This window comes from Bubalus bubalis, chromosome 4 (genome assembly GCF_019923935.1).
Source record: "Bubalus bubalis isolate 160015118507 breed Murrah chromosome 4, NDDB_SH_1, whole genome shotgun sequence".
NCBI lineage: Eukaryota > Metazoa > Chordata > Mammalia > Artiodactyla > Bovidae > Bubalus > Bubalus bubalis.
The window spans coordinates 100,783,653-100,906,645 of NC_059160.1; the positions used below are offsets into that span (position 1 = coordinate 100,783,653).

The window sequence follows — 122,993 nt, forward strand, 5'->3', positions numbered from 1 at the left end:
AAAATTTCTCTCTCTTTTTTTGAGCTAGTTTTTACATCTCCAACTTTTTCTGTTAATCTGCTGAACCCAATATTAGATATATCTTGACTGTGAGAAATTTTGAGGTCCTCAGAGTTTTCAGAATTATTATGTATTTTATTATTTATTTTTATTGTAGTCAGATATACATAAGTATTGCCCTTTTAACTATTGTAAGTGTACAGTTCAATGGCATTAAGTATATTCACAATGTTTTGTAACAATCACCACTATTTCCAGAACTTCATCATTTCACACAGAAATTCCACATCTGTTATACAATAACTTTCCATTCTTCCTTATCCCCAGTCCATTCTATTAACCTCCATTCTACTGTCTGTCTCCATGAATCCACATATTTGAGGTACCTCAATAGGTGGAATCATACTATATATGTTCTTCTGTGTTTGGTCTATTCACTTAACATAATGTTTTAAGGTTCACCCATGCTGCAGCAGGCTTCCCTGGTGGCTCAGATGGTAAAGAATCCACCTGCAATGTGGGAGACCTCTGTTCGATCCCTGGGTGGGGAAGATCCCATGGAGGGAAGGCATGGCAACCCACTCCAGTATTCTTGCCTGGAGAATCCCCATGGACAAAGGAGTCTGGCGGGCTACAGTCCATGGGGTCGAAAAAAGCCGGACACGATTGATCGACTAAGCACCACATAGCATGTTGCAGCATGTATCAGAATTTCATTCCTTTTTTTGACTGAGCAACAGTGCATTGTAAGTATGTATCACATTTTACTTACTGATTTATCTGTTGGACACATGAATACAGAATCAAGTTTATAATCTCTAAAGGTCGGCAACATTTCTTATCGACTTCACAGTGTTGCTGAAGCTCAAATGATATTCTATGTAGGAAAGTCTACTGTAGCAATGGCTATAGTTACCATGTGCCCGGATAATTTAAACAGAACAAAAAATATGTTTCTAACTCTTCCTAAAGACCTCAAATATGCTACTGTATCAATTTGCAGCTCTAAAGCACAGGCAAACGAGATTGAAACAGAAACACAGCAGAAAAACCTTAAGTGGATGGAAAACATCCGTTCATTCACTCATCACGTTTATCCAGCATCTACATTTATAACATGCTGGGCGTGTGTGAAAAATAGTGATTAAATAAACTCAAGTCTATCCTCCAGAGATTTAGTTCTTCTGTGTATAATAATAAATAGCAAGCCGCCTCATTTCAGATCAAACTCTCTTCAGCATCAAAAAATAAGCTGTGCGGGACCCGCTTCAAATTTGCGCGCGCTGTCTCTTTAACGCGTAATAGAATTCTGATTGCATCGATCACAGGTTCCTTACCCTCTCCCAACCATCGGTCTCCTACCTATCTTGGTTACTACCCTTCTTCTGATATCAAGCCATGGGGAGCTCAGGTGTTAGCAAACGTTGGCTTTGATGTGTGGCGACACCTGATCCCCGGCTTGCCAGGTGGCGGAGGTCCGGCTTTTCGCGGCGCGGGCGCAGCCTCGGGGCTCGGCTGGCCACGCCTGGAGCGCGGGGTTTGACTGGGGCGCCGTTGTTGTAGTGACCGGGAGGCGCTGCCGCTCCGGGCAGACGGTTCCGGGCACCGCACGGTCCCCTTTCCTACCCCACCCCCTCCCTCCCCCCGGTTCCCCCTGCGGGCAGGAGCCGGGAGCTGAGCGCTCCCCCATGGCCTCCTCCCCGGTAAGGACGGGCTGCGGTGCGCCTCCCTGGAGCCGGTCCCGCGGGTTGGGGAGCCAGGTCGGGGCTACACCCGCACCTGGCGGGACATGGAGGCAGGAGTCCGCAGCCGAGTCCCGAGCCGCGAGCTCCGCGCCCCTCGCCCCGGGGCGCTCGTGACTCATCCCTTGCCCCCGGGGCACCGGGACCGCCGAGCCCTGGCGGAGCCCCGGGCGCTCCTCCCCGAGCTCCGGCGGCCCAATGGCCCCCCCAGAATTCTCTTAGGGTTTCCGTGGAGCGCCTGCGTCAGAATCACCTGGGAGGTTTTTGAAAAGTACCGAAGCCGGGGGGCTCCGCCTCGCACCTGTGACCGCGAGCCTGCGGGCGGGGCCCCGGAACGTGCATTTCAATCGCTCTGCCCAGGTGATCTCCGGCGGGCGCCCGCTTCTGGGCAGCGCGAGCGGGGATTCCGCCGGCTCTGCGGGGGGAGACTGGTGCTCGGCGTACACCCCAATTAGCTGCGGCCGCGCGTGCCCGTTCGGGGTGCTGCTGCTCCCCCACAACCCTCCACCGATATGGCCGTTCCCGGGCCGGCTCCCTCAGGAGGGGACCGCGCTCCTCTCCGACCCCTCACATTCGAGGTCTGCACCTGCTTTCAAAACTTGACAACTTTCCTTCCCAGGAGGACCCGGTTCTGGAGCGTTACTTTAAGGGCCACAAAGCTGCGATCACCTCCGTGGACTTTAGCCCCAACGGCAAACAACTTGGTAAGTTTTCTTTTTTTCTTTTTTTTTGTGATGAGACGCTCAATCGGTAGGATTGCCGCTCGTCCACGCTGGGTCCCCGGGAGCATCACGACTGAGGACCTGTATGGGTGGAATCGTGTGGAGAGCGGCCGAGATGCAGTTGGAGCCGGAGTGGACCCGAGTCCGGGGTCACCTTGGTGCTCCCGCCCCCCGGCCCCGCATAGTCGCCCACAGGCCTGGGCCCGGGCCTGGCCGACCACTGGCGCGAACTCGCCACCAGGGGGAGGAAGTGGGAAGGGGAGGGGTTTGTCCTCGGTCCGGGGAGGGTGGGGTGTTGTTGGCTGCAGAGTTTGTGAAAAGTTGTGAGGCAGGCAGGAGGAAGTGGGGAGAGAGAAGTTGGGGCTGCACCGGAGGCCGAGCCCCGCGGAGGTCCCAGGTGACCCCCAGGAAGCCCCCGCGGCTGCCGAGGAGCCGAACGCCTGCATGAAAGGAGGGACCTGCTCGGAAATTCGCTCCTACCTGAGCCCGGAGCTCAAGCGGCGGGTCCCGCAGCCCTTCCCCTGCGCGCGGTGACTCTGGTGGCCGCGTCCGCGCCCCAGCCATGAAGATCCGGATGGCCGTAAGGTGGACGTGGGCACGCAGAAGCTGTCTGCTGCTGGCGCTCCTAACAGTGGCCTACCTCCTGGTGGAACTCTCCGTCTCCACTTTCCATGCCTCCTTACGAGCCGGCGGTGCCCGGGAGCCGGGGTCAAGACAGCTCTCAGAGCCGGGGAAGAAAGCAGTGGATTTGTCTCGACCGCTGTATGAGAAGCCCCCTGCAGATTCCCATGCCCTTGGGGAGTGGGGGAAAGCCAGCAAACTCCAGCTTAGCGAGAGTGAACTGAAGCAGCAAGAGGAACTCATTGAGAGATATGCCATTAACATTTACCTCAGTGACAGGATTTCCCTGCACCGCCACATAGAGGATAAAAGAATGTATGAGTGTAAGTCCAAGAAGTTTAACTACAGGCGACTTCCGACCACTTCTGTCATCATCGCTTTCTATAACGAAGCCTGGTCGACTTTACTTCGCACCATCCACAGTGTTTTAGAAACTTCTCCCGCAGTCCTTCTGAAGGAGATCATCTTAGTCGATGACTTGAGCGACAGAGTATATTTGAAGACACAGCTTGAAACTTACGTCAGCAATCTGGATAGAGTCCGCTTGATTAGAACAAACAAGCGGGAAGGGCTGGTGAGGGCCCGTCTGATTGGGGCCACTTTTGCCACTGGCGATGTCCTCACTTTCCTGGATTGTCACTGTGAGTGTAATACTGGTTGGCTGGAGCCACTTTTGGAAAGGATTCATAAGGATGAAACAGTGGTCATTTGTCCTGTTATAGACACCATCGACTGGAATACTTTTGAATTCTATATGCAGACTGGGGAGCCCATGATTGGTGGGTTCGACTGGCGTCTGACATTCCAGTGGCATTCTGTTCCCAAACATGAAAGGGACAGGCGTAAATCGAGAATTGAACCATTCAGATCGCCCACCATGGCCGGAGGACTGTTTGCAGTCAGCAAGAAGTATTTTCAGTACCTTGGAACTTATGACACTGGGATGGAAGTGTGGGGAGGTGAAAACCTGGAGCTGTCTTTCAGGGTGTGGCAGTGTGGAGGTAAACTGGAGATCCACCCATGTTCCCACGTGGGCCATGTATTCCCTAAGCGGGCACCATATGCTCGGCCCAATTTCCTGCAGAATACTGCTCGGGCAGCGGAAGTCTGGATGGACAAGTACAAAGAGCATTTCTACAACCGAAACCCTCCAGCAAGGAAAGAAGCTTATGGCGATATTTCTGAAAGAAAATTACTACGGGAAAGGCTGAGGTGCAAGAGCTTTGACTGGTATTTGAAAAATGTGTTTTCTACTTTGCACGTTCCAGAGGATAGGCCAGGCTGGCACGGAGCTATTCGCAGTATTGGGATCTCTTCTGAATGTTTAGATTATAATGCTCCTGACAACAACCCCACAAGTGCTAACCTTTCCCTGTTTGGATGCCACGGTCAAGGAGGCAATCAATTCTTTGAATATACCTCCAACAAAGAAATAAGGTTTAATTCGGTGACGGAGTTATGTGCAGAAGTTCCTGAGCTAAGAAAACATGTGGGAATGCAAAATTGTCCCAAAGATGGGTTTCCTATCCCAGCAAACATTATTTGGCATTTTAAAGAAGATGGAACTGTTTTTCATCCCCACTCAGGACTGTGTCTTAGCGCTTACCGGACACACGAGGGCCGGCCCGATGTTCAGATGAGAACTTGTGATGCTCTGGATAAAAATCAAATCTGGAAGTTTGAGACATAGAGGAGCATAACAGCACTTTGGTCCTGAACTGACAATAGCTTCAGGGGAGTCAGCCTTCAGAAAGCCTCAGTGAAGATTTATTTCATCAGCATTCACCCAGTGGTCATCTGCAAGAGCTCTGTAAAAGCAGTGGAGCATTTTGGTTAAAAAAACAAAACACTGAAACTGGGTACACAGACAGCTGTTGTTTAATATTTCAAAGTGCCTTATTTTGGGGTTGTTTTATTTAAGAGCTTTGTCAATATGTTCTCTTACTTCTTAAAGAAGTCGACTCGACTGTGACTTGAGATACACAAAACATTTAAGTGCCAGACTTAATATTAAAAGAATATAAAAGTCCAAGCAAAATGAGGGATGATTTATGTTGATGGGTAAGTTCACTGCGCATCTCATTAAAAAGAAAAAAACAAAAAACTCAGAAATGTGCAGTTCAAGCTGTTGCTATTTTTGTTGTACATAGAATTTGAATTTCCTTTAGTCAGCACATGAAATTTTAGGTTTTACTTCGTTTTTTTATTCTAATTTTCTGTTACTCAAATAGAAATCAAGGAAAGTTACTCTTCAGGAAAAAGGCCTGGTTTAGTTATATTGTCACTGGATGTGAATTGGAATTGAGTTTAGAGGTCTTCCTAACATACAGACATCTCAGAAAAATATACCCACATCTGAATGAAATGGGAACCATTTACATTCCACACTTTGCGGAATTGAGGGGATTGAGCTATTAGACTTAACTGCTCTATGTTGATACCTCAGATCGCTCTGATTTTGTAAGCTGTCCTCTCTGTGAACTTGTTTGTGTGTATGGGGTATTTTCTGATTGCACTTCCTTAAACTTTGAATGTATCAGAGAGGGACTCATTCAGAATACTGTGCTTCTCTTTGTTAATGCTTAATCACTTAAAGTAAACGCTTAATAATCGCTTAAAATAAACACAGCAGAGGCCAACTGTGTTTACTGAAACGTGTGAAACTGAAAGTGAGCCCTGTTGGACAAAGTCAGTGAAACTCTCCTACAGAGTTCTTGCTGATGAGGACTTTTAAGGGTTGATCTTAAGATTTTCCAAGGGGAAGGATAGCCTCTGCAATGGTAGATGGGGCCTTCCAGCTTCTTTTCTGCACGGAGTCCCAGGCCTGGTGCCTAGATAGCTGTCAGTAATTGTGGGTGAATGAATGACTGGCTGAATGAATGGCTCAGCCAAACAATGTGGCTTTGGTCAAGTCATTTGATTAAATGACTCATTTTGGGCCTCAGTTTCCTCATCTGTAAAATGTGGGTGCTGGAGCAGGTCTTGAAGATTCCCTCCAGCACTGGAATGTCCTGCTTGTACATTCAGTGACTATGCAATCTCTAGAACACTTTTATCTCCTCCCTGCTAACGCAGATAATGTTGTTGAGGAACAGTTATTCCAGGTATGAAGCTGGAAAAAAGAAATGGTTTTTGAAAATTAAGTCAGCTGAGCCCAACTGAAGTGGTTTATTTTGGATTGAGTGAAAAGTTGTGGCCAGTGTTTGTATTCATTTTATTTTGAGAATTGCTGAATCAATTTTGTTTTTTATTGTTTGATCTTTCAAACTCTGAAAGGAATCTTTTGGGTTAAGAATATTAATATTTTCCAAACTAATTTATGTGAGAAGTAAACATACTTTTAAAAAGTTACTTTTACTGTTTTTATTCCAATGTTATATCCAGAAATCAATCACAGGCTGAACTCAGAATTAAATCTTAACTAGTTCATTTTGCTGTAGATTTGTGAAAAATGCATGCTCCATAAACGATCAGTCCACAGTACTCAGAAGTTGTTTTTGGTGTCTGCTTGACTACTTGGAGAGTAGGAACTTGGCAAAATCTAAATTCAACAAAAGTTTTTAGAATAACCTTTTCAAACAGTAATATTGCTTTGTATATTTTGTTTCTCTTTTTCTTAAAATAAAAATGTGTTAATAATTTTCCATATGTTATGTAACAAAGAATTGTTTAGATTCTATGTGCAATGTGCATGACCTTGGGTGTAATTTAGGAAGAATTTGTAATAGTCCTCTGAATTCGTTCATTGGCAGCAGATATTCTACTAAACCCACCCTCACCCCTTACTCAATCTGCCTTTTGGTTTTTAAAAATCACTTTTCTCTTTTTATTTATTTTTGTTGTTCTTCATGCATGTTCAGTCACTTAGTCATAACCGACTCTTTGTGACCCCATGGACTGTAGCTCTTCAGGCTCCTCTGCCCATGGGATTTCCCAGGCAAGAATACTGGAATGGGTTGCCATTTCTTTCTCCAGGGGATCTTCCCAATCCAGGGATTGAACCTGTGTCTCCTGCATTGGCAGGTGGTTGTTCTTCTTAGCCCCCTATCAGATGGGAGTGCTAAGATTGATATATTCTAGATGTATTTATTGGAATTATTTTTATCCTAGAATCTTTCTGCTCTCATCAAAAGAAAAAGGGAGCATTGAAAAGTAAAGCACTGAATTCTTTATTTACCTTTTGCCTAAATTGTAGGGTGTGACCCATTCATCTTTTTGGAAGAAATTTTAGGCTCGTGTTTTATTTATATCAGTAATTCAGAATAAGCGAGTGGTTCATTCTTCACAATAATGTAGTTAATAGAAGAAAGACTTCTATATTTTCATATGTAGCCATTTCCAATTTAATTCCTAAAACACACTGTAAAACTACAAGGTATATTTGATTTCCTACTTCTAATTTATTGGTACCAAAGCTCTTTTGCTGTATATAATTAACAGATCTTTTAAGTTAATTTACGTGCTTAAAAAGTGTTATAAAAATTTGGTAGACAAGAATTTCAACTTTAAATGATCACTGGCGACTGAACTGAACTGAACTGATATTATTTAGTGTTCAATTCTGTGAATAGGTTGACTCTAAATAGTCATTTTTAGCAGCCATTTAAAAACAATGATCTAGTCATCTACCGAGTCTCTATAACTCAAAATAACTTGTTTGTAAAAGAAAATTTGTCTATGCACCCAATAGTAGGCTCTTGAGTATTCATTATATGTCAGCAAATAAAACTTTTCTAGTTGATGGTAGGTTATTTTTCAGTTGTGTAGTTGATATAGGGTCTCAATTTTAGTTAATAAAATACTTAGTTTTGACTTATTTGTCCTTTTGAATTGATGTTTTAATAATATTATTAAATGAGCACAAAGAATGTTGAGATTCAGATTAATCTCTTTTGAACAATGAATTTTTTGGTGTATGATGAGCGATTTCTATCCTTTTTTCCTTTTGTTAATGATATTTGCAATATTGATTAAGACATGTAAAATAAAACATATGCCTAATTATTTTTGCAAATGGATTCTGATGGTTTTAGTCTCTGGGGACACTCTTTCTACGTACACATTTACGGCTGGTAATAGGAGTAAGGTAAACTTGTTATCATTTTACTTATTTGACAAATGCAGACAGTAGAATATTTAAAAAGTTGGATTCCATGTATTATTTTGCAAAGTGTCATTAACTAGCAAGGATTCTGTAGTGGTTCTAACACTGTTCATACACTAAAGTAAAGTGAAGTCGCTCAGTCGTGTCCAATTCTTTGTGACGCCATGGACTGTAGCCTCCCAGGCTCCTCCGACCGTGGGATTTTCCAGACAAGAATACTGGTGCCATTGCCTTCTCCAAAGGATCTTCCCTATCCAGGGATTGAACTCGGGTCTCCCACATTGTAGGCAGACGCTTTACTTCTGAGCCACCAGGGAAGTCGTATGCATTAACTACTCATAAACAAACTAGAAATGATCAGAAATCTCTGGGACAAATTGGGAGCACTATAAAAGGAAGCAAGTGGACATGTGGGCACACTAACACAACATTCAAAACCCTGGGCCAAAAAGAAATATGTCTGTCCTGTAAACTGCATAGCGTCACACTTCCCTCAACCTTCTATCTGTATTACCCTGTCCCTAAGCACAAGTCCTGTCCACCAGTAGTATCTTTCTTCCTCTTTTTGTAATCCTTGCCAAACACCCTCCACTCCTGCTAATCCCTGGCATGACACACTGCCTGGGCATCACCAGTCTCAGGACTCTGCCTTATATTTCAGGTGTCTTGCAGCCTTATTTAAGGCATTCGTAGTCAAGTTGGCTTCCCAGGTGGCTCATGTAAAGAATTCGCCTGTCAGTGCAGGAGACGCAGTGTACAAGGTTTGATCCCTGGGTCGGAAAGATCCCCTGGAGGAGGAAATGGCAACTCGATGCAGTATTCTTCCCTGGACATGAGTTCTTGCCAGTATTCCATGGACAGAAGAGCTTGGAGGACTACAGTCCATAGGGTCACAAAGAGTCAGACATAACTAAGCATGCGTGCACATAGTCAAGCTAAATATATTTCCACTGATCTTTTGGTTTTTTCTTTTATATACAGTTTAAAAACTTACGCTACACATGTGTGTTGTGATCTTCCTAATAAGGAGTAATAATAATCTTGCTGGTAAGTTTCTAAGTGGCTCCAACCCTATGCAAATCATTTCATCTCTCTGTGTTTCAGTTTCATTAACATTAAAAAAAAAAAAGACCGGAAAATCCTTAGAGTCAGAACATTAGTGGTTGCCAGGGCCTGGAGGAGGCAGGAATAGAGACTGATTGCTCATGAAGGTAGATTTTTTGGAGGGTGTGATGGTGGTGGTGAGAATGTTCTGAAATTAGATGGTGACCGTGGTTGTATAACTTTGAAAAAAACACTGAATTGTGCACTTTAAAAGGATGAATTGTGGTGTGTGAATTGTATCTCAGAAAAAAAACCAAAACTTTAGGGGAGAAAAAGTGGCTGGGAAATTTCACGTGTCTCAGAAAAGACTGCTCCCTTCTCTGTCCTTCGGTGCATGGTGGTTTAGTCCCTAAGTCGTGTCTGACTCTTGCAACCGCATGGACTATAGCCTGCCAGGCTCCTCTGTCTATGGGATTCTCCAGGCAAGAATACTGGAGTGGGTTGCCATTTTCCTTCTCCAGAGGATCTTCCTGACCCAGGAATCAAATCCGGGTCTCCTGCATTGCAGGCAGATTGTTTACCAACTGAGCTATGAGGGAAGCCCCTCCGTGCATACTAGACTTTAAACCAGCCCAGCAGTATTTGTTGTTAATGCTTGAGTCATGCTGTAATTCAGCATAATTAAGGAAGTTAGATAAATCTGTGCACCTCCTAGCTTAGAATTAGGCTACAGGTAGAACTTAGTTTGTATTGGAGTTTTTTTCCCTAAAAGTTCAGAAAAACCTCAGTCAATCCTTTTGAACAGGAAGTAGAGATTATTATAAAAAGTGAAATGCGTTCCAGACAGAGTATATAGCTGTCTGTGGCAGAACTGGAGATTAGAGAAGCCCTAACTCTAGTAGTCGGGTACTGCTTTTCTTTTTTTGCCCAGCTTGACCATTTCTAGGCTGGCTGGGCAAGGATGCCTCCTGCGGGCCAGCAGTGTCCTCCACTGCCTGAGCATCATTCTAACTCATTTATTCATACTTATCTGATCCTCTTTCAAAAAGGAACAGGAGGTATTCTACTTACTTCTTTCTTTTTTCTTAATTTAGTTCTGCTGTTTGCCAGGTGCTATCCTATGCTTGGGTGTTCATCCAGAAGTGAACAAAACAGATGTGCTTCTTAAAATGGTACGAAGAATTCATGGTCCAGTGATAGACACAGATATTAACATGTAAGCACAGATTATGTGCAGATATAACTTGTGGTGAAGAAAAGGAACAGGGTTCTTTGAAGGATGATAACTGGGGCAATATGCTTAAGTTTATGGGGGTCAAAGAACACGTCTCTCTGTGTTAGAGTCAACTCAAGACTTGAAGGAGGAGCTAGCTAAGCAAAGACTAGAGGCAGAATTTGTTGTTTAGTCACTAAGTTGTGTCCAACTCTTCTGCGACCCTGTGGACTGTAGCCTGCCCTCTGTCCATAGGATTTCCCAGGCAAGAATACTGGAGTGGGTTGCCATTTCCTTCTCCAGGGAATCCTCCCAATCCAGCTATCAAACCGGCATCTCCTGCATTGGCAGGCAGACTCTTTATCACTGAGCCACCAACGAAGCCTGGAGAGAGATTAGCATAAGCAAAAATTCCAAGGTGGAAAGAGCTTGTCCTTGATCAAGGAGCTAAAAGGCGGCCCGGATGGGTAGAGCCTAGAAACAACAGGCTTTGGGAGGTGAAGAAAGCTTCGGGAGGTGTGGTTGCAGGGGAGGCAGAAGCAGCTCACTGAGTCTTTGGAGGCTGCAGCGGGTTAAATGGCGACCCTCCTGAAGATGTATCCCTGTCTTAATGCCTGGAACCTGTAAGTGTGACTTCATTGGAAAGAAAAGGTTTTTGCAGGATTTGAGCAGAGCTCCTCCTGAGCTATCTGGGTGGGCCCTAAATGAGACATACAGAGAGATAAGAGGAGAAGGTCACAGGAAACCAGAGGCAGAAATTGCAATGATAGAGCCACCAGCCAAGGAGATCTTGAAGGCACCAGAGTCCGGAAACGGCAAGGAATGAGACCTCTAGAGCCTTTAGAGGGAGTGTGGTCCTGCCAGCACTCCCCCTGGATTTTGGACTTCCGGCCTCCAGACCTGTGAGAGAATCAATTTCTGTTGTTTTAAGGCTCCAAAGTTACGGTACTTGGTTACAGCAGCTGCAGGAAGCTGAAACAGAAGCCGTGTTTTAGGCTTTTGTTCTGAGAGTCATGGAAATCTGTTGAAGGATTTTAAGGGAAAGAATGACACAATCTGATTCACACCTCAAAACAATCACTCAGGTTTCTATGTGGATTGAACTACTGTGAGTAGAAAAACCAGTTAGGAGCCATTATAGTAATATCAGCAGATGGTGGTGCTTCAAACTAAGATGGTGGTCTTCAAACTAGGGTTACTAGCATCTGAATGGTGTTTAAAGTCATGGAATAGATAAAGTCACCTGGGAAAAACAGAACAATGAGTGCAAATGGCCCGTTTCTGGGTGGCTCAGTGGCATAGAGTCTGCCTGCCAGTGCAGGACTCGGTTAATTCCCTAGTCCAGGAAGATCCCCTGGAGAAGGAAATGGCAACCCACCTCAGTATTCTTGTCTGGGAAATCTGATGGACAGAGGAGCCTGCCAGGTTATAGTCCATGGAGTCGCAAAGGATCAGACACAATTTAGCGACTGAGTATGCACACATGCAAAGATCTCCAGCCTTTGGCTGAGAAGGGGAAATAACAAAAGAATCCAAGAAGGAATGGTTAGAAGAATAGGAGGGAATGCCTCTATAGCAGGGTATTATGAAAGCCAAGGTGTAGATAGAGTAGGGTAAAAACGTTGAAAAGAGAGAATATGTTAGTCATTAGAGTGGGGGAGGGAATTATTGCAGAATTGAGCGCCACTGAGCAGTGTAGACAGGTCCCTGTGAAATGAGCAGTCTTGAATTTGTATTGTTCCTGGTCTTCCTTGGAGTGTGTCTAGCAATTCTGTCACAAATACAGTCTCAGAAAAGGCCAAGTGACTGAGATTTTGCCAGAGGAATTTGAAGGGAGGAAGACAAGTCAAAGGACTGAATGTATGTGCAAGAAAGGGTTTATAAACTGGGCAAGGAAAGAAATGAAGACCACAGATTGGATAGTGAAATGAAGATAGTGAAAGAGAGCCTCGGTGGAGAACGTAGGTCGGTGCATTGGAGTCCTGGATGAGATAGAAGCTGTGAACAAGCAAGCTATAAGGAAAGCGTGTCGTTAAGGATAGTGGGTTTCAGTCAGTAATCAGAGGAGTGTTGGCACTGCTTGTGGTAACATCCAGGGTGTGGCCACCGGAACAGGATGCTGAGGACACATGGAAGAAAGGTCTTCAGAGAGGCCTGGTTGTCCCCTTCATCAGAAATGTTCTTCACTACCTCATTCCGCTTGGCTGGTTCCTTTGTGTCCTTCATACCTCCGCTTAAAATGCCACTGCTCACTTCACCTGAATTAAGTATTCTGTGCCCACGAAAAATTCTCATATGACATCCTGCTTTTATCTTTCATGCCTCTTGGCACAATTTAAATTGATATGTTAGCCTGCTTGTTGACTTGTTGCCCTCTTTTCTGCTTAAATTGAAGCTCCCTGTTTAGAGGTTTTTGCCTATTTTGTGACTCAGGACTCCCCCCACCCCAGCCACCCTGCCCTTACATGTGGTAGGGCTGAGATATCTGTTGAGTGAACTAATAATACCAAGACTTGGAACAGAGAGAAAGACTGTGACCTCAGGTAGGTGAAGTGTGAAAATGCTTGTCGCTTGGGAGGGTTTCAGGGAGCTTGATGTCCCCAAGCAGAGTCAATGTGTAAGTACGTAAGTAGGAGGGGGGACTTTCAGAGAGGAGGATGTGTGTACAAGAGAGATCCTGTAAGTGGTGTTTCTCTGGCCAGGTGCTAGCTTCAGGGAAGGAGAGCAAGTCTGGTATCAGGGTCAGCCCAGGGAGCATCTCGAGCGTCATGAGAGTGAGAGTGCAGTGTGATTGACGCAGTGGGGCTGAAGGCATGACTGGAGGAAACAGAACGGGAGGTGTGGTGGATTTATGTATATGGAGTAGCCTCTCAGAAGGTGGTGGGCTCTTGGGTTTCACAGGATGGGAGGCAATCAGAGGGGAGAGAATAAGAGCAGATGATAACTTGTGAATGTCATCCCTCTTTATGGAGGCGGAAACTGGAAGCTGAGTAAGTTAGCTGAAGCGGTGTAGCTGGTAAGCAGCAGAGCCTGGCTGAGTCCAATCTCCAGTCAGCTTCTGGAGCCACACTCTTTCCCCTTAGCTCAGTTTCCCAGAGGGCCGCACTCGAGTTTATACAAACGTTAGATGAGTTTAAGAGCATTTCCATATGATGTGCACAATCTAAGCTGCATGTTAGAAGTTTCCAATTAAAATGATGTATTTTAGCATTGACGTTATCAGCCTTTCCTCTCTTTGTGTTCAGGGTTGCTCTGTCGTCGACTCATTCCCTGTTTAATCTCTGGGTTGTTTGTAGAATAAATGATGGTGTAGAACAATTTTATTTACCCCTTTTCTTACTGAATAGAGGCAGAATGAAACTGTGAATTTTTAAAGTTATTTTCCTGACAGTGAAACCATAATTGAAGTTTGCCAGAAATTCTTTTTCTCTTCTGGTTCTTAGTTGCTGAGTTGTGTCCGACTCTTTTGAGACCTCATGAACTCTAGCCCACCAGGCTCCTCTGTCCATGGAATTCTCCAGGCAAGAATACTGGAGCAGGTTGCCACTTCCCACTCCAGGGTATATTCCTGACCCAGGGATCAAACCCGTATCTCCTGCATCTGCAGGCACTTTTTCTACCCTGAGTCCCCAGGGAAGCCTGTTATTCTGGTTCTTGATGGCAACCTGTGTAGCAGCTTTTACTGAAGCTCCTCCTCCTGTTACAGTTTTTAAATATTGCTCCCAAGTGCCAAAGTGATCTCAGGTGTGCACTGAGAGGCAGAAGTAGAGTGCCGTCTTTCTCAGATTTCCATATTCATCAGAATTAACGGAGAAAGTGGTCAAAGCTCAGGTTCCTAGGTTTCGCTCTGGAGAATGTAGCTTACTAGAAATACACGTTTTTAACAGGGTCCCCAGGAATTCCAGCGGGGATAATACGTAAATCCCCAGGGCTTGGGTTCTTGGTTAAACGGATGTGGATGTGGAGTCTGATTGTTGTTGTTCAGTCTCTAAGTTGTGTCCGACTCTTTTGAGACCCCAGTGGGTGGACTGTAGACCACCAGGCTCCTCTGTCCATGGAATTTCCAAGACAAGAATACTGGAGTGGTTTGTCATTTCCTTTTCCAGGAGATCTTCGCACCCCAGGGATCGAACCCACGTCTCATGCATTGGCAGGCAGAGTCTCTACCACCTAGCCACCAGGGAAGCCCTTGGAGTCTGATAGATCTGGGTTAAACTCTACTCCTTCTATGTTTATGACCCTGGGCAAGTTACTTCACCTCACCAAGCCTCATTTCCTCATCCATAAAGGGATAATGATAGTCACCTACCTCCTTGTGAGGATTAAGTAAAAGAATGTTTACCAAGTTCTTAAAAGGACTTGGCCCTTAGTGACAACTCCGGAAGGGTTTGTGTTGTTAAGCTCCTCAGCCCTCATGGAGAGCTTGAATAAATTAAATTTCTCCACATTGTCATTACTAAAGATTATTTTTAAAGCAGCCACAGTTTCTATGAGACTCTGTTTACACTACTAACAGGCTAATTACTTCGTGTCAGCTAGCAGGAAAATTATTCCCTATTCATGGAAGAGGAATTTTGAGTTAGTGCCATCACTTAATAGTGCTTGGATTGGACAAGCTGATTCTCAAAGAGTTCAGTTCAGTCACTCAGTCGTGTCCGACTCTTTGCGACCCCGTGAATCGCAGCATGCCAGGCCTCCCTGTCCATCACCAACTCCCAGAGTTCACTCAGACTCACGTCCATCGAGTCAGTGATGCCATCCAGCCATCTCATCCTCTGTTGTCCCCTTTTCCTCCTGCCCCCAATCCCTCCCAGCATCAGAGTTTTTTCCAATGAGTCAACTCTTCATATGAGGTGGCCAAAGTACTGGAGTTTCAGCCTTAGCATCATTCCTTCCAAAGAACACCCAGGGCTGATCTCCTTCAGAATGGACTGGTGGGATCTCCTTGCAGTCCAAGGGACTCTCAAGAGTCTTCTCCAACACCACAGTTCAAAAGCATCAATTCTTTGGCGCTCAGCTTTCTTCACAGTCCAACTCTCACATCCATACATGACCACTGGAAAAACCATAGCCTTGACTAGACGGACCTTTGTTGGCAAAGTAATGTCTCTGCTTTTGAATATACTATCTAGTTTGGTTATAACTTTTCTTCCAAGGGGTAAGCGTCTTAATTTCATGGCTGCAGTCACCATCTGCAGTGATTTTGGAGCCCCCCAAAATAAAGTCTGACACTGTTTCCCCATCTATTTCCCATGAAGTGATGGGACCAGATGCCATGATCTTCGTTTTCTGAATGTTGAGTTTTAAGCCAACTTTTTCACTCTCCTCTTTCACCTTCATCAAGAGGCTTTTTAGTTCCTCTTTACTTTCTGCCATAAGGGTGGTGTCATCTGCATATCTGAGGTTATTGGTATTTCTCCCAGCAAAGTTTATCTAGTTATGGTTAGAATATTGTCTTTGTATTGTGCAACCCTCTCTCTTACTTCTTTCTTGGTTTGTGGTGTGTTTGGGGATTACATTTTATTTTTCTTGTCTTGAAAAAAAATATTTACAGTGAATTCCTTCTCTTAGATTTCCTTAGAAAATGTTCTTGTTTATATCTCCCTGAAGAAGGTGATCCAGTGTTTTCTGTTGTAACCCAAAACCAATATGAACCTAGAAATGCAACAGAAAGTCCAAAATCGTGGTGCCCTCAAACCAGAAAGCTGAGTTTCATCCTCGTAGGGGGTTTTAAAGCAGACATAATGAAGGTACAAAGTATATCGAGGAACTTCTGAAATAATTGAAAAATTCAAGAGTTTCTATACGGAGGTGATTGAGTTTTTCAGACCCTCTTGACTATGGAATGAAAAGGCCTGAGAGGAATATAATCCAAATTTTTTAAGTTGTGAAGGATACTAGATGGTGAACATGGGCCTGCTAAAATATGTACTTTTTGACCCATCAATAATTATTCAGGGAATTTATCACAGTGATATTTTGTACATATCAGAAATGACACATGTTCATTGCAGCGTTGTTTGTAAACTACCTAAATATGGCCACCTGGTTGAAAAAATGAAGATATAGGTACATCATAGAATGGCTTCCCTGGTTGTTCAGTGGTAAAGAATCTGTCTGCAATGCAGGAAATGTGGGTTCAGTCTCTGGGTTGGGAAGATCCCCGGGAGAAGGAAATGGCAACCCATTCCAGTATTCTTGCCTGGAGAATTCCATGGACAGAGGAGCCTGGCAGGCTACAGTTCACGGGGTCACAGAGTCAGACACAACTTAGCGACTAACCACCACCACCGTAGAATACTATTCGGCTACAAGAAAGACTGAGGCTGACTTCTGCCTCCAGTCACAGTAGTTAACTAGGAACCAAACTTGCCCTCCAGCTGAAAGCAACTGTGAGATGAGACAGAATATACAAGGCAACTGTTTTCAGATGTTGAGTGACAGGGAACGTAAACTGGTGATCCTTGCAAGAAGGAAACACAAGGTGAGCCCCTCCCGTTCGCACACGGCCTTGGCTTTCTCCCAGGGGCACTCTCCCTGCTGCCCATGGCAGGTGGAGCTGAGCAGAGTGAGCCTGGCTGAGCTGAGGCAGCAGAGGCCTTAATTCTGGCTGTGTCAGGGCCAAGCTGCTGAGTCAGGTGGGTGGCCTCAGATTCTGTGGGGCCGCTGCAGTTTTGGCTGAGGTGTACTTGAGAGGGTGTGAGGTCTAGAGGAGATCCCTTCCTGCCAGGCAGGAGGCGGAGGAGAATGAGGAAGAGGCTGGTGATCCCAGGGACCATGCCGGGTAGAGCTCGACCAAGCTGTAGCTCAGGCAGAGGGGAGATCTTTCCCAGCACCTCAGCCGAGACACCAGGGAGGCCAGGCCGTAGGCATCAGAACCACATCTGAAATACAGTGTATGCCCGAAAACTCAGTTCACAACTGAAGGAGTTTCACTCTAACAAAGAATAAAACCAAGTCTGACAAGATCAAAGGGAGTAAAACGTAAAACTGCACCCTGACTCTAGTTAGTAGGACTGCTTATGGCAGGGATGTGGGTTAGTGATTCTGAAACTGTTTGTGTGCTCTAGACTTGAACAAAAATATATGGAGTGTAATGTGAGCCAGGTTTTTTTTTTTTTTTTTCTTTTTACTATGGGCAAGGAGAGTTATAAATGTTAGAAGACGAAGGGCTGAAATGTACTCTGTGCTGTTAGATTGAAATGGGAGTTACCAGTACATGAACACATGGTTCTTAATATCTTTATCTTGATTTCTGCATATGGATAGATACAGCTTTCTATTTATATCTTATTTCTTAGTTCTGAGATTTCTGTTTATATCTTATTTCTTAGTTCTGTCAGCTGTCACAGCAGTTTGTGCATGCGTGCTAAGTCGCTTCAGTAGTGTCCGACTCTTTTCAGCCCTGTGGACTGTAGCCCTCCAGGCTCCTGTATCCATGGGATTCTCCAGGCAAGAATACTGGAGTGGGTTGGCATGTTCTCCTCCATGGGATCTTCCCGACCCAGGGATCAAACCCATGTCTCTTACGTCTCCTGTGTTGGCAGGCGGGTTCTTTACCCCTAGCGCCACCTGGTAAGCCCAGTAGCGATGAGCAAACATAGTTGCCAGATCTTGGTTTCTAAGTTTGCCATTCTCTATGAAAAGGAATCAGAACTTCTTGGGGAAAAAAAGACCTGCACCAGGGCTGGAGCAGGGAAAGTACATCTTGCAATACCTTGTAATTATGGAAGTAAGGAGGTATTCAAAGAATGATGGACACATATCAGAAGGACACAGAGGCGAGCTTTAAGGGGCTCTTCCTAGCCAAATCTGGAACAATATGAGAATCAGAATAAGTAATGATAAATCTGGATAATAGCCCATTGAGTAAAATAATCTGAGTCCATACTGATGTAAACGAGCAATTGAATAAGTAGATGGAGAAAAAGAGATTCTTAAAATAATAAATGAACGAATTAAATATTAGTTCATTAATTAAACATTAATTAGTAAATTAAAGAATAATGGGTTCAAAAATTATTGAAGGATGCTAAAATTAGTGGGTGACAGTTTATTGAGGAAGAGGATATTTACATAGTTTAAACTATCTCCCCCACAAAATACTTATTAATTACAAAGGGGAAAAAATACTGACTTTACAAGGCAAAAATTACCTACACCAAATGATGAAAGTTAATCTCACCAATATTGGGACAAACAGATCAAATGTATCCTAATACAGTGCACTGATAAGGGCACAGCGTAACTTTTTGTGGCATTCTTGCCAAAATATATGTATCCTAAATCTAATGACAAGAAAGCATCAGCAAAAAACAAACTCAAAAAAAAAAAAAAAAGACCAAATTTGTGATTACCAGAGGCAGTGGTAGGAGAAGGAGGAATTGGATGAAAGCGGTCAACAGGTACAAACCTCCAGCTGTAAGAGACATACTACTAGGGGGGTAGAAGTGTAATTAACACTGCTGTACGTTATATGTGGGCTTCCCAAGTGGCGCAGTGGTAACGAGTCCACCTGCCCGTGTGGGAGAAGCAGGTTCGATCCCTGAATTGGGAAGATCCCCTGGAGGAGGAAATGGAAACCCACCCCAGTATTCTTGCTGAGAAAATCCCATGGACAGAAGAGCCTGACAGACTATAGTGCATAGGGTCACAAAGATAGGGACACGACTGAGCAACTGATCAAAACAGAGCAACCAACCAACATTATATATAAAATTAAGAGTAAATCCTAAAAGTTCTCATCATGGGGAAAAATCTTTTCTTCCCTATTCCTTTGCTGTATCTATATGAGATGATGGGTGTTCACTAAACTTATTGTAATCATTTGAGGCATGTAAGTCAAATCATTATGCTGTACACCTTAAATATACAGTGTAGTATGTCAGTTATGTCTCAATAAAACTGGAGGAAAAGATTATAAATAATCTAGACAAAAATGTGGCTAGACACCCACATTTGTTTAAGCACATAGGAGGATACTCAAGAAAATGAGTATCTTCTCTCCTCTGTGCTTAAACAAATGTGTTAAATATGCCTCCCGGAAGGGGAACCAGCTGGCCAAGGGCTGGAGGGAAATTCAGTAAATACTCCTGTAATATTGGAATTCTGTATCATACACACTTGCACAACAGAATAGATAAAGGAATTTAACAACAAATGTAAAAAACCGGAGGCAATACCGTAGTTTCCAGAAAAGGTATTCCTCACAAAGCAAGCCTCTAATTAACCGTAGTTGATTTTGGTTAAATCAGTGAGAGCGCTTGGGTTGATTAAAGAAAGTTATTGCTATTCAACACAACAACTGATACCCTTTTGGACATTATGGAGAGCAAACCATTAGTATATTCTTTGTCATCAGCTCCAGGTGAGTGTGGACTCTGTTCTTTCTTTTGTCCTAATGAGGATTTCTTGAAACAATGGACTACTGTTATAGAATAGGATTTAAAGATTTTTTTTTAGTGGCTAGACTTATTAAACTTTTAGCTTCCTCCCTCTGATAGTTAATCTCAAACATGGTGCTTAGGTACAAGCTTTGACATTTTAAATGATGGGGTAATGTTTATAGAGGGTGTGGTTCACTGGAAATGTATGAACACAAATTCCAAGTTGACACAGTACAGCACGGATACCAATGATCAAATACCTTTTATTATGATGGTGTTAGGGTTTGGTGGGTCACGCACGGTTAAGGAACTAAGGAGGGAAATTCAGTGTCGGTTTTCATAGTTTCCAAGAAGAATGCATTCGTGAGCGTTTTGTAGATTGTTAGTCCTTTTTCTGTTTTCTCGAAAATTGGAAGACAGTGTAGCATGTATGCTGAGCCACAGAGTTTTAAGTGGGACATCTCTGCTGCTAGTGTTTCATCGTTAATAGGGCTCGGAACTGCCACCTGGCTCTCAGGGTTAGCTGTCCACATCCTTTAAACTAAGTGTTCATCCTGCTTTCTGTCACTTCTCTTTAACAGGCCTCATGCTGATAACAGCAAGTATTGCTGTAATACAGGTAAGTAGCCGTCAATTCTAAAGCTAACAATTTTTGAGCATCCACTCTGGTTAAGGGTAAGGGTTTCCGTAGTGGCTCAGACAGCAAAGAATCTCCCTGCAATGCAGGAGACCCAGGTTCGATCCCTGGGTTGGGAAGATCCCCTGGAGAAGGGAATGGCTACCCACTCCAGTATTCTGGCCTAGAGAAATCCCGTGGACAGAGAGCATGGTGGGCTGCCGTCCATGGGATCACAGAGTTGGACACAACTGAGCAGCTAACACTAACTGTTAAGGTGCCCTTTTCCTTTTCTGAGGAAATATGTAAAAGCTCAATTCCTGTGTCACCATCTTGGTTGTGTCATATTCTTATACCTCTGGCTCTGTGTCTCTCCCACCCCCGCCACCAGCCCCAGTTAATTGTCACTTCACATTGATCCTGTAATAACGTTTTTTCCTGGTCCTTGTCATATTGAATATTAGGGACCCTATGAACCTTCAGTGAGTTCGTGGGTCAGTTGTGTGTCTTAACTCTCTCTACTACCTCCCTCCCGTTTTCTCCTCAACCCACACCATTCCAGCTTTGATCCCACCACTCCACTGAAACAATTCTGCTGCCAAACCAGCCTTTGATCCTCGGACCTACAGCTGGCTTCTTGGGCAGTTGACCTGTGGGGTCGCATAAGTCACACATTTAGTTTAAGGCCCTGCCATCCCGGTCTTGACATTTTCACTGATTTCCTACAAGAGACCCCACGTTTATATCTTATACTGGATCCCAAATGTAGCTGGTCGTGTTCAGGCCTGATCTTACCAAGTCTCTTTGAAGCCTTTGACAACAGCTCTATCACCCCCTGTGAGTACACACTCTATTCCTGGACAGCGCAGTCTCCTGGCCCCTCCTACTCCACGAATGGCTCCTTCCTTTCACTTCCTTCTCTCCAGGTTAAGTGCCTTCATCCGCTTCTGTATCTACTTACTGCTTGAGTGACCCCATCCAGTTTCTAGCCTTTAATGTATTATCCACACTGCCACTGCTGACGGTAGCAAAAACTAAAACAACCATAATGATAGCTACAGCTGAGTGTTTTCTGTGTGCCAGGCTTGGCTTATGAGTATTATTTCACTTAATACCTTAAATGCCTTAATCTCATTAAATTTCTCTAGCATTCACCTGGGTGCCCAGGCCAGCAGCCAGGCACCTTTGTTTTCTTTTCTGCCTTTCCCCCTGACATCTAGTGCGTTTGCAAACCTTTTGGACCTGTCTTTACAATATACCTTGGTTTTGACTACTTCTCCTGTTTGCACAGCCTTCAGCCTGGTCCAGACCACCTCCTTCTGGCTGGACTATTGCAACAGCCTCCAAACTGATTTCCTTTTCCCTCTGTATGCACTCCAAACAACAGCCAGACTGAGATTTTTTTGTTTTGTCTAAACATTTTTTTGAAGTATAAGATATGTACCAACATTGAACAGCTTGCTGAATCTCCACAATGTGACTTGCCTGTTTGCCAGTACCCTTGATCTCCCTTCTAGCCACTGTCCTCCCTGCCTGCCACCCACATATCTCTATGCTGACTTCTAACTCCTTAGATCAGTTTTGCTTCTTGAACTTCATGAGTACATTTTAATTACACAGGTAACACAGTATGTATATACCACAATTTGTGTATCCGTTTTATTTTGATGGGCAATTGGGTTTCTAGTTTTGGTCTTCTTTGAGTAGTAGTTCCATAAACATTACTGTATATATCTTCTGCTGAACATGTGTAAGAATTTCTGACCCGTACCTCCACAGGAGACACTGAAACACTCAAAGGCAGGTCTGACTCAGTCTCTGATCACATGGAGCACAGCCTTATCTAACTCAGTGAAACTATGAGCCATGCCATGTAGGACCACCCAAGAAGGACAGGTCATGGTGGAGAGTTCTGACAAAACACCATCCACTGGAGAAGGGAATGGCAAAGCACTTCAGTATTCTTGCCTTGAGAACCCCATGAATAGTATGAAAAGGCAAAAAGATAGGACACTGAAAGATGAACCCCCCAGGTCAGTAGGTGCCCAATATGCTACTGGAGATCAGTGGAGAAATAACTCCAGAAAGAATGAAGAGATGGAGCCAAAGCAAAAACAACACCCAATTGTGGATGTGACTGGTAATGGAAGTAAAGTCTGATGCTGTAAAGAACAATACTGCATCAGAACCTGGAAGGTTAGGTTCATGCATCACGGTAAATTGGAAGTGGTCAAACAGGAAATGCTAAGAGTGAACATCGACATTCTAGGAATCAGTGAACTAAAATGGACTGGAATGGGTGAATTTAACTCAGATGACCATTATATCTACTACTGTGGGCAAGAATCCCTTAGAAGAAATGGAGTAACCCTCATAGTTAACAAAAGAGTCTGAAATGCAGTACTTGGATGCAATCTCAAAAATAACAAAATGATCTCTGTTCATTTCCAAGGTAAACCATTCAATATCACAATAATCCAAGTCTATGCTCCAACCAGTAATGCTAAAGATGCTGAAGTTGAATGGTTCGATGAAGATCTACAAGATCTTCTAGAACTAACACCCCAAAAAAGATGTCCTTTTCATTATAGGGGACTTGAATGCAAAAGTAGGAAGTCAAGAGATACCTGGAGTAACAGGCAAATTTGGCCTTAGAGTATAGAATGAAGCAGGGCAAAGGCTAACACAGTTTTGTCAAGAGAATGCACTGGTCATAGCAAACACCTTCTTCCAACAACACAAGAGAAGACTCTACACATGGACATCACCAGATGGTCAATACCAAAATCAGATTGATTATATTCTTTGCAGCTGAAGATGGAGAAGCTGTATATAGTCAGCAAAAACAAGACTGGGAGTTTACTGTGGCTCAGATCATGAACTCTTTATTGCCAAATTCAGACTTAAATTGAAGAAAGTAGGAAAAACCACTAGACGATTCAGGGATGACTTAAATCAAATCCTTTACGATTATACAATGGAAATGACAAATAGATTCAAGGGATTGGATCTGATACAGTGCCTCAAGAACTATAGATGGAAGTTTGTGACATTGTACAGGAGGCAGTGATCAAGACCATCCCCAAGAAAAAGAAATACAAAAAGGCAAAACGGTTGTCTGGGGAGGCCTTACAAATAGCTGAGAAAAGGAGAGAAGCTAAAGGCAAAGGAGAAAAGGAAAGATACACCCATTTGAATGCAGAATTCCAAAGACTAGCAAGGAGAGATAAGAAAGCCTTCCTCAGTGATCAATGCAAAGAAGTAGAGGAAAACAATAGAATGAGAAAGACTAGAGATCTCTTCAAGAAAATTAGAGATACCAAGGGAACATTTCATGCAAAGATGGGCTCCATAAAGGACAGAAATGGTATGGACCTAACAGAAGCAGAAGATGTTAAGAAGAGGTGGCAAGAATACATGGAAGAACTATACAAAAAAGATCTTCAAGACCCAGATAGCCACAATGGTGTGATCACTCAGCTAGAGTCAGACATTCTGGAATGCAAAGTCAAGTGGGCCTTAGGAAGTATCACTATGAACAAAGCCAGTGGAGGTGATGGAATTCCAGTGGAGCTCTTTCAAATCCTGGAAGATGATGCTGCAAAAGTGCTGCACTCAATATGCCACAAATTTGGAAAACTCAGCAGTGGCCACAGGACTGGAAAAGGTCAGTTTTCATTCCAATCCCAAAGAAAGGCAATGCCAAAGAATGTTCAAACTACTGTACAGTTGCACTTATCTCATACATTAGCAAAGTAATGCTCAAAATTCTCCAAGTGAGGCTTCAACAGTACGTGAGCTGAGAACTTCCAGATGTTCAAGCTGGTTTTAGAAAAGCCAGAGGAACCAGACATCAAATTGCCAATATCCGTTGGATCATCAAAAAAACAGGAGAGTTCCAGAAAAATTTCTGCTTTATTGACTATGCCAAAGCCTTTGACTATATGGATCACAGCAAACTGTGGAAAATCCTTAAAGAGATGGGAATACCAAACCACCTTATCTGCCTTCTGAAAAATCTGTATACAGGGCAAGAAGCAACAGTTAGAACTGGAAATGGAACAACCGACTGATTCCAAATAGGGAAAGGAGTATGTCACGGCTGTATATTGTCACCCTGCCTATCTAACTTACAGGCAGAATACATCATGAGAAGCACCGGGCTGGATAAAGCACAAACTGGAATCAAGATTGCCGGGAGAAATAACAATAACCTCAGATACGCAGATGACACCACCCTTACGGCAGAAAGCAAAGAAGAACTAAAGAGCCTCTTGATGAAAGTGAAAGAGAGTAAAAAAGCTGGCTTAAAGCTCAACATTCAGAAAACGGAGATCATGGCATCTGATCCCATCACTTCATGGCAAATAGATGGGGAAACAATGGAAACAGTGAGAAACTTTAATTTCTTGGGCTCCAAAGTCACTGCAGATGGTGACTGCAGCCATGAAATTAAAAGAAGCTTGCTCCTTGGAAGAAAAGTTATGACCAAACTAGACAGTATAATAAAAAACAGAGACATTACTTTGTGATAATAGTCCATCTAGTCAAAGCTATGGTTTTTCCCAGTAGTCATGTATGGATGTGAGAATTGGACTATAAAGAAAGCTGAGCACTGAAGAATTGATGTGTTTTGAATTGTGGTGTTGTAGAGGACTCTTGAGAGTCCCTTGGACTGCATGGAGAGCCAATTGGTCAATCCTGGAGGAAATCAGTCCTGAATATTCATTAAAAGGACTGATGCTGAAATTGAAGCTCCGATACTTTAGCCACCTGATGTGAAGAACTGACTCATTAGAAAAACCCTGATTTTGGGAAAGATTGAGGGCAGGAGGAGAAGGGGGCAGCCTAGGATGAGATGCTTGGATAGCATCACCAACTCTATGGACATCGGTTTGAATAAACTCTGGGAGTTGGTGATGGACAGGGAAGCCTGATGATCTGCAGGCCATGGGGTCGCAAAAAGTCGGACATGACTGAGCGACTGAACTGAACTGATGTCTTCTATTGTAGCCATTCTAATGAGAGTGTAGTAATATCTCATTGTCATTTTAATTTGCACTTTCCTGTGACTAATGGATTTGAGCACCTTTTTATACATTTATTAGCCATTTGTATATCTTCCCTTATGAAGTGCCTATTTAAGCCCCTTGCCTATTTGCCTACTGTGTTTTCTTGACTTTCCTTATTGACTTGTAGGGTTCTTTATATATTCTTTGTTATATGTTGGATAACTGTATTGTGAACATCTTTTTCCTCTCTGTGGCTTGCCATTTTATTCTCTTAGTGCTTTCAGTGAATAAAATTTCTTAATTTTAGTGTAGTATAAATTATCATTCTTTTAGTATTTTAGTAATTTTCATGTGTTATTTAAATAGTCATGCCTACCCCAGTGGCCATGAATATATTCCCCTAAGGGGAAACAGTGGAAACAGTGTCAGAGTTTATTTTTCTGGGCTCCAAAATCACTGCAGCTGGTGACTGCAGACATGAAATGAAAAGACGCTTACTCCTTGGAAGGAAAGTTATGACCAACCTAGACAGCATATTCAAAAGCAGAGACGTTACTTTGCCAACAAAGATCCATCTAGTCAGGCTATGGTTTTTCCAGTGGTCATGTATGGATGTGAGAGTTGGACTGTGAAGACAGCTGAGCGCCGAAGAGTTGACGCTTTTGAACTGTGGTGCTGGAGAAGACTCTTGAGGGTCCCTTGGACTGCAAGGAGATCCAACCAGTCCATTCTAAAGGAGATCAGCCCTGGGTGTTCTTTGGAAGGAATAATGCTAAAGCTGAAACTCCAGTACTTTGGCCACCTCATGCGAAGAGTTGACTCATTGGAAGAGACTCTGATGCTGGGAGGGATTGGGGGCAGGAGGAAAAGGGGACAACAGAGGATGAGATGGCTGGATGGCATCACCAACTCGATGGACATGAGTTTGAGTGAACTCCAGGAGTTGGTGATGGACAGGGAGGCCTGGCGTGCTGGGATTCATGGGGTCGCAAAGAGTCGGACACGACTGAGTGACTGAACTGAACTGAACTGAAGTTCTCTTCTAAATGCTTATTGTTCTACCTATCGCATTTAAATCTGTAATCCATATGGAATTATTTTTATGTATAGTATAAAATATAGGAGACATTGTCCTTCTCATTGTGAATACCCAGTTGACCCACCATTATTGTTGGCTAGCCCATCCTTTTCTCACTGTCAAATGGCAGTTTTCTTAAATCACAAGATGCCCCTGTTCAGAATCCTTCAGTGGCTTAGAACTAAACACACACCACTCACATGGCTCCTTGCTGGCATCTGCTTCCTTCTGGGCTTCCATCCCTGGTTGTCTTTTTCTCCCTGTCTCGGCGGACTTGCTGGCCTCCTTGCTGTTCCTCAGGCTGCCAAGTGCATTGCTGTCTCGGGCCCTTACAGGTGGAGTCCTTCTGCCTGGAGTGCTCTTTCTTCATGTCTTAGCCTGAATCACTCCTCATTTCACTCAAGTCTCTGCTTAAATGGGGATGTCCTTTCCTTAAACAGAACCACTCACCACTCTGTATAACATTAAGAATGGGAAAAAGGTACAAGCTTCCATTATAAGTACAAGAGACATGATGTATAACATTAATTAACACTGCTGTAATGCTATATATGAAAATTGCTGAGAAAGTAAGTCCTAAGAGTTCTTACCACAAGGGAAAATTTTTTTTTCTATTTCTTTAATAAGAATTGTGAGATGATAGATGTTTGCTAAATCTATTGCAGTAAGCATTTTATGATGTATATCTCATAACTGGAAGAAGAAAAGAATAAATAATATATAAAAGTCCTCTGAATATGTATGACATTACTGATGAACTATCTCCTACTCTATTGCAGTTCCAAGAAATTGTGTCTTATTTCCTTTTGTAGCTCTTGTTTGTAGTATAATACCTTAGAACTCGAGTCCTAAATATAACACATATGATAATTCATGGTTTTCCCTGTTTTGTCACATTAGCCACAAATAATTTGAACCTGATTTATTTAATAATTTGATGAATTGTGATGGAACATCAGCTTTTGTACTTTAAGAAAAAAAAGGGGGGTAGTATGCAGCTTATAAACTCACTTTAACTGTTTTACATGGAAACAATGTATAGACCAAGTTCAAATGAATTTTATCTATGGCTAAAGAACTTAGAAGCTTTTCAGAGCTTCAGAGACTTTTTCTCTTCTAACAGTAATACTAATTGTGTTTCAAGGTATTTTTCCCTAAACATTCTATAATATAAACCATGATTCTCACTGACCTGGTTTCTCTCACTGGGGCTATTTTGGGGGTACAGGCATATATAATGGGCTTCCCTGGTGGCTCAGTTGGTAAAGAATCTGCCTGCAATGCAGGAGACCTGGTTTAAATCCCTGAGTTGGGAAGATTCCCCTGGAGAAGGGAATGGCTACCCATTCCAGTATTCTGGACTGGAGAATTCCATGGATTATATAGTCCATGGGGTCACAAAGAGTCGGATATGACTGAGCAACTTTCACTTCACTTCACTTCAATGCATATATAACATTTGGTTTTGTGGCAAGAGTTAGATCTGTCTTTCATTTGTTTACTTCTTGATCAAAGGCATTTATTTCCACTATTGATTCCATTTGTCTTCCTTTTCTTAAAGCCTTAAGGTGATGTCTGAAACACATGATTCTTTTATTAATTGTAGGATGTCATAACAGAGCACAAAGGGGGTTTTAAGCCTACCTTATCTAGCTATAAAAGACATTACTGGTCAGTTAACAAAACTGGAAAACATTTGGTCGGTTAAAGTACTGTCACTGATAAATTTTGTGAAGTTGATTGCAGTGTTATTGGTATGTAGAAGAATAGCTTTATTCTTGGAAATATGCACTTAAGTATTTAGGAATAAAGGTGCCATGGTGTTGAATTTACTTACCCCAGAATGGCTTAAGAAAAAAATTGTGTGTGTGTGTGTGTGCGCACGCACATGCGTGCACATGCATGCTTGTCTTCAGAAGAAGAGAGAGTGGGCCCACAAGCAAATTATAAACCAAAGGGGGAAAAATAGTAACAACAGGTGGATCTGGTAAAAAGTATATTAATGTTCGTTATACTGTTAATATAACTGTTCTGCAACTGTGAAATTATCTCCGCATGAACAGTTGAAAAAAATTATCTCCTCCAGCCCTCTCAGGAGAAGCATGCAGTGCTTATGACACAGAGATTAAGTTACTTTCTCAGTCACCCTGAGAGAGAGAGAACTGACCCCCAGTCCTATGTCTCTGTTGTACTGAGCTGCCTTTTTTTAGTAAATAGTCATTGAGTCCTAACCAAATACAGGGGCCACTAATCCTGCTGTACGGCTACATAGGACACAGCCACGCTTGCAGATTAGTGATGTGGCTTTGGGTTTCTTTTTAAAATATTTTGCCATTACCTGGCCTGTCGTGCCACCTCCAGCCTCTCTGTTACCTGGACGTCTTGTTATTAGACACCCCGCCCATTGTAATTAGACATGCCTATGTTTGCATTTTAACACACAGTGGTTTTGTTCTTCTGTTTCTTAATAGCTACCGGCTCTTGGGATACATTTCTCATGCTGTGGAGTCTCAGGCCTCAAGCTAGAGCTTTCAGATACGTGGGTCACAAGGATGTTATCACCAGCGTGCAGTTTTCTCCACTTGGAAACTTACTGGCATCAGCTTCACGAGACAGGACCGTTAGACTCTGGATCCCTGATAAGTAAGAGAACAGCTGCTATGCTGTGGGTTTAGAAATGTAAAAGATAACTGGGGTTGAGCTGTGCATTGTGTCCCTCTTGGGTTGCCTAACCCCCCAGTTACCTGTACATCTTTAGTCTAAGTCACAAACAAGGCGTACTGGCCTGGTAAAATTACTTCATACCATTCTTTCCTCATCTTGAACTCATAATTGTGTCTTCTATTTGAAAATTATTTCTAACCATGGAAATATGCTTAATAATGTCTTAAGTGTTTTTGTGGGAGAGGTGGTTAGGGAGGGTGATTATCAATCTCTTTATCAATCTCTTTATCAGTCTCATGTAAGCTTTAGATCATCTCCCCAGAGAGATACACATCGGACTGCCTAACCAAGATTTTACAGTTTATGTTGACTCAGATGATAAAGAATCTGCCTGCAGTACAGGAGACCCAGGTTCGATCCCTGGGTCAGGAAGAGCCCCTGGAGAAGGGAATGGCTACCCACTCCAGTATTCTTGCCTGGAGAGTTCCATGGACAGGCGAGCCTGGTGGGCTGCAGTCCACAGGGTTGTAAAGAGTCTGACATGACGGAGCAATTAACACTTTCACTTTCAGCCTACTACCTTTTCAAACCTTAGCTGATAGTCCATCTATTTTAAGCAGTTATTGAGCCTTGATTATTTTAAGTTTTTAAACTATTATTATATAGATTTCAAACATATACGAAAATAGAATAGATAGCGTGACAGCTCCCCACCATAACCATCCACCAGGTTCAGTGGTTCTTCAGTGTTCCATCAGTCTTGTTTCATCTGTCCTCCACCCCCTTGTTTTCTGGGATATGTACACATCAGATCACTTCTCCTCAGATAATAAGAAATGTTTTCCTTCACTCTGTGGGGGCGGGATTTGATCTGTGGTTTGTGCCTCAATGGCCCCAGGCACTCCCCAATAAATGAAAGTTCCTGAAGCATTTCCCTGCCAGTGGGCACTTTTTTTCCCTGCCACTGCCTAAAGGAAACTCCAAATGGAGAAATCTGAAGATTATCTCAAGGCAGGAAACACTACTGAGGAGAAGTGACGTGTTGACATGTTCTGACACTACGGATACCAGTGTAAGAGGGAGTTGTAAGGAAGAGAGACTAGCTCAGGGTCTAAAAGCGAAAGCATTTTTAAAAGCCTTGACTTTGAGAATTTTGGACTAGTGGTTTGCTGTTTCCAGCACAGCCTCCGTCTCCAATTGCTATTTTGGGGAAAGCTCTGTGAGTAAGGCACTGGGTAGATGAGCTAAAAGCACATGGATCATTCATTTTCACTGCCTGATCTAAGCACCACAATTAGGCTTGTGTAGACACGTCTAGTTCCTCTTCCTAAATCATATCTCAGCAGGCCAGGGCAATAGTGGATCATGGCAATGAGAAGGAAACTGATGAACCAGTTATCTGTTGCTGCATAACAGTCCCCAAACTTAGTAGCTTAAGACAGTAACTATCATTTCTCCCAGTTTTAGGGGCTGTCTGGACGATTTATCCCACTGCCCTGTTAATGTGGGCCATCACGCAGCTTCATTACACTGGCAGCTGGGCTGGCAGGCCCAGTGCCTCCCTCAGATGCCGGTGGCCTTGGTGTTGGCTATTGGCTGGGCACCTTTGTCCTCCGCGTGCCCTTTCTGCAGCAGCATAAGAGGACGTCCTTGCAGCATGGCAGCCATAGGACAATCCGGGATAATCAAGCCGAAGCTGCTAGCCTTCTTAAAGGCACCTGCCCAGGGTGCCTCCTGCCACACCCTGTCGGTCAGTCAGTCACAACAGTAGCCTGACTGCAACTCTAGATTTGAAGGAGGAGAAATTGGTGGATTCTGCCGCCGGTGGGGAAGAGTGGTGTGTGTGCTCGGGGGAGAGGGGAGCTGTGGGCAGCCAGGTGAGCAGACGGACCTCAGCTGGTGATCGGAAGGCTGAGAAAGGCTAGCAGGAGCGAGCTGGGAGGCAGGTGTGGCTGGCGTTCATCAGAGTGGGCAGTCAAGAGAATTCGGGCCGAAAGGGCAGGTACCTGTGTGGGAGGTGGACAGACTCTGTTAAGGCCGGTGAGGAGCTAGAAACCAGCCAAGCACCAGCACAACAAACACTGGGCACTCCTGTCTCAGGTTCTTATGTACTTCCTGTTGGAACGGGGTCTGGATTCATCAGCTGGGCCAGCCTATTGCCAAGAACTATTGTCATGGACTCCTTATTGCCAAATTCAGGCTTAAATTGAAGAAAGTGGGGAAAACCACTAGACCATTCAGGTATAACCTAAATCAAATCCCTTATGATTATACAGTGGAAGTGAGAAATAGATTTAAGGGACTAGATCTGATAGATACAGTGCCTGATGAACTATGGACGGAGGTTCGTGACATTGTACAGGAGACAGGGATCAAGACTATCCCCAAGATAAAGAAATGCAAAAAAGCAAAATGGCTGTCTGGGGAGGCCTTCCAAATAGCTGTGAAAAGAAGAGAAGTGAAAAGCAAAGGAGAAAAGGAAACATAAGCATCTGAATGCAGAGTTCCAAAGAATAGCAAGAAGAGATAAGAAAGCCTTCCTCAGCAATTAGTGCAAAGAAATAGAGGAAAACAACAGAATGGGAAAGACTAGAGATCTCTTCCAGAAAATTAGAGATACCAAGGGAACATTTCATGCAAAATGGGCTCGGTGAAGGACAGAAATGGTATGGACCTAACAGAAGCAGAAGATGTTAAGAAGAGGTGGCAAGAATACACAGAAGAACTGTACAAAAAAGATCTTCATGACCCAGATAATCACAATGGTGTGAGCACTCACCTAGAGCCAGACATCCTGGAATGTGAAGTCAAGTGGGCCTTAGGAAGCATCACTATGAACAAAGCTAGTGGAGGTGATGGAATTCCAGTGGAGCTCTTTCAAATCCTGGAAGATGATGCTGCGAAAGTGCTGCACTCAATATGCCAGCAAATTTGGAAAACTCAGCAGTGGCCACAGGACTGGAAAAGGTCAGTTTTCATTCCAATCCCAAAGAAAGGCAATGCCAAAGAATGCTCAAACTACCGCACACTTGCAGTCATCTCACACGCTAGTAAAGTAATGCTCAAAATTCTCCAAGCCAGGCGTCAGCAATACGTGAACCGTGAACTTCCAGGTGTTCAAGCTGGTTTTATAAAAGGCAGAGGAACCAGAGATCAAATTGCCAACATCTGCTGGATCATGGAAAAAGCAAGAGAGTTCCAGAAAAACATCTATTTCTGCTTTATTGACTATGCCAAAGCCTTTGACTGTGTGGATGGCAATAAACTGTGGAAAATTCTGAAAGAGATGGGAATCCCAGACCACTTGACCTGCCTCTTGAGAAACCTACATGCAGGTCAGGAAGCAACAGTTAGAACTGGACATGGAACAACAGAGTGGTTCCAGATAGGAAAAGGAGTAAGTCAAGGCTGTATATTGTCACCCTGCTTATTTAACTTCTATGCAGAGTAGTACATCATGAGAAACACTGGGCTGGAAGAAGCACAAGCTGGAATCAAGATTGCTAAGAGAAGTATCAGTAACCTCAGATATGCAGATGACACCACCCTTATGGCAGAAAGCGAAGAGGAACTAAAGAGCCTCTTGATGAAAGTGAAAGAGGAGAGTGAAAAAGTTGGCTTAAAGCTCAACATTCAGAAAACAAAGATCATGGCATCTGGTCCCATCACTTCATGGGAAATAGATGGGGAAACAGTGGAAACAGTGTCAGACTTTATTTTGGGGGGCTCCAAAAAATCAGTGCAGATGGTGATTGCAGCCATGAAATTAAAAGACGCTTACTCCTTGGAAGGAAAGTTATGAGCAACCTAGACAGCATATTCAAAAGCAGAGACATTACTTTGCCAACAAAGGTCCGTCTAGTCAAGGCTATGGTTTTTCCAGTGGTCATGTATGGATGTGAGAGTTGGACTGTGAAGAAAGCTGAGTGCCGAAGAATTGATGCTTTTGAACTGTGGTGTTGGAGAAGACTCTTGAGAGTCCCTTGGACTGCAAGGAGATCTAACCAGTCCATTCTGAAGGAGATCAGCCCTGGGTGTTCTTTGGAAGGACTGATGCTAAAGCTGAAACTCCAATACTTTGGCCACCTCATGCGAAGAGTTGACTCATTGGAAGAGACTCTGATGCTGGGAGGGATTGGGGGCAGGAGGAGAAGGGGACGACAGAGGATGAGATGGCTGGATGGCATCACCAACTTGATGGACCTGAGTCTGAGTGAACTCCGGGAGTTGTTGATGGACAGGGAGACCTGTGTGCTGTGATTCATGGGGTCACAGAGAGTCGGACATGACTGAGCGACTAAACTGAACTGAACTGTACTGATTGCGAAGAGGAGGAGCTGTTACAAAGACTGCAGACAGGATAGACATTCTGAAGTGTGAAGGGCCCAATAAAGATCAAGGCAGATTTGATGATACTGACTACCCTTGGCTTCCTGGTCACATTAGATGCCAAGTCTTTACTTTGTTTACTGTAGGCCTTATGCTGAAAATCAGCCCATGCTGCCTCCTGACTTCTACTCATAGAACATTCCCTAGAAACCTCACTGGACTAGTCCCTGAATGTTGCCTCCTGTATTATTTTCATTATTCGTGGTGAAATACCACATATCAGATGATGGAGATTTATGACAGAGTCGCCTCTGCCTTCTACAGACCACTGGAAGGGAAAGCCAGGATGGATCTAAGAACCATTTAAGTTTCGACTCTTCCCAGCAGAATTCAGCAAAGCATATTGAGCTCTTTTCACATGCCTGACGTTGTGCTAGATGGTGGTCTTTTAGAGATAAGTAAGTCATGATTCCTGTCCTCAGAAAAATTACTGCCTAATAGGAGAGAAGCAGGTCTATTTTATACAAAAATTACTGTATAATAAGCAAAATAGACACAGCAGATAGAGAACAAGTAAGCCTATCCGGGTTGGTGAAAGGCAGGGTAGGAGGAGGCAGTCAGGCTAAGAAAGCAGCAAGTACAAAGCCAGAGAAGTATTTGAGGCAGTGTGCTTGTCTTAAGGGTACAAAGGTCAGTGCAGTGGCAGGAGGTCTTGCCAAAGAGCTTGGGCATTGTACTTTTTCTTGGAGAGCAGCCTATGACACATTTACACTGGGATTTACATGCTTAGAATCACACATTTAGCAAGTGTATAAACCCAGTATGTAGGTGACTGGAGGGGGATAAAAGATTAGAGCGGGGAGACCAGTTAAGAGGCTTTTGCAGTAATCTAGGTGAAGGATACAGAAGGTGTGTATATCTACCTTAATACGAGCACAGCTGGGATGCAAAGAAGAGAAGGGATTCAGAAGATACTTAGGAGGTGATGGCGATCTCACTGTCACTAAATAGGTCTGCTGACCCCTTGGATACTGGGGAAGAGGAGGAGCTGGGTGTAACTTCTAGGCTTCTGCCAGTTCTGCTGCCTTATCTTTTTAACACATTTGTGGCAGTTTTTCCCATAAGGCATCACCTGTATAAATGGGACTTTCTGAATGGAAAAAATTGCTAAGTCTAAATGTGGTATAAAGTGAAAGTACCTTGGGAAAGTGGAAACGCTGACACAAAGTAGCATTTCCCGAATGTCACCATTTAACTCCAGTTCCATCTACTGGCCTGCCCCGAATCATTTCAGTTGTTTTCCCACTGCTTCTCCTTAAATGCCACGCATTATTTTCATCTTTTTTTTTTTTTTCTATTTTCTTTTCCGCACCCTAGCCAAGAAAAAGAAAGAAGGTATCTGAAATTTCAAGGTGTTGAGAATCGAAGTATGTTATTACCATTTATCTTTTGTTTTGCTTATGAATGTAAGATTGGGCTCAGAGGTGAGCAGGGTCGTAGGTACACCCCAGGGGTCTCAGTTCCCCTTGCTTGTGGGTCAAAACAGGAGCGTCAAATCACCCAGGGACGTTCTTTGCCGAGGCATATGACACAGAGGACATTTCCTCCTTCCAACCCAGACTGCCAGCCCACACAACTTGCATGTGAAAGTTGAAAACACTGCCTTAGAGCTCCTTATTTAAACAAATCTTAGCTTTGCTAGGTTGCAGTTTATTTAAACTGTATATTGCGGTCTCTAGAGGAACAACAGGAACTTAAAATACGTGGTAGAGATTGGTTCAAAATATTATTTCCAAAAAAAAAAAATATTATTTCCTAGCTTCCTGTTAAAACAGACTCAGCAAATGAATTTCTGGGTCGTGACCACCAGGGTTCTCTCTTGTTAAGTATCAGCTGTGACTTCAGTGAACATAACCGGCTTAAACGGTTCTGATGCGGAGTGCAGTTCAAAACATCCTTTCCACACTTTCTGTCAGTTTTTATGAGTTAAACTATTGTATATGTTTCAAAGTCTGTATACTGATGAGATCGTGATTATAATTAAATCACATGTTATAAATATTAAACTATTTATTTCCAGGAGAGGGAAATCCTCTGAATTTAAAGCTCACACAGCTCCAGTTCGAAGTGTGGACTTTTCAGCCGATGGCCAGTTTCTTGCCTCAGCTTCTGAAGACAAATCTATCAAAGTATGGAACATGTACCGCCAGCGCTTCTTATATTCCTTGTACCGACACACACACTGGGTTCGCTGTGCCAAGTAAGTGCAGAGTTTCACCATAACGTTTCCATATGTTTTTTCCTGCTGTAGTCTGAATTTTACCCCCAAATCCCAGAAAAGGGGATTGAGGGCAAATTCATTCATTCATTTATTTATTAATTCATCAAATGTTTATTGTGTGCCAGGAATAATAATAAACAAAATGGTCAAAACCTGCTGCTCTCATGAAGTTTATGTTCTGGGGAGGGGAGACAGAGAATAAGCAAATAGGAAACTCGATATGGTGGTAAGTGCTATGGAGAAAAACAGAGCTGCTGGTTTAAATAGGGTGTTCAGCAATTGCTCCCAGAGAGGGTGACCTTTGGGCAGAGACCCGAGGGAGGGCAGGGAGTGAGAGTTGAAGATGTTTGGGAAAGGAATGTCCTGCATAGAAGAAACAAGAGTGAAAGCCCTCGGGCGGGAGCTGGGTGGCCATGTGAGGAAGAGCAGGAAGGCAGGGGTGGTGGAGAGTGTGGGAGAGTAGAGGAATAGCTCTGATGGACAGGCGGAGTAGATGAGCCATTGGAGCCTGTTCATCTCTCTGACTGACAGTTTAGTGGGATCTCCCTGACTACCATGTGGAGAGTAGACCATCAAAAGTCAGGACAGAGCTGGGAAGTATGGGCTATTGCACTAGTTCTCATCCCGGTTTGGTCCACGGTGGTGGCTGTGGAGATTCTGAGACGTGGTTGGATCTTAGATCATTTATTCAGTTGACTCTTGAATAACGTGGGTTTGAGCTGCAGGGGTGGTTGGTTAAATCCACAGATGCAGAACTGTGAGTATGGAGGAACCTTGGATTCCTAGGGTAAACTGAATTCCACATGGAGTTTTCACTGTGCAGAGGGTTGGTGCTGCTAATCACCATGTTGTTCAGTGGTCTACTGTGGTTACGTTACCACCAAAAGTGTGTGTCTAATTGGATGGGATGAGAAAGAGAAGAACCAAGAATGACTCCATAACCTTTGGCAACAGTCTGTTGGGACAAGTGCTATTATAAGTGTTATTAGCATCTGCTAACAGCCAGGGAGCCTTCTATTCCTAAGACACACTGCTACAATACTTAATATTTATCTTCTTTCCTTATCGAAATTGGCCTGGAGGGAAGCACTTTTGTTTTAAATTCCTTATTTAAAGTGTGATCTGAGCTCTTTTTTGTTGATTGATCTGTTCTACTGGCATGACTTTGCATTTAGAGGGCTGGCCTGAGATAGTCCAAGTCTTATTTGAATCTGTACTGCTGAGGGACACCGTGCTCAAAATACTGATTTGAAAATGATGCTGATTCTTTCAAAGGAGAGTGGAACTGTGAGAGGAAGACAGAAGTTGCTGTCTAATTACATGGTGTGATTTCGGGATAAAGCCATACTTAGAATTATTAGTAAGGGAATGGGAAGAGAGGAGGAGGGGGACAGAGACATGAGCCTTAAAACATTTCCTGTCACTCTTTTTTTAAAAGGCACTTTCCATAGGAAGTGATAGTGAAGCAGAGTTTGGAAAAGCGGGAGTGGTCCCTGCATACAGTCACATGCACTCATAATACCTGTTGTATCTCCAGCCCCAACACTGCCTTCGTTTTCAGCATTGTTATCCCTTATGGAGACTTTTGCAATAAACCTCCATCATTTATTGAGGCTTTGTTCGTTTTCTCAAACTTATATTCTCTTTGTGCTTCAATTTGCATTGTTTCTATTGCCCTTTTTTCAACTTCAATGGTATTTTTTTCTGGCCGTGTCCAGTGTACTATAAGCTTATCCATTTCTCTGAGATTTTCCATTTGTTTCCTCGTTATGCTCATCGTTTCCTTTAAATTCTTGAACATATTTATAATAATAGTTCTAAAGTCCTTGTCTGTTAATTCCAATATTTATGTCATATCCGAGTCAAAATTTTTGCTTGTTTATATTTAAATGTTTTATTGTATGCTCAAACATGACTAAATGTTTGAGAGTATGACTTACTCTATCATCTAAAAAGTGTTGAGTTTTGTTTTGGTAAGCTGTTACGTTTCTGCTGGCCTAGCTAGATTGTGTTGAATGTAGACTTTTTAGGGTGGATCTAGAGTGGCCTTTACTCTTGGACTTTAGTAACTAGTGGCCTTTCTAGGGCCTCCATTGAATGCCTGGAATGTTCAGCCAGATCTGGTGAGAACTTGGACATGCCTCGGTACTGTGTAACCTCAGGAATCTTTGTTTGACTCACAGCCTCTATTGTTTTCTTCGAATCCTTCTTGTCCTGAGCCTTATCAGGTTTGCATTTGGTCAAAGACTCAAGACTCGGGCAGATTTGGAGGTATTTCTGCTCCTCACAGGTCCTCTTATCAATCCTGCCCTCAAAATTCGAGCCCTTCAGCAGTTCTGCATTCTAATTGCTGCTTGCCCAGTGAGACTGCAGCTGTTTCCTTGGGCTCTGTGTCTGTAAGCCATGTCTGAAAAATGCTCCCAGGTAGAAATTTGGGATGCATTTGGTGCTTATCTCCTTTATTTTCTATCTCTCAAGTTTCACAACCCTGTTCTGTCTTTCATCCAGTGCCTAAAAACAATCACTTCATATATTTTGCTGTGTTGTATGATTTTTTTATAGTAGGGGAGTAAGTCTGATAATCATTACTACCCTTACTCAGAACGGGAAGTTTTGCCAAAGGAATTTAGTGGAAGCTTATACAAGCTGATTTCAAAATTCGTATGTATAAATTAAATGTCCAAGAATAACCAAGAAAAGAATGACCAGAAAAAATTGAAAGAAGCTTGTGTAACCGGCTTCTAGAACGCAGTATAAACCGTAGAAATTAAAATAAGACAGTCCTGGTACCAGATTAGGAAAATGGGTCATGGAAAGTTCAGGTGCAGATCCACATATGTTTTCTGATAAAGATGGTATTTCCAATCAGTGGTGAAGTAGATGAATAGTTGTTAAAATATTAAGATAATATTAAGTAGTTATTTAATATGTTAAAATGTATGTATGTAGTTCAGATAATTAGATTTCTATTTGGAAAACTTTTAAGTTAGATCTGTATTGCACACCACACATTTCCAAAAATTACAGATGAATTAGACAGCTTAACATTAGAAAAACTCTTAAGTGATACTGCTTTTCCTTCCAATGCATTGACAATATATTTAAATGAATGTAGAGGGTCAACAGAGCAATTATTTCTCCCTTAAGCATTTGAATTTTAAGTGTGTCGTTGACTTAAGTAATTTAAATTCAATGCCTTGTTTCTGGGCCCCGTACTTACTATGAGTTTGTCCCTGGAGCCCAGACTCACTCCGCGTGGCATAGAGGTAGTGCCCATTAGCGTAAGAACAGATGAACAGCTGTGTTTTCTAGGCTAACCTATTGTTTCAATCATACATCTTGATTCACAGAAATATTTTTTTTAAGATATGTTATCTGTTGGGAGATATATTCATGCTTTAAAAATAGAAATTAGCACAGTCTTTTTAGAAATCCATTTGTAAAGTATATCAGGAGTCCTTATTACAGTGAGTTCACAACTGGAAATCTATCCTAAGTAGATTTATTCAAATTCTTATTCAAAGAAAAAAATCTGTATTTAAAGATACTGCTTTCAGTGTAATTTATAATGATGAGAACTTGGAAATAATCAAGTTCTCCAAGTAGAGAAAGCTGGTTAAATAAACGTAAATGATTATATAGCTATTAAAAGAAGATACATAAGTAGTGAATTGAAAATATGTTTGTGTTTGAGGTAAGAGGGGCAATATTCAGAACTCGTACATATAATATAAAAGATCTATACATGAACAAAAGATAAAGTTCCTGCATAGACACAATATTATATGATTTTGTTTGAGTGATGGTGCTATGGGCTGTTTTACTTACTATATTTCCCAGCTTTTTTAAACATGCAATTTGTTTAGGGAGTAATGAAAAAAACATGTATTCTTTGAAATATCTACATATGGGGGTGAGAAATACTTATTTTTAGCAGCACAAGAATTTTTCTAAAAGTTCAATATTTAAAAATAATGTGTGCTGTGGGCTAACTTGTATTTTTTTATGGTTCAGTTCAGTTCAATTCAGTCGCTCAGTCGTGTCTGACTCTTTGCAACCCCATGAATCGCAGCACGCCAGGCCTCCCTGTCCATCACCAACTCCCGGAGTTCACCCAGACTCACGTCCATCAAGTCAGTGATGCCATCCAGCCATCTCATCCTCTGTCGTCCCCTTCTCCTCCTGCCCCGAATCCCTCCCAGCATCAGAGTCTTTTCCAATGAGTCAACTCTTCGCATGAGGTGGCCAGAGTAGTGGAGTTTCAGCTTTAGCATCATTCCTTCCAAAGAAATCCCAGGGCTGATCTCCTTCAGAATGGACTGGTTGGATCTCCTTGCAGTCCGAGGGACTCTCAAGAGTCTTCTCCAACACCACAGTTCAAAAGCATCAATTCTTTGGCGCTCAGCCTTCTTCTTCTTCTTCTACCTTTTTCATGGTATCCTCAAAATAAGTCAAAAATAAGTAGAGGCCAACGAAACAACTTTTCCAACATTGTTTCTCTAGCATTAATTTTTACGGGGAAAATCTGACCTTAATTTTCAGGTTTTGGTTGTGTTACAAGTGATCTTTGATCCTGTGAATTGCAAAGGCTTTTCTGTATTTGGGTAAACTATATATAGTATAAAATTTACCGTTTAACCAATTTTCAAGTATATAGTTCAGAGACATTAAGTACATTCATGTTGTGCAAATAGTGAACAAAAGTTTTACACATCAGCTTTCACTGACTGTGTGCGTGTGTGCATGCTCAGTTGCTCAGTCGTGTCATTGATCATAATATGAAGTTAGTCCCAATCCCGTTGAAAAGTTTTTTACCTATCTTCCAACAACACAAGAGAAGACTCTACACATGGACATCACCACATGGTCAACACTGAAATCAGATTGATTATATTCTTTGCAGCCAAAGATGGAGAAGCTCTATACAGTCAGCAAAAACAAGGCTGGGAGCTGACTGTGGTTCAGATCATGAACTCCTTACTGACAAATTCAGACGGAAATTGAAGAAAGTAGGGAAAACCACTAGACCACACAGGTATGACCTAAATCAAATCCCTTATGATTATACAGTGGAAGTGAGAAATAGATTTAAGGGACTAGATCTGATAGATAGAGTGCCTGATGAACTATGGACGGAGGTTCATGACATTGTACAGGAGACAGGGATCAAGGCCATCCCCATGGAAAAGAAATGCAAAAAAGCAAAATGGCTGTCTGGGGAGGCCTTACAAATAGCTGTGAAAAGAAGAGAAGTGAAAAGCAAAGGAGAAAAGGAAAGATATAAGCATCTGAATGCAGAGTTCCAAAGAATAGCAAGAAGAGATAAGAAAGCCTTCCTCAGCAATTAGTGCAAAGAAATAGAGGAAAACAACAGAATGGGAAAGACTAGAGATCTCTTCCAGAAAATTAGAGATACCAAGGGAACATTTCATGCAAAATGGGCTCGGTGAAGGACAGAAATGGTATGGACCTAACAGAAGCAGAAGATGTTAAGAAGAGGTGGCAAGAATACACAGAAGAACTGTACAAAAAAGATCTTCATGACCCAGATAATCACAATGGTGTGAGCACTCACCTAGAGCCAGACATCCTGGAATGTGAAGTCAAGTGGGCCTTAGGAAGCATCACTATGAACAAAGCTAGTGGAGGTGATGGAATTCCAGTGGAGCTCTTTCAAATCCTGGAAGATGATGCTGCGAAAGTGCTGCACTCAATATGCCAGCAAATTTGGAAAACTCAGCAGTGGCTACAGGACTGGAAAAGGTCAGTTTTCATTCCAATCCCAAAGAAAGGCGATGCCAAAGAATGCTCAAACTACCGCACACTTGCACTCATCTCACACGCTAGTAAAGTAATGTTCAAAATTCTCCAAGCCAGGCGTCAGCAATACGTGAACCGTGAACTTCCAGATGTTCAAGCTGGTTTTATAAAAGGCAGAGGAACCAGAGATCAAATTGCCAACATCTGCTGGATCATTGAAAAAGCAAGAGAGTTCCAGAAAAACATCTATTTCTGCTTTATTGACTATGCCAAAGCCTTTGACTGTGTGGATGGCAATAAACTGTGGAAAATTCTGAAAGAGATGGGAATCCCAGACCACTTGACCTGCTTCTTGAGAAACCTATATGCAGATCAGGAAGCAACAGTTAGAACCGGACATGGAACAATAGACTGGTTCCAAATAGGAAAAGGAGTAAGTCAAGGCTGTATATTGTCACCCTGCTTATTTAACTTATATGCAGAGTACATCATGAGAAACACTGGGTTGGAAGAAGCACAAGCTGGAATCAAGATTGCTGGGAGAAATATCAATAACCTCAGATATGCAGATGACACCACCCTTCTGGCAGAAAGTGAAGAGGAACTAAAGAGCCTCTTGATGAAAGTGAAAGAGGAGAGTGAAAAAGTTGGCTTAAAGCTCAACATTCAGAAAACAAAGATCATGCCCATCACTTCATGGGAAATAGACGGGGAAACAGTGGAAACAGTGTCAGACTTTGTTTTTCTGGGGTCCAAAATCAGCGCAGATGGTGATTGCAGCCATGAAATTAAAAGATGCTTACTCCTTGGAAGGAAAGTTATGACCACCTAGATAGCATATTAAAAAGCAGAGACTTTACTTTGCCAACAAAGGTCCATCTAGTCAAGGCTATGGTTTTTCCAGTGATCATGTATGGATGTGAGAGTTGGACTGTGAGGAAAGCTGAGCACAGAAGAATTGATGCTTTTGAACTGTGGTGTTGGAGAAGACTGAGAGTCCCTTGGACTACAAGGAGATCCACCCAGTCCCTTCTAAAGGAGATCACTCTTGGGTGTTCATTGTAAGAAGTGATGCTGAAGCTGAAACTCCAATACTTTGGCCACCTCATGTGAAGAGTTGACTCACTGGAAAAGACCCTGATGCTGGAAGGGATTGGGGGCAGGATGAGAAGGGGACGTCAGAGGATGAGATGGCTGGATGGCATCACCTGACTCGATGGACGTGAGTCTGAGTGAACTCCAGGAGTTGGTGATGGACAGGGATGCCTGGAGTGCTGCAATTCATGGGGTCAAAAAGAGTCGGACACGACTGAGCAACTGAACTGAACTGAATACTCAGTACTAGGGGCTTCCCTTGTGGCTCACCTGGTAAAGAATCCACCTGCAATGCGGGAGACCTGGGTTTGATCCCTGGTTTGCGAAGATCCCCTGGAGAAGGAAACGGCTACCCACTCCAGTATTCTGGCCTGGAGAATTCTATGGATTGTATAGTCCATGGGGTCACAAAGAGTCAGTATTTGAAACAAGATAAAGAGTAGGGAGCCTTGTTTGAAGCAAAGCAAACAGCGTATGGGGGAACACCTGGGGCAAGAACAGAGAGAAGAGAGGTGTGGTGCCAGGAAGTGTAAGGTGATGATGAAGAGACAGGAGGGCAGATCCTGCAGGCAGTTTTTCCCATGAAAACATGTGAAACCACCAAAGGGTTTTAATTAAAAAAAAAAAAAGATTTACAGATCGTTCTTGATTGTGAAGAATGGAACGTCAGTGGGGCCTGTTAGGATCTGAAGAAGCAGGGTCTGGTGATAGACTGGAATGTGACAGTGAGAGTGAGTGGAAGACATAGGAATCACACTTGATTCCTGGGTTTCTGGCTTGAGAAGTCATTTACTGAGAAAAGGAACAGTGGAGTTTGGGGAGGAAGATGAGTTCAGACTGGGACAAGTACAGAGTGCCCGCAGCATATCCAAGAGGAAGCGCTTACTAGGCAGTTCTTACGGGTGGAAATCCCAGGAGAGGAGTCTGGGCGTGTAAATGGTAAATGATCCAGCAATAATTAGCGTGTTTCACAGTACACCTAAATCTTTTTGCATCTCTTTCATCTGCTTTTTGTCTCTCAGCAGTTATAGGAATGAATTCTATCACTGCAATCAACAGATGGTTTCTCTTCTAATGCTGCCCAACACTTAAAAAAACATGAATGTTTTGCTTATTGCCTTGAACTCCACCTTCAGTATGTAAAGCCCAAATCCCATCAAAGCAAACTTTGAGGCTGCCAATTTTTTTTTTTTTTTAATGAGTCTATGAATGTTTTGCAAGAGTTGGACCTAACTTAGCAAATAAACCACCACATGAAAGTTTTAGGCTTGAATGCAGTTCAGACTCTCTTATTATCCAGACAGAAAACAGTGGCTCGGGTAGTTAGTTAGGAGCTTCATAAGGTTACATATCTGGGCAGCCGCAGAAATGGCCTTAAAATTCAGACTCTGTACTCACCGGGCAGTCTTACTTTCACTGCTTTTCACTGCTTTTCCCTCCTATTGAATAGCTGCTGGCTTCAGAGTACCACTTACTAACGATTTGTTTCTTAAGGGACTTAGAACAATGCCTACTTTGGTCTCAGAGCCCTGAGGGCCAGAAATGTAAGTTTGGTTTGGGGGAATATATTTCTTTCTATGTTTTCTTCATGCTTTCCTTCTCTTCCACTATTTCCTTTCTATCCTCCCTTATTTTAAATTCTTTTTTTTTAATCCCCTATGCAATTGGATGGAGAAGGCAATGGCACCCCACTCCAGTGCTGTTGCTTGGAGAATCCCATAGACAGGGGAGCCTGGTGGGCTGCAGTCTATGGGGTCGCGAAGAGTTGGACATGACTGAGTGACTTCACTTTCACTTTTCACTCCCATACACTGGAGAAGGAAATGGCAACCCATTCCAGTGTTCTTGCCTGGAGAATTCTAGGGACAGAGGAGCCTGGTAGGCTGCCGTCTCTGGGGTCTCACAGAGTCAGACACGACTGAAGCGACTTAGCAGCAGCATGCAGTTGGAGCCTTGGGTGTGGCTGATACTGGATGCTTAGTAAATCTCCTTCAGCCTGTGAAATCCAGGTTGGTCCTCAGGGACCATAACTAATTCCTAAATGTTGCTTATCTAACTCTCAAATTAAACTATTTCCTTCTCCTGCATGGAGGGCTGATAGTTGAGTCACAAGCTCTCATCTCAGAAGGCCTAGCCCTTCCTCCATGCAGCTAATTGTCTGGCAGGGGTGGACACTGTGTGCCCTTGTGTTTTTTCCCCTCAGCTTTATTAAGATATAATGACATATAACCATGTGTAAGGGTAAGGTGTACAGTGTGGTGATTTGATACATGCATGTATATAGTGGTTTTTATAGAATATTTAGTCTAATGATAAGAATTATCCAAATGAGAATTTTGATTTCTTATGAACGCACTTTAAAACTTCTCAGGGTTCACGGATCTGTTTGGCTCACTGATGAAGAAGTAACTCAATCACTGTGCTTATGGACTACAGTTTTACGTGTAGTTTTAGGAACTCTATAGATTCAAAGTTAAGGAACTCCTGTTATATAACTTGGGCTACTCTCAAGGACATGTGAACCAGTTTTTCTAGCAAAAAGCTTGAGAATTTCCTCCTTTTCTCCAAAGTATATTTTAAGGGATTGAATAAGAAGTAGTTAACGTCTCATACGCCTTACAGACAGTTCACATCTGGTGATCCATTAGTCACCACTGACTAATATCCATCTTGGTGACACACTTGCTGGAAGTCTTAAAAGGTGGTTGGGTGGTACTGAATTAGAGAGTTAGAAATTTGTTAATGTCTTGGTAGAAATTTTATATCCTCTTAATATTCTTAAAATTAATAACCCTGTTGCTGCTGCTGCTGCTGCTAAGTCACTTCAGTCGTGTCCAACTCTGTGTGACCCCATAGACGTCAGCCCACCAAGTTCTCCTGCCCCTGGGGTTCTCCAGGCAAGAACACTGGAGTGGGTTGCCATTTCCTTCTCCAACGCATGAAAGTGAAAGTGAAGTCACTCAGTCGTGTCCGACTCTTAGTGACTCCATGGACTGCAGCCCACCAGGCCCCTCCATCCATGGGATTTTCCAGGCCAGAGTACAGGAGTGGGGTGCCATTGCCTTCTCCAATGCATGAAAGTGAAAAGTGAAAGTGAAGTCGCTCAGTCATGTCCGACTCCTAGCGACTCCATGGACTGCAGCCTACCAGGCTCCTCCATCCATGGGATTTTCCAGGCCAGAGTACTGGAGTGGGGTGCCATTGCCTTCTCCGAATAACCCTGTTAGGTATTGTTTAAACCCTCACACACAAAAAAAAGGACTGTCATTTTGTGATCAAAGACAGGGCAAAGAGTAGCCTCTTTTATTGGTGCGAAACTATTTCTGATGTATCTAAGTAAAAATGAAAGGGAGGAGAAGGCCAAATCGTCATTGTCACTTTCAACCCTTCCAAAGACAAAAAAGCTTCCTGGGGGCACTAGTGGTAAAGAATCTGCCTGCCAGTGCAGATGATACAAGAGATGCGGGTTCGATCCTTAGGTTGGGAAGATGCCCTGGAGAAGGAAATGGCACCCCATTCCAGTATTCTTGCCTGGAAAATTCCATGGGCAGAGGAACCTGGTGGGCTGTAGTCCATGGGGCTGCAAAGCATTGGACATGGCTGAGGGACAGCATACACACGTGGACAAAAAGAAACTACAGAGAGTATATGCAGGGGTTGTAATACAGTGTCCAGAGCATGTACCTGAGCCCCGCCTCAGCCCTGCCGAGCTGGAGATAGAAACATCCTCTCTGCACTGGCTCCTTTCATCCCAGCCAGCTCCTCCACTCCCCACTTATCTGAAGTTCACATTCTCTTCATTTCATTTCTTCATCGCTGGGGAAATTTCTCCCAGGCTTTAATTCCAGCTGCTCAGGATGAATTTTTGGCTAGTCAAGGTAACATTCTTTTCCTTATTCACAAGTTTCTCTGGGGCGCTTCTAGTGACTAATGGACACCTTTTTGTTAAAAACTTTTTTCTTACCATTATCTAAAATTATGTTATTTGTGTGCCTTTCCTCCCACCTAGAATGAAAGCCTCCTGAAATCTCATTCACCACGATATTCCTATAACCCGGGTCAGTGCCCAATGCCTGGTTCCTGCAGGTGCTCAGTAAATATTTGAATGAGTCAATGAATGAATGTCTTTCCCACAAACTCCTCAAGGGCACTGATGGGGCATGGCAGCAGACACAGAGACTTTTATTAAAAGATAGTCTGGTGGTCAGCCTGTCAAGCAGAACCCAGGCACTTAGCCTCCTAAGAGCATGGCCTTGTGGTTTGCTTCCACTTTAGAACTTTCTGTGGTTACAAAGAAGCCACACAGAACTTCCTGTGCTCTACTTTGGCCAGTAAGAGAAACTTTCCTTGCTGTCAGAGTCTTCGACAGAGTGGCTGAGCAACTGGCTCTGGAGCCAGACTTCCTAGTTCAGGTCTTCCCGGCTGTGTGACGGGCAGTTCCTCTTCCTTTACGTGCCCTGGTTTAATCATCTGTAAATGGAGGCCAGCAGTAGCCCTTGTTTGGTAGGGTTATTTTGAGAATTAAATGAGTTATAAGTAAAGTGTTGAGAACCATTCTGGCACATAGCTGCGCGGTTAATATTGGCAGGATAAATGAGAGTGGTGGCGGCGGCTGTGGCAGTGGTAGTATTTGGCCAATAATGTCAGAGTGTGAATTTGTACTTCGTACTTTGCTTTCACCTAATCCTTCCATTTTATTACATTTTTCATCATTGCTTTCTTAAAATGTAAGAACTGAGTCATCTCTTAGAAATAAAATTTAAAATGTTCACATTAAGTAATTTTTTAAAAAGATATCATATTAAGAAACACCCTTTGATTTCTTGCACTAATTATTTATAATTTTATGCAAAGGTTATTTTCATGGGGATACTGAATAGGTTTTTCTTCTCCAGAATCTATACAAAATAAGTTTCATCTCTTTGGAGCGTTTCTATAATACTGTCATTCATATTTGAATCTTCCTTACATATTTTCTAAAGGAAAAGATTAATACGTTATTATAAAATCAAGCTGAACTGCCCGGTGTGGAAGATATTTCCTTGCAAGTTTATTTCTTTGAATTTTTAAGGACTATTTCATGTAGAATTTAATTATCTCTGTCCTTTTTAAAATATGGTGAATTCATAAATTCTAGATTGAAATTTTCTGTTAGGAAGAATTATTTTTAGGCCAGCCTTAAGAACAGGAGTTGGGAGGAGGGGATGGTCAGAGAACAAAAAGAAAAGCTTTCAATTATAATCCACACCCTTACTTAGTTGATGACTTTTATAGTAATCTGGGCCGAGAGGGAAACTACAAATAAAATTGAAACATAATCGGTCTATGACCTAAATCTGTCGTTTTTGGGTTTTGCTATTGCTGAAGTATTAATAGCAAAATTAGTATTCATAGTTTCCTAATAGTTTTCACTTTGTTTTTGATCTTCTGCTCTTCCGTCTCCATTCTAAAAAGACACTTAAGGCAGAAAAGCAACCTTGGAAAGGATCTTAAAGGGAGAGAGAGCATAAACGCAGTAGACAAGGTGTCTGAGAATTTTCTCATTTGTTTTTTAATGGGGTGTGTGGATAGTAGTCCATGAAGGAACCTCAGTTTTGTATAAATGAGTTGTCCTATTTTCAGTCCGCTGAAGCTCTCTGGCCTCCCCTCATCCAGGAAGTTACAGGCTTGGGGAATCTGTTCACCTGTCAATGATAAAGTTAGTCACTCAGTTGTGTTCGACATTTTGTGACCCCATGGACACGTTTTGTAGCCCCTGTGTACATGGAATTCTCCAGGCAAGAATACTGGAGTCGGTTGTTATTTCCTTCTCCAGGGGGACTTCCTGACCCAGGGGTTGAACCCAGGTTTCTCACATTGCAGGCAGATTCTTTACTGACTGAGCCACTGATGCCTCTATTGCTGATAGCATTCAATTTTAATTCTTAAGATACTAGTCGTTTTCTTACAAAGAGCGTCACTGCAGGGTTGGTTAGATGAGTGATAGAGACTCTCTTGGGTCGTATGGATAACACCAGAAAATGACAGAAATAGAGAATACTTTAAAAAAAAAAAAGCATAAGATATTTGGCTTGGAAGCAGTGCAGACCTAGAACAGATACCATAAAAGTAAATTATTTAAATAGAAGAATAAAAGATTAAGAGAAACTTGGTTAGTCTATATCATATATTATGATCTTTTTTAATGGTTTATTAATGTCATTCATTGTGTTCTTTTCAGCTGGAAAGATGTTGGTGGCAGAACATGATTCTGCTGCATGCTGTGGTATCATTTAATACATACAGCCTGACTTGTGTGTCATGGTAGAGTTGATTGTGATTGTCAGGAGCCTTCCACAAGAATGATCTTTCTTATGCTCTCCAGGTTTTCACCTGATGGCAGACTAATTGTATCATGCAGTGAGGATAAAACTATTAAAATCTGGGATACCACAAATAAGCAGTGTGTTAACAACTTCTCAGATTTTGTAGGGTAAGTCCATTTCTCTTTTTGCATTTATATAGGTTAGTTTGCTAAGGAGGTATTTAATTATTACAATTCAAATAAAGAAATTAAAGAGAAATTGAAATATTAGACCATCTTATTCCTTTCTCCCAGGTTTGCAAATTTTGTGGCTTTTAACCCTAATGGTACATGCATAGCTTCAGCAGGTTCTGACCATACTGTGAAAATCTGGGATATAAGAGTGAACAAGTTACTTCAGCATTATCAAGGTAATGACTTCCATAACAGAATTGAATTGTACAACGGGCTTCTCTTACACTAGCAGAGGCTATTCTTCTCAGTGTGGCTTGGCCCTCTTACTAAATGTGATGGACCGACTAGAGAAAAGTTAGCCGCCATCAGCAGCATGGTCCAAGGAGCTGGCGTAGGTGCCAGCCTGCAAAGGGAGCTGGCGTAGGTGCCAGCCTGCAAAGGGAGCTGGCGTAGGTGCCAGCCTGCAAAGGGAGGTGGATGCGAGAGCTGTGGATAAAAAAGGAAAAAGAAAAGAAAAAAGGTTACTGTAAGATTTTCAGACTTTGGTTATCTGCTTTGTATAAGAATCCAGGATAGAAGTTGACTCAGAAGGAGATACGTGAGCACAAATAGGTGTTATAACTGGCAGAAAACAACATCCTACTGTGCCTGTCTATTGAAGTTAAAAGAGAAATGAATTGATTTCTTAATGTGTATTAGATTTATATTAAATCCAAATTTCCGTCCCTTAATAAACATAATGTAGCAGACACTGTGCTAAATTCTCACATCAGCCCTCAGAGGTATGTTACCTCCACTTTAAAGACAAGGAAATTGAGGCTGAAGGAGCCTATGTCACTTGCTAAAATTTTGCTCCCACTGACATAGGTCTTTCTGTTTACAAAGTACGTTTTTTACAAAGTACAGTGAGCAACAAACTTTTGATCGCTGTGTTATACTGCCTCCTGTTGGAAGGATGGTGTCCAGAAATGAATTCTCAAACTGGCAAGGCTGCCCTTCTCCAAAGACATCTCCATACTCTTCGCCCCTTGTCCCAAGCAACTAATTGGTTATTAAATTCAGTTTAAGGCTAGGATGTATACCTTACGTGAACTGGTGGTAGACAGTGGTTGTTTATATTGGTAATATACCCTAAGATTTTATAGTTACATAGTTAATAAGATCATCTTTCCATGACAGAGTCTCATTTGTAAAGTTTTTCTGTCTCATGAACTGGAAGCTTAAGCTGTTTGGTGCCACACTGCTTGCTTGTTTTAGTGAGCTATGTAGAGTTTTGGTGCTATGGAGACATTGCCTCTAATGGATTCTTGCTTTCAACCTAATGGTGCTAGTAGGGTGAAGGGGCATCTTTAGAATTACGAACTATTCTCTGAACTTTTTGCTTTTATTTTCTACAAATCAGTTCACAGCGGTGGAGTTAATTGTGTGTCGTTCCATCCTTCGGGTAACTATCTCATCACTGCTTCTTCAGATGGCACGCTGAAGATCCTGGACCTCTTAGAAGGAAGGCTTATATACACACTTCAAGGACACACGGTGTGAGCCCTAAGATACTTGCTTTAGCTCTGACCCGCTGTAGCATATGGCACTAACTAAAATATAAACTTTATATATGTGAAAATTTTATTACATTTTTCCAAGTGTACTACACATTGCTGCTATTACAATTTTTTTTTTTTTCTTTTGCTTGCAAGGCTGTGTTTTCATCCTCTGGAAGCAACTCTTCAAAATATTATTTATTGTAGTTTTTGTCAAAATCAATATGTCTCTTTCACTGGCCGGTAACATATCCTCCACTGCTGTCTTCCTCAGTATGTAGTGTGGATCTGACTGGTTAAATGGCGACAGATCCGTGTTTTTCTGACTTCTACTCTTTCCGCTCACGCGCCAGCTCGGACCCTCTCAGCCTCCACACCCTTTCACTCTCGCTTTCCACTAAACTGATGGGTGAGTTTAGAAGGAGAAATGTGACAAGTCGAGCCTAACGCCTTCAGCTCCTAGGAGCCTGTGCTCATGGTTTTCCTCTGGTATTTCTTGTGGGAGGCCAGCCCTTGTCCAGTCTTGCCTGTGACGGGGTACTCAAGTCTGACTCACTTTGGATTTCAGTTCTAGAAAGCCCGTTTGCCCACAGATGAAGCCATATTCTCTTTACAAGCCCTCATCAGTAAGAAAGATAATATTTCTTTGTCTTATTTTTTAATTAGTTTAGGAACCCAGTGGGGAAGTGGGGTGCTATTTATTGAGCCTGTTCACTCACACACACATGCACGTACTGATGTATAATATACCAAAGAAAAACTTTTTCAAGTGTAAAAACTATTCTTCCTTTCTGGGTAAATGCTCAAACTTCTCTAAATTTTTTAGAATACATCCCCTCCTTTTTTTTAATAAGATGTACTAGGTACTTCCTTTTAACCAAGTATAAGCTATTTATATCCAGAAATAGAATGGGCTTTGTGGTCTAGGGGAAAACTTTTCTTTTTCTGCCTTCATATATCCTGCCAGACTTCCTGCTTGCTTTATCATTTGTTTCACAGCTGTGTTAGAGGGAAGCAGAAATAAGACAATTAACCAGCTCAGATATATGTGTACCCATGGAATTGGGCTGGATTAACAACCAATAAAAGTGGCCATGGATTAAAATATCCATGGAAGAAGGACTGAGTACTGGAAAAAAAGGTAAATAAAATAATTTAGGAGAAAAGCACGATACATGAAGATGGAATTTTTCACAGTCTGGAGCTGAAGGTGTTTATGAGGTGTTAATAACCTGAGACTGTGGCCTGATCTACGTGAAAGATACAGAGGTTTCCCCCCATAGATTTTCTTGTATAGATTCAGTTCAGTTCATTCGTTCAGTTGTGTCTGGCTCTTTGCGACCCCATGGACCGCAACACCCCAGGTTTCCTTGTCCATCACCAATTCCCAGAGCTTATTCAAACTCATGTGCATTGAGTCAGTGATACCATCCAACCCTCTCATCCTCTGTCATCCCATTCTCCTCCTGCCCTCAATCTTTCCCAACATCAGGGTCTTTTCAAATGAGTCAGGTCTTTGCATCAGGTGGCCAAATTATTGGAGTTTCAGCTTCAGCATCAGTCTTCCCAATGAATATTCAGGACTGATCTCCTTTAGAATGGACTGGTTGGATCTCCTTGTAGTCCAAGGGACTCTCAAGAGTCTTCTCCAAGACCACAGTTCAAAAGCATCAATTCTTTGGTGCTGAGCTTTCTTTATAGTCCAACTCTCACATCCATACATGACCACTGGAAAAACCATAGCCTCGACTAGACGGACCTTTGTTGGCAAAGTAATGTCTCTTCTTTTTAATATGCTGTCTAGGTTGGTCATAGCTTTTCTTCCAAAGAGCAAGCGTCTTTTAATTTCATGGCTGCAGTCACCATCTGCAGTGATTTTGGAGTCCCCCCCAAAATAAAGTCTCTCAATGTTTCCATTGTATAGATTACCAACTTATTAAAAAAACAAACAGTATACTAGCATTTCTGAGATGAGAAATGAGTCTTCTTGACTAAAACTGACCCAGAGGTCATGCTGTGACTGTGCCGAGTCGTCCCGCGCCGCAGCCATTGCTCACCACGCTCGCTCTCCTGTCACCTCCCACCCTGATAACTGCAGGAACTTCCTAAGTGGCTTCCAACCGTTCGTTCAGACTCCAGCTCATCATTCTCACAGTCGTCGTATCAGTTGTCATCAGTCGCAGCTCTTCTCCTATCTGTGTCCTGCTCTCAGAACCATAAGTGGCTCACTGTTGCCCACGTGAAGAACTTGGTGAAGCATGTTGGGGTTCATGGAATGACTTCTCTTCGTACAGCCTCATTCCCATCATTCAGCTTCTGCTAGCGATTTGTTGAATAAGATTCCAAAGCCAGAAAATCTTAACAGAAGAAATTCTTACTCACTGACCTATGCACGAACTCCTTTAAAGGGAAGAAACGTGTGTTTTCTCATTTTTATTAGTATCTCTTTTTCAGTTAGTATTGTTTATAGATGTCTTCAGATAATTGAGTTGATGCTTTGATTCTCTTTGCCTGCCTTGGTTGCTAGCTGCTGAATATGTCCTCACACTTATTGCATAAATAGTCTGCACAAATTAGGATGAAAAATTAGTACTCACAGCCTTCTTGGCCACGGAAACACGTTATCAAATGCTTTTTTCCTTTTATCTCCCTTTATTTCTTAGGGGCCTGTCTTCACTGTTTCATTTTCAAAAGGTGGAGAGCTGTTTACATCAGGAGGCGCAGATGCACAGGTTTGTAAAGCTCTCTGCTTCTCTTTGATTTGATTAGGGGAAATGGGATCTGAGACTTCAGCTGAGATTTTTACAACCAGCTAGTTTGTTGAGTTTGTCTATATTCAGATGATTATGAATGAGTTTATGTTTTCGTTAGTACCAGGGAATCTGCTGTCTCATAACTGAAATGGTACCAGTTCTGATCATTTGTGGAACTCAAATAGCAGTTGTTTTCTTTTGCTCATCTTTATACTTACTTATACATAAAACTAACACTGAGTGCCTAATATTGGTGTGGGCCTTTTCACTTGAATTGTTGCCTAATCTATTGTCTGTGTGTTTTATTTTTCAAGTGTTGATTAAACTTCTTGAGTATGGTACATTTAAATTGTAACACGTCTGTATTTATTTGAAATGACCAAAAGTCATTCAGAGCCACATTTCTGGAATAAGGTGGACATAAAATTCAGAATACGAAATCTCTCCCTATTACCCTTTTAAAAAGTATTGAGATATAATGTTGTGGGAAAATATATCTAGCCTTCCTAATTATTTTGAGAGCCTATTCTATATGTTCATTTTTTAAAAAATTCTTTCTACTACTTGTACTTGCAAATCAGTAACTGCCAACTTGATTAATTTTTATAGGTCTTATTATGGAGGACTAACTTTGATGAACTGAATTACAAAGATGTTAGTAAAAGAAACCTCAAAAGACTGCACTTTGATTCACCACCACATCTTCTCGATATCTACCCAAGGACACCACATCCCCATGAGGGAAGAATTGAAACTGTTGAGGTGAGTACTTGAGTATTTGCCCTGCCATTTGTAAGTGTACACTTTGGGACTATTGGCGAACTATATGCTTGGAATTACACTTAATTATATAAAGCCTAGCCCTCCTTTAAAACAATAGCACTTTAAGAAACAACTATATTCACTAATAAAACTATAAATTGAGTAGTATATAAAGTGCTAAAGCCTCATATTTGCAGCTTGAAGATTTAGAAATAAAACTTAAAAACTGTGATAATAATAATGGGAAATGAAGAATCAAATCGAAGGCCTCTGACGGTAAAGTCTGAGCTAGTTGGTGTTCTAGATGTGTTTAGGAAACTCATGTGATAGCTGTCATGAGAACAGCTGAAAGGCAAGAATTTTTAGGGCAATTATTGAAATGGGTATCTTGAAGCAAGTCTTATGAACAGTAAGAAGAGGTTTAAGCATTACACCTAGTAATTGAGACCATTTTACTGTTTGCCAACATATATTTTCATATATATAATTGTCTGTTTAGCTGTACATTTGTCTTTGCTGGATACTTAGCTGGGATTAGTCTATTTCTTTCGATTTTGCATGATTCTTCTTAAGTTCTTTTTTCTCTCAGCAAGAGCTGAAATCAGGAATCACTATTGTCTGTTCATCTGAATTTTTTTCCCCAATCATTGGCAGAATCTCTCTTTGTTTTTAGAGTAGATGTTTTGAATTTTTCAGATATTATTCCTGAATAGCAGTTCCCAGCCACTTCATGATTATTATTCATGCTGTGGTTCGACTCCTTTCCGTGGTTCCTGGTCCCTCACCCGCTGTTGGTCCTTTAACTTAGGTTTCGTCGGTCTTGGTCTTTTCTCTTACCTCAGCTGTTTCTGTAAGTCTCAGGGTTTTTTTCTTGTGTGTGTGTGTGTGTGTGTACACTCATGTGTAAGTTTTCAGAAAAAAATGATATCTTTGGACAGTTTTCTAGATTTTGTTTAATCTGGCCACATCTTTGGGATTTCTTCCCTTGTTTTTCCATGGTAGTGTTTATTTTCAGTTCTTTGCTATGATTTTTGTCCTTTTCAACTTGCAACCATATTTCCAGACCTTCTAAATAAAGTATTTACCATTGTGCTTTACCTCATCTTTGTGCCATTTATTGTATTATCATTTCTTCACTTTTTCTTTAATCAATTATTTCAACTTTATTGTAAAATGTAATAATGTGTTGAAATAATGTGTTGAAAATAAGAACGTTCAGTTCAGTTCAGTCACTTAGTGGTATCAGACTCTTTGCGACCCCATGGACTGCAGCACACCAGGCCTCCCTGTCCATCACCAACTCCCAGAGTTTACTCAAAGTCATGTCCATTGAGTCAGTGATGCCATCCAACCATCTCATCCTCTGTTGTCCCCTTATCCTCCTGCCTTCAATCTTTTCCAGCATCAGGGTCTTTACCGATGAGTAAGTTCTTGACATCAGGTTGCCAAAGGATTGGAGTTTCAGCTTCAGTATCAGTCCTTCCAATGAATATTCAGGACTGATTTCCTTTAGGATGGACTGGTTGCATCTCCTTGCTGTCCAAGAGACTCTCAAGAGTCTTCTCCAACACCATAGTTCAAAAGCATCAATTCTTGGGCACTCAGCTTTCTTTATAGTCCAACTCTTACATCCATCAGAGAAGGCAGTGGCACCCCACTCCAGTACTCTTGCCTGGAAAATCCCATGGACGGAGGAGCCTGGTGGGCTGCAGTCCATGGGGTCGCTAAGAGTCGGACACGACTGAGTGACTTCACTTTCACTTTTCACTTTCATGCATTGGAGAAAGAAATGGCAACCCACTCCAGTGTTCTTGCCTGGAGAATCCCAGGGACAGGGGAGCCTGGTGGGCTGCTGTCTATGGGGTCGCACAGAGTCGGACACGACTGAAGCGATTTAGCAGCAGCAGCAGCAGCAGCTTACATCTGTACATGACTACTGGAAAAACCATAGCTTTGACTAGACAGACCTTTGTTGGCAAGGTAATGTCTCTGTTTTTTAATATGCTGTCTAGGTTGATCATAACTTTTCTTCTAAGAAGCAAGTGTCTTTGAATTTCATGGCTGCAGTCACCATCTGCAGTGATTTCAGAGCCCCCCAAAATAAAGTCTGTCACTGTTTCCATTGTTTTCCCATCTATTTGCCATGAAGTGATGGGACCAGATGCCATGATCTTTGTTTTCTGAATGTTGAGTTTTAAGCCAACTTTTTCACTCTCCTCTTTCACTTTCATCAAGAGGCTATTTAGTTCTTCTTCACTTTCTGCCATAAGGGTGGTGTCATCTGCATATCTGAGGTTATTGATATTTCTGCTGGCAATCTTGATTCCAGCTTGTCCTTCATCCAGTCCAGCATTTCTCATGATGTACTCTTCTTATAAGTTAAACAAGCAGGGTGACAATATATAGCCCTGACATACTCCTTTCCCAGTTTGGAACCAGTCAGTTGTTCCATGTCCAGTTCTAACTATTGCTTCTTAACCTGCATACAGATTTCTCAGGAGGCAGGTCAGAACATTAAGTGAATGTATGATTTGCTTTTTTTTATTATATATTCCTAGACTCTACCAATATTTATTAAGTTCATACTATGTGTAAATACATGGTGGTATATGTTTTAGATCTTCAAAATGGATTGTAAAAAGTTCCATTTTCACCAGTGTGATTAAATGGATACCTCCCACTAAAAACAACTACAAATGCTTGATGAACTGTAGTCATCTATGTATTTATATGAGGATGGCTCATGGAATTTAATTCTATGCAATAGATTGTATTGCACTGAAATCATTATTCATTTTTTAAAATAAATTTTGTACATTTTTAATTGGAGGATAATTGCTTTACAATGTTGTGTTGGTTTCTGCTATACCACAGTGTGAATCAGCCTCCCTCCTACTTCCCTCATCCCACCCCTCTAGGTTGTCACAGAGCACCAAGCTGAACTTCCCACTGGCTGTTTTGCACATGGTACTATATATATGTCAATGCTACGCTTATCTATGCGCCTCCTCTTCTCCTTCCCCACCCGTACCCACCAGTCTGTTCTCTATGTCAGCATCTCTATTTTTGCCCTGAAAATAAGTTCCTCAGTACCATTTTTTAGATTCCATTTATGTATGTTAATATATGATATTTGTTTTTCCTCTTTCTGAGTGATTTTACTCTGTACAACAGGCTCTAGGTTCATCCACCTCACTCAATTCCTTCCTTTTATGGCTGAATAATGTTCCATTGTTTATACGTACCACACGTTCTTTATTGATTCATCTGTTGATGGACATCTAGCTTGCTTCCGTGTCCCGGCTATTGTAAATAGTACTGCCATGAACACTGGGGTACATGTGTCTTTTTGAATTATGGTTTTCTCAGAGTATATGCCCAGTAGTAGAATTGCTGGGTCATATGGTAGTTTTCTTCCTAGTGCTTTAAGGAATCTTCATTCAGCTCTCCATAGTGGCTGTATCAATTTACATACCCATCAACATTGCAGGAGGGTTCCCTTTTCTCCACATCCTTGCTAGCATTTACTGTTTGTAGATTTTTTTGATGATGCCCATATCACCATCATGAGGTGATACCTCATTGTAGTTTTGATTTGCATTTCTCTAATAATGGGCAATGTTGAGCATCTTTTCATGTGTTTGGTGGCCATCTTTGGAGAAATGGCTTCTTTAGAGAAATGTCTGTTTAGGTGTTCCACCCGTTTTTTGACTGGGTTGTTTTTCTGATATTGAGCTGCTATAACTGTTATTTTGGAGATAAATCTTTTGTCAGTTGCTTTGTTTGCAATTATTTTCTCCTCTTCTGAGGGTTGTCTTTTCAGGATTGTTTCCTTAATTTCTCTTTCTGACTTTTTGTTGTGAATGTATAGGAATGCAAGAGGTTTCTGTGTATTAATTTTGTATCCTGCTGCTGCTAAGTCGCTTCAGTCGTGTCCAACTCTGTGCGACCCCATAGACGGCAGCCCACCAGGCTCCCCCGTCCCTGGGATTCTCCAGGCAAGAACACTGGAGTGGGTCGCCATTTCCTTCTCCAATGCATGAAAGTGAAAAGTGAAAGGGAAGTTGCTCAGTCGTGTCTGACTCTTAGCGACCCCATGGACTGCAGCCTTCCAGGCTCCTCTGTCCATGGGATTTTCCAGGCAAGAGTACTGGAGTGAGACTTTACTAAATTCATCAATTAGCTCTAGTAATTTTCTGGTGACATCTTTAAAGTGTTCTGTGTATAGTATCATGTCATTTTCAAACAGTGGGAGTTTTACTTCTTTTCCAGTCTGGATTCCTTTTATTTCTTTTCTTTTTTTCTCTGATTGCCATGGCTAGGACTTCCAAAACAATACTCAATAATAGTGGCAAGAGTCGGCATCCTTGTCTTGTTCTTGATCTTAGAAGAAATGCTTTCACTTTTTCACCATTAAGAATGTTTGCTCTGGGTTTGTCATATATGGCCTTTATTTTGTTGAGGTAGGTTCCTTCTGTGCCTACTTTCTGGAGAATTTTTATCATAAATGGGTATTGAATCTTGTTGAGAACTTTTGCTACATCTATTGAGATGATCATATGGTTTTTATATTTCAATTTGTTAATATGGTGTATCACATTGATTGATTTGTGTGTGTTAAAGAATCCTTGCATCCCTGGGATAAACCTCACTTGATCATGGTGTATGATCCTTTTAACGTGTTATTGGATTCTGTGTTTGCTAGTATTTTGTTGAGGATGGTTGTTCATCAGAGATATTGGCCCATAATTTTCTTTTTGTGTGGTATATTCAGTATTGATATCAGGGTGATGATGGCTTCTTAGAATGAGTTTGGGAGTTTTCCTCCCTCTGCAGTTTTTTGGAAAAGTTTGAGAAGGATAGGTTTAGCACTTCTCCAATATTTGACAGAATTTGCCTGTGAAGACATTTGGCCCTAGGCTTCTGTTTGTTGGAAGATTTTTTTCATCACAGTTTATATTTCAGTGCTTGTGATTGGTCTGTTCATATTTTCTATTTCTTCCTGGTTGAGTCTTAGAAGGTTTTACTTTTCTAAGAATTTGACCGTTTCTTCCAGGTTGTCCATTTTATTGGCATATAGTAGTCTCTTGTCCGGAGAAGACAATGGCACCTCACTCCAGTACTCTTGCCTGGAAAATCCCATGGACGGAGGAGCCTGGTAGGCTGCAGTCCATGGGGTCGCTAGGAGTCGGACATGACTGAGCGACTTCACTTTCACTTTCCACTTTCATACATTGGAGAAGGAAATGGCAACCCACTCCAGTGTTCTTGCCTGAAAAATCTCATTGACAGAGGAGCCTGGTGGGCTATAATCCATAGGATTGCAAAGAGTCTGACATGACTGAAGCGACATATACACAGTATTTTTAATTTCAGTAATTGTGTTGTTCATTACTATTTATTCTTTATTTCTTCTAGGTCCTTGCTAAATGTGTTAAAAGAATCTTGCATTTTCTCTTTTCCACTTTTGAGATTTTTGGATCATGTTTACTATCATTACTCTGAATTCTTTTTCAGGTAGTTTGCTTATTTCCTCTTTGTTTTTGCAGCCCCATCGTCTGTAGGTCTTGTGGGTTTTTACCTTGTTCCTTCAACTGTACAATATTTCTCTGTCTTTTCATTTTGTGTCATTGTGTTTGAGGTCTCCTATCCTCAGGCTATAGGGTCATAGTTCTTGCTTCCAGTCTCTGCCCCTGGTGGGTGAGGTTGGTCCAGTGGCTTGTGTAAGCTTCGTGTTGGGAGGGGCTTGTGCCCGCATTCTGGTCAGTGGGAGTGAGTTTTTTCCTGTTGATGGGCAGGGCTGTGTTTGGGGTATCTGTGGGCAGCCTGCCTGCTGCTGCTTGGGATTGTGTTCCTGTCTTGCTTATTCTTTGGGTGAGGCACCCAGCACTGGGTGCTGCCGACAGTTGAGTGGTGCTGGGTCTTGGATTTGGATGGAGGCTTTTGTGGTTTTTCTCACTGATAATACTGCTTGAAATCAGGAGTACTCTTGTGGTCCAGCGTCCTGGACTCAGCACTCCCACCCAGAGGCTAAGGCCCAACTTCTGGTTAGTGAACCAAGACCCCATAAGCCGTTTGTCATGGCAATAAAGGGGATTTAAAAAAAAAAAACAAACAAAAAATGAACTCCAGACAAATGGTAAAAGCAAAATTAGACAAGCAGAAACAAAAACAAAAGAACACACATACACACACACGAAACTAAAACAGAAAGCAAATTACAAGAGAGCAACCAGACAAACAAAAGAAAGCAAAAATGAAATCCACCAATTAAAAACAAAACTAGGGGATTGGGACCAGCTGCTTTCGCTCATGCTTGTTAAAAAGCAGGAACAGGAGCAGATAGTACGGGGTCTACCAAACAGGAAGGCTTGGCTTTGGAGAAGCAATCTGAAAATTCATCCTCTGCAAAAAAAATGAAAAGGAAGTTTCCAGTCTCTGTGTATAAGCACTCAGAGTACTTTTGCTGATGAGCTATTTCAAGACCTTCGGCTGAACACTCATCTGAAATACTGAAACACAAAAATAAATGATCCGAGGAGGAGCCAAGATGGCGGAGGAGTAGGACAGGGAGAACACTTTCTCCCCCACAAATTCATCAAAAGAGCATTTAAACGTCGAGTAAATTCCACAAAACAACTTCTGAATGCCGGCAGAGGACATCAGGCACCCAGAAAAGCAACCCAACTCTTCGAAAGGAGAGAGAAGAAATACAGCTCCATCCACCAGAACATCAACACAAGCTTCCCTAACCAGGAAACCTTGACAAGCCACCTGTACAAACCCACACACAGTGAGGAAACGCCACAATAAAGAGAACTCCACAAACTGCCAGAATACAGAAAGGACACCCCAAACTCAGCAATTTAAACAAGATGAAGAGACAGAGGAATACCCAGCAGATAAAGGAACAGGATAAATGCCCACCAAACCAAACAAAAGAGGAAGAGATAGGGAATCTACCTGATAAAGAATTCCGAATAATGATAGTGAAACTGATCCAAAATCTTGAAATTAAAATGGAATCACAGATAAATAGCCTGGAGGCAAGGATTGAGAAGATGCAAGAAAGGTTTAACAAGGACTTAGAAGAAATAAAAAAGAGTCAATATATAATGAATAATGCAATAAGTGAAATTAAAAACACTCTGGAGGCAACAAATAGTAGAATAACAGAGGCAGAAGATAGGATTAGTGAATTAGAAGATAGAATGGTAGAAATAAATGAATCAGAGAGGATAAAAGAAAGACGAATTAAAAGAAATGAGGACAATCTCAGAGACCTCCAGGACAATATTAAATGCTACAACATTCGAATCATAGGGGTCCCAGAAGAAGAAGACAAAAAGAAAGACCATGAGAAAATACTTGAGGAGATAATAGTTGAAAACTTCCCTAAAATGGGGAAGGAAATAATCACCCAAGTCCAAGAAACCCAGAGAGTCCCAAACAGGATAAACCCAAGGCGAAACACCCCAGGACACATATTAATCAAATTAACAAAGATCAAACACAAAGAACAAATATTAAAAGCAGCAAGGGAAAAACAACAAATAACACACAAGGGAATTCCCATAAGGATAACAGCTGACCTTTCAATAGAAACTCTTCAAGCCAGGAGGGAATGGCAAGACATACTTAAAATGATGAAAGAAAATAACCTACAGCCCAGATTATTGTACCCAGCAAGGATCTCATTCAAGTATGAAGGAGAAATCAAAGCTTTTCAGACAAGCAAAAGCTGAGAGAATTCTGCACCACCAAACCAGCTCTCCAACAAATACTAAAGGATATTCTCTAGACAGGAAACACAAAAACGGTGTATAAATTTGAACCCAAAACAATAAAGTAAATGGCAACGGGATCATACTTATCAGTAATTACCTTAAACGTAAATGGGTTGAATGCCCCAACCAAAAGACAAAGACTGGCTGAATGGATATGAAAACAAGACCCCTACATATGTTGTCTACAAGAGACCCACCTCAAAACAGGGGACACATACAGACTGAAAGTGAAGGGCTGGAAAAAGATCTTCCATGCAAATAGGGACCAAAAGAAAGCAGGAGTAGCAATACTCATATCAGATAAAATAGACTTTAAAACAAAGACTGTGAAAAGAGACAAAGATGGTCACTACATAATGATCAAAGGATCAATCCAAGAAGAAGATATAACAATTATAAATATATATGCACCCAACACAGGAGCACCGCAGTATGTAAGACAAATGCTAACAAGTATGAAAGGAGAAATTAACAATAACACAATAATAGTGGGAGACTTTAATACCCCACTCACACCTATGGATAGATCAACTAAACAGAAAATTAACAAGGAAACACAAACTTTAAACGATACAATAGACCAATTAGACCTAATTGATATCTATAGGACATTTCATCCCAAAACAATGAATTTCACCTTTTTCTCAAGCGCACATGGAACCTTCTCCAGGATAGATCACATCCTGGGCCATAAAGCTAGCCTTGGTAAATTCAAAAAAATAGAAATCATTCCAAGCATCTTTTCTGACCACAATGCAGTAAGATTAGATCTCAATTACAAGAGAAAAACTATTAAAAATTCCAACATATGGAGGCTGAACAACACGCTGCTGAATAACCAACAAATCACAGAAGAAATCAAAAAAGAAATCAAAATTTGCATAGAAATGAATGAAAATGAAAACACAACAACCCAAAACCTGTGGGACACGGTAAAAGCAGTCCTAAGGGGAAAGTTCATAGCAATACAGGCACACCTCAAGAAACAAGAAAAAAGTCAAATAAATAACCTAACTCTACACCTAAAGCAACTAGAAAAGGAAGAAATGAAGAACCCCAGGATTAGTAGAAGGAAAGAAATCTTAAAACTTAGAGCAGAAATAAATGCAAAAGAAACAAAAGAGACCATAGCAAAAATCAACAAAGCCAAAAGCTGGTTCTTTGAAAGGATAAATAAAATTGACAAACCATTATCCAGACTCATCAAGAAACAAAGGGAGAAAAATCAAATCAATAAAATTAGAAATGAAAATGGAGAGATCACAACAGACAACACAGAAATACAAAGGATCATAAGAGAGTATTATCAACACTTATATGCCAATAAAATGGACAATGTGGAAGAAATGGACAAATTCTTAGAAAAGTACAACTTTCCAAAACTCGACCAGGAAGAAATAGAAAATCTTAACAGACCCATCACAAACACGGAAATTGAAACTGTAATAAAAAATCTTCCAGCAAACAAAAGCCCAGGTCCAGATGGCTTCATAGCTGAATTCTACCAAAAATTTAGAGAAGAGCTAACACCTATCCTGCTCAAACTCTTCCAGAAAATTGCAGAGGATGGTAAACTTCCAAACTCATTCTATGAGGCCACCATCACCCTAATACCAAAACCTGACAAAGATCCCACAAAAAAGGAAAACTACAGGCCAATATCACTGATGAACATAGATGCAAAAATCCTTAACAAAATTCTAGCAATCAGAATCCAACAACACATTAAAAAGATCATACACCATGACCAAGTGGGCTTTATCCCAGGGATGCAAGGATTCTTCAATATCCGCAAATCAATCAATGTAATACACCACATTAACAAATTGAAAAATAAAAACCATATGATTATCTCAATAGATGCAGAGAAAGCCTTTGACAAAATTCAACATCCATTTATGATAAAAACTCTCCAGAAGCAGGAATAGAAGGAACATACCTCAACACAAAAGCTATATATGACAAACCCACAGCAAACATTATCCTCAATGGTGAAAAATTGAAAGCATTTCCTCTAAAGTCAGGAACAAGACAAGGGTGCCCACTTTCACCATTACTATTCAACATAGTTTTGGAAGTTTTGGCCACAGCAATCAGAGCAGAAAAAGAAATAAAAGGAATCCAAATTGGAAAAGAAGAAGTAAAGCTCTCACTGTTTGCAGATGACATGATCCTCTACATAGAAAACCCTAAAGACTCCACCAGAAAATTACTAGAACTAATCAATGACTATAGTAAAGTTGCAGGATATAAAATCAACACACAGAAATCCCTTGCATTCCTATACACTAATAATGAGAAAACAGAAAGAGAAATTAAGGAAACAATTCCATTCACCATTGCAACGGAAAGAATAAAATACTTAGGAATATATCTACCTAAAGAAACTAAAGACCTATATATAGAAAACTATAAAACACTGGTGAAAGAAATCAAAGAGGACACTAACAGATGGAGAAATATACCATGTTCATGGATTGGAAGAATCAATATAGTGAAAATGAGTATACTACCCAAAGCAATCTATAGATTCAATGCAATCCCTATCAAGCTACCAACAGCATTCTTCACAGAGCTAGAACAAGTAATTTCACAATTTGTATGGAAATACAAAAAACCTCGAATAGCCAAAGCGATCTTGAGAAAGAAGAATGGAACTGGAGGAATCAACCTACCTGACTTCAGGCTCTACTACAAAGCCACAGTTATCAAGACAGTATGGTACTGGCACAAAGACAGAAATATAGATCAATGGAACAAAATAGAAAGCCCAGAGATAAATCCACGTACATATGGACACCTTATCTTTGACAAAGGAGGCAAGAATATACAATGGATTAAAGACAATCTCTTTAACAAGTGGTGCTGGGAAATCTGGTCAACCACTTGTAAAAGAATGAAACTAGAACACTTTCTAACACCATACACAAAAATAAACTCAAAATGGATTAAAGATCTCAACATAAGACCAGAAACTATAAAACTCCTAGAGGAGAACATAGGCAAAACACTCTCTGACATACATCACAGCAGGATCCTCTATGACCCACCTCCCAGAATATTGGAAATAAAAGCAAAAATAAACAAATGGGACCTAATTAACCTTAAAAGCTTCTGCACATCAAAGGAAACTATTAGCAAGGTGAAAAGACAGCCTTCAGAATGGGAGAAGATAATAGCAAATGAAGCAACTGACAAACAACTAATCTCGAGAATATACAAGCAACTCCTACAGCTCAACTCCAGAAAAATAAATGACCCAATCAAAAATGGGCCAAAGAACTAAATAGACATTTCTCCAAAGAAGACATACAGATGGCTAACAAACACATGAAAAGATGCTCAACATCACTCATTATCAGAGAAATGCAAATCAAAACCACTATGAGGTACCATTTCACACCAGTCAGAATGGCTACGATCCAAAAGTCTACAAATAATAAATGCTGGAGAGGGTGTGGAGAAAAGGGAACCCTCTTACACTGTTGGTGGGAATGCAAACTAGTACAGCCACTATGGAGAACAGTGTGGAGATTCCTTAAAATACTGGAAATAGACATGCCTTATGATCCAGCAATCCCACTGCTGGGCATACACACTGAGGAAACCAGAAGGGAAAGAGACACGTGTACCCCAATGTTCATTGCAGCACTGTTTATAATAGCCAGGACATGGAAGCAACCTAGATGTCCATCAGCAGATGAATGGATAAGAAAGCGGTGGTACATATACACAATGGAGTATTCCTCAGCCATTAAAAAGAATACATTTGAATCAGTCCTAATGAGGTGGATGAAACTGGAGCCTATTATACAGAGTGAAGTAAGCCAGAAAGAAAAACACCAATACAGTATACTAACGCATATATATGGAATTTAGAAAGATGGTAACAATAACCCTGTGTACGAGACAGCAAAAGAGACACTGATGTATAGAACAGTCTTATGGACTCTGTGGGAGAGGGAGAGGGTGGGAAGATTTGGGAGGAAAAAAAAAAACAAAACTAAAATACAAAACAAAGCAGAACCAAAGCAGAGTGCCAACTGACGAATAAAGCAAAGGAAAAAAAGACAAAAATGGTAAAATAAAAAAAAGTTCAGAAAAGCAAATTTGAAATAGAAGTATATATAAAACAAACTGTATATATTAAAACAACAACAAAAAGAGCCAAACAAACCCCAAAAAGAAAACAAAAAACAACACAAAATTTTAAAAAGACAGTGTAGCAGAAAGCCAAAGTAGAAGTAGAAATATATAAAAGAAGTAAAAAGTATGGTTTAAAAAAAAATCCCCAAAGCCTGAATATAAATAATAATAATAAAAACAACAACCACAACATCAGAGAAAAAGGAAAGGAAAAAACCCTAGAAACCCAGAACCAACAGCAGGAGTCTCTCCCCTGCTTCAGCTCCCCCACCCCTAGAAGCAGGTCTGGTCCTGTGTGCTCTCCTCCCCCTTCCTTCCATCCCTCCCAGTCACGCACAGATCTGTATAGTCCTTTCCTGTGGCCAAGGACTCCTAGTATTCAGCCAGTGTTCTGTGAGAACTGATATATCTCTAGATGTACTCCTGATCCATCTGTGTACAGAGATGCACTCCACATCCACCTACTTTTCCACCATCTTGGTTCTACCACTTTTATTTCTTTGAAAGAAAGAATATATTGTAATTTCTGGTTTATCACATTTTGTTTCAGTTTCTACAATTATAGATGCATTTGTTGATCCCCTGTGATCAAATGCATTCACATCAAGTATATGTGAAATATATTTTAACTTGAGTTTCCTTGTTTCACCCACGCTGATCTTATGGACTCTTGGTGTTTTTCATTCTGGTATTTCTGTAGCTTGGCTGGGCCTGATCAGCAGCATTGCTGCTGTCCTTTTATCCATTCAGACACCTGCCTTTCCAGAGTGGTAGGTGACAGAGCTGCAGGCTGAGCCCAGGTCTCCTTACCCTTAATCTAGTGATACTTCCATATCATACTGCCTCGGCTCTGGGGACTCAAGCCATTTTCTCTGTGATTTACTCTTAGCCCGTAGCCCACTTAAGAGTGCTTAGACTTTCTTTAAGATGTCAACAAGTTCTGTCAGTAGCTCTGCTCTGGCAGTCCAGCCAGAAAGCAGTAAAACTAGCTGGGTTGCTTTGTATGGCTAGGTCAGGATGACCCAGGCCATGCAGAACCATTCTATACCCATATTTTTCACATAGACACTTAAAAATCTATTAAAAACTGGCTTTTCATCTTGGAGTTACAGCTCAGTTACTTGGTGCAGAATCTTGAACATTGGGACTGAATGATTATGTTTGTTGCCTTGAGAAAGTCAACCTTTGTGTATAGTTTAAATTTTCTGTAAATACTTGTTGCTCTTGTTTAGTCTCAGAGTCATGTCCGACTTTTTTGTGACCCTGTGGTCTGTAGCCCGCCAGGCTCTTCTGTCCATGGGATTTCCCAGGCAAGAATACTGGAGTGGGTTGCCATTTCCTTCTCCAGGGAGTCTTCCCAACCCAGGGATCAAACCCATGTCTCTTGCTTGGCAGGTGGATGCTTTACCACTAAGCCACCTGGGAAGCCTGTAAGTACTCATACATATTTACTAAATGGGGATTGAAATAAAGTTTCAGTAGCAATTGTCATCCATCATTTATTTACCAAGAAAATTTATGAAAATGGTACTTCTGAGAAAGTGAATGTCTGGATACATAATTCAGTTTCTAATACTAGCAGATCAGAAACCAATTCATAGAGTCATTATCCATTTCTTTCTCTTTTCTTAGTTATGGAAGATGGTTGGGGGAACTAATGTTCTGTTTCCCTAAGTGTTACAAGTAATTATGATTTAACACTCTTAAGTATGGCTTGTATATAGGATAGTGACGAGAGCCATTTCCTGAGAGAGTATATAGATTGTACAAAAAGATATTCTTACAACTCCAATTTGTTTTTATTCTTTATATTTAGCAAAAGGCTTCATTCTTACTAGATGCCCAGTGAGTATTGAACATTTACTAAATATCAGTTACTACCTGAGCACTTTGCATTTATTACCTGCTTAAACTAAGTATACAGTATGGCTTACATTTGTCAAAATTCAGATTTTGTGACATAAAATGCCAGAGACTTTGTGATATAGGATTCTGCATAAGAACAACCAACTGTTCATTTTTTTCCTGTAAAATCTCTTAAAGTAAAGCAAGGGTATAAAGTTTTCTGGACAGAGAACATCTTTAACATTATGAATAAATAATTGTTAAATATCAAATTATTTTTTAAAGACTTCAAACTAATGTCTGTGAATCTCTCATAGCTAAAAGGCTGTTAATTTTTAAATGTCACTTAGAATAGTGTGAGTCAGAATAGAAGTTGTACTGTGTATTATTTAAGATAAGCAAATTTTACTTTGAAATACTAAATTTGATGGATTAAACTTTTTTTTCCAAAGCTTTAGGCAAAGTAATATGTTACTTTGGAAATAATTGAAAACAAGCAACCCCCTTTTTTTGAGGTCAAAATTCCTAATTAAAAGAGTGAAAATATATTATTAGAAAATGTGAAATAAATAGCATCTAAATGATCTAATTTCCCCAGCTTCCTCTTTTTTTAGTAACAGAAGGGTTTCATTTCTGAGTTTGAAGCAACACCGTATTCCTGTTTTGTATTTTATTATGTTTTCTATTAGGCTGATTTGAATCACATAATCTCAATCTTCTCAGTGAAATTATTTGACATTTTACAAAAGTCATCCATTTGCCACTCTTTTTAAAGGCACCACTTGTTTGAAGGTGTGGAATCTTATGGAGTCTTAGACCTTGGGTACCAGCTGACTACACATAAAAATTACTAATTCCTACACAGATAGAGAGGGTGATGGCCAGATTGCTTTTAGAATAAATGAGAGATGAAGGTCACATGAAAGAAGGCAGAAAGCATAAAATCTTCTTCTTCACTGTGTCAGACCCCTCCTCTGTCCTTTCTGCTCATCTAACTGCAGAGCCTTTGTTAATGCTCCTGGCCTGGGCACACTGTCTTAATTAAAACATAAGAACAACTTCTTTCTTTTCTTGGTGGGAAAGAAGCTCATTTTTAATACAAGGTATTTTAACCCTGTCCACATTGTGCAATGGCACGTCACTAATTCATGCTGACTTCATCTTTTTCAGACTGTCACGAGCTGGGCTACATAGTCCAAACCCCCAGATGAAACCAAACTTTCCTTCTTGAAGGAGGAACTTAGTGTGTGCCTGACACTTTTCTTCCCCACATTTTTGCACATTTTGATGGGAAGACATAGAGCCATTCTAAAGGATGATGGTAGATCTTGGAGACAGAAAGGCTTCAAAATAGCTATTCTAGGAGAGTTGCAGGATATTATAAGAAGGGTTGGTAGTGGTGGTGTTCAGTCTCTAAGTTGCATCCAACTCTTTGCAGCCCTATGGACTGAAGCACGCCAGGCTCCTCTGTCCTCTACTGTCTCCCAGCTGCTGCTGCGGCTGCTGTCACTTCAGTCGTGTCTGACTCTGTGTGACCCCATAGATGGCAGCCCACCAGGCTCCCCCGTCCCTGGGATTCTCCAGGCAAGAGCACTGGAGTGGGTTGCAACTTCCTTCTCCAATGCATGAAAGTGAAAAGTGAAAGGGAAGTCGCTCAGTCATGTCTGACTCTTTGTGACCCCATGGACTGCAGCCCACCAGGCTCCTCTGTCCATGGGATTCCCCAGACAAGAGTACTGGAGTGGGGTGCCATCGCCCTCTCCCTTTAAGTCTTCCTAAAAACTATAAAGTAAGCACCATTTCTATTCCATGAGAAATTGAGGTCCATGTAAGTTAAATCTTAGAGCTAGCAAGCAGCAACATGAGAACTGCAACCAGTCACTCTGGTTCCATTCTGTACCTTTAACTATTTTCATGCAGTGCTTCAGTAGAATCGAAATTTTATTTCATCCTGTTAACAAATACTGGACATCATAGTAGCTTTAGATTATGCAACAATGGACAGGATGGACATGCTTCTTGCTCTTCAGAATTTTTTAGCTCATGAAAGCCTCACTGTCCAGAACCTCGGCATGGGATGGAATCTGTGAGGGCACCTGTATTAATCCTCCATCATGCATGAATTCCTTGCACGATGATGGAAAACTCAGCCTCTCATGAGGCAGCTGATTCCCATTTCAAGGCAACTATAGTTATTGAAGCGTTATTTCCTTTAATAAAAATGGAGAGCTAGAAGGTGCTGTTAATATTCACGGAGATGAGCTCTCAAGGAATTTACCTGTAAGTGTCACTGTCTCAGCATATTTTCTTTGTGGAAAAGACTATAAACTTTTACTTAGTGAGACTTTCCTGCTTCAGTTAATCACTGTGGCAGCAACTTGTAGCACGATACAGTAAAATATTGTTATAGCAAGAATTTCCCAGCTCGTAGAAGCTCAAGGATTTCTCTATGAGAGATGCTAATCATTTCCATATGATTTCATCTTTTGGAGCAGTTCTTGTTTCAGATGGCAAAAGCAGATTGAATTTTTCCTGGTAAACAATTTCATATCTACACTAGGTGGCAGTAGATAAAAGAAAATAAGGCGTCTGCAAGCACTTTCTGGACAGCTAGCTCACCGCTGAAAGGAAAGCAAGCCACCTCAGGTTTCTTATCTTTGCCTCAACTCTGGACCCAGAGCTGATGGGAAGGAGGCTGTGTGTTCTGCTCTGTGGAATGGCCAGAAAAAACCTAGGCGGCCAAACAGATTGTCTTGTACGGTTCTGATTCCTTCTTTATTGCGGTATGGGGATTATTGGGTGTGTACCCCTCTGCCTGTAACTCAAGTGGCTGGATAAATGTAAATACTTCATAATGTTTCCAAAGCTACAGCTGTACCGAGCAAACATGATACGTGCTTTTGAAATCATTCCACTCCTCTTAACCCTGGGTTCAGCCCCTATCACCACAGCCCCTGACTGCTGCAGTGTTGTCCTCACTGTTACATCCCTACTTTATTCTGGATACTCGACATGTTCCCGCCAGCATAATCTTTCTAACGCACGTTTTAGCCTCCAGTTTTTCTGTGCCTCCCCAAATGCCTTCACCCCTCACAGTTTGACCCTTGCCACCCTCTCTCGTGGCCACCTTGTGCAACAGTTTGTCTCAGCATTCTGCCTCTGCTCGCGGAGGCTCATAACCTCATCTCCGTCTCTCTCCCTCTGCTTTTGTTTTCGTAACTTTTCTAAAGAAGTCATCTTAAGCTCTCTTTTCCCCATGGGAAGCCTTTCTCAGTCAACAGTCCCTTCCTGAGGTTCGCCAGTACTCTGATTGTTGGTAGCATTTGTTTGATACCAGGTTCTGCTATCTTTGTTGCCCTTTGTTTATTTTTTTGCATTCATAATGTTTAGTGTAAATAATTAGTGACCTTGTGGTTTCTTTCCTGTTTTTTTTTTCCCCCAAATTCTGAAATAATCTTCCTCCAAAGTAGTCACGACTCTATTATTCTCTTGCTTTTCTTTTAAATTTTACTATATATGTTTGAATCAATAATTAGATATTATTTAATTTTGGACAGTTCTAAACTTTATATAATGGAATCATACTATGTATATTTTTATACAACCTGCTTTTTTATTTAACATTAAAATCCTGAGATTTGTATGTATGGATTCTGAATTCATGCTTTCATATGTTGTTATGCATAGTTGTATTTCATTCATTTTCACTGCTGTATAGGATTCCAATGAATTTAAGACAGAAATTCCCATGATTATGTATCTGTTCCACTGTAGATAAACATTTGGGGATTTCTGATTGTGGTTTGTTTCTTGAATTTATTTATTTTATTGATAGTTGATTTACAATGTAGTGTTAGTTTCTCCAAGATTGTGGTTTTTGTTTTTGCCATTACAAAAAATGCTCTATAAACAAGGTCAGCACACCACTGAGCTTTCTAGCTTTTGTAACCTGATAGGTAGTAAGTGGGATTTTGCTTTACTCTTCCCTTTTCTAATTACTACTACTGTTTCTGAAAATCTCTTCATAGTCTAGATAACTGTTAGGTTTCCTGTGATGTTTTCTTAGGACTTCTTTTCACATTGATTTGTAGGTTTTTTCCTATATATTTTAGATATTTGTCCTTTTCCAGTTTCAAACATAATATCTCCTCCTGTTCCATTATCTGATTATTAACTTTATGGTATCCATTGTGAAACAGAAATCCTTAATATTGGTGTAAATAAGATGGACCCATTTTTACCTTTTTCGGCCTTATGGCTTTACTTTTGCAGCTTTAGTTTAAGATATCCTTCTCTACCCCATGTCAGAAAGACATTTTTACACATTTACTCCTATTAACTTTATAGTTTTAACATACCATTTAGGTTTATAATTTATCTGCTGCCCATCTTTTATGACGTGTTAGGGATCTGTTTAGTGAGCCTGTGTCTCAGGTACAAGTCATCCTCCCTCTACTGATTCGTGGCACCGTTTTTATTTTGTATTTGTTTTTCATTTATACAGGACTTTGCTTCTGAGCTCTTTATGGTATAACTTTCAATAAACTTCTCTAATATCTTCACATGATTTTATTTTTCCATAAAGGTCTTATGCATCTTGGTTTTTCTCTGATGTATTTTTAAATTTTTATAATATTGTAAATTATGATTTTTAAAAATTTACATTTTCTGTGTACTAAAGTGCAGACATGTAATTGATTTTGTGTATCAATTTTGGATCTAGTAAACTCTCTTGTTAGTTTTAATGATTTAGTGGTAGATTCTTTTGTGATTTCTTTATAGATAATTATATATGAATAACAATTTTTATTTCTTCTGTTCCAATTCTTACATCTTAATGCTTTTATTTCCTTTTCTTGTCTTACTGAACTGGCTAGGATTTTTTTCTGCATCTTTTAAGGTGGGTCATTTATTTTATTTTTAATAGCCCTTTCTAGGTGAATCCCATTGATTTTCAAATGTAAAAGCAACTTTTTATTCCTGGGATAAATTCAACTTGGTCACAGTGATCTTTTCTTATATACTGATAGATTTGATAGGCTAATATTTAAAAATTTTGTATCCATGCAAATATACAAATATATTTAACTTTAGAATATATTAGGAAATACCCTCTAGATTGTTACAAATGGCATCCAATTTCTTATGGTATAAAAATCTAATATTAGCCTTTTTAATGTATATATGCAGATTAATCCAAAGCTTGATGTAATCGATTTGCAGACCTCTACTCCCCCTGTTGTGGACATCCTTTCTTTTGATTCTACCACAGTAAGTTTCCTTTGGCATTTAAGTGGTATTTAATTGTTTGGCATAATCCATTTTCCTTAAAAAGTGTGTGGGAGAAAAGACTGTAAAATTGACTTAAGTAGCCTAACAGTTTAGAAAAAACCTTGTATGAAAAGTCAACTTACAATGTGTCTAAATTGCCACCAGGGGGAGCAGTACCAGATTCCAGAAAAGTAGTTTGAGGACCTTGAGGGCAGGAGAATCCATGCTGTCTCATCTCCTCTTAAGGTAGTCCACGTGACATTTCACGTGCTGTTAGAGAACAGATTTCCTTTTTTCCTAATTGCCTTTCAGAGGTGCTAAACTTACTTCTGTTCTCCTTAGAAGCTGTAAGAAAGGTAGTCATTTTCCTTTGTTCATCTCTCTTGATGGATAATCCAAAAATTAAGGTGTATTTGCATACATACAATTTATCAGTGTATCTGAAGTCTTAAAAAATTGAGAGTTTTAGCCTTTCACTTTGAGTGTGCTTAATCTTTGCAAGGCAGATCATTTCTGCCATCAATTCTGTTAAAGCAAAACTAGTCCTAAAAACAAATGGGAGGAATGGCATGGTCTTTGGCAACACTACTGAAATAGTGTCAGTATAGTTAAATATTGGGGGTAAATTATTCATATGTGGCCAAAAAAAGAAAACAAGCAAGAAAAACTCTTGACATTACAATATTATAAACTTTCCAGTAGATCTCAAGAATTGTATTTATTGTTGAGGAATTCTGCAGAGAACTAGTCTATCCTGAGTCTATCCTGTGTCAGAAAGAAGTCTGCTTATTAAAGGGTCTTTTCAGGGTGAATTCCATGCACAAAAGATTCCCAGATCAGTCATAAGAAGTTCCAGAGACAGGAAATCAGCTGGAGGGTCAACCTAGGGGCTGGTTGTCAAAGAGAATCCCAAGAATTGTTGGTAACTTTCCAGGTAGTGCTAGTGGTAAAGAACCCACCTGCCAGTACAGGACACATAAGAGATGTGGGTTCAGTCCCTGGGTTGGGAAGATCCCCCGGAGGAGGAAATGACAGCCCACTCCAGTACTCTTGCCTGGAGAATTCCATGGACAGAGGAGCTTGATGGGCCCTATAGGGTCTATAGGGTCACAAAGAGTGGGACACGACTGAAGTGACTTAGCACGCATGCACTAGGACCTCAAGCAGGTCTGTGGTCTTATCTCTTACAATGTTCATGTTGATAAAATAAACCTGTGAGCATTCCTGCATTAGTAAGTTACTTATGAGATTAAAAATTAACTAGACATCAAATTCTTGCCACAGTGCTCAGCTTATAGTAGGTGCTCAATACATTAATGTTCAATGAATTACTCAAAAGGCCCGTGTTGAAATTTATAAATTCTGATGAGTTGAGTTTTTGCCCCAGTAGTGAGAGGAGCAAAAGACAGGTGGCTTTTGAGATGTGCTGCCTTCTTATGAGGTAGTTGGTAGACTAAAATGGGATATTTCTGTCCTAGAAGATACAAGAGATCATCAAAAGTCTTTGGTCTGAACTTTGAGACTCACTCTCCTTGCCAGTACCCTTCAAACTTTGCAAAGCCTCATGATCTGAGGAATCCTGGTGTTCTCGATAGTATGCTATGGAGATGCGCATAAATGCCAGCTAGCAAGTGATAGCAGGCTGTCTGTTCCTGGATGGTGTTGCAGAAGCATCAGAGTCAAGCGTCTACATTATGGGACCTTAACTCAGGAATGCCAGGGCTTCCTGGTGGCTCAGATGGGTAAAGAATCTGCCTGCGTTGCAGACCTCAGTTTGATCCCTGGATCAGGAAGATGCCCTGAAAAAGAGAATGGCTACCCACTCCAGTATTCTTGCCTGGAGAATCCCATGGACAGAGGAGCCTGGTGGGCTACAGTCCATGGGATCACAGAGTCAGACACGGCTGAGCAACTGACTCAGGAATACAGAGTAGGTAGGACCTCAAGAAGACAATTCTTTTTTTTTTCCAAATTGAAGAGTAGTTGATTTACGATGTTGTGTTAATTTCTGCTGTACAGCGAAGTGATTCAGTTATATACATATATACATTTTAAAAATATTCTTTTCCATCATGGTTTATCACAGGGAATATAGTTTCTGTGTTACACAGAAACCTGTGTTTTTATCTTGTTATTTTATCCACCCTACACATAATAGTTTGCATCTGCTAACCCCAAGCTCCCAATCCATCTCCCTGCCTTGGCCATCACAAGTCTGTTCTCTATACTGCTAAGTCACTTCAGTTGTGTCTGACTCTGTGCGACCTCATAGACGGCAGCCCACCAAGCTCCCCCGTCCCTGGAATTCTCCAGGCAAGAACACTGGAGTGGGTTGCCATTTCCTTCTCCAATGCATGAGACTGAAAAGTGAAAGTGATACGCTCAGTCGTATCCGACTCTGCGATCCCATGAACTCTATACAATCCCATGGACTGTAGCCCACCAGGCTCTTCTGTCCATGTAATTCTCTAGGCAAGAATACTGGAGTGGGTTGCCATTCCCTCTCCAGGGGATCTTCCCAATACAGGGATTGAACCTGGGTCTCCTGCATTGCAGGCAGATTCTTTACCAATTTGAGTTACCAGGGAAGCCCACTAATTTCGTGGTATTTCTTAATCTGTCATCTCCTCTACATATTGGCTGCTTTTCTTTTGCTTCTGCACAACAAGTCAAGCATAATTGTAAAGGATATTTGTTTCTATTCTGGCATAAAGCACTAGTGTGGTGTGAACTTTGTATGTGATTATAATTTAAAAACCCAGAGAAATGTTGGAAGCCAAAAAAAAAGCCGTATTTAAAGGTGGTTTTTGTTATTGTGGTTACTATATATTTTAGAGATTTGTTTGGTTTTTGCAGACTGGAAGAACATTTCTTTAGAAATTCATTTGCAACAAGATGAGATATAAAAAGATTACTCTTTAAAACCTAATTTGTGAAATTTATTAATAGGATAAAAGCAGACTTTTTATGATATAAGAAATAATTGGCTTCTGTTCCTGTTTTGACTTGATTTAATATTACATTCAGGCAGATTTCTAGATCTTAGTGTATTGATATCTGTGCTCTGATGCCTTCTTACAACAGAGAAGAAATTATGGGATACAGTGTAACAGCTGGTATCTTTGTGGCTTGCACTTGTGTCTCTAATGCCAGGCAGGAAATTCGATACAATATTTCAGGATCAAAATAAGCTGTTCCCAATCTGCATTTTTAAAGCTTTGTTGATTAAAAAAAATGTTTCTGTAAAGGCTGTCACATAGTCATAGTTTAAAAATGATCTCAAACTTCTGAATCTTATTCCAATTACATTGTCACTTGTTAAATACTGATCTTCTGAAGATTTAGTTCAAGATTCTCATTGAGTATTTTAATGTTTTCATTTATTCTTTAGAAATAGACCAAGATTTTGTCATCAAAATTATACAGAGCTATTCAACATTAGATTGACATGTGGTGTGGCCACATCCTCAGCCCCTCCCCTCACTAGGCAAGCAAGACAGGAATTTCTCTGTTGTTCAGTCACTCAGTTACGTCCAACTCTGTGACCCCTTGGACTACAGCACACCAGGCTTCCCTGTCCTTCACCGTCTCCTGGAGTTTGCTCAAACTTACGTCCACTGAGTTGGTGATGCCAGCCATCCCTCTCATCCTGTCACCCCCTTCTCCTCTTGCCTTCAATCTTTCCCAGCATCAGGGTCTTTTCCAATGACTCAGCTCTTCGCATCAGGTGGCCAAAGTATTAGAGCTTCAGCATCAGTCAGTCCTTGCATGAATATTCAGAGTTGATTTCCTTTAAGATTGACTGGTTTGATCTCCTTGCTGTCCAAGAGACTCTCGAGAGTCTTTTCTAGCACCACAATTTGAAAGCATCAGTTCTTTGGTGCTCAGCCTTCTTTGGAGAAGGCAATGGCACCCCGCTCCAGTACTCTTGCCTGGAAAATCCCATGGACAGAGGAGCCTGGTAGGCTGCAGTCCATGGGGTCGCTAGGAGTCGGATATGACTGAGCGACTTCACTTTCACTTTTCACTTTCATGCATTGAAGGAAATGGCAACCCACTCCAGTGTTCTTGCCTGGAGAATCCCAGGGACGGGGGAGCCTGGTGAGCTGCTGTCTATGGGGTCGCACAGAGTCAGACACGACTGAAATGACTTAGCAGTAGCAGCCTTTTTTATGGTCCAGACCTCACATCCGTACATGACTACTGGAAAAACCATAGTTTTGACTATATGGACCTTTGTGCCAAAGTGATGTCTCGCTTTAAAAAAAAAAAAAGAAAGAAAGAAAACTACATATTTATTTTACTTATTTGGCTGTGCAATGCAACATATGGATTCTAGTTCCCTAACCAGGGATTGAACTCATACCCCCTGCATTGGAAGCTCAGAGTCCCAGCCACTGACCTGCCAGGGAAGCGTGATGTCTTTGGTTTTTAACATGCTGTTTAGGTTTGTCATAGCTTTTCTTTCAAGGAGCAATTGTCTATATAAAGTGGCATTTCTTAAAAATACTAAGCAAAATTTACTTAAAATACTAAGATTACTAAAATTTTTATTTTTAGATAAACTATATTCCTAGGTTTTGATGTATTTTATTATTTTTTTTTCCAACAAATGACCGCAATAGCATTGTCGATCTTGCTCATGTTCCATTGATTGACCATCAAAACAATGGACTCTTATCAGACAACTGCATTTCTCGTTTTCACTCTGGGAACTGTGTAGAGTATGAACATAATATATGCCTTTCTTTAGAATTAGGGACAGTTTCTGGGTTAAATTTACTTAAATAACTGAGAATCAACAATTGTATTACAGGAGAAAATCAAAGTCTACAGTCTCTTTTTTTTGCTCCATCAGTCAAAATATTTAAAGCCACACTGCATGGAGGCATCACGTGATATCCTGAAGACGGGATGTCAGGGTGTCTGCCTGACCTCAAGAAACTTATAACCTAGGTAGAGAGAAAACACAATATAAGTGTTGGTTTCAAAATACTAGATGCCAAGAGTGCATGTTAAGTTGCTTTGCTGCTGCTGCTGCTGCTGAGGCGCTTCAGTCGTGTTCGACTCTGTGCGACCCCATAGACGGCAACCCACCAGGCTCCCCCGTCCCTGGGATTCTCCAGGCAAGAACACTGGAGTGGGTTGCCATTTCCTTCTCCAATGCAGGAAAGTGAGAAGTGAAAGTGAAGTCGCTCAGTCGTGTCCCACTCTTAGCAACCCCATGGACTGCAGCCCACCAGGCTCCTCCATCCATGGGATTTTCCAGGCGAGAGTATAAGTTGCTTTAGTTGTGTCCAACTCTTTATGACCTATGGACTATAGCCCACTAGGCTCCTCTGTCTTTGGTATTCTTGGGGCAAGAATACTGGATTGGGTTGCCATGCCCTCCTCCAGAGGATCTTCCAGACCCAGGGACTGAACCCACGTCTCTTACATCTCCTATACTGTCAGGCAGGTTCTTTACCACTAGTGCCACCTGGAAGTCCAGGTGCCAAGGGTATACGATTGTCAAATGAAAGATTATTAACAGAAGGATTCAGAAAAAGGTCATGAATGGGCTAGAGGAAATAAGACGTCTCTTAAAGAAAAAAAAACGTTTGACCAGGTCTTGACCTGACTGGAGATGGATAGAATTTTGATAGGGACATTCCAGGTGGGGAAAGCAAGGTATAAGTAGATGCCTCAGAAGTGACTGAAAATGTGATATGTACCCTAGTAAGGTAAGGGTGTCTGTCTCATCTGGAGTCTCTGATGTTGCCTAACGCATGGGCTAGCAGATGTGGGAGAATGCCAGGAGCGTACCTGCCCACACAGAGTTTTAGCTCTCAATCCACATTTCATGAGTAACAAAAGGTGCCTGTACCAGGGAAGCCTACATTATATTTTAGAGGGGGAGACAAGCAATTCACAGATTTTAAAAATAGACCATGTAGTATAGTAGAAACAATGCAAAGGTGTAGATAGCACTGAACTCAGGGAGGAAGAGGGGTGCATTTAGATAGTGTGGTCAGGACAGGAGTCACGTGAAAGGTGATGTTTGTGGAAGGAACTGAAGGAATGAAGTGAACAAATGAGAAGAATCTGTGGGGAGGCAACTCCAGGCCAGTGGGCGCAGTGATAGAAGGCCAGACTGAGAGTAAGGAGGATCCACCGTCTGGGGGTGGGCTTCCTTCAGAGAAAGAGGCGTGATTGGCAAGTGCTGTAATAGCTTCACTGTGGCCACTATGTTGAAAATCAGCTGGCGAAGGTGGTGGTGGTGGTGGTTAGTAGCTCAGTCGGGTCCAATTCTTTGCGACCCCATGGACTGCAGCACGCCAGGCTTCCCTGTCCTTCCCTGTCTCCTGGAGTTTGCTTAAACTCACATCTATTGGGTCGGTGATGCCATCCAACCATCTCATCCTGTGTCGCCCCATTCTCCTCTTTGCCCTCAATCTTTCCCAGCATCAGGGTCTTTTTCAGTGAGTCAGCTCTTCACGTCAGGTGGCCAAAGAACTGGGAAAAGGAAGTGGAGGGGAGCAAAGAGACCAGTTTGGAAGCTAATGAAATCATCAGACAGAAGGCAGTAGTCGTTTGATCCAGGGTATAGAGGAGGTGGTTTTAAGTGACCTGATTCTGAATCTATTGATATTTTGAAGGCAGAGCCAAGAGGATTTCCTGACAGATTGGATGTCAGCTGTGGGATTCCCTGTCTCCTGTCTCCAGGGACAGTAAGGTGCAGCCCTGAGTAATCTCCGGGTGGCCAAGATTATCTCCCGGTTCAGCATCATTCTACCAGAGGAGTTGCTGAGAGAAAAAAGACCTTTGATTTTCCTATCTTCTTTTCTGGGATCAAGAAAGTGATCAGCTGAATCAAAGCAAGAGATACTGTACTGTTTCTTTGACTTGGAGAAGGACAATGGTGAAACACTCTCTTCCTTCCAAGGTGTCCTTTAGATTTGCATTTTTTAGCAAAGTTCATTGATTTCCCCTTCTGGAAAGATGGTCACATCAGCCTACTTTTAGGAAGAAAAAAGTTAATCCAATCTCATGGAGGTTGTCATATGGTGCATGCTATCTGAGAAATACTGATGTATTGATAAAATGAAAGGACAGACAGAGTAAACTTGCCAATGCAGAGAGGATATCTCCATGGATGTTGTGGCAACAGTTCATCCTGGTTACTAGACAACATTGCATAACTAGTTCAGAGTTATTCCAGTTCCTAACTGCTTGTGTAAGCAAAGATTTGGAAAGACTTATTTGAAAGAATAGTGTATGCAAACCTAAAAGTCTCAAAATTAAAATTTGTAATTTGGAAAGTGTAAATTGGCAATATGCAACGTTTTGTCCCCAGATACCCCATTTACCTTTCCAGGAAAACCAGTAAAAATCATGTTGGACAAAGCTTCTGCTTACACTGCTTTTCTGTATGATAACATTCCTGGATTATCATATAAACAGCTTCTAAAGTTTGGGGTAGGTGAAGCTCTTTTTTAAGTGTTTAAACTTTGCAATAGTTTATAAGGTAGCATTTGACTTGTTAGTTTAGTGCATATGATTTCCAAAACTAAATAAGTTTGTATTTTTGTTGTTGGTACTTACTAAGCTTTAGGAAAAGGCATTTTAATGGGATCTTTAGGCATTGGTTCAGTGGCCCTCAGTATTTTTCTCCTGCCCCCACTCTTAAGTGTTTGAAAGAAAATGAACACAGACATTTGTAAAACCCAGCTCTGGACTTGACACAGAGGTGCTTTCCACAATTTAGCCTCATGTTATTAAGACATTTAGTCTTAATTTCAAATGATAGTGAATATGTCAAGTGAGATACAGTAATACTTTTTTTTTTAAATTCAGTGTCTCAAAAAGTTGTGTAACTGTTAGATATTAGGAGTAAAACTTGAAATCTTATCAGAGTTGAGAAATAATTTTAAAACCTCACTCTTTGAAACTAAAAGAAATAAAGTAATTAAATTGTCAAAGCATTAAAAAAAAAAAGTCACACGTGGTAACTAACAGAAGTAAATAAGAAAAAATACAGTTCCATAAATCTCTTACCCTTTAGAATAGAAAACACTTTTTTTTTCCAGATACAAGTTATTTTAGAGAAAACATTAGAGAGAATGAGACTATTTTCAAATTAGTTTCATCCTTGCTTGGGTACATCATGACCCATATGTTATAAGAACTACCAACAGTTGTAAATGAGATAACTGACCTTTGAAAAAAAAATGTGTTTGGGGATTATGGAAAAAAGCAACCAACTAAAACTTTTTAGTCTGTTAAAGGAAAGTGGCTTTTTTAAAAAGCTGATTTACTAAGTACCACTGTAAAGGGAGATTAATAATGTGGGTCAGAGGCTTTCTTTTTTTTCTCCAAATAAAATATACTTTTTGATAAAAATCATAGTAATCATAAGTCCCTAAGTGTTTGACTTAGCTGTCCATTAAGGATTTACTAATTTGAGCTTCACTCCCTTCAAGTTTCAAGGTCACAGAGAAAGCTTACATTGTGTTTCCTTTTACCAAAAATTTTATACTAATTAAAATTTTAGGCTTAGTCCTAGTTTAAAATTTGTGCAATAAAACTGGTCTTTATAACCTGTTGACAAAAGTGGTTTAGGACTTAAACTTCTCTATATGAAATGGAGGGACAGTGAATTTACAGAAGGATTTTATAAAACATGCTCTTTGGGAGCCCAACAGAGTAAATACCTTTTTGAATTTCCTTTAGAAATTGAGCACATTGCTGGGAACTGGAGGTGTTAAAATTCCAGGTATCATTTCTGCCTTCCAACTTCCTGAGCTCCTGTGTTTATAAACTGCCGCACTCGGGGCTGACCCAGGCCTGGGAATCTAAGCCGCATCCCCCGTTCCCACAGCTGAGACCGAGGCATGCTGAAAATGCCCGACAGCCTCAGCCCACACATCCAGTAACAACTGGTTCCTTCCTCTTCCTGTGGAAGAGCAACATCCTCTGAGAGGAGGAGAAACGCGCCCTGAGGAATGCAGGACAGCAGTGGGCTTTTCACACAGGAAACGACTGCCAAGTGCTTGTCTCCTGGACGGCCAGCCCTTAACTGGCTTCCTGCCGACCCCGAGGGAGGTCTGCGCGGGAGCTCCACGCCAGGCGGGGGTCCCTTAGAGTTGTGTGGGAAATAGTAGGCTTCACTCTCAGCTGTTCCGTGTAGGACACCCGTCTGCTTTTGAGTTATGCGGTGCCGCTTATTCGGTGAAGCTAGTTGCCTTTGCTCCTTTCTTTAGCCATCTGACAGCTAATTATTTGGTGGAGGTAGTCCACAAGTCTGCTGAAATCGATTTTTCTGCAGTTCTTTGTGCTTTATGACGTCAGGTGATGTAAACTATTAATATATTAGGACTTAAGAGATTAAATCCCCATGGCCTGAGTGAACTGGCAACTGATGCTCGCTGCTGGTTCTTGCCTAGTTCTGTATGTCTTTCAGTCTCCTTGCTTTTCCTTTCTGAGACAGTCAGGCCTCAGTAGAAGATACCATTCTCTGTGCGCTGTTATACATCCTCGAGCATACAGAAAACTGCTTCAAACCAGCCAGCCCATCAGCCCCTATAATTTAAAAATTATGATTGACTTGAAATGACTTTTACAACTGAGGAATGTTCTAGTATCATTTGACTCCCTATTTTTTTTTTTCCTAATTCCTATTTTCTTTTTCCTTTAGTTGAAATAATGATGGTCACTATAAAGCCCAACTTTAATATCATATGTGCTGTTTAAAATGCTTTCCAGATAGATCACTACAGAATTTTGGTGGGTTTCAGCATTTATGGTGGCAAAATTCTTTTAAGTTCTCCTGTATTTGTTTGGATTGTTTTACTGAAGCACATAAGAGTTACTTGTTTGTTTTAAGTTGAAGGAGAGATGGAGAAGGAATGCCAGGCATTTCCTCTTCCTTTCAGAATGTCTTTTTAATGAACATTCCTCTTCCCTCCTTATGAACAAACTATCTCAGCTCAGCAAGGGGCCTCTGAGTATCTAACTTTCTAACAAACCAGCTTCTTTGCTTTGTTCCTTCAGCTCCAAGTGGGGCTTGCTTCATGCATTTACTATTTCTTCTCACCTCTGTGCTCCCTTTTAGCCTTTGCAGACTTCCAAACCTAACTGGGTTCCCTATATTAAATTCTCTCTGTTAAAATAGCTGTTGTGGTTTCTGTTTTCCTGCTGGGCTCTGAATGATCATACTAAAGATCCTAAATAAAGAATAAGATGTAAAGAAAAAAAACTTAAAGGGTATTCATGTCAGCGTTACTGAAAACAACAGCAACAAAAAATGGACACAAATCAAATATCCTTTAAGAGAGTATTAGTTAAATAAAAGCATATTATGTCAAGTGATAGAATATTATATATCCATACCATGTTTAACTACAACTAAATGTGTGTGTGTGACTCTGGATTTGATTCTGGGATGATGGAAAAAATTACTGTATAGAACATCATTATGACAGTTGACAAAAACTGAGTCTGGGCTTTCCCTCCTTGGCAGGACTTTGTAGTTATTTTTCTTTTACTTCAGGGACCTTCCGAGGTCTTCAACCTCACTCTGTAACTTTTTTAAATTTTTCTCTTCTTCTTTTTTTTTTTTTCTTTCTTTTTTTAAGGCAGAGTATTCTTTGTGGCAAGAATTGTGTGTATTTAAGGTTTCTTTGGTGTTACTGCTATTCTTTCTGATACATACAGATATAGTTTCCTGTGTGGGATAAGTGATAATGTCAGTGTCCATCAGATTTGGTTACAGTGTGAATTTTATAAAGTGAATATCATTTTCCATTGACTTTTTTTTTTAACTGAGCTATGTTTTCTTGGTAAATATTCTGTTCATTGGGCTGGAAATCTTAAGAACAAGGCTCAAAAGCTTGCTCAAACCCGTAATAATTGGGGCTTCTTTCTAGTGATTTGAGGCACTTGTACAGCTGTGCACCTATTTGTAGAACCCAGACTGTCTCCTCCAACCTTCCTTTCTCTCTTGCTGCTGCTATTGCTCAGATCAGAACTACCCACAGTTACAGGGATCCAGTCCCACCACGCTCACGGCTCCTTAGACTCAGTTCCCATCTTGTCTTTGGGAGTAATCATGTCCTGTTAGTGGTAAACCTTGTCCCCATAGATGAAATGTGAAAAGACATCTCCTAACTCACTTGGAAATTTCTTGTTTGACGCTACAGGTTCAGTACAATGAATCTGTGCCCTATTTTGCCCATTCTTTAAGGTTGATATTATGTGAAATAAATTCATGTTAAATGACATTTAGCATTAGACAAAGTACCAGAGTAAATGTTATTCTAAACTCAGAAAAATACATTTTAGGAATAATAATCATTTAATGAAATTTCAGGATGAAAAATAATTACTCATTTTAAGCATTCTTTTAAGATAAAGTGAAGACAGTTTTGTGCTTTGGAAAATCAGTTGAAACTTTGAAGAATTTGACTAAGAAATTCAGTCTTCCAGATTTGTACTTTTAGAAAATTCTGAGTACTCTCTATAAAATTCAGTACACAATAAAATTACTAAAAAAAAATCAAGCTGTTAAAACTATTTAAAAACTTCATTCTTTCTTTTTCAAGAAATAGGTTGTGTATATTCTGTGATTTATAAATGCCATAAGGCTATAGCTGTTTTACATTTGGCCACTCATCTATCAGAGAGTCACACCTTCTTCCTCCCAACTCAGGGAAAACAGCCTCTGTCTGACATACAATTAAATGACATGAAAAATTTTAAGCAAATAATATGTTTTTTTAAAAATCACCATTTAGAAAATTGAGTATACTGCTGCTGCTGCTAAGCCACTTTAGTCGTGTCCGACTCTGTGCGACCCCATAGACGGCAGCCCACCAGGCTCCCCCATCCCTGGGATTCTCCAGGCAAGATCACTGGAGTGGGTTGCCATTTCCTTCTCCAATGCATGAAAGTGAAAAGTGAAAGTGAAGTCGCTCAGTCGTGCCCGACTCTTACCGACCCCATGGACTGCAGCCCACCAGGCCCCTCCGTCCATGGGATTTTCCAGGCAAGAGTACTGGAGTGGGGTGCCACTGGGTTCATCAAACAGAATTGGAAAAAAAAATTTCTATTTAAAGATAAATTATCTCTTCCCTGAAGTATACTTGAAACATTTTATTTAAAGAACAACAGTCTTTCCTAAGGTATTACATGATTAATATTTTAATCAAGCATTAAGGTCTTATTATTTCTGTTACTATGTGCAATGACTATTTTTATGTACTTATTAGTTGAGAGAAATGACATTCCTGGGATTTATCTCAAACTATGTTTTATTTGTTTATTTTTAGTTTTGCTTTGGCACTTTTTCCAGGCAGTTCTCTTGGCAACAGTGGCAATGCTTCTGGTTGTCATGTTTTATGCAATTAAACTCTTCCATTATATTCCACTTCAAAACTTATTTCATGTAAGTGTTCTAGTAGCTGTTGTATCCAGCTATTAACCTATATAATTTTTTTCTACAGTATTTTTAATCAAAATTATTTTCCTAAATGTAAAAAAAATGAATTTTTTGAGAATCTAACAATGAATTTTGAGTGGAAAAAATTCAGAATGTACTGAAACTTTTTGTCAGTGCAAAAGACAGAGGAGGGAGACTTGGATCGGACCACATTAACCAGGATTTGCTTTTTTTCCTCTGCTTCTTATATACCTAGCCCAGGAAAATCTGGAGCACTAGTAGCCTGTGTATATGGAGGATATGGCCAACCAGCTTGTTAGAGTAGAAAAACCAGTACATATGGAATTACTCTTCTGCCATAGCTCTGCAGACCCTAGATGAGTGAGTCTTGGCAGGAATAGAAAATCTTACAGGCTACTAACCACAGATGAGCTGTATTTCTGTAGGAGCTGAGCTCAGAGTGGTGAGCCTTGTGGTGTGTAGCGTCCTGAAGGGAATGACTCAGCCTAAGTCAGGGGCTGGCTCAACAGACACTGTTCATTCATTTTTCAAAAAATGAATATGCCAGGAACTAGCTAGGAATAGGGGGTGGAGGGGGAGGAGGATGGATATAGGTTATTATAAGCCAAAGCTATCATGGAAAGTTACATGATACAGCGAAAGTAGGAATTGTGCATTTGATTGAGTCAGGAGTGTAAGTGAGGTAGAATCAGAGAAAGTTTCCCTGAAAAAGTTGTTGGAGCTGAGATATAAAGCCTTGCTATTCAAAACGTGGTCCATGGTGTATTTGGTCATCACCTGGGAGCATCTTAGATCTATGCAGAGTCTTGGGTTCTATCCCAGGCCTATTGAGTCAGACTCTGCACGTTACAATCCCCAGGTTATGTGTACATTGTGTGTACATTGAAATTTGAGAAGTGCTGGTCTAAAGCTTCAGTAAGAGTTGATGTGAGGACATTAAGGACTACAGGCATGTTCTAGGCCAAGGGTATTGTACACACAGAGACTTTTGGGGACCTTGGTATGCTCTAGGAACTGAAAAGATGGCTGGAGCGAAGGGATGGGTGGGAGAATGTGGTGTCCGGGCAACCAAGAGATGGGTGTTTCCAAGAAGATGGGAGTGTCAACATTGCTGAAAACTAAGAGAAGAATTTTTAAAATGACGAATTTAGCAGATGTCTTTGGTTACCTTTTGAAAAACATTTTCAGTGGACTAATACAAGTGCAAGCCAGTATGAAGTGGGTTGAACAATGAGTAGAGGGGCAGGGTGAGCAAAGAAACAGCTCAGTTCAGTTGAGTTCAGTAGCTCAGTCATGTCCGACTCTTTGCGACCCCATGGACTGCAGCGCGCCAGGCTTCCCTGTCCATCACCAACTCCCGGAGCTTACTCAAACTCATGTGCATTGCATCAGTGATGCCATCCAACCATCTCATCCTCTGTCTTCCCCTTCTCCTCCCACCTTCAATCTTTCCCAGTATTAGGGTCTTTTCCAGTGAGTCAGTTCTTTGCATCAGGTGGCCAAAGTACTAGAGTTTCAGCTTCAGGATCAGTCCTTCCTGGATATTCAGGACTGATTTCCTTTAGCATGGACTAGTTGGATCTCCTTGCTGTCCAAGGGACTCTCAAGAGTCTTCTCCAACACCACAGTTCAAAAGCATCAATTCTTTGGCACTCAGCTTTCTTTATAGTTCAAATCTCACACTCATACATGACTACTGGAAAAACCATAGCTTTGACTAGACGGACCTTTGTTGGCAAAGTAGTGTCTCTGCTTTTTAATAAGCTGTCTAGGTTGGTCATAACTTTTCTTCCAAGAAGCAAGCGTCTTTTAATTTCATGGCTGCAGTCACCATCTGCAGTGATTTTGGGGCCCCCAAAATAAAGTTTGTCACTGTTTCAATTGTTTCCCCATCTATTTGCCATGAAGTGATGGGACCAGACGCCATGATCTTAGTTTTCTGAATGTTCAGAAAACATTTAGAAGGAGACAGTTAGAATATATTAATTTTTTACTCAATATATGTGTTGTGCATCTATTATATACCAAGCAATGAGAATACACAGATGAAAGACAGTCCAGTAATAGTGATAAATACCTAAGTTGCTATGGGAGTACATCAGTAGAGTGGTTAAATAAGAAGTGTGAGTGTGTGCATGTGTGTGCTGCTGCTAAGTCACTTCAGTCGTGTCCGACTCTGTGCAACCCCATAGACAGCCTCCCACCAGGCTCCCCCATCCCTGGTATTCTCCAGGCAAGAACACTGGAGTGGGTTGCCATTTTCTTCTCCAACGTAGGAAAGTGAAAAGTGAAAATGAAGTCGCTTAGTCGTGTCCGACTCTTCGCGACCGCATGGACTGCAGCCCACCAGGCTCCTCTGGCCATGGGATCTTCCAGGCAAGAGTATTGGAGTGGGGTGTCATTGCCTTCTCCAGTGCATGTGTGTAAGTGCTAGAAAATTAGAGTATGTGTGCTCAGTTGTGTCTTTTTGCGGCCCCATGGACTGCAGCCCGCCAGTCTCTGTCCATGTGATTTCCCAGGCAAGAATACTGGAATGGGTTGCCATTTCCTTCTCTGGAGGTCTTCCTGACCCAGGGATCAAACCCATGTCTCCTCCATTGGCAGGTGGATTCTTTACCATTGATATACCAGAGAAGCCCAGAAAATTAGGGTGGGGGACAGAAAACTTAAATCAGAGATAACTTCCCGGAGTGGGTTGAAATTTGAGCGATTCTTTAAGGATTTGCCTGCCATTATGGAAAACACACAGTTCAGTATGTGTATGGGTAAGAAGGCTTGAAAGGGGATGGCAAATTCAGGGAACCATGAACATTCCTGCTTGGCTGTGGGGAACAGTAGCCGACTCTTGGGGCTGCGGAATAGCAAGAGATGAGTCAGGAGAGAAAAGATGAGGGTGGGTCATGAATGATCTTGAATACCATTTGAAGGTGTTTGGATTCACCCTAATAATTTTTGGCAGACCACTGAAAGATTTTAAGCAGGAGAGTGGCAAGAGCAAATTTGGGTTTTAGGATAGTTACTCTAGAGACATGATAAAGGAGAGGTTAGAGGGAGGTGAGACTGGAGGCATGAACATTAGGAGGCAAGGGCAATAGTGATCCACATGCAGGGTGGGAGGTGTTTGATCTCCAGCAGTAACATGGAGGGGAATAAAGAAGAGAAGACTGAACCATGAGATCCTGAAGAGAAAGAGTTAAAATTCTGTTTACTGATTAGACAAGGAGGAGAGGCAGGAGTATAGAATATCTCCCAGTCTGAAGCTCCTCGGTAGATAACGGCACTGAGAGCCCAGGCTTGGGTATGCAGCATCCAGGCAGAATCACAGATCTAAGAATCTCTAACTGAGTAAGATGTAAGGTCCCACGGGATGATCCCTAACCGGGGTCTCCATACCAAATACGGTAACGATTTTGATAGATGATCGGCAGTAATCTCATCTCATTCATCCGAAGGAATCATTAGACAACTGTTTGAATAACTGTTTGAATAATGCTGATTATTTGGTAAATACTGTAACTGAAATATAAAGCAGATAAAGTGGGTTGCATTTAATGGCAATAAGTAGCAGCGTGCTCTGGTGGTGTCGTGGCTTCCTCTTTAAGGAAGTAACTTTAAGTAACTTCCTGCTTACTCCTCTGGGTATGTGTTTAGTGCAAATAAATTTTCATGATTCTTAACCACTCTTTTTATAAAGTTACTGAATCTAGTTCATATTCTCTTTGACTCATGATGGCGTGAAAAATATTTTTGAATTTTATTATATATTTGAATATGAATTCTCCTGGACTATGTTCCCCATGGTAATTTGTTAAAAATACAGTCATTTTCAAAATTAATGTTTTAAATTGAGGTATAGTTTATATATGATATTGTGTTAGTTTCTGGTGTACAGCAAAGTGATATATTTACATATTATATATTTTTTCAGATTCCTTTCCCTTATAGGTTATTTAAAACTACTGAGTATAGTTCTCTGTACTATACAGTAGGTCCTTCTTAGTTAGCAAGTCATGGTTGTTATCCTTTGGTTTCTGAGTTTCTTCTACCAGCAAAATTAGGAGCAAAACACCCATACCTTTCTGCACTGTAAACATATAAAAATGTAGGAAAGAAAAATATAGTATGTCTATCAAACAGTAATACATGGCATCTTCGGTTATTTATAATGAAGTGTTTGTTATTGATTTTCTACTTGTAAGCTCTCTGTCCTGAATGCCAGAGACATGGGTTTGATCCCTGGGTCAGGAGGATCCCCTGGAGTAGGAAGTGGCAACCCGCTCCAGTATTCTTGCCTGGAAAAGTCCATCGACAGAAAAGCCTGGTGGGCTACAAGTCCATGGGGTCACAAAAAATTGGACGTGACTGAATGACTGAGCACACACACATTCATTTATTCAACTGCCACCAGCCCTTAAATAGCCTATTAATTAGAGAAACCAGACATAGGAGGATTTTTTAATCTTTGAATATAATGTATAGAAAATTATCTTTAATCCAACAGACTTTATTAATTATTTTATGTATGCCTTATACAGGCAGTACTCACCGTATGGTCAACTATCTAAAAGAAGACGAGGTATGCCTTCTGTCTTCTAGAAAGGCGCAATTCAGATTTTAGTGGAAGCAGGGGAGGACACAATATGATAATATTGATAATGATAGGTAATTGATCACAGATTACAGATTAAACTCTTTACCAATATTCTCACAGCCACCATATAATATAGCCCAATAAAATTTCTTCATTTTACAGATGAGAAAATGAAGGCTTAAAGAGGCCAAGGAATTTGTCCAAGGTCACACAGTCAGTACACAGAAAAGACCAAACCCAAGTCTGTGTGACTTGATGCCTCATTCATATGGTGCCATATTATATGTTAGCATGGATAATTACACAGTATTACAAATAGCAGAAATGGAAGGAAAAATGATAATTGCCTTTCAGAAACAAAATTTGAATTTTTATAGAGATTTAGAACAGGGACAAATTGCATCCTTTTGGGGAAGATGAGGAATGACTTCATTAATTTCCAAATGCAAATTAAAATCAACTAATATAAAGTGCACTGTGTATACTGAGATCACACAGAAAGCTCTCACTCTCTGTTTTTTGAATGATATGAATAATAAATAAAACAGTGGTTCTCAGTACCCAGCTGTGAATATACATTCCTGTTACAATCACAGTTGTCATTAATCATACTAGAATGTTCACATTATGCTAGCTGGTGAGTAGAACCATAAATAAATACAATATTTGCCCTCTAAAAGATGTTCTATAAAGCTTGCCAGTTTTCTGAATGTAGCTTTGTTAAATGATTGGATGAATTCCTGCCTTAAAATTGCTTCTTTATAGTATTAAAACACAGCGAGGAAGCTAGTCTTATTCAAGTGAGCAAAGCATGAAGCATGAGTTATTTTATGTGTACAATTAAAACATGACTTTTCACACACAGCTTACTTCTCCTGAACTTGGCACTTGAAGAGTTTTAAGGAATAGTAGATAAGCTTGTAAAAAAATGTCAAGGGATGGCATTGTTTATCTCAGGGAGTCAGCAAGCCCAGGAAATAATTTTTCAGAAATTTATTCTAAATAATCCTTTTGATTCTGTGGTAATTTTATGTTTCAAAAACAATGAGGATAGTTATTGGAGGAGTACGTTTGGCTTGTTGGTTTGGTTGGTCCTCTGAGTACATGACCATGATACTAAAGTGGTGGTGGTGTATTTGCTTTTGCAGCACATATACTAAAATTGAAAAGATACAGAAAATACTAGAGTGGCCTCCACAAGAGGATAACATGAATTTATTAAATGTGCCATGGGTTTTGGAATATTTTATTTGTAGATAGGGAGGCTCAAGGTCATAAAGATGTTAGATTTCCCCAAATTAATCTACAAATTCAAGGTAATTCCAATAAACATCCCAGTAAGATTTGTAATGAAACCAGAAAGTTGATTTCATGGCATATACAGAAGAGCAAAGGGCCAAAAATACCCAGGGCAATTTTGAAGCTCTTTGAATGTTGGGGACTCATTAAGCTCTAAGAATGAGCTTCCCTGGTGGCTCAAATGGTAAAGAATCTGCCTGTGATGCAGGAGACCCAGGTTTGATCCCTGGGTCAGGAAGATTCACCTGTAGAAGGGAATGGCTACCCATTCCAGTATTCTTGCCTGAAGAATTTTTTGGACAGAGGATCCTGATGGGCTCCAGTTCGCAGGGTTGCAAAATCGGACACAACTGAGCGACTAACACACACACACGCACACATGCACACACGGTATTGTTACAGGGTGAGACAGAGTCCACAGTGGGGAACACATAGAACCACGCAAATGTGGATGGTTGGTATACGAAAGGCCTGACTCTCTGGACCCGTGAAGATGAGGTAGACACTAAAGCGACTGTTTAATAAATGTTGCTGGGACGGCTAGCTATTTGGAAAAAAATAAAATTATGTTCTTACTTTTAACCACAAACAAAATTAATAACAGATGGGTTAAAGCCTTAAGTGTGAAAAACCGTACCTGAACACTTCTAAAAGAAAACAGAGGAACATATTTGTATTTTGGGTAGGCAAGGATTACTTAAGCAAAATATAAAATGTACAAGTCATAAAAGAAAAAGTTTAATAAATTTGACTACATTTAAAGCAAAAACATCTGTAAAAATATATCCCGTAAAATAAAAGTGAACCCAATCCACAGAGTATGGGATGCATTACACATATAAACAAAGTATTTACATCCATAATATATCAGGAACACTTTTTTGTTTATTTTATTGAAGTGTAATTGAATTAAAATGTTGTGTTAATTACTGCTGTACAGCAGAGTGATTCAGTTATGAAGTCTATTCTCTCTGTTCCTAATTCTGTTTCTGTTTCATAGGTAGGTTCATTTGTGTCATATTTCAGATTCCACATATAAGTGATATCATGGTATTTGTCTTTCTCTTTCTGACTGACTTAGTATGATATTCTTTAGTCGCATCCTTATTGCTGCAAATGGCATTGTACCATTCTCTTTTATGACTGAATAGTATTGTGTGTATGCACCACATCTTATTTATCCATTCATCTGTGAAAGATCATTTAGGTTGCTTCCTTGTCTTAGCTATTGTGAATCGTGCTGCTATGAATGTAAGTATGCATGTATCTTTTTGAATTATAGTAGTTTTGTCTGGATATATGTCCAGGAGTGGGATTGCTATGTTACATGGTAATTCTATTTTTTTTTTTAAATGATGCCCATTCTGACCAGTGTGAAGTGGTACCTACCTCACTGTAGTTCTGATTTGCACTTCTCTATATGAGGCACTCTTAAATATTAATTAGAAAAAAGAGAAGTAGACCAACTAAACAGTGGACAGAAGACTTAAATAGGCAATTTGCAGAAGAATGGTCAATATACATGTAAAATATGCTCAAGTCACCGGTAATCAAAGAAATGCACAATAAAATTAAAACTTTGAGAAATCATTTCCTGTCCATTATTTTGTTAAAGTTTAAAATGTCTATCAAATATTTTTGACTTTGTAGAAAAAGGGGAGATTTTCTTCTGCTCAGGGAAGAGTAGGTTGATCCCACCATTTGGGAGAATATCTGGTAAAACTATGACTCTAGAGAAACTTCACCTTCCTGTGTACTGGACACATTTATAAGAGTGCTTACTATGGAATTCAATGCTAGTTACCAGTACAAAGGATACATAAATTATGGAATAATCCATCAGTGGAATGCTATTTGGCAATGAAAATAAGTGAAGCAGACTTATCTGTAGCAAATCCATCAATATCGGTTAACAGAAACTACTAAAGAGACCTAATATAATACTGTTTTATGTGAAGCTTGAATACATGCAAAAGCAATATGCTATTTAGGGATGTCAGCTTATGTGATAAAAGTAAAGGGCATAGCTTGGGGTGACAGACACCATATTCAAGATGGTGGCATCCTTTAAGAGGGAGAGGTAGAGTATGCTTTATTTCTTAAGGTTGGGGAGAGGGTTGCTTTATTATTCTTACACCTTTTCACTGAATTTCTTTAAAAGTTGATTACAGTTGATTTACAATGTTATGGTAATTTGTGCTGTACAGCATAGTGGTTCAGTTATACATATATATACATTCCTTTTCCTATTGGTTTCCGTTATGGTTTATCATAGGACACTGAATGTAGTTCCCTATGGTATTCAGTAGGACCTTGTTCATCCATTCCATATATGAGTTTGTTTCTGCTGACCACAAACTCCTGAACCATTCCCCCCCACACCTTCTTGACAACCACAAGGCTGTTCTCAATGTTTGTGAGTCTGTTTCACAGATAAGTTCATTTATGTCATATTTTAGATTCCACATATAAGTGATATCATGGTATTTGTCTTTCTCTTTTTGACTTAACTTCACTTGGTATTTTCATTGAATTTTAAGAGCAAAATTGGAACTTAAAAACATCAGTTATTATGAGATGAAAAGAGAAGGATTCCAGATTCATTCAGAAATGTTAGTGTTGCAGTGAGGTTACATCTCTTATTCATGTCTATATTAATTTCACTGGATGGTTGATGTGCATACAGAGAAGGGGCAGCTTTCTGAAAGATGAACAGATGGGGTTTTTTTTGAGACATGATGTGGGTGCAACTAAACCAAATGTGGTCTTCCAAATCAAACTTGAGTTTTTGCAAGGTGTGAGCCTTACTTGAATGTAAAACATCTCTTAAAGCAGTACATCATTGTACAGTATAAGCTACTACCTGCCTCAAATTTAGATTCACACACACACACACACACACACCTTTTTTGAACAGAGTGAGGTATCGCTATAAATAATGGTTGATTTCTACCCTAGTCATTTCAGCAGTTTGCATAAAATGTTCTTGTTGAGTCTACAGGAAAGAGATAATAAAAATAAATCCCTTACTCTGTAGGCCTTTGGGGTATAACAGCAGGATTTACAAGAGATGTAATAACTACGTGTTTTCTCTTTGGAATTTACAGAAAGTTTTATTGTTTTTATATTCATCTAGAATACTGGGAATAGCATTTTTAGTTTTATATTAACTCAGAAGAGAGAGTTCTAATTCTAGTTCATGGACTACTTGCTCTCTTTCTCCACCTCCCCTAGATAATTCTGGGTAGTGCTTTATCATTAACTAAGATTTATTTGATACAGTGCACGATTTGAGACTCAGCACAGGGCATTTGAAGACAAATATTCCTTTAAGGGATTCATAGCTTTTGATTGCCTAATCATGAAACATGGAAGGATATTTTTGCACAGATTTATTTTTCCTAGCTCTATCCTACCTATTCATGGCTTCAAAACTAATAAGCTTCTCTGGAGTTGATAGTAAAGATTAAAAACAAAGACAGACAGATTTATGGCCTTGGCTGTCATTTCCAAGGGCACCGAATTAATCATTCAGATATTCTAGTTGATAGCTGCATTGAGGCAGGGGTGTTTTTCAAGTCTTCTGACAAAAATGAAATTTCCAATTTGGTTTGAAGAAGAGAAATCAAAGCCCTCAGTAAAACGTTATCCCCAAAGCCTCTTTTTTCTCTCTTTGAGAAAAAAAAGATGTATGATTTTTCCCAAGGGATAAACAGAAGGCTTTCTCAGCTCAGCGAATTTCGTCTGGGAGACACAAATTTCACATGACATTCTCTGATTCTATCCTAGAAATATTTTTAAATCAATCCGACTGGATCAGATAAGTATGTTCTCACAAGGATGTACAATACACTGTGCAGATGTAAAGTGGATGCGGTTTTCTCTTTCAGGATGAACAGCCTTTTCTTCCTAAGAGTGTTAGAAACCGAGAACGAGTCCTGCCTGTGTTGTGGCCCTGTGACAAGCCCACACGGGTGACTCCATAGCTCTGTGTTCTGTTTCTCTGATTGACCCATCCACACCTTGGTTAACACTGGCTTTTGATCTCAAGGCAAAAACCAAAGACAGAGCAACACTCTGACTCACTTCTGAAATACCTCTGTCCTCTCCTGGTCAGGATTCTCAGATGAACTCAGTAACTGTCTGAATCCTTTGTGTTGACGGTAAACTCAGTGTAAAGCCTCCCACTCCCTGGCCACCACTTCCTCTAGTCTTCCAGTTTTGATCATTCATCAGCCCCAGAAGGAGCTCCAGTCCACCGAGCCTCTGCCTTTTCATTGCTCACGTTCCGTGTCTGTGTGCACGTCTCTTTATGGGCTTAGATTCTATAGTCATCATCCTAGCCACGCCCTTACCCCCTTTCTCTCTCCATTGTCAGTTCAGTTCAGTTCAGTCGCTCAGTTGTGTCCGACTCTTTGCGACCCCATGAATCGCAGCACGCCAGGCCTCCCTGTCCATCACCATCCATTACCAACTCCCGGAGTTCACCCAGACTCAACGTCCATCGAGTCAGTGATGCCATCCAGCCATCTCATCCTCTGTCGTCCCCTTCTCCTCTTGCCCCCAATCCCTCCCAGTATCAGAGTCCTTTCCAATGAGTCAGCTCTTCGCATGAGGTGGCCAAAGTACTGGAGTTTCAGCTTTAGCATCATTCCTTCCAAAGAAATCCCAGGGCTGATCTCCTTCAGAATGGACTGGTTGGATCTCCTTGTAGTCCAAGGGACTCTCAAGAGTTTTCTCCAACACCACAGTTAAAAGCATCAATTCTTCAGCGCTCAGCCTCTTCACAGTCCAAATCTCACATCCATACATGACCACAGGAAAAACCATAGCCTTGACTAGACGAACCTTTGTTGGCAAAGTAATGTCTCTGCTTTTGAATATGCTATCTAGGTTGGTCATAACTTTCCTTCCAAGGAGTAAGCGTCTTTTAATTTCATGGCTGCAGTCACCATCTGCAGTGATTTTGGAGCCCCCCCAAAAAAGTCTGACATTGTTTCCACTGTTTTCCCATCTATCTCCATTGTAGTCACCCCAAAAAACTTCAGCCTGATTAAATTTTTCTGCCAACTCTGTACACCCAAGCAACTGAAGTTGACTAGCCAGCCATGCTGACTGACTTCCCCTTAAATTTATTCATACAAAACTCCAGGAGCACTCAGTACTGCCTAGCAATCCATTTACTAAGTGGTTACCTCCTCCCTGTCCTGTGGCATCAGCGCTCTCTTTCTGTTTGATCTTTCTCATCAGCGCACGTTTGTAATATAGTTCTCATCTTTCAAAAGCAAAACTTCATTTGACCCCTCATTTGTTTCCAAGTCCTGTCGCATTGCTCTGCTCTCCTTTTTGGCAAAACTCCTTAAAAGAAAGGCATACATTCAGTCTTCCTGCTTTCATTTTCCTTTTTTTCACTCTTCTGAATTCACTCCAGTTCAGCTTTTGCCCCCACCAGTCCACTCCTGTCAAGGTTCCAGTGGGTCAGCCACATCAGTCTTTCTACAGGACTTGGTCTTGGTGACCACTCCCTTCTCCTTACTTGGCTGCTAGTCCAGCACCTCTCCTTCCACCTGAGCCGCTAGTCACCTTTCCTGCTCCTTTCTTCCCGGCCTTCTAAAGTCTTTGCAGTTATTCTGTTTGGTTCCTAGACTCATAGCTATAAAGAGTCACATGCCTCACGCCCCAACTCCAAGGGAACAGAAGCTTCTGCAAGTGGTACGCTTCCAGACCTTGCCTTATGTACCTCTTCACCTGGCTGTTCATTTATATCCGTTGTAAAAACTAGTAAATATATGTATGTTCTATGCTGCATGCTAAGCCACTTCAGTTGTGTCCGACTCTTTGCAACCCCATCGACTGTAGCCTGCCAGTCTCCTCTGTCCATGGGATTTCCCAGGCAAGAATACTGGAGTGGGTTGCTGTTCCTTTCTTCAGGGAATCTTCCTGGCCCAGGGATCAAACCTGGGTCTCCTGTATTATAGGCAGACTCTTTATGACTAGCACCATCTGGGAAGCCCATATATATTCTGATAATTCCCAAATTTATATCTTTAGCCCCAGGCTCTCCACAGAAATCTAGATTCATGTATTTCCAGTTATATCCATGACTTTTCCCTTTGGAAATCACATAAGCATCTCAAACTTAACATGCCCAAAATTTATTCTCTACCTTTCTTCCCATTAAAAAATGCATCATCAGTGGCACTAAATCATAATGTAACACCTTACCCAGCTTTATTTTTCTTTATAACCCTTGTTACTACCTGAGATTACATCACATATCTGTATATTTACCCACTGGAATATAACCCCATGTCAACAGGGTCTCTTTTGTTTATTCACTTCTTGTATTAGGCAGAGTAATGGTCTAAAAAGGTGTCCATGTCCTCATCCCCAGCATCTGTCAATATGTTTCTTTGCATGGCAAAGGTGTTTCCCAGGTGGCGCTAGTGGTAAAGAACCTACCTGCCAATTCAAGAGACAGAAGAGATGCCAGTTCGATCACTGGGTAGGGAGATCCCCTGGAGGAGGGCATGGCAACCACTCCAGTATTCTTGTGTGGAGAATCCCATGGACAGAGGAACCTGGCAGCCTGTGGTCCATGGAACCGCTAAGAGTCAGACACAACTGAAGCCACTGAGCACGCAAGCAGGCATGCACATGGCAAAGGGGCTTTGCAAATATGATCAAGTTAAGCATCTTGGGATGGGGGGGTTATCCTAGATTATGGTCCAGTGCAATCACAGTGGTCCTTAGAGGGTGAAGAGGGAGGCATGGGAAGTAGAGAAGTGGAGATCAGAGTGATGGAGCCTAGAGCTACAAATGTCAGCATCCTCAAGGAGCTGGAAAAGGCAAGGATAGATTCCCTTCCAGAACCGCCAGAAGGAACTCTGTGAGGAACTCTGCTGACTTTAGCCCCATAAAATCAATCTGGACCTTCAGAACTTTAAGAGAGTAAATCTGTGTTGTTTTAAGCCACTAAACTTATGGGTAATTTAAGTCATGGTAGGAAACTAATATACTCCTATATCTCTGGCATCTAGAATTTTCCAGACCCATAAGTGCTAAAATAAAACAATCTTGTTTGAATAAATGGTATATCTTCATTGTTTTAGATACCATATAAAGATAATTGGAGTTTCTAATCTTGATTCTGAATGTTCTCATTGAAAATAAATGATCCATTCTTTCTTTGAAAAGTAGCCTTTGCTTTTATTTTTGTCCAGGCAAAAGATATTTTTTGTTATCCTAGTCTATTTCAGGCAGGCATTTTATAAGAGAGAGAGTAGTGTGCATGTAGTGACTTAAAAACTCTCAGAATGTCAGGAATGGAAAGGACTTTTAAAGGGCATTCAGTTTGAATTTCCTGATCTGATGTTTGTATATTTCTCACAATATCCCTGACAAGTGACCATCCCAAGTCTATTTTAGAACCTTCAGTGATGGGAAACTCACTTTAGCTGGAGGGGTCAAGACCACTTTTGGATAGACTGTTCTCTCTTTGTTTTATTTTCTACTTACAGAATTAAAGCAAAACTAGAAATGTTAATTATAAGCCCAAACTGACTTATTTTAGGGCTTCCCAGGTGGTGCAGGGGAAAAGAATCTGCCTGCAATGGGGGAGACTTGGGTTCGATCCCTGTGTTGGGAAGATCCCCTGGAGAAGGGAAAGGCTACCCACTCCAGTATTCTGTCCTGGAGAATTCCATGGACTGTATAGTCCATGGGGTTACAAAGAGTCGGACATGACTGAGAGTCTTTCACTTTAACTGTACATGTGAAGTGCCTCCTTTTGCGTTCATGCTTGTCAGAAAATCCTTATGCTATTTCACCAGAAACCATCAAATATACTTTTAGGGGATAAAAATCAAGCAGTGATTTTCAGGTAAGTGATAAATGCTTATATTGCTCCCTCATTGTGCCTGTGTGTGTGTGTGTGTGTGTGTGTGTGTGTGTGTGCTCATGTCCGACTCCTCATGACCCCATGAACTGTAGCCCACCAAGCTCCTGTGTCCATGGAATTTTCCAGGCAAGAATACTGGAGTGGGTCGCTATTTCCTTCTCCAGCAGATCTCCCAAGCCCGGGGATCAAACCCACATCTCTTTTATCTCCTGCACTGGCAGGTGGCTTCTTTACCAACTGTGCAACCTGGGAAGAGACTACACCTTTAGGAGGCATTTAGGACTAATTTTTAGTAGAGAATGGCATTATCTTAACTTTAAGTTTATACTTCTCTCCAAATACTGTCAAATTATTAATATTTACATTTTGTTAATGGCTCATCAGATGCAGGACAGTCAGTTGAATTTAGTTTAACAAATGTTGAGCCCAGTCTGTGTCTCACACTCTATGCTAGGCACCTTAGGAAGAAAAATGACCAAGTTATGTCTCCTAGAGAGTAACCCTCATAATCTGCTAGGGGATATAGACATGAAAACACAAATAGAACGGGAAGCGATAAGTGCTGTACTGGTGGCACAAAGACTTATGAGAGTGTATGCTGGTAGAAATGTTCTAATTTCATTCTTTTACATGTAGCTATCCAGTTTCCCCAGCACCACTTATTGAAGAGACTGTCTTTTCTCCATTGTATATTCTTGCCTTCTTTGTCATAGATTAATTGACCATAGGTTATAAGTTTATTTCTGGGCATCTGTCCTGTTCCATTGATCTATATTTCTGTGTCTGTGCCAGTACCGTATTGTCTTGATTACTGTAGCTTTGTAGTATAAACTGAAGTCAGGGAGCCTGATTCCTCCAGCTCCATTTTTCTTTCCCAAGATTGCTTTGGCTATTCAGAGTCTTATGTGTTTCCATACAGATTAAAAAAAAATTTTTTTTATTCTAGTTCTGTGAAAAATGCCATTGGTAGTTTCATAGGGATTATATTAAATCTTTAGATTCCTTTGGGTAGTATATCCATTTTAACAATATCAATTCTTCTAGTCCAAGAACATAATATATCTTTCCATCTGTTTCTGTCATCTGCAGTTTCTTTTATCAGCATCCTAAAGTTTTTGGAGTGTGGTACAGGTCTTTTGCCTCATTAGGTAGGTTTATTCCTAGGTATTTTATTCTTTTTGAAGTAATGGTAAATGGGATTGTTACCTTAATTTCTCTTTCTGATCTTTCCTTGTTAGTGTATAGAAAGGGAAGAGATATCTGTATGTTAAGTTTTTATCCTGAAACTTTACCAAATTCACTGATGAACTCTAGTAGGTTTCAGGTAGCATCTTTAGGATTATCGACGTATAGAATCATGTTGGGCTTCCCTGGTGGCTCAGACAGTAAAGAATCCTCCTGCAATGCAGGAGACCCGGGTTCAATCCCTGGGTTGAGAATATCCCCTGGAGAAAGGAATGGCTACCCACTCCAGTATTCTTGCCTGGAGAATCCCATGGACAAAGGAGGCCTGGTGGGCTACAGCCCATGGGGTCACAAAGAGTCAGACGTGACTGAGTGACTAACACTTCACACACAGTTATCATATCACCTGCAAACTATGACTGTTTTATTTCTTTTCTAATTTAGATTCCTTTTATTTCTTTTTCTTCCCTGATTGGCATGGCTAGATCTTCCAAAACTATGTTGAATAAAAGTGGCAAGAGTGGACATCTTCATCTTGTTCTTGATTTTAGAGGAAATGCTTTCAGTTTTTCACCATTGAGTATGATGTCAGCTGTAGGTTTGTCATATATGGCCTTTAATATGTTGAGGTAGGTTCCTTCCATGCCCACATCCTGGAGAATTGTGGGTGTTTTTTTTTTAATCATAAATGGATGTTGGGTTTTGGCAAAAGCTTTTTCTACATCTATTGAGAGGATCATGTGGTTTTTATTATTCAATTTCTTAATGTGGTATATCACACTGATTGACTTGCAGACATGGAAAAGTCCTTGCCTCCCTAGGATAAAGCCCACTTGATCATTGTATATGATCCTTTAAACGTGTCATTGGATTTGCTTTGCTATCATTTTGTTGAGAATTTTTGCATCTGTGTTCAGTGATATTGCCCTGTAATTTCCTTTATTTGTGGTATCTTTGTCTGGTTTTGCTTCCCTGGTGGCTCAGCTGCTAAAGAATCCGCCTGCAATGAGGGAGACTTGGGTTCAATCACTGGGTTGGGAAGATCCCCTGGAGAAGAGAACAGCTACCCACTCCAGTATTCTGGCCAGGAGAATTCCATGGACTGAATAGTCCATGGGGTCGCAAAGAGTCGGACACGACTGAGCGACTTTCACTTCAACAATTTGTCTGGTTTTGGAATCAGGGTGATTGTGGCCTCATAGAACAAGTGTGGGAGTGTTTCTTCTTTTGCAGTTTTTTGGAATCGTTTCAGAAGGATAGATGTTTCCTGTTTTCCAAATATTTGATAGACTTCAGCTATGATGCCGTCTGGTCCTGGACTTTTGTTAGGATTTTTTAAAATCACAGTTTCACTTTCAGTACTTGTGATTTGTCTGTTCATACTTTCTATCTCTTCCTAATTCAGTCTTGGAAGATTGTACCTTTCTAAGAATTTATCCATTTCTTCTAGGTTATCCATTTTATTGGCATACAGTTGTTTGTAGTAGTCTCTTATGGTTCTTTGTATTTCTGTGGTGTCAGTTGTATTTTTGTCAGTTTAATTAATATGTATTAGTCCTGGCGTGTTCCTCCTTGGGTTTATCTATTAATATATGGAACTCTCTGCACTTCCTGAACTTGTGTGACTGTTTCTGTTCCCAAGTTAGTTAAGTTTTCACCTATTATCTCTTCAAATATTTTCAGACCCTTTCTCTCTTCTTCTAGGACCCCTATAAGGGGAATGTTGGTGCATTTAATGTTGTTTCAGAGGTTCTAAGAGTGTCCTCATTTCTTTTAATTCGTTTTTCTGTTCCATGGCAGTGATTTCCACCCATCTGTCTTTCAGCTCACTTATTTGTTCTTTTGCTTCATTTGTTGCACTATTTATTCCATGTAGTGTATTTTTCATTTCAGTTATTGTATAGTTCAACTGTTGTTTATATTTTCTAGCTTTTTATATTTTCTTGTATCTTCTTGATCTGTGCCCCCATTCTTTTTCTGATATCATGGATCATCTTTACTATCATTATTCTGAGTTCTTTTTTAAGAACTCTGCCTATCTCCACTCTGCGTAATTGTTCTTCTGGGGTTTTATTTTGTTCCCTCATCTGGAACATATTTCTCCGTCATCTTACTTTGTCTAACTGTCTGTGATTGCAATTTCTGTTTCACAAACTGAAAGATTGTAGTTCCTCTTGCTTCTGGTGCTGCCTCCTGCCGGGTGTGTCTGGTCTAAGAGCTTTGTGCAGGTTTCCCAGTGGGAGGGCTGTGTCATGGTGTGTGTTTAGAGGTGGCTGTACATTCAGGACAACTTTAGGCAGCGTGTCTACTGATGGATGGGGCTCCCTCCACTTGGGAGGTGTTCCCAAGGCGTTCCCACCTTGTTGGTTGTTTGTCATGAGCTGTTCCAACACTGGAGCCTGTTGGCTGTGTTCTCAGTGTGAAAATGGCAACCTCTGGGAGAGCTCATGTCAGTGAATATTCCCCAGTACCTCTGCCATTAGTGTCCTTGACCCTACAGTAAGCCACAGCCCCACCTCCCCAGGAGACCCTCCAAGACTCTTAGGCAGGCCTGGCCCAGGCTCCTATGGAGTCACTACCATACCCTGGCTCGCAGTGCATTTGAAATCTTATGGGTGCCCTCCAAGAGTGGAGTCTCTGTTTCGCCCAGTCCTGTGGAGCTCCTGTGCTTAAGCTCTTCAAAATCAGAGGCTCCTCCTCCTCCTGATGCCAGACCCCCAGGTTCGGGAACCTCAAGTGAGGCTCAGAACTCTCCCTCCTGTGGGAATACCTCTGTGGTTTAATTATTTAATTATTGCCCACCCAGTGGTTATGGGATTTGACTATATTGAGAAAGCACCCCCTTCTACCATCTTGCTGTGTCTTCTTTTTCATCTTTGAGTGTAGAATATCTTTTTTGATAGGTTTTAGTCTTTTTTGTCAATGGTTCTTAAGCAGTTTGTTGTAATTTTGGTGTTTCACGAGAGGACTCAAGCCCAAGTCCTTCTATTCTGCCATCTTGTCTCCTCCCCTCAGAAATCAAATAATAGTTATCTTAATTGACGTGACTTTTAAAATCAAGAATTAGACAGCATTTAACAACCCGTTTAAATGTATAACACCTTTAGACAGATACATACAACATACAAACTATATTTCACTGAAAAAAATCAAGGAAAATTGTGAATTTCCTCCATTCTCTTTTTTAGCCTTTTTTTCCTCTTGTAATTTGCAGTAGTTGAAGATGAAAATTAAATGCAAGTTGGGCTTTTAAAAGAGGAATATTGAAACTATATATATATTTAATATATAATTTTTAAAGTTTGGAAAATATAACTCTTCCCATCTTTTCTATGATGTCAAAGACAACAGAAGCAACTGTTAGAACTCTGCCAGACAAGGGTGAAGAGATCTGCGGATATTTCTTGAATCCTTCTTTAATGTCATCAGAATGTTCACCTACAATTTTGAAAAAGAAAACAGAAGACATAAGCGACCTCCCTTCTGAGAGTCAAAGAAGCATACCGCTTGCTGTGACTGATGCGTTAGAGCATATTATGGAACAGCTCAATGTTTTGACACAGGTGGGTTGGCATGTTTCACACTTAGAGGTAAGATGTACAAAATCCTGGTTACAGCAGGCTGCAAAACTAGCAGAGCAGCTGAGGGATACTTTCTTTCTTAGCAAGCCCAAAGGTGGTAGTTAACAGAGCAACACATGCTCTGCTGAGGTGCTCTAGATCTTGTGGAGGCAAAGCCTGAGCCCATGCATATGTAAACATGTGTGCATACACACACTGTACTGTATCTGGCATCTGAGGACCAGAAGGGAGGGGAGGAGACCGTGAAGAGCTACTGTGGTACTTCATGCTATAAATCTGATTCTGGACAGTAATGTTTTGCCCTAAGAATTTTCTAATGCAGTGTATTTAGATTTTGGATATTATCAAAGAAATATTTAAGGCCAAAAGAAAAAATGTATTGGGATTAATCATTTTAGTTAGAATGAAATATTGGCAATGCTTTTAGTTTTCACTCTGAGGATAATTCCCTCTGTCCAATGTATAACTTGCCTCATTTCAAAGCTTCTTACGGGACACTCTGTTCTGGAGATGAGGTTTTCACATTCCCCTTTTAGAATATTACCCAGTCTTTTTTTTTTTTTTCATTGATGCTAAATTTTAATTTATTTTTTACTGCACAGGATGACTTTCAGCATTCATTATTTTTTACCAGACTGTATACATTCTTTTATTAAATTTCATTATATGGTCATGCTTGTAATGAATAATTTTACAATGAAAAGGAAAGACGTAATGGCTTAATCCCTTTTAATTACCATTAAGCAATTTTTTTAATTTATTTTTTTTATTGAAGGATAATTGCTTTACTGAATGCCAATTTACCTTTGCCAAGAAGGAATACAATGAATCTTAACACACCAAAGGTCTTCCAACTCTTGGTCAGGAAATTTAGATGTCATTTAATGGAAGCAGTGTATTAAAATGGATACATCAAAGGTTGTCCTTCCAGCTTTCCTTGGTGTTTCTTTTGAATAAGTCTTATCATTCTTTGATAAATAGGATGAGGACACTAATATTTGTCAGAGCAGATGCTGTCCCAAGTTATACAGAAAGAAGATATGACATGAACTAGAGATATCGATTACTTTCCCAGAACAAATATTTCAAGTTGAAATAGCTCTTGTATAGAAGTTATCTTGCATATAAGTTAATGTACAGTTAACCCTGGCTGTACATTATAATCGCCCAGGCCATTAAGAATCGTCCAGATGTCCAGTTCTCATCTCCAGAGAATTCAAGGCTTTGGCATGGGTCTTTTAACTTTCCCTTCTGGGTTTAGAGCCAGTAATTAAAAATGTTACCCTTTAGATAACTTCTCCGAACCTTGGAGTTAAGGGACATGGATATGGGTCATGACAGGTTGTGGGAACAAGTCTTGTGAGACCTTGGAGTCATAAGATTTGTTCAGTGAAAAATCATAGGAAAATCACCAATTTTTGCTTTGCAGTATTGTGCTGGAGGTGACTTTGTGTTTATCAGACGCCTCTTGCCTTTAAAACGCAGTTTTTCTCTCACCCTCCTGCCAGCTTTAGTTTTTGGGCCTGTTTCCGAGGGCCCTGGCTCCTCACGTGCTGGCTTCCTCACTTGCTCTGTCACAGAGTGGCAGGTTCTCTTGAGGGTCTTTCCATCCTCTGCTCTATCAGCTTTGTGACCCATTTCACCTTTTTCCCTGATTCAAGGTTAAATGGATCACTTTAAACTTTATTGAAAGTCTCTACTTTTTTAACTTTGAAGGACTGACTACCCTTCAAATATGAAAGAAGTGAAAAGCAGGCACAGCACACTTGCAAAATGGGAACAGTGTGAATCTGTGGGCGAATCAAGTGAAATAAACACATTCTGATTCACTTCAATTACAGATGACTGAGTATCTCCTAACCCTGTGGCAATGTTGATAATTCAGTACAGATTGTTTTGGGTTGGCCAAAACGTTTGGGCTTTTCTGTAAGTTATAAGATGTTACAGAAAAACTCAAATGAGCATTTGGGCCAACCCAACAATATCACTTTCTCATTATAATTTTTCAGACAGTAGGTAACTGGAGTTAACCAGTGTTATAGGTGTTGATAATATAAGTATCAAAAGCTTTTGATTTTTGCATTATGATAATGTATGTAAATATCAGGCAAAATGCTTGGAGCATAGTAGGCACCCAAGAAATATTAGAAAGTATTATGAGCATTGCTGTTAATTTTGATCATTAACAGTATTGTAGTATTGTGCTGGAGGTGACTTTGTGTTTATCAGACATCTCTTGCCTTTAAAAGGCAGTTTTTCTCTCAACCTCATGCCAGCTTTAGTTTTGATTGGCCTATTTCCCAGGCCAATCATAACAAGTCATGATCTATAGTATGGAATATGAAAGGAAAAAAACTATTAAATAATAGGGAAAAAAAAAGAACAACTGCTTACTGTCAGAAACTGATAGGGAATCAATTCATTATCTTGAAACTTATTGACTAAAGTAACCATGAATTTATGCTGCTTTTCCTGTATGAACTGTACTTCCAGGCAACCAAATAATATGTGAGAAGTGTATTTTGTAAACCATCCCAACTAATAAATGGAAATAGAATGTCATTGCCCTCTAAAGAAAGAATAGATTTACCGAGGGATCTAGCCTGAGTCTTATCAAGCCTTTGAATCCCGTTTCCAATTTATATAAAATACAGAAAGTAAAAGAACAGATTTAACTGTATCTGGAGCACACAGTCCCTAAAATCCAGTCTGGTAGGGAATCTACAGGTCAGATGGCCTGAGCCTGTAAATAGACAAATTATAAAGAAAATAAAGCAAGGAAGTGGGAGATCTGCAGATTAAATGGGTAAGATAAATTTGTAGTTTCTAGGGATGCATACTTAAAAGATAAAACCATAAAAACATGCAGATTATTCTTAGAGTGGTCAGGTTAGTGGCTGTTACGGGGGAGGTGCATGCAAGGCACTAGCTCTTGACCTGGTGTTGGTCACAAGGGTGTTTTTCTCATGAGAATTCATTGATACTTTTTAGTGTGCAATTTCCTGAATCAAGTTTATAGTGAAGTTAAAAAAAAAAGAATTGAAGTAATCGATAATCACAATTTAAAAGTAGCTCTGTGTGTGTGTGTGTGTGTGTGTGTGTGTGTGTATGTATAGTCAAATACTCACTCACTAGCCGAAGGAGTTAGAATAGCTAAGATTTGTAAAGTTCTGTTGTGCCAGGCACTAGCTTAAGCATTTTACATCCCTGATTTCATTCAGTCTTCCTACCAACTCTGTGAGGTGTTGTTGTCATCTTCTGGGTGCAGAAATGAGTGGCAGTCATTATATTTTCAAGGTAAGCTAGGTATCCAGCTGTCTAGGGTAATATAGATATGGCCCATATGGATTGATTGTGGCAGAATGACCAGTGATGCCATTTAAGTAGTAGTGGGGCACGTGGCATTCTGTCCCACTTCCCACATTCCACATTACCTGGGACACTATTTAACATGCCTCATGTGGTCTCTTCTCTGGCATCGATGCTTTAGAAGATCAGACTTTAGAATTGTCCATAGAGGCTTGATCATTTATTCCTTTTTTCTTAAATGCTTCCTCTTTTTCCCTTTTCCTCAAACGGCTTGGCAGTGCTTTGCCCTGTGGTGGGGTGCAGAAACAGAGCAAGTTCTGGAGCTCATTTCTGAGCCAACCTCCTGGCAAGAGGGTAGGCATTACAGTTCTGAAAAAGATCAGTGCAGAGATTATCACCATCATTCTCACCACCAGGTCACCAGGCCCTGATGACTTTGTCCTCCTTTTTTTGCAGACTGTTTCAATCTTGGAGCAGCGACTGACTTTGACAGAGGATAAGCTGAAAGACTGCCTTGAAAATCAGCAAAAGCTTTTCAATGCAATTCAACAGAAAATTTGAACAGAAAAGTATGAGCAGAGGCATGAGAAATGAACACATGTACATATACTCAGGAAGGCAGTACCAGCTGCTTCATGCAACACAACCATGTGCGAATTGGCATGGCATTTCTTAAAAGGGTGAGCAACAGAACAAAAGGCAGAAAGGGCATAATTAAGGACCAGTTTAAACATACCAATCAATGTCTAGGACTAATTCAAATCATTACGATTTATGGTTCCAGTAATAAAGTGATAAGCATTCAAGTGGCTCTATATTTCCCCCCCATATTATTTTTTAAATGTTAATTTTCGTTAATAGTTCAAATCCTGCCAGGAAAATAACCAAATCTTTGGATTTCATTTTGGTTTCAAATTGACCATGTTCAGGCAATTCCTTCAACAATTAGTGTACTCTTTAGTGAACCATACCCTTAGGGTGAAATAATTCACTTACCTCTAAAATAGCATTTTATGTGCAGAGAATGAATTAATGATCTGACTTGTATTTCCCAGTTTAAAAAATTTACTCTTTCTTACCTATGCCATTTGATGAGAAGATGATCTCACAAACTCTCAAACCACAGAATTTCCACAGCAAGAATACACCTATTTTAATTAGCAACAGCACATACAGGACATATGGCAGGGATTTTGATTTAATTTACGGCATACATTGCTTATTCTTTGACCAACCTGAAAGAAAATGAAGAGTTAGAAATATGTGAAGTGCACGTATCTTCCGAAGATGAAGGCACTGAATGTTTTCGGTTATATCCAAACCTGTGATATCAGTTTATGAAGATTAAATTAGTGCAGAATCCTCAAAACCCAGAACCATGCAACAGCAGTACTTAAAAATATACACACGTGTGTGTTCACATGCTTCAGGAATGGTTAGGGTGAGTTTGGTACCTGAATGTAAGGACTTTAAAAGAACATTTATTGGCATCATTGTCTACCTCTTTCTTTTAATTGTGATTTGAAACAAAATGAAAATGAGTAAAACATTCTAAAAGATCTTGGTTATAATTTAAGAATTTTATCTTAAACAAAATAAGAGATTAAATTGGGAAAAAAAATGAATTTATCTTGCATTTCTGTTAACCTATATCAAAAACCGAAGGTGGGAGAAGACAGGCCGCATTTATGATACCTGCAGGCATACCCTGGGGAAAATACTATGTTTTGGAAAAGAAAAAAGTCCTATTTACGTACGGGTCTATATTGAGAAATTTCTCAAAGCCATTTCAATTGTATTTATGAGGTGGTTTTGTTTTATCATCCCGTGTGTTTTAAGTGCCTTTTTATACAATACTAAGTAGGAACTTCTAGACCGTTTCACGCGTTTATAAGACTAAGTGGCACTGTATATTTTATAACCTCGTTGAGAAGACTAAGAAATGAAATGTCATACCAATTTTTGTTTACTTTTTTATTCTTCAAACAATAAAAGACATTTTACCTTTTAAAAAAGTTGTTTCTTTTTAAGTGATTAAAATCTAGAAATAATAGTAAATTTCTTATCTAGCTCACTTAACTTTAAACTTCGTAACAACCTCCTAGAGAACTTGTCAAAACAGTTCCGGTGCTTTTCCTCGGGCTTATGATTCACTAGGTCTGGTCTGGCAGGGCCCAATAATTTGCATCTCTAACAAGCTCACAGGAGATTTGGTGCTATTGGCCTCAGGCTGACAGTTTAGAAACTGTTGACCAGCTATAGCCACTTCCTGCAACATGGTGTTGCCACATACTTTTATGGCCATAGACCTTTATTATAAGTGATATGAAAACAGTGATGACAGAAGTTTAAAAGCCTTAAAACGTTTTCAGGAGGGCTATTTTATAACCCTCTTTCCCTCCCCCACACCTTTGTTTATGCTTTTGAGGATTCTTTCCTTCGGATTCCAGCCTCTCATTTGTCCTAGCTGCCTATTCGCTGCGTGAGCAACATCTCCACTTGGAAGACCTGGCAGGCCATCTCTGAATGTGCCCAAAGCCAGTCCCTACTGTACCCTCAACCACCAGCCAGCTCCTCTCTCCCCTAGTCTCCGGACCTCCAACTCTCCTTCAAGGCACTCAGGTTGGAGTTATCCTTGAATCCTTGATCCTACACTCCACTCCCATTCCTTCAGCAAATCTTATGAGAAGATATGAGAGACCAGATCATTTCTCACCCCTCCATCAGCCACCAAAACAGGCCATCATTGTCTCTTCCCAGAATGACTGCGGTACCTCTTAACTGTCTCCACCGTCACCTTTGGACAGCAGGCCAGAGTGGTTCTTGAAAAGACGGAGTTCAAACATGTGGCTCTTTCGGCTCCAAGCCCTTCAGGGCCTCCCATCTTGGAGTAGAAGCCTAAGGTCTGATAGTGGTGATATGCTCCCCACCCCTTCATTTTAAACCTCCCCTTCCCCTTCGGAGCCATACTTACTCACTGCACTTGGTCACAGTGGCTTCTTTGCTTCCCTTTGTAGAAGCAAAACGGCTCCCACCTGAGAGCACTGGCCTTGCCATGTCCTCTGCCTGGAGCCCTGTCCCCAGGCGTCCCTCATAACATTCCAGCCCGGCTCACGTGTTGCCTTTTCAGAGGTGCCCTTCCTAATTAGCCTATGTGAAATAGTAACCCTCCATTCACTCCCTGCCTAGCCCTGGTACAACAAGATTGCAACACCGTCCCAGTTCTGCCTCTTCCACTGTGAACTGACCTCTTCAAAAAGTAAGCACGGCCATCTTTAGATTCCCAAACTAGCACAGTTCATGGGAGGAGCTCAACAGGTAGGTATCCAAAAAAAATGCTCAACCTAAAAGTTGAGAAGATTCTATTCAGTGCACTTACGGAGGATTTAAGTCCAAGATACAGCCTCTCAGATAACTCTAAGGCACTTTTTCTAAAGAGGTAAGACAGGAGTAGGATAAATAGAAGTTTTGCAAATAAAACAACATAACAAAACAAATACAAACTAGGTAGTCAGAACATTAAAAGATTACTGTTGAAGAAAACCAGATATCTCGAGCTAATGAATTTTAGCACTTTTCTGTGTATAAGAAGATGCAAGAGTCTGGGCTTATTGAAATTCTTCCTTTGATATGCACCTTAACCATCTAGTACCAGTATCCCATTTTTTCTCCATTCTGAATTCAGGGTGCCCAGTCGAGGGTGGGTGCGGTGACCACAACATTCTCTGTTTACTGAAATGCTGGCAGCATTCTATGTCTCTCAATCATAAATTCAACCATTTGGAAGGCATTTAGTGATCAATTTTGTCCCATGGCACTAGGAAGTTTCACTCCTAGATCGGCTGGAGACTGTGTGATATAGGCTATTCAGTCTACACAGACATACTCTGAAATCTCATAGCTTCCCTGTAACAGTTATGAATCTGGTGTTACAATATACTTAGATATAAACTTATAATAAAGTAAGTTTATAAACAATATAAACTTACAATATAAACTTGTGTGCTGTGTGCTGAGTCGCTTCAGTCGTGTCCGACTCTTTGCGACCCCATATAGCCCACCAGGCTCCTCTGTCCGTGGGATTCTACCGGCAAGAATACTGGAGTGGGTTGCCAGGCCCTTCTCCAAGGGATCTTCCCAACCCAGGAATCAAAACTGTCTCCTGCATCTCCTGCACTGCAGACAGATTCTTTACTGCCGAGCCACCGGTGAAGCCCATAAACAGTTTATAAACAATAGCTGGAATAAGTTAAATTTGCTTGCCAGGGGACTAGGGCTTTACTCCTTTTGGAAAAGAAATAAGATTTTTACTTACCTTTGATAAACCCTTAAGGAGGCTATGAATTAGATTCTAGGCAAAGGAGGCTTTCCAACTGTTGGAGTTTTTAAAGGCTATTTTTCTACTTTTTCTCTCCTTGTTGTCAGGTTCTGTCTGATTAATTAGGCTCAGTCTCAGGTCATTGTGGGCTATAGCTAAGTTTCTGATTTGTAGAGATTTGCAAGAAAAAAATGGGCTTCCCTGGTGGCTCAGATGGTAAAGCATCTGCCCTCAATGAGGGAGACCTGAGTTTGATCCCTGGGTTGGGAAGATCTGGAGGAGGGCATGGCAACTTGCAGTATTCTTACCTGGGGAGAGAAAGATAGTTGCTTTTAAATCTCCAAAGAACCCGTGTGCCTCCAAATGATATTAAAAGATTGATTTTACCCAACTATATTTTCTTTAATTTGATCTTTTAACATAAGTGAGATTTCCAACTAAACTGAAATTCAAGAGTTCTATGTTCTAGAATTTCAGGGTTAATTTATCAAGCCTTTAGCTTGCACAAGGCATTCAACAAAGGCCCTCTTTCAGAGTGCAAGGCTAGATCCAGAGTAAAGTTTCTTTTTTTTTTAAGTTAGCCCCTAAATATTAGCTCCCAGTTTTTACTTTATATTGCACAGTTTTAGGTAACCCCATCCATTTCCTTTAGTATGCTAATTAGTGTATTTCCTGAGATTCATATGCCCTGCCTTATAATACCAAGCAAGGGAAGCATTCTGGAGAAGGGCATGGGGACCCACTCCAGTATTTGTGTCTGGAGAATCCCCATGGACAGAGGAGCCTAGTGGGCTATAGTCCATGGGGTCACAAAGAGTCGGACATGACTGAGTGCCTAAGCACAGCACAGGGAAGCATTCCCCAGCAAGACCAAGTGTTTTTTCGACAATATACTTAGGCAACCCAGCTTCAATAAAACCTATTTAAATATACCAATTTTTATAAAATTTCATCTCAGTTCTACCAACTTTCATACCTTTAGCTTTTGGTCTCCATTGTTGTTCAGTTGCTAAGTCATGGCTGACTCTTTTATGACGCTGTGGAATGGAGTCCACCAGGCTCCTCTGTCCATGGGATTTCCCAGACAAGAAGACTGGAGTGCTATTTCCTGCTCCAGGGGATCTTCCTGAGCCAGGAATTGAACCGTTGTCTCCTAATTGGCAGGGAGATTCTTTACTGCTGAACCACCAGGGAAGCCCCTTTTAGTCTACCTTAGGACTGAATAAAAAAGCCTTGATTTTACAAGGAGTCCTAGAAGCTTTCTTTTCATCTCTGACCATTCATCTGTTTTTGTATAAAAGGTCCTGGGGCCCCCAGTGAGGGGTTGAGCCAAGAGACTCAGGCCCTTTTATCAATCTTTTAACTTGATTTTGACTAGTCCTAACTGTTGCACCAAGTAATTATTCATCAAGTATCTCAGTGTAATTTTCTCCCAAACTTTGATCTGGGATAAAGAGAGCAAACTTGTTGGGGTGCTTTAATGTCGGGAACCAAAAAGGAGGGTCTCTTTGGCCTATCCGAACTTTGAAAATACTTTCAAAGCACTTATCTGATAAAGGAATCCTATAAAAAATAGGCATAAAACAACTAAAGCCCAACAATATAAAAACAAAAACCTGGGACTTCCCTGGTAGTCCAGTGGTTGAGAATCTGCCTGCCAATGCAGGGGACATGTGTTTGATCCCTGATCCGGGAAGATCCCACATGCCTCGGGGCAATGAAGCCCATGTGCCACAACTACTGAGCCTGAGCTCTGGTGCCCGTGCTCTGCAACAAGAGAAGCCACCGCACGGAGAAGCCCGCGCACTGCGACTGGAGAGCAGCCCCTGCTCGCTGCAACTAGAGGAAGACCGCGCAGCAAAAAAGACCCAGTGAAACAAAAAATAAGTAAATAAACCAATTGAAAACACCAAAGGTAAATTCAGGCTCAGTAAGCACATAACAGGATCTTCAACATCATAGGTCACTAGAAAATTGCAAATTAAAACAAGGAGAGAAGACTACATATCTATTAGAATGGCTAAAATGCAAACCTTGAGAAAACCAAAGCTGGTAACCATGTGAAGCAACAGGAGCTCCGTGATAAGCATGCAGAATAGGGCAGCCACTTTGCAAGACAGTTTGACAGTTTCTTACAAAAATAAACATACCAATTACCGTGCAGTCTGACAATCAATTATCTTTGGTTGTTTAACTAAATAGATTGAAAATGTGCTCACGCAATAACCTGCACATGAATGATTACAGCATCTTTATTCATAATTGCCAAAACTTGGAAACCAACAAGATGTCTTTCAGGGATGATTTGTTTAATAAAACTGTGATCCATCCAGACAATGGAATATTATTCACTGTTAAAAAGAAATGAGCTATCCAGTCATCAAAAGATATGGAGGAATCTTAAATGTATATCACTAAGTGAAAGATGACCATCTGAAAAGGCCCCTAAGTTGTTTGCAATTCTGGTATTAATTTTTTAAGTGCAAGAAATATTGAAAATACCATCATATACTATAATGGAAACATATAAACATAAGGTTCTAGACACGTAAGCACCTGAACAGAAACCATCTCTACCATGTAGCTTTCATAACTGATTCAAAAGACTTCTGGGAGATGAGGAGGGAGGAAAAAAGGGGAGAGAAGATGAGACAGAAACGCACAGATGCTAAGAGCATGTTAAACATGGGAAAGCCAAAGTGGAATAAGCCCACTCAAGTGATACATGTTCTTCTTACTCTCACAGAGGCAGGAAAACTTGATATCATTATTCACTCAACATTTGATTTCCTGGTAAAATACACAGTCAGCAAGAATGCTAAAGGCAGGACCACCCACGTGCTGGATGCCTTTTGGTACCTTTACCAGACCAAACCCCGCAGAGAATATGCATATTCATGGTTTACAGTGAAGGGAACACACAGGGGGACCCACCTTTCTGCATTCTGGGTAAGGACCCTAAAAGGGGAGCTATCGGGAAAGGCAGTCATGATTGAAGAGAAGACATCTTAGAAATGATGTGTTTTTTGCTCCACACATGCCTATAAAAATCCAGTATGGTCTTTTTCATGGTGCCTTGGAGGCTGTCGGCCACTTCAGAATGAAGCTGAACATCTCCTTCCCGGCCAGTGGCTGCCAGAAGCTTAATGAAGTGGACGATGAACAAAAACTTCGTACTTTCTGCGAGAAGCGTATAGCCACAGAAATTGCTGCTGACTCTCTGGGTGAAGAATGGAAGGGTTATGTGGTCCGAATCAGTGGCGGGAACGATAAGCAGGGTTTCCCCATGAAGCAGGGTGTCTTGACCCATGGCTGAGTTCGCCTGCTACTGAGTAAGGGACATTCCTGTTACAGACCAAGGAGGACTGGAGAGAGAAAGCGCAAATCTGTATGGGGTTGCATTGTGGATGCCAATCTGAGTGTTCTCAATTTGGTCATCGTGAAAAAAGGGGAGAAGGATATTCCTGGACTCACTGATACTACAGTGCCCCATCGCCTGGGTCCCAAAAGAGCTAGCAGAAACAGCAAACTTTTCAATCTCTCTAAAGAAGATGATGTCCACCAATATGCTGTGCGAAAGCCCCTAAACAAAGACGGTGAGAAACTTAGGACTAAAGCACCCAAGATTCAGCATCTCCTGACTCCACGAGTTCTGCAGCACAAACGTCCGGCGTATTGCTCTGAAGAAACAGCGTACTAAGAAAAACAAAGAAGAGGCTGCAGAATATGCTAAACTTTTGGCCAAGAGAATGAAGGAGGCCAAAGAAAAACGGCAGGAACAGATTGCCAAGAGATGGAGGCTGTCCTCTCTGAGAGCTTCTACTTCTAAGTCTGAGTCCAGTCAAAAATGAGATGTTCTAAAAGTAGCAAATAAATAAGATCAGACATCCAAAAAAAAAAAAAAAGAATCCAGTATGTCTCCATCTCATACTCAAATGAATTACTCTTCCAAGGCATGCTTCTCTGTGATACACATGGGTGGTGTCACCCAACTGAACTCTGAAGTGGGAAATTTGAACCCAAAAGCACAAGTTATCATTTATGAACACATCAATCCCATTCTAAAACCTGTCATTTTACAGCAAGAATTAAAACAGTATCTCCAACGTGGATTCATAACTCAGTTCAGTTCAGTTGCTCAGTCATATTCAGCTCTTTGTGACCCCACGGACTGCAGCATGCCAGGCTTCCCTGTCCATCACTATCTCCCAGAGTTTGCTCAAACTCATGTCCATAGACTCGGTGATGCCATCCAACCACCTCATACTCTGCCGTTCCCTTCTCCTCCTGCCTTCAATGTTTCCCAGCATCAGGGTCTTTTCAAATGAGTCAGTTCTTCACATCAGGTGGCCAAATTATTAGAGCTTCAGCTTCAGTATCAGTCCTTCCAATGAAGATTCAGGACTGATTTCCTTTAGGATTGACTGGTTGGATCTCCTTGCAGTCCAAGGGGCTCTCAAGAGTCTTCTGCAATACCACAGTTCAAGAGCATTAATTCTTCAGTGCTCAGCTTTCTTTATAGTCCAACTCTCACATCCATACATAACTACTGGAAAAACCATAGCTTTGACTAGACAGATCTTTGTCAGCAAAGTAATGTATCTGCTCTTTAATAAACTGTCTAGGTTGGTCACAGCTTTCCTTCCAACAAGCAAGCGTCTTTTAATTTCATGGCTGCAGTCACCATCTGCAGTGATTTTGGAGCCCCCCCAAAATAAAGTTTGTCACTGTTTCCATTGTTTCCCCATCTATTTGCCATGAAGTGATGGGAAGATGGTGATTGCAGCCATGAAATTAAAAGACACTTACTCCTTGAAAGTTATGGCCAACCTAGATAGCATATTCAAAAGCAGAGATATTACTTTGCCAACAAAGCTCTGTCTAGTCAAGGCTATGGTTTTTCCAGTGGTCATGTATGCATATGAGAGTTAGACTGTGAAGAAAGCTGAGCACTGAAGAATTGATGCTTTTGAACTGTGGTGTTGGAGAAGACTCTTGAGAGTCCCTTGAACTGCAAGGAGATCCAACCAGTCCATTCTAAAGGAGATCAGCCCTGGGTGTTCTTTGGAAGGAATGATGCTAAAGCTGAAGCTCCAGTACTTTGGCCACCTCATGCGAAGAGTTGACTCATTGGAAAAGACTCTGATGCTGGGAGGGATTGGGGGCAGGAGGAGAAGGGGACGACAGAGGATGAGATGGCTGGATGGCATCACTGACTCGTTGGACGTGAGTCTGGGTGAACTCCGGGAGTTGGTGATGGATGGTGATGGACAGGGAGGCCTGGTGTACTGCAATTCATGGGGTCACAAAGAGTCGGACATGACTGAGTGACTGAACTGAACTGAACTGAACTGATGGGACTGGATGCCATTATCTTTGTTTTTTGAATGTTGAGTTTTAAGTCAGCTTTTTCACTCTCCTTTTTCACCTTCATCAAGAGGCTCTTTGGTTCCTCTTTGACTTTCTGCCATAAGGGTGGTGTTTTCTGCATATGTGAAGTTATTGATATTTCTCCTGGCAATCTTGATTCCAGTTTGTGCTTCATCCAGCCCGACATTTCGCATGATGTACTCTAAATAGAAGTTATATGAGCAGGGTGACAATATACAGTTTTGACCTACTCCTTTCCCAATTTGGAACCAATCTATTGTTCCATGTCTGGTTCTAACTGTTGCTTTTGGACCTGCATACAGATTTCTCAGGAGGCAGGTAAGGTGGTCTGGTATTCCCATCTCTTTAAGGATTTTCCACAGTTTTTTTGTCTTCCACACAGTCACAAAGGCTTTGGCATAGTCAATAAAGCAGAAGTAGATTTTTTCTGGAACTCTCTTGCTTTTTCAATGATCTGTATCCAAATCCAGCTTGAACATCTGGAATTTCATGGTTCAGGTACTGTTGAAGCCTGGCTTGGAGAATTTTGGGCATTACTTTGCTAACGTGTGAGACGAGTGCAATTGTGCAGTAGTTTGAACATTCTTTGGCATTGCTCTTCTTTGGAATTGGACTGAAAACTGACCTTTTCCAATCCCGTAGCCACTGCTGAGTTTTCCAAATTTGCTGGCATATTGAGTGCAGCACTTTTACAGCATCATCTTGTAGGACTTGAAATAGCTCAGCTGGAATTCCATCACCTCCACTAGCTCTGTTCGTAGTGATGCTTCCTAAGGCCCACTTGACTTCACATTCCAGGATGTCTGGCTCTAGGTGAGTGATCACACCATCATGGTCATCTGAGTTGTTAAGATCTTTTTTGTCTACTTCTTCTGTGTATTCTTGCCACTTTTTCTTAAAATTTTCTGCTTCTGTTAGATATATACCGTTTCTGTTCTTACTCAAAGTCACCCAATTTTGGAGAATGCAAGTTAGAGGAAATGGCAAGTTGTTGAATTAACATCATCCTTTCAGAGGGGAATCCCCACTGGCTCAGTGGTAAATACTCCTCCTGCAATGCAGGAGATGCAGGTTTGATTCCTAGGTGAAGACCCTCCGGAGAAGGAAACGGTAACCCATTCCAGTATTCTTGCCTGGGAAATCCCATAGACAGAGGAGCCTGGTGGGCTACAATCCATGGAGTCCTGAGAGTCAGAAGTGACTAAACCACCACCACCACCATTCTGAAAGGGCTTGCTTCCAGGTGCTTGCAGTACCAAAATCTCAGGGTCCTTACTGTGCTCAGCAAGAAGCTCAGTCCCCGATATCTAATCCTTAACAAGACAATCAGATATAGAGGGTCCTGGACACAGAAGACCAGAACAAAAGTACAAATAGCTGAACCGAGCCTTTCCCCCAGGCATGGAGAACCTCAGCAGCCAAGATGTTTCCTATTGCCTCCAAAATCTGCCAGTGGGACTTCCAACTACAATCTACTCAGGACCGTGGAACAAACCCAGCCAACATGCATGCTAAGCCACTTCGGTCCTGTCGGATCCTTTGCAACCCCATGGAGTGTAGCCTGCCAAGCTCATCTGTCCATGAAAGTCTCCAGGCGAGAATACCAGAGTGGGTTGCCATGCTCTCCTCCAGAGGATCTTCCCAACCTAGGGATCGAACCAGTGTGTCTTCTGTCTCCTGAGTTGCAGGCAGATTCTTTACCACTAGCACCATCTGGGAAGCTCCATGGAACAACCTAGAGCCAGGTACATTTCCATAATGAGGTTACTCACCAAAAGGTGTCATCCTACCCAAACCCCAAACCAAGCTCAGGTGATGGGTGGTGCCTGGAGCATTCCAGGGTGGGGCTGGAAGCAAGGGACCCAAGGCCACGGGTACTTATACACCGGCTATTATGCCCCCAGGGACCATAATCCTCAGGCAAAGGTCCCTCTGGGTGCCCTCCCACTGGCTTCCAAACTGGTCACCAAACAACCAAGTTCGTCTTGCCAGATACACAGCCAGTCCAGATGCAGACGGTAGAACTGAGGAGAGGGTTTCTTTGGAGAAAGCCAGGCGAGGAGACAGGACAGGCTTCAGATCTGCCTCAGAGAAGGCACTGATGGATCAGGATAAAGTTGCTAGGCGGGCTGGGGCATAGGCTGCATGAGGAGGGTGGGCAAAGGTAATTGGCAAAAGATGCAGGGGAAGTGCCCTTCTGCGCAGGCTCCAGGTCCCTAAACGTTCACAACAGACCAGCCGGCAAAGGGCATAGGCCCAGTGCAGGGGTCCAGGGTTCTATTCAGTCTCACCTGCTGAGCCCCAGCTAGACACAGATGAGGCTCCAAGTTCCTGGAAAGTAATTCCTCCGGGAAAGAGCTCGTTAGTCAGGCTCTGTGCTGATTGGATAACCCAAAGTCTTCACGACTTTAATTCCTGAGGGCAAGTGGAGTGGGTTTAACCTTTGGGTTCAGCCCCTCATCTTTGGATCATTCTTTCATCTGGAGGGAAAAGGGCTGGGTCAGCTCTGGGTACTTCCTGCCAATAAGAGGTGGACTGGACAAGGGCTGGAGGAATGACCCTGGTTAGCCTCCTTTGAGAGTATTTTTGGATTTCTGGTTTCAAATTCACCTTTGGATCCCAAGAAATAAATCCCACCTATGAGCCAGATGTCAGAGCAGCTGTAGGCCCAAGATCTGAATCTATAACATGTCCCCTTGAGGGCACACAGAATGCCAGCCACGGTGAACACTTAGGATTTTTAGGGGGTGTACACTGTGATCAAGAGAGGGTGTGTACATGATCAAGGGGGAACCATGCATGTGACCCAAGATGGGGCATGTGAACAAAAGGGGGTGTACAGGTGAACAAGGAGGGTGTGCATACGATCGAGGGGGGCCACCTGCCTGATCAGTGCACACAAGGCTTTGCAGGTGAGGCAGGGATTGGTGGAGCAGGTGATGTAGAAAGTCAAGGTCATCTGAGTGGCCTGACCACATCCACCCCTACTCATTCTCTGCATAACCCTTATGATCTTGATCTGCCCCTCATCCTTGATAGCCCTGGGATCAGGTATGTAGAGGTGCCCTCCAGCCAAATACCACAAATGAAGTACAGACAACAGCAGCGAGAGGATCAAGAGTCCAACAGGTGGGTAGACTTTGGAGCCAGATGCTTTATTGGATCACCCTTTCATGGAAGTCCAAAGGATGATAGCAGTACCTTGCTGTCAACCCAGCAATCAAGCCCATTTCTCAGTGAGGCCACTGTCGTCGCCTAGTCCACAAGCAGATTCCCTCTGTTCAGACTAAGGAAGAAACATAAAATGTTGAACAGGCACAGTACAGGGAAGATCATGACCGCTAGGCAAGATGCAAGCAGTAACAGCATTCTGAGATCATAGCAACCCTGCCTGTGACTTTGCCCTAGGCCTGCAGGATGATTCCGCCTGTCCACTATCCATCCCCACCATTGGTGCCCAGTACTGGGGAGGCAGTTTAACAACAGCCCACAGGGTTCATGTGATGGTGCCTTTCTCCAGTGGGGGGCCCAGATTAATTACCTTAGTGGCCTTAGGAGGGGCCAGGTAGAAGCCCCGGTGAAATCTGCAAGTCTTTCTCTAATTCTGTTCGAGCCACCGGGGACCTACCTTCCAGTCCCGTCTTATAGTGTGTTCCCCTGGGGTAGATCCTGTGACAAGGGCAAAAGTGAGCTATCGTCCTGACCAGTAGTGGTCAACAGTTGAAATCAGGTTGTGTTGACTAGTTGCCTCTGGGTTCATATGGCATAGGGTTAGAGATGACTGCTCCTGGGATGTTCAGTTATATAGTTCATAGGGCTTAAGTTAGTCCCCATGTGGAGAAAGCAGGTTTCCATCTCAACTGTTGTTTAAGTCATCCACTCATCCTTTCAATTAGCCCAGCAGTAGTAGGGATGTAGGGCAGGTGGAAAGGCCAGTGTATGTTGTTTTTGTCGGTCAGTTCCTGAACTTCACAGCAAGTGTTTTGTTTGTGTGTTGCTCAAGGACTCAGGTGGCAACCCACTCTAGTGTTCTTGCCTGGAGAATCCCAGGGACAGGGGAGCCTGGTGGGCTGCCGTCTCTGGGGTTGCACAGAGTCGGACACGACTGATGCTACTTAGCAGCAGCAGCAAGGACTCAGGCAGGCTTTCTGCAAAGTCTTCCACCTGGTGGAAAGCATCATAGACTGCACATAGCCACTGTTCCATCTATTCATCACTCTGTGTTGTTGCTCTGCACCCTTCCACAGCTGGGACTAGAGGCCCAAGGGTATTCTTTTTATTTTGCTGTTGCCTCGGGCCCCTATCAAACCCTTCCAGGTAACTGGCAACACCCAATTCACCAGCCTGTTCCTGAGTTTATATCCCTAAAGCCTGTGTCTATAATTGTCTAGGGGTGGTGGGTGTGGGTATCCCTGTATTCTGTAGATAATCCAGGTCCTTGCATTCATCTGTATTCACCAGTCATCCTCATGCAGTCGGGAGCATGGGGCTGTTACTGTAACCTGGAAAGAGACTGAGGTTAGCAGGAATATCAATACAATGGAAGAGAAAGACTTCTCTCATGGTACCCAGCTGTCACTGGGCCGCACATGCTAGTGGATAGATGGTTCAAGTTTACCCCCTCAACTATCAGGTCCCAGGTACCAGAGGATGGCTACCCTGGGGTTACCTCCACAACTTTCCATTCCCTGTCCTCACTTGCCTGCCTCATGCACTCATAGGAGTGTCTGTGGCTCAGCAGTTGTGGGACTGCACCCTGCCCCCTGCAAGCCTTGTACTTGCCCAGCCTGGAGACTAAAGAAAGAGTCCAGAGACAGCCACAGAGACATCAGTGATTTATCCGACAGGGGAGCTTACACATCCAAGGCAAGGGGTCCTGGAGCAGTTAGGACGTGGCAGCCATCTTTGCTACCCAGGGCAGAAGGAGGCTCCCATTTATAGGGGGGATGATTCCCCCTTATTGGCTTATCAGTTACCAGGGAAACCAGCAGCTGAGCCACATCCCTCACAGCCCCCTCAGTTTAACCAGCATCACGAGGGCTGATGTTTCCTTTTAATAAACTAGTGGATGGAGACGTTCTGGCCTAAGGATTAGAACAAGTACTAGCTAGGGCAGAGGAAAGATATTCGTGTGCATGGGGTGTAGGGGAGGCAGGGACTGATGGAACAGGGGGTGTACAGAGAGCAAGAGAACAGCCATCTTGAGTATCCAGACCATACAACAGGATTGGAAGATAAACCGTCTGCCCCCGGGTAGAAATATTTGGCTGCTAAGGAAAAAAATTTAAATATTTGGAGTTTACTGACAAATAATTGTGCTCAATTCATGAGCAAATTTAATGATAAAAACAGGTCTGTAGTAGATAAGTGGAATTACATCAATGCACTATATGCTTCGTTTTCCCTGATGGCTTATACAATAGGCTGCCTTAGCAAGTCACAAGATCTTAGACTTCATGCACCAGAGGATTTATGAATGTACATTGAATCTAGGAACACAGTGTAATTGCCAGGTTGTCCCTTAGAGGCCCCAACTGTGACTCAGCCAGATAACACAATGGTAGCCTGGCCTTACTAGGAAAATAGGTCAATGGCTTGCCAAGAGGAAGAAGTTAGTGGGGGTGGAAAGGGTGTGTATAACTACTTTTTGTTTGCAAAGTCCATCAGTTGCATTTTCTTTTGGACCAAATCTCAAGCATGTTTCTATTAATATTAAAAATAAAGCCTCTGACT

General features: G+C 41.3%; 2 protein-coding genes, 1 non-coding gene and 1 pseudogene across 4 annotated transcripts; all 4 read left to right on the forward strand.

The window, feature by feature from the left end:
- Positions 1-1,527: 1,527 nt before the first annotated feature.
- POC1B (POC1 centriolar protein B) lies at positions 1,528-109,566 on the forward strand. 2 transcript variants are annotated; one of them, XM_006067021.4, is made up of 12 exons: positions 1,528-1,703; positions 2,362-2,446; positions 29,010-29,181; positions 35,612-35,791; positions 49,032-49,139; positions 49,266-49,381; positions 50,548-50,681; positions 53,347-53,415; positions 54,046-54,198; positions 73,167-73,247; positions 104,006-104,224; positions 108,008-109,566. In XM_006067021.4, the coding sequence occupies exons 1-12, from the start codon at positions 1,689-1,691 to the stop codon at positions 108,110-108,112; spliced, it is 1,437 nt and encodes a 478-aa protein (XP_006067083.1). In that variant the 5' UTR covers positions 1,528-1,688; the 3' UTR covers positions 108,113-109,566. The 2 variants fall into 2 exon arrangements, with proteins under 2 accessions (XP_006067083.1, XP_025140135.1); XM_025284350.3 differs by lacking the exons at positions 1,528-1,703; positions 2,362-2,446 and adding an exon at positions 9,215-9,236.
- On the forward strand, positions 2,731-8,099 carry LOC102392369 (polypeptide N-acetylgalactosaminyltransferase 4). Its single transcript, XM_006067020.4, has one exon. It carries the CDS (start codon positions 3,027-3,029, stop codon positions 4,773-4,775), a length of 1,749 nt encoding a protein of 582 aa, XP_006067082.1. The 5' UTR covers positions 2,731-3,026; the 3' UTR covers positions 4,776-8,099.
- LOC112584793 lies at positions 91,414-91,516 on the forward strand. The gene has a single exon (XR_003109191.1). It is a non-coding gene; the product is annotated as a U6 spliceosomal RNA (small nuclear RNA).
- Positions 109,567-114,891: 5,325 nt separating the features above from the next.
- On the forward strand, positions 114,892-115,758 carry LOC102393435 (annotated as a pseudogene).
- Positions 115,759-122,993: the final 7,235 nt, after the last annotated feature.

What these genes read in the sequence shown, in the direction of transcription:
- POC1B (XM_006067021.4), top strand. An exon ending in CACTGGGTTCGCTGTGCCAA is followed by an intron (nt 35,792 to 49,031) that starts GTAAGTGCAGAG and finishes TATGCTCTCCAG; the next exon opens with GTTTTCACCTGATGGCAGAC. An exon ending in GTTACTTCAGCATTATCAAG is followed by an intron (nt 49,382 to 50,547) that starts GTAATGACTTCC and finishes TCTACAAATCAG; the next exon opens with TTCACAGCGGTGGAGTTAAT.
- LOC102392369 (XM_006067020.4), top strand. Translation starts at nt 3,027, where the DNA reads ATGAAGATCCGGATGGCCGTAAGGTGGACGTGGGCACGCAGAAGCTGT.